A 112,570-nucleotide genomic window follows, 5' to 3' on the forward strand; every position below is an offset into this window, starting at 1 on the left:
TGTAGCAGTCAAGAAAAATTTGCAAGCGCGAGGGATAACTGGTGATATATGTTGCACAAGATGCGGAGCTGACGAGGAATCGATAAACCACTCCAGAACTTCAAGTTTGGGCTCTTTCAAAGAGACCATCAAATCCAACTATTTTTCCAACAAGGTCTCTTTTTACAAACATGGATCATCTTTTCTGGAGAGTCTTCCTGCAGTTAGATGATCATCAGTTTGCATGGATACTATGGTACATTTGGAAAGGAAGGAATAATAAAGGTTTTAGCAATTTGGATATTGATCCTAGGGATACGCTCAAATTGGCAGAAACATAATCAACACTTTGGGCTGAAACACAAATAGTGAATGAACAGAAGACAATATCACACGTATTACGTATTTACCATCAATTCCAGGTAGATGGTGTTTCACAGATGGTTCATGGAAAGAGAATAATATTTTCTCTGAACATGGTTGGTTAAGTACTTTAGAAGGGTTCGATGGGCTGATGGAGGCTAGGAATGTTCGGGCTAGTCTCTCTCCTCTCTATACGGAGATGGAAGCACTACTCTGGGCAATGGAATGTATGAGGAACTTACGTCAATTTCATGTTACGTTTGCAACAGATTGTTCTCAATTGGTGAAGATGGTTTCAGAAGCAGAAGAATGACAAGCTTTTGCAAGTTATTTGGAAGATATTAAAACCCTGAAAGAAAGTTTCCTCCAATCAGAGATCGTTCATGTACCAAGAACGCAAAATTCAAAGGCGGATAGCCTAGCATGCAGTGTCAGGAAGCAACCGTCTTTCGTCGTTCACATGGATCAATATCTCCCGGTTTGGTTCACGAAGCCTGTATAAGTTGATGACAAAAAAAAATGGGCTCAGTCCTTATAGGACATAAATGTTTGTTTGGATATGGACAAATGGACGTAGACATACCAATTGATAAGAAACTTTACTTCTATTTATTAGGAGAGAAAAATAATTTTCCTTCCGAAAACTCCATAATGTTAAAGTTAGACATCGATCGTTTGACAATGGTAGTTAGAAAGTGGCAAAATGCATAGGCTTAAGGTTAGGAATTTCTTCCAAAGATTTAAGTTCTCCATGAGTATTTAGCTATTCTCCGGAAACAAGAAAACTGAGGTTGAAGCTATCCCATTAGCTATCCCTTATGTTGTAACTAACTGAAGATGTAATTACATGAGGTAACTGGCAGCATTGAGATGATTTTAAGTGCATCTCATACCTATTCCCCTCGTTATGGGTATCCGGACGGTTAATGCGTTTTCCGTAATTTGAACAATTCTTTTGGGAACAGTAGCAATTTGTCTACCCATTCCATATTGGTAGACTCGCAAATCAGGTATGAAAATTTTGATATACTTAAACTTCTTCTATGACAGATTTAGGTTTGTTTTCCATGCGTCCTCTACAAATTAAATGTAGCATGTTAGCTTTCAACACTAGTTTATTATTTTCTTGACTGATTATCAGTGTAATCTCTAAATAGTAGTATATTGGTTTTTCATCCTCATTTAGTTATTAATTTATTGCTAACCGTCTATTTTACAAAAGTGGATCTGTACTAAATATGATCTGACTTTTCTAGTATCCTTTTTAATATTTACAGTAAGAGAATAAAAGTTTTGTTAAATAGCCATGTCATATAGATAGGACAAGTAAAATTGTAATTGGTAAAAAAAATGTTAAGAAACTTTTAGAACATATACTACTATTAGATTCTATCTATTCTATTAAAATAGAGTCACTATTTATATTTACCACAAAAAATCATATTAGATCAATTTCATCAGTAACACCTATTTGATTATTGGGAGATTTGTCAGAAATGACCTAAAACTTAATTTTACATGCAAAAGTATACTTCAAAATTCAGTTAAATGCAAAAATAACCTAAAAGATTAGTGAAATTACAATCATCTCCTTATAACCAAACAAAAAATATGTAATCACTTTTATGATTATAATTTAATTGAAAAATAAATAAATTTAGAAGTAAATGTATAGTTTATAATTTAAAATAAAAAGATAAAGTAAAAAAAGATAAATTAGTAAGTAAATCATATTTATTTATAAATTAAAATAAATTTAAAATATTTCAAAATAAGTTTTTTTTTTAAATTCAAAAATTCAAAATAAGTAAATAAATCCAAATCCATTGCCATTAAAGAAGCTATCAACATCAATAATAATGTCTGAAAATTTTAACGTCAATATCGGGAAACTGTCACATATGACAATTATATCAGAAATTTCGCTGGTATATGTTGAATTTATTTACTTATTTGAGTTTTAAAATTTTTATTTTTGAAATTTTATTTTATTTTAAATTATTTTAGTTTATTAATAAATTAGATTTATTTATTCTTTTTTTTCTTTTGTACATTTATTTATGAATTTTTATTTTATATAAGAATTAAATTTTGATTTTATTGATATTTATATTTCATTATATTAACTGTTTTTCTTATTTCTAAATTATTTTTCAAAATTTTAAAAATAAAAATAAACTACAATGTACCGATTACATTTTAAGTGATAAAACAGTAGTTAGTTTGAAGTATAAGTGTTTGTGCTTCAAAGTTTAAAATGTTATTTTTTACGTTTTTAAAATGCTATGTTCTTTTTTTTTTAATTCCCTTGACTAGCTTCTTTTCTTCAATCGCTTTTACTAAAATAGTGGACCTAAAACTAAAAGAACAAAAAATAGTGGACCGACTTTATCTAGCGGATCGATCATGAATAAGAAGTAAAACCCATCTCTAAAACCATTCAAATAGAACCCCCATAAGTCATAACTACTAAACAATAATGTAGTGAATATCCTAATACAAAATAATAAAATAATTGCGATAACAACCAAATTCCACGCGGATCACGATGCCTTTGGTCAATAGTTTCATCGTATAAATCAGACCCACATAAATAATTCATTCACGTGGATCACGGGGACCTTTGGTCCATGAAATAAAAGCAATGAAATCGTAATTAAAATCGGATTACTGGCAAATCTTCCAAACATATATGTATTTATCATTTTTTTTTCATTCGTAATTTTGTAACATCACATGATATTTACTCGTTCTTTAACCTCACTAGCACGGTATCGCGAATCACTTTTCGATAGGTCACTTATCATTTCACTATTCCAGCCCAAACACACTTAACTCTGAAATTCTAAACGGACGTGTGACGAAAAAATATAAATCAATTTTGGTAACATAGGTAGCAAATCATTTATCTTAAGCTTTTTTATATATCACAACTCAGGATGTTACAAATTTAGCATTAATAATTCAATCATCAGGTTCTGTCGGGTCCAGAGGATAAGTGAACGGCTTTTTACTATTGGCATATTAGTAAATCTAAAATATATTTTTTTCATTAATCTGAAAATATTTCGGCTTAGACTAATTCCAAAGGAAATGTGCAATTCATGGATATACCGTCTCTTCGAATATACAAATGGGCAGTAAGCAAAGCCCATATCCATGTAGGTGCCCAGAAACAATGTAACTTAGTTTCATGTATCATGTGGGTCTAACTTTGAAACGTATTGGAATTCCAAACTCTTCCCTTTACCACTTGACATATTGGCATGTTAGTAAAATATATATATTTTGATTAATCTGAAAGTATTTTGGCCCAGACTAATTCTAAAGGAAATGTGCGATTCACGGATATACCGTCTCTCCGAATATACAAATGGACAGTAAGCAAGGTCCATATCCATGTAGGTGTCCAGAAACAATGTAACTTAGTTTCGTGTATCATGTGGGTCTAACTTTGAAACGTGTTGAAATTCCAAGCCATTCCTCTTACCACTTGACCACCAAGTCTCGAACAATGTGAAAATGTTGTTTTAGTATTGATAACAATCAGTTATGAAGAACCAATCTTTTTATTTATTTTTAAATGTATTTATTAAATATGAAATATGCAACTCGAACTGGGATTTTTGAATCGGTTACATTCTTAAATTAGCGGAACCTCTTTCTATTTCGACCACTAAGTATCTAACCAGTACATCCCCTAAGTATCTTTCCAAACCAGCACATCCCCTTAGTATCTAAGATATACGCGGAACTGGTACCATTCTCAACATCAAATGCCTAGCCCGAAGAGATGGAATTAACGCAAGATACCCGCATTACCAGTACCGCCGAGCTTAAGAGACTGTACAATTGTCTTAATCGACCTTCCAATAGGAGTAGCTGAATACCCGTTACTTCTTCAATCCTGTAATCTACCGAATATTGAAGCTCACAAAATCTAATAACGGGAAAGGGTTTGAGCCAACCTGAGAAGACTTATAGTGGCTGAGAAGAGACACCCTCGAGCAGGACCACATGCTGGATTTGAGCTGCACAAACCTCGAACTTCAGTACTTTCAAGACGAAGGAATTGATCTTTTTACTGAACAAAGGAGTATAGCAGACACTGGATGACCAATAACGAACGAGCGTTGATATATGGTGTTTTAATATCATTGTATATATGTTTTCTAATTGGTTTTGAGTCTTTATCGAGTCTTTCTAGTCATTTTCGAGTCATTACAGGTCTGGAGTTGCACTAGATAGAGATGGACCAGTTGGAGCAAAAAAGGCAGAAAACAGTGCAATTTGGTGATTTTCATACAGAACAGTCTGAAGTGATTGTTCCTGATCAAGCGGAGCAACCAGAAGTGCATGTTTCTGGCATAGATTTTTATGGAAACTTCTAATATTTCTGGATTTGCCCTAATCATCTCAATTTTCTCTCCTAGCCGCCAACAGCCTCCATATAGCTTATGTTTATCTTTTCTATCATTTTTCTACGTTATTTTTGGAGAAGAAATAAGACTCTAGAACTCTATTGTTGTGATTTCATACCTTGTAAAGGGAGAAGGATCTCGACATTTTTGAGAAGATTCCTGAACCCTATCTTATTTATTTATTGATTCAGCATGTTTTCTTCATCTATTTTCTCTGCGATTTCTCAATTTATGGCTGAGTAGTCGCTTGTTAGGTTTAGGGTGTTAGAGATCATAGATCAATGAGCTAGACACAAATAGGATTGTTGTTCTTTGATATCTCTATCTATTGCTATACTTACTGCTTGTGTTAAATTGGTCATTCAGCATCTGATCATAGGTTTAGTCTAATCATCAAAAGTGTTTTAGGTTGCTAGAAAAAGCATATATAGACGATTTGTCCTTAGCCAACGAAAGCTGATGTTAAGACAAATCGTGAACCAATTGAGTATGAGCTTAATGCTTGTCACCATTCTCTGATCCAAACGATAGTTTAGGCATTAGGATTGCTTGATAAATTGGTTGACACCATGACAGTGGGTTTATCTATTCATGTTGTTCATGTTCTAGATCGACTCTTATTGCCTTCCTGAATAGGTGTGTGGCTCATGGTCTTGAGTATCCCAATGAATCACCCTGAACCTAGCTATCTTAATCATCTGAAAACCTTAAACGAATTTGTTATTTGCTTGTCACAATACCTTAATCTCAAAACCCCATCATTGTTTTAGCTAAGTATTGATCCCAAAAAGATAAAGTGTCATCGTTGGTCTCTATGGATTCGATCCTAAAGTGCTATATCGACATACCGTTCGATTGTGGTAGTGTGCACATTAGGTTAATTGGTGTGCGTATACACGTAATATCAAGCGTCCACGCTGAACGATGAAACTAGAAGACACCACCAGTAACACGAAACAATGTCTTGCTCTGGAGCAGAGAACCTGACCCAGACCTTCATTGCGACTCAGGGAGAGACTATGCTGTAGAGACGAAGCCAATCGAAGAGGAGGTACCGGAGAAGGGAACCATCAGCCATAGACAACAAAGGATGACTGCTAAACCATTACTACAAAAGGACCCACACATCACACAAGGACCACACGGAGAAGACAGTCACACGACCACCACCTTTTTTTCTAATGTCGAAAATAACAAATTGCCGGACTTGAGATGAAAACAAAACACAACATAATGACCTGACACTGAGTCGAGTTGAAACATGAGAGATTTCTCCCCCCTACACAATGAAGCAAGCAACTCTGAGATGAACAAAAACTGAAGAGCAAGTAGAGATACCGCCATCGAACTCATGCATCACCAATCTTGAAGGCCACCACCAGATCTGAAAGGGAGAAAATCAGATCTTAACGTGACTACAACACAAAATCCGACTCCCTTGTTTCACCTGGCACATGTCGACTCGCTGGAACACCAAAGGAGCTTTCAACAGACAAATCTATCTCGCCCCGATGCAGATCTAGAAGGCCACCTGGATGATCCTCCACTGCTCCCAACGTATTGAAGACTGAGAGCAGAGAAAACGGGAAGCAAAGGGGAAAGCAAGCAGAGGAGGAAGAGGAGCCTCCGATGCTGGAGAGACCAGACATCGGATCAAACACTGACTGAGAGATATGGAAGAGAGAGAGGAGATAATATAGAAGAAGAACCAATCTTCTTCATTCTTTTCATAAAATTTAAGAATACAGTGAACATCTTAAAACAGTACAAAACCTCACTGTAAACACCCCCCCCCCCACCCCCCCCCCCCCCCCCCCCCCCCCCCCCCCCCCGTTGACTTGATCAGTCGTGCAACAATCAAACAAAACATACACATCAAACCACTTTGAACCCAAACCAAACCAAAGATGCTACAATGTGTACAAAGACATTTAATCCAAGGTTACCAAGATAAACCCGAGACCCTAGTTCAAACATCCAAGCACACATTTACTATCAAAAACAACTCAAGGCTTTTCAACCCAAGATACATTTGATAGTTAGTTTGTCCCGGACCAAAACCAAGTAACATACATAACCCAAATATTTTATAAACATGATTTATTCATATAATATTTAGGTTTTACATGTAACCAAAGATACATATAGATCCCGCGGGGAGTTAAGAATCAAGACATGACCATACATACTAAATGCATACTTGCATATTCAAAAAAGTACAACACTACACCAGCTTTCTCTAAGCTCCTTCAGACCTTATAGTCTCTCACTAATGGTTACCTGCAAAAAAAGTAGAGTCATGAGAAACTAGTTTGCTCATGAAGTCCGGCTTCCCACTACCTGCATAATCAATTTCCCAGAAACCCAAAATAACAATCATCATGCAATATATCATCATCAAATATTAATGCATACTTATATATTCTAAAAGCATATACTTTACTTCAATCCTTTCCACCTTGAAGCCTTTCCACACCCATTTACTCCATACACCCAAAAATATTATAGCCAGAAAGGCTAAATAACCGATGGTCACACACATATCCAGCTGCTTCTAAGAACCAGCACGCCCGGATCGCGCATCGTCATGCGCCCATACGACACTCGTCTGCAATCTTGCCCCTCCGTGATTCCATACCGCTGGGTTTTCAAATGGCCTTAACAACACTTTCCACAGACAACTCAATAATGCATAGTAATAGTATTATATAGTTCCTAATTCATGCATATCATAATATACTATAATCTTCTAGGCCCAATAACAAACAAGCAACTATGCATATCTATCACACCAATCAATATTAGCATCATCAATCATAATAATCATCACAATATCTCATTTATGATAATATTCTATAACTCTAGGTTCACATAATATATTTATAGTATACCATGTTCATTCACTTAACTAACCACCTATTCATGCTACAATCATATCATAACATACCAAGCAAGACCATCATATTATCAGCCAAGACAAACAATAAGCATAGTAACATCTCATACTTGCTTGCAGTACAAGAACAAGCATAACCACAAATCACCTTGGCTTTTCGGACAAGGAAACAACACACTATGATCTCGTCGGGTTTTTTGGGTCTCTTAGACAAAACCTGAAATCTATTCTAACATAAGCTTCTTAAGATCTCTTATATGTGGGCTTCCAGAGTTGGCTAAACTTTATCAATTTGTTTCTCCAAGTATTTTGTGGTTTCTACGATGAAACTAATGACTAATGGCTTATATATATAGGTCACTGAGGCCGGAGCTGAGTTAGAAGTGGAACCACCAAGCTTACCTCGGAACACGACAAATTTCAGTGTCAGAGCAACGGCTCATTGGAAGCAGTTAAAGCAGGATAAGCATGTGAGTCACCCTTTGTTGTTGATCTTTTCCATGAAACCATAATTCCAAGGAATAATTTTAGCTTCCCTTTCACTTGGAAACCTCTCTTTCCTTAGGTGAATTCAAATCATGTCTCCTGGTTCCGCCACGAATTCCGTATACCCCTTGTTAGCCTTTCTTGAATATATCTTTGTCATTTCTTCAATGTTCTTTTGTATTGACTCATGTAAATATTTCACAAACTTGGAATTTCTTTTGCTGTGAAGGTTAGTCTGCTCTTTCAAAGTTAAGACAGCCATGTCTAACAGTGATAAGAGATTAAAATCATAAACAATCTGCAAAAGAGTTAACATGGTTGCTGAATGCACATAATGATTATAAGCAAATTCTACATGTGGCAAACAACCCACAATCTTCCCAAATTCTAATGTTTTTTTTAATAATAACACATAGTAAAGTAGATAAAGTCCTATTTACTACGTCAGTTTAGCTATCAGTTTGTGAATAAAAAATAGTTGAAAAGAGCAAATTGATATTAGTTTTCCTCCACAAAGTTCACAAGAAGTGAGTAAGAAACTAAGTAATTCTATCTTAAACTTGGTCCTAGATAATCCATGCAACCTGAAAAAACTCTCCGAATAATAAATCGGCCACCATAGTATACTCATACTGTTCAGTTTAATAATAATATTGGCTTGCATGTAGGATAATGATCACCTAGTTTCGCTATATTGGGGATTTTATTTTGAAGCTACATGTTTTGGATTTTTCTACCTAATGAATTTTAAAACGTGCACATGCCTATAAATTAGGAATGTAAGAGCTTCCATGCAACAGCAAAGACTTAAAGAAAATCGAGGTGACAGTCACAATGTTTCTAAACGAAAAAAGAAATTTAAATTTAAATGGTGCGATCTTTCTCTTTTCTTCTTTCACTACAAGAAAACAGCGTAATTCTGACGGACATTCTGACGGAAAATGAGATCCTCGGAATATTCCGACAAATTTCCGAGGAAATTCCGAGGAAACCCAAAATTTGGGGTTCTTCGGAATTTCCTCGGAATATACCGATGAAATACCGAGGAAATCATATTTCCTCGGAATATTCCGAGGAAATACCGAGGAAATAATATTTCCTCAGAATATACCGATGAAATACCGAGGAAATCATATTTTTTCGAAATTTCTATTAATTTATATTGTTCCTCGGAATTTCCTCGGAATATTCCGAGGAAATTCCGAGGAACACATGTTTGGGGTTTCAAAACATCAAATTTTTTTGCCCTATATCATTTCTTATACAAATGCAATGCATACCATTGAGGAATCTTTGTATAGATGATCATAAACCATGAAATAACAAAATTTCAAAACGAATTGTAAGTATTCCCTTTACCGTTCATTAAAGTGTATAAGTGTTTCTCTTATGTTATGGGGATTTTGTTCATACAATCGGAAAAGTGTTATATAAGTGTTTCACTTAAACAAATTTTTGACTTCATAATCAGTCTAAGACACTTAATAAGGGTTATATAAGTGTTATTCAAACCGCAAAACGTTGTTTTCGGTTTAAAAACCCTACTTCCTCGGAAAAGCCTCGGAATATTCCGAGGAAAAACAAGTGTTCCTCAGAATTTCCTCGGAATATTCCGAGGCTTTTCCGACGATTCAGGGCTTTTCTTTTAGGGTTTCTGTTTCTTCGGAAAAGCCTCGGAATATTCCGAGGAAATTTCGAGGAACACTTGTTTTTCCTCGGAATTTCCGAGGAAATTCCGAGGCTTTTCCGAGGAAATAGGGTTTTTAAACCGAAAACAACGTTTTGCGGTTTGAATAACACTTATATAACCCCTATTAAGTGTCTTAGACTGAATATGAAGTCAAAATTTGTTTAAGTGAAACACTTATATAACACTTTTCCAATTGTATGAACGAAATCCCCACAACATAAGAGAAACACTTATACACTTTAATGAACGGTAAAGAGAATACTTACAATTCGTTTTGAAATTTTGTTATTTCATGGTTTATGATCATCTATACAAAGATTCCTCAATGGTATGCATTGCATTTGTATAAGAAATGATATAGGGCAAAAAAATTTGATGTTTTGAAACCCCAAACATGTGTTCCTCGGAATTTCCTCGGAATATTCCGAGGAAATTCCGAGGAACAATATAAATTAATAGAAATACATGCACAGGATATTCTTTTTCCTCGAATTAATGAAAATATTCCGAGGAAATTCCGACGGATATTTAAGTGGCCGTCGGAATTTCCTCGGAATATTTTCATTTAACCGGGCAAACAAGCCGCCAAATATTTCGCGAAAATTGAAATTGAAAATACTGAGGAAATTCCGACGGAAAATATCCGTCGGACCCTAGGTTTTATAAACTCGAAACACATCTTCTTCCCCATTTCTCTCTTCTTCCTCTCCGGCGATCTCTCTCTCCTTCCGGCGTTCTCCACCTTCTCTCGCGACGATATCTCCGGCGAATCCTCTCCATTCCCTTACAATTCATGTAAGGACCTTATCCCACTCTCTTATGTCCTAATTGTTAGGTTCTTAAGTAGATTTGATGATTTTAGAAGTTTTTTTGATAGATTTTTGTTAGGGTGATTGGATAGGATTGTGATTTGTTGTGTAATAGGTTTAGAATTGTGATTTGGTTGTGTTGAATTGATTTAGAATTTTCTTATAAATTTTTTATTATTTTTGTATTTACAAAACGTTTTTCTATATAAATTCAATTTTACAAAACGTTTTTTGTATATAAATTCGATTTTCGGATTTATAAAAGATGATTTCATATTTATAAAAATATTTATATTTATTAAAACTAATTTTGTATTTATAAAACATTTTTTTTATTTATAAACACTATTTTTTTATTTTTTTATTTATAAAAACTATTTTTAAATATAAAAAACGTTTTTTTGTATATAAATTCGATTTATAAAAGATGATTTCATATTTTAAAACTAATTTTGTATTTATAAAACATTTGTTTGATTTATAAACACTATTTTATTATTTTTTGTATTTATAAAAGCTATTTTGTATTTATAAAAAGATGATTTCATATCTATAAAAATATTTATATTTATAAAACTAATTTTGTATTTATAAAACATTTTTTGATTTATAAACACTATTTTATTATTTTTTTGTATTTATAAAAACTATTTTATTTTTATAAAAAGATGATTTCATATCTATAAAAATATTTATACTTATTAAAACTAAATTTGTATTTATAAAACATTTTTTTATTTATAAACACTATTTTATTATTTTTTGTATTTATAAAAACTATTTTGTATTTATAAAAAGATGATTTCATATTTATAAAAAAATTTATATTTATTAAAACTAATTTTGTATTTATAAAACATTTTTTTGATTTATAAACACTGTTTTATTATTTTTGTATTTATAAAAACTATTTTGTATTTATAAAAGGATGATTTCATATTTATAAAAATATTTATATTTATTATAACTAATTTTGTATTTATAAAACATTTTTTTTATTTATAAAAACTATTTTATTATTTTTTGTATTTTAAAGATGTTTTCTATTTCAATTTTAATTTTATATTTTCGAATTTGAATTTAAAAAATAAATTTATATATTTTTTTTTAATTTTGGAAATATTCCGAGGAAGTGTATCCCTCGGGATATTCCGACGACATCTTCCTCGGAATATTCCGAGGAAATTCCGACGAACTTGTGGTCCTCGGAATTTCCTCGGAAATTCATTTCCTCGGAATTCCGTCGGAAATTTCCGAGGGATTTCCGAGGAAAAATGAATTTCCGAGGAGTTATTTCCGAGGACTTTTTTCGTCGGTATGTCGTCGGAATATCGTTATTCCGACGACATACCGACGATTTTTTCCCTCAGTATGTCGCTGTTTTCTTGTAGTGTTTCTTTTGTGCGGGCTTTGCCACCATGCAGGTAAGTCTTGTACCTACCAAGGGAACCAACAGCGCAGTGCCTTGTAACCCTCAGAGTTCGAGGCTTGCAGCGATTAATGGTGCGGAACCTAGGCTCTCGGCCGAACATAAATTCATGCGAACTCGTCCACCAAGCGCTTATTGCGTGCGTATCGAATCATGCAGCGAACTAATGACGAGATCTCCAAACTTGCAGTATGAGACCCGTCCATTCTCTGTGGGAGGATTCAACTGGTATATGTTAAATTCTTCTTCGTATCTGGTATAATTTTATTTATTTATTTTAGATTGTGTAGTAAAATTTCAATTAAACTACCGAAAATTATGTATAGGACTTTTATTCTCCAACCGTTTGGAAACAAGACTAGCGTAGGGGATTGGATCTCTGCATATGTTGCAATAGATCCTTCTGGGCTGGTTGGCGAGAACCGTGAGGTTTATGCAGATCTCAGGTTTTTGGTCTATAGCAAGAGTAAAGATCAATACTGGACATCCATGGGTATGTTTTTTTTTAAAATAACTTACTTTTAAAGTCTAAAACTTTTATAGTTCAAAAAAAAATGTCTAAAACTTTTATTTTTGATTTTATATTTATTTTCAAGTTAAACTCAATTACCATTTAAAACAATAATAAACTAAACAAGGACAATCGATTAAATTTTCAAAGAATGGATATTGATTTTTCTTCACACGTTATAATAAAAATGACTATTACCGCCCATGCTAACGCATTAAAAGAGTGGAAATATTATTTTTAAATGATTTTCGGTTCATCTAAAATTTCTACAAGACTAGATTTTGATCGGCGCATTAAAAGATTGGAAATATTATTTTAACAAAGTTTAATTTTGCTAGTTAAAAATAATAATTTTGTTATAAAAACGAAATTGTAGTTTTGATGATGTTTATTCAGTTTTAGATATTATTGTTGTATATGTAAAAGATTAACATATTTTACAACAATATTATTTTAAAACTAAAATTGAAATAATATATAATTATAATAATTTAATAATATTTATTAATTTTATTAATTGTTGAAGAAATAAGTATTAAGAAATTGTAGGATTTTTTTATAGTAAAATAGAAAATATTCAAAATTGAAAAAAAATATTATTTAAATTGTAAAATAATATCATGTTCTTGTATTCTATTTAAATGGTTCAATCAGTGTTCATATGTTTAACAAGATAGATTTTATTTTTTTTTGTCAAATAATTTCTTTAACTATATTTTTCTATTTAATTTGCAGTCTTTCGTACATACAAACTTTCCTTCCTTTTCTTCAATTATTTTTTCCTTCTTTGCTAAAAATAATTCTTGAATCAGCCACCAATATAATATATGCAGACACAGAGATAAGACATTTCCATCAATTCAGGACAACTTGGGGAAGTCCAAATTTTATTCAAACAAAACAATTTAAAGCTAAAGATAAAGAGTACATTTTCGACGATGACCAATGTGTGTTTGGAGTAGACATCTCGGTGTATCCTTATTTTAACCAATGGGAGATCTTGTCGATCGATAAGACGGTTTATGGGCCTAACTCATGGAAGCTTATGAAATTCTCGACATTGACCAGAGACTTTTACATATCTGATGACTTCTCTGTTGGAGGAAAAAATTGGTGAGAAAAATGAGGCATGTAGATATCGACAAATCAGTTACAAAGAAAATAGATATATTAGTAAATCTTCAACTAATCAACCTTTTATTATTTGTTTATTCAGGGCATTTAAGGTGTATCCAAACGGTAATGGTGCAGGAGAAGGAAACTCGTTGTCTCTTTATGTAATTCTAAGTGAAAACCAAATCTTGAAAACTTACGAAAAGGTTTATGTCCGAGCCAAGCTGCGAGTTCTCGACCAAAAACAATCAAAACATCTCCAAAAACCAAGTAATTTTTTCTAACCTTACTTAATTATATGATTAGGACATTGTCTATAACCTTTAACATCATATAATGTCACTTAAATTTTTCTTTTTGTTCTTGGAAGTTCTATCATGGTTTGATACACCAGGAGAAGGTTCTGGCTTCGAACAGTTCGTGTCTTTCACTGATCTCCAAAATCCAGCCAAGGGATTTATCGTTGATGATAGTCTGACGGTACAAGTTCAGTTCGAGGCTACCTCATCTACCAATTATTATTCTGCCAATGCTGCTCAACTTATGAGTAATTTGTAAATATGCACCTTATTAAATCAATAAATAAGAGGCGTCGCATATATGCAAGCCGAATTATAAGTAGTAAATATTTGACACGCTTTCAAAACGTTTAAACGTGAATATCGCACAAGGAAACTGTAACACCCGTCTCCTCCTCTCTCGAAAACGGGTACCATAAAAATATTGAATTAAACGGTTTACTAAAAACGAATAAAATATCAAAACTCTAATTAAAATAATTTTGATTGAAATACATGTTTAAATTGAATTATAAAAATTTGTTAATAAATCGACGGAAAACCGAAATAAAATACGGTGATCCCAAGACACCAGTTTGATGATTTGAAAATCATATTTGACTGCACAACTGCTAATGGTAGTTTTTCAATCGGGTTGAGTGATACTACGGATGCTCTCACCTTTACGTTTGGTGATAGTTAAGTACAAGAAAACTTGAACTTTGAGGACATCAGTGATGATGTATATGTGCAGCAACTATCCGCAGAATGTGTTGTCAAAAGGCGTGTGGAAAAACTCGTCTCGAGGAAACTATCTCGAACGGAGGCATCTAGCAGTTCAGTTGAGATAAACACTGATCAAAGTAATTCTATGGTAATGATGACCAGCAAGATCCTTACTTTCACAACAGAGAGAGAACAAAAGCAACAAATATAAGTTGAGAAAAGAGAAGCTGAAAAAAAAAACAATGTTTATGATCCTATGTAAGAGGTTCCTAATTTGGATCAGCGTATCAAGTTAAACCGGTGGCCCTTATATATATTCCTTATATATGAATGAAAGATGTATTCACTGATATGTAAATAGAAGAACGCTATGTTTGGATCCAAAGCAATATCAAGTTATCAACTCCGATTGGTATTTGTTTTATTTTGTCTGTTTTAGATTGTTTTGTTTCTTTACAATATCATTCTAAACTGTTTTCATTATTTATAGACATCAAACTGGATTTTTCTTAAATATTTATGATGAGATTTTTATATATATTTTGTTGCTTTTAACCAGGCCCGGGCTTGACCCAAAACGTACGATACAAACATATGGGACCTATTATTTCTGTCAAAATTTTAGGACCTATTTTCTTCAATGTCATTACTTATAATTATATCAATTTGATAATTTGTTATGTGTATATAAACGATAAGAAAAGACAGTTGTGGGACATCACTATAATACAAAAGTAAATAAAATTTATATATTCTGTGTTATTAAATATGAGTGGATTAAAAGGCAAAAAAAAAAAGAAAAAAAATTATGACGACAACAAAAAAGGAAAATAACTGATTTTGAATAATTATTTTGTAGGTTAAACTTTTTTCTTCACAGACGAAAGAAACTTTTCGAAGCTGAAGTTGATAAAGTCTTACCTACAGTCAACTATTTCATAAGAAAAGTTAAATAGTTTAACTATATTGTCGATTGAAAAAAATATAATCAAAAACCTTGATTACAAAAATTTGATAGATGATTTTGCAAGAAAAAATACAAGAAAATCTATATTTAAGAACTGATAATTTTTTTTAGTTTTGAGGATATTATATTTTTTATTATAAACTTAAGTTTTTATCGATATTTTTTTATATATTATCTAGGGCTTCAGTTTCATATTTGGTATGGGACCATGAATATCTCAGGACGGACCGGTACTGCTTTTAACAAAATAAAATGTCGTCATGCTGTTATTTTATTGCTATTAGTGTTCATGAGTAAAATGATCCATGCGACTTTGTTGTTAGTGTCTTGTCTTTACATGGTATATTGGTTTTTAAAAATTTGTCGTGTATTTCAGTTATTAAATAATAAACTCTTTTGTAGGTGTTTTATCATGGAGAGTACATTTGAAAAAGACGAGCAAACATATGCTGAGATAAAAGCAAACCAAATGGAAGAAGACGAGACAGATTTAGACATTATGCTGGTGGTGTTAAATAATATAGCAACAACTTATCCGAGGAGTGACAATCGCATACAATGCCTCGTTCGTCGGCTAATCACTAACATTGGTTATGATTACATTCAAAATGCTTTGAAAGAAGATCCTGAGCACTTTCGATCACATTCCAAGCTCATTTGAAAAGTTTTTTGATCTTATTAGAATGAAGACATGTCTAAGAGATACCCGGAATATATGCGTTGAAAAGTGGGGGCCATATTTTTTTTTTTGGTCAAGGTTCGAAATATGTGTACATAAAAGTCACATTCAAGAGATCAAAAGTTCATTATCAGTGAAAATTTCAACAAAGTCTTATGAGCACTAAATACCTGAACACCTGATCTGATGGCAAAGCCTGGAGTTACAACAGCTGAAAGATAAGTGAGATCACAACATTTTATCCCTAGTTCCCTACTTCAAGGTAAATATAATTGGTGAGATATTTATCAATAAAATGATTCATGTGCTTCAAGTTTTCTGAATAATTTGTAACTCATTTTTCATGTGTATGGTGTTAATTTTTCGATTCGTTATTTTGATATGATGTCATTTGACATTAGAATCTCTTTCGTAGCTTTTCTATGAATAACAAAATTATGGGTTATATTAATATTTTTCCACATTATATATTGCCTCTCACGTATCATATATACTTGTCTGATAAAGATATTGGTTTTGTCATCTCAACTTTGAGAATACAATAGTTAACTCTAATATTTTGAAAGTTGTGATTCATGAGTTAAAATATAAAGAATCATTGTTCCAATAACACCATAATTTAATAAAATTACAAAATCACAAAATACACAACTTATTGAATAACAAAAGATTTTGAATTGAGTTACAAATCATCACACCAATAACACAAGACTCTTTAGAAATTTAAAAATCATATTACCAATAACAATAGAATCTTAAAATTCTTCAATCTTTACAAATCAATCTCTCACTAACCCCCTCCTAAGTTCTCAAACAACACTAGAAGAAAAGCTACAAGCATATATATCATGCAGCACCTCTTCAGGATTATCACACGTACAAGACTTACCAATTGGAACTCTATGGAGGATTTGGAAAAGTAAAAATATGTCGGTCTTCCAACAAAACAATATAAAATGGTGGTAATTCATAAATAAACCATCTCTATTATTAAGAGAGAAGTACCAATATAAATTGCCCCTTAGTTTTCAAAGTTATTTACATTTGAATATCACTGAAGTAATAAATTTACCTACCTTTTAGTATTCTTGTCTTTTATAGTTTAATTAATGCATTTTTCTAAAATAAAGTATAACAAATTATGTTTATTTATGTAAAAAATGTTTCCTATAATATGGGTAAACGATAAATTATACTTAATCAATATCAAAAATGTAACAAGATTTTATTATTATGGGGTGGTTATTTTTTATTTTAGTATATTAACTACGTCTAAAAAACATAAAAGTGTTATAAAAATACATAATATAAACCACAAAATTTTAAATAATATATTAAATTATTTAATCGTATAAATCAAATATAAAAATAGATAACCATTTTATTTTACATTAAAATTTTGATCCATAAAAAAATACATTTGCACGAACACACGAGTTATATTTTTAAAATAGGGTTGTAACAGTTGACGGATCAAAAAATAAAATAAAATAAAATTATTCATTATAAATTCTAAAATGATTGTGTTCAAAAATATATTAAATAATTATTTAATATATATATATAACATATATTACCATTTATATAAGATAATTTTTTTTTTTGCAAACCAAAAATGAATATCCGCGCGGGTGCGCGGATCAAGTTCTAGTAACATATTAAAATGAGTGGATAAGTATTGAGAAGTTTCAACAGATAATTATATGAAATGGACAAAACAGATTCTACTGTATTAAGGATGATGTCCGGTGTTGTGACGGACGTGACAAGGAACAAATACGGAAACAGATGAATAAAAGTGATGTAAATACGACACAAATATTTAACGTGGTTAATCCCTAAGACTACGTCCACGGGTAAAGTTAGATCTTATTATTGGAGGCGATATTGAGCTTATAAAATGCAGGAGTTTTATGCATTTTTTTCTTCAAAGGAGGGAAAAGGAAAATCAGCTTTAGATATGTACTTGTCTGAACCGGTTTTAGATATGTCTTCCTTTATGACTATAGATGTCTTGAGATACTGGAAAAACAATGCAACACGGTTTAAAGAGCGGGCTCGCATGGCATGTGATGTTCTTTCAATTCCCATTACAACCGTGTCCTCTGAGTCGTCATTCAATGCTGGAAGACGTGTTCTTAGCAAGTATAGGAGTCGGCTTCTTCCATCAAATGTACAAGCTCTCATTTGTGGAAGAAATTGGCTGCGTGGATTTGAAATGACGAGTAAGTTATCTTTTTATGTAAATGTCTCTGTTGTGATGCATGTCTCTTAATTTTAATTAGGAGTTTAGGGTATTTAGGATCTGGGCTCGGATACCATGTTAGATTAGAGTTTAATTATGGGCTTCCAACTTAAAACCAATTGGTGATTAGTGGATTGGCACTATCATTTTATATATTACTTAATGTCCCTTAGAATTCCCGATGTGGAATATATATCCCTAATATTCCAGCAAAAAGTATCACGACGATGATTTGGTCTTATGGCCAAACTCCTTATGAGTGGTATATCCTCAGGATGAACATAGTTCTCCAATAATCCCACATCCCAATCCTTCGATCTCTGATCAATGAGATTGCTTACTCTCATATTAGGATGCATCACTGGTGCTATGGGGGCAGCTTGTCTCATGGAGTTCGTTGGAATCCATGGATCCTCCCATACCTTGACTTCATAAGCAGAATGTATCTTCTGTCTAATTCTCAGTAATAGCAATTTCCTTACATGATTTAAAACTTAGAATCATCACCTCTGCAATATTGCAATCCACATCTAAGAATTCCTAATCACAAAAGCACATTATATCATATCTTAGCTTAGCAACCAAATTCACCTAACCAAAAACTTAGCAAATCCTGTCTGACATTTTCCTCTACCAACCTCATTTCTTAGCATAAATAAAAGTGCAGGCTTTACCTTGGAAGTATCGATCACAAGATTCAAGGATTTTCAAACAAGTATCTAGATCTGCAGGTAAAAGTTAGTTCCTATCATTTCTATCTACTAATTTCTCTCTTTAGTCAAAATCTGCTTATATTACAAGATTATTGACCAAGACTCGACAAATTTTCATGAATCAAGCCTTAATGGTGGTTGCCATCAAGTCCTGTTCACTTCTTTTTGACCTATATCCAAGAATTCATGTGATCAAACCTTGATGATTGCCGCCACCAAGTCCCGTTCAAATTCTTTTTTTTGGAATCCTTATGAAGCAACCCTTAATGGTTGTAGCCACCAAGTCATGTTCGGATTCCACCTAACTAACACCTATTTTATATTTCTTATATTTTTTTTTCTTTTTTTTCTCTTTTTTTTATATATCTCAACCTATAAATCTAGGATCGAGATAGAGAGAGAAAATGTGATAAATCTACACAAGACTTTACCTTCCAGACTTGTTTGAAGAATCCGATCCAATGTATACCAAGCCTCAAGACAAGCAGTTGTGTCAGGTTTAGTGTTGGAGGTCAGCTTTGGTTCCTTCAAACAATCTCAGCAAGTGTGAATAGTTGACAGGTTGATCCACTTTAATATCTTTAATACTATCTACAATCAGTAAGTCTAGAATGGTGCTAAAGAATGGTTAGATAAAAATCAGAAATCTAATAAGTTCACTATCACTTTCTTGACGCAATAAAACTCTTTTAAAATATTTTGATAAGACTTATGAACACACTAATATCAGTAAACATCCCCCAGACTTAAATTACATTGTCCCAATGTATATATTGTCAGAGTTATGGTTAGAAATAATCATAAGTACATAATTTAACAAGTAAGAACAATGATATGCTCAGTGTCGATCGACACAATGAAATGATAATCGATCGTTGTTGATAAAGTGATGTCGACTGATAGGGACATGATCTCATCGGTCGATGGCTAGAGCAATCATTCGACACAATAAAGAGACAATCGATCGTTGGATATGAAGTGTTGTCGATTGATATCGAGCTGGTCTCATCAGTCGATGTACTGAACAATCGTATACTCGGATCTGTTTTTTTTTCTAACTAAAACACAATATTAGTTGAACCTCCTCCATACTTAAACAGCACTATCTCCAGTGTTATATAGTCTAAAATCAGTGAGGAAATAAATCATAAGGACAATATTTAACAAGGAAAAACCGGTATACCTGACTTTGATTTGAGTGTCGACCAACACATTTAAGTGGCGATTAATACTCTTGAAGCTCTGTCGATCGACACAGTTAAGTGGCGATCAATCGATGCTAGTGATTTTCTGTCGATCGATGCTGCGAAGCCTCGTCGATCCTCGTGCAAACTCGTCTTCCTCGGATTTTTTTCTTTTACCTAACATAAATAAAACACTAAAAGTTAGTAATAGATAACTTATAAAACTAATTCTGATTTTTTTCCGATGAACAGTGGCTGCTACAGTGCTGCTGCTACAGTAACTTCCGATTTTATGCTACAGTGTCGATCGATTTGTTTGCTACAGTATCGAAAGATTTGTTTGCTATAGTGCGGTTGCTACAGTACCATCATTACTGTTCATCCATCTTTGTTTTTTACCTGAAATCATTAGAAAACAAAGAATCAATAATAAATGAAAATAAAACTAAATTTAAAACAAACCTAACAGTGAGTTGCCTCCTACTCAGCGTTTATTTTAAGTCATTAGCTTCACTTTGGAGATCTGATTTAGTCCATAAGATAATGAGAACATGCTCCAAAACAAGTCTCAATGTCTACTCTTTGAGGCTTTATCATTCTTGTGTGAAAGCCTCCTCTATAGACTCTTGTCCTTTGTCTATCATCTCAGCAATAAGGAGTGCTCGAATCCGTGCAAATGGCTGTGAGAAGCATCTGCTGCGCACTCTGGGTTTCCTGACACCATCTGAGAAGCAAGGAATCAATGAAAACTGAGAACTGTCCTTGATCCTTTTTCTCTTCTTCCAATTCCTCTTCTTCTTTCTCCCAGACTTGTCTGATCACGTGGTAGTTTCTCCATCAAAAATATTTCCACACACGTTGAACTCCTTCTGCTCTGATACGCGCCCACAGTCAATCGATGGAGAAGTGGTAGCATCGATCGATGGTAAAGTGTTAGTGTCGATCGATGGTATCTGGTCGGTGACAATCGATGCTGCTTCTACGTGCTGATGAGCATCCAATACTTTAATGTAAGAACTCAGATGCACACCTTTATCTGGTGGGATAGGAGAATCAGTTTCAAATACAGCGTATGGAACCACAAACTTCACAGGATCATGTATCTTCTTCAGTCTTTTGTGAAACCCATCAGCTTCTTCTGTCCACATAGGTGGTCTCTGATGTTTAGGGACAGCAAGGTGTGAGGCCTTAGACATGTACATCCTTTCCTTAATCGGTTCCATCTCAATTATGCAACTTGACAGAACTTCTAGCAATGGACATCGATCGATATTAGGTGGGTGGTGTTGGTCGATAATTGGTTGGCAGTGTCGATCGATGTTAGGTGGGTGTAGATCGATGATGTGGGGTGGTTGTCGATCAATCTCATCAGGTTGGTGTTAATCGATGCTAGCCTTTGAAGTTTCCAGCTCTCCTCTTGAAGTATGCTGATCGTCATCAAGCTTCTTCTTCGAATTTTGATCCATATTTTCAAGTCATTCCTCTAGCACTAAGAAGTCATCCATAGTGACTTCTCCACCGGAATACAAGTCTTCAGCCTTTTCTTCATCCTCCAACTCCAAGAACTCTTCTAGCTCCAAGAAATATTCCATGGTGATTTCGCTGCCTACATCTGGGTCAGGATAACAACTTGATATATCAATGCTCTTCAGTGTCGAGTCTGCAATATCCTGAGGACAACTCGATTTTTCAGAGATATCGAGCGGTATCGATCGATGACAAAAGTCTCTGTCGATCGCTGCTGAGCTGCTGTCGATCAATTCTGAGTTCGTACCGGTGATCGACGTTGACGTAGTGTCGTTGGTCAACGTTGAGGCTGTACCATCGATCGACGTTAAAGTCGTAGCGTCAGTCAACGTTGAGGTCGCACCGTCTGGCGACGTTGAAGTCGTGTCGTCGGTAGACGTTGAAGTCATGCCGTCTGTAGATGTTGAAGTCCTGCCATCAGTAGACATCGAAGCCCTACCGTTGGTAGACTTTGAAGTTATGCCGTCGGTAAACATTGAGGTCGATTCTTCAGTATCAGCTTCCTCTACTCTGCTCAACTCTCCAGACACATGTTGTTCATCACCCTCTACCACATATCTCCTAAGAGATTCCATCTCAATCTCTAGATTTCCTGCAGCATCATAGAGAAATTTGTTGAGGAAATCATCTCTCATGTCATTCCAGGTAGTGAGAGATCTTGGTGGTAGTTTATTGAACTAGTGAGTTGCATCTCCAGCTAGGGTGCATGTGAAGAGTTTGCAGAAGTGGTGGTTTTCAGGGACTTCATTGAAGATAAACAATACCAATCCCTCAAACATGTCAATATGATTCATTGCTTGCTCGTGTGGAAAGCCATGAAAGGAACGCTGTTCCATAAGAGTTATGAATATAGGTTTCAACTTAAAATTGTCCTCTTCAGTGACAGTAGAATCATCAGGGATGGCAGTCCCCTCGACCTTCTTTGTCGTCTCGCAAGTAATGTCGATTGATGGCGATGTGTTGCTGTCAATCGATTTCTGGTTCACGCTGTCGATCATTGTTGCTTGGAGAGTGTCATTCGATACTTCCCTCGTAGACTTACAGATCATGCATAAACCAGCAGGCTCCTTCTTTAAAGAACCCAAAAATCCTCTCTTCATTGTTGTTCTTGATACTGAGATGTATGTACCTGAAACAGAAGAAAAAAAATTTTATCTGTTTTTTTGAACAGTAGTAAAAGCTAGACTAAATCTAACTAGATAAGATCTAATGGCGATCAAAGCTCCCCAGCAACGGCGCCAAATTTGATATCACTCAAATTTTCCTAAGGCTTGATTTATACTCTCTCAAATAAGAGGTCGAGTTGTAGTACTTAGGGATCGAATTCACAGGGAGCTAGATAACCAAATAAATCTAATCAGTTTGATTAAGCTAGGTTGATTTAATGATATTTAAATGTAAATAGCAGGTTTGTAAGCAATGTAATTGTTCGATTGATTGATTTGGGGTTTGATGGAAAGATGATTGCTAGACTTAGGGTTACTATTTCTCCTAATTGTTTACAACCTCAATCAACCAATCGAACAACTACTTTGTTTACCTCGCTTTCAAATATTTTACTGTTTTAATATTGATTGCCTAGATTAATCTTAATATCTATAGTTTATTGTGTGTCCATGCTCTCTGTGGATTCGATCCCTAAGTACTACAATTGAACCTCTTATTTGAGAGAGAGTAAAATCACTCCTTAGGGTAATTTGAGTGATATCAATTCACATTCGGTGTACATGTGTACATTTCAAATGGTGTATTCAACCAAGTAGTACACCAGCAACTATATAACTTCTATTTATATATCTTTTTTTTAAGAGACTTAAAAAAACAAAACAGAAAAGAAAGAAAGAGATAAAATACTTTTCTGGTTGTTTTTCTTTTTTGAGAATATAATGAAAAACAAAACAAAAACAAAAACAAAAAGATAGATGATAGGAGCTTTTAGTTCTGATACCAAATAATACAGCCTCAGAATCGCACCTTAGCTAATCTCACAAGAAATCAAAACCTATGGCTTAAATGGAATGAATATCGCCACTCAAAGATGTGAAAAGCTTTGAGATAAAATCATGAACCAGAACCTAAGTGAATCACACACAAAGATAAAGGTTCCACACTTGGATCCTAAGAAAGAATCTCATATAACTTAGAAATAACAAGAACAAACATAAAAGCTCTCAAGAGAAAATCTCACTTTCTATTCAATATTCAAGTCTGCTCTTTTCCAATGAGTTGAAGGAACTTTATATATAGTTCGTGTACAAAGGTTTCAGAATCAAAGAATTAAATGATAAGAGGATTTTTAAGATAAATCATAACTGGTCAAAAGGCTGATTTCAAGGGATTGAAATCTGCTTATTAAAGAGAGTGTTGACCATGTCTTTAATACCTTTGGGCCATATATTTTGGAGCTGATAAGGAGGCTTAAGTGGTGGCCTTTGTTTGGGGACAGCCAGTTGAATAAAACGAACCATAAGTTTGATGTCGTCTAGGTTCATCCTAGTTCAAACATGGAAAGTCTTGTCTACTTTATGAGCAGTGGATTTAATGCCCTCATCAGACGTGTCACAGAGCAGAACTACGATGGAGGATATTCTTCATGTCTATACCGCAGAGGAAGATGAAATTGCGTCGAAGAGCTTGAAAAGATGAAGCGGGTTTGCTGGGGTTTCCGCGAGCTCTGCGATTTGAAAATCTCATGCTAATAAAATATAATTTTCTGATTTGACTCTCCAACAATAAAACCCAAAAATAACGTAAATCATCGTTGACTTTCTCATACCTCATACATTTTCGGTCGCATCATCGTAACAGTACTTCCTCCGTCATAAAAACACATCTCTAAATCACTCAAAATAATAATGGAAAACCCCAGAGTTAATAGAAATTAACCACATGAATAGCATAAAGTTCTGAATCATAAAAACCTTTACTTTCACACTTCTATTTCTTGCCTCTATAAACTGAAATTAAAATAAACTCACTAAATACAAAACCAGGCTAATTATGTCCTAAGTTCTTACTTATCCTGAAACACACTTCTTATGTCTAAATAAATACTCATAATTTAAGCTATCGCTTGGACTGATGTGTTCAAATCCGAGCAAACTGAAATCATCAAAGTGACAATAGTGAAAAAAAAAAACAATCCAAGTTCAGTTTGCCGCGTAGCCCTTATGAAAAGAATCCAAAGTCAGCCGTTTGCCCTCTTCAACATCAGGAATGCGTAATTCAGCAAAGTTGAATCTCAAATGGCAAATTGAAAAATGAGATATTTCAAGTGATAGTTAACATAGTAATACTATAAGTTAAAGGTAACACGACATTAATAGCTAACTTCGATTGAACTGTAATATCACTAGAAACAAGACAGTTCATATATTCTCAACAAAATGTGTAACAGTGATATCAAATGAGTGGAGGTGGTTCTAGTAAAACAGATTATGAAATCGCCCAACCACATCAGTTGAGCTTCATTGAGGCAAATGATGCAGCCAGGTCCACTGCCGAACTCACCTGGGAAGCATCCGTTCCCTGAAACCAAAATAGCATATATAGAAATTGTGATCTCTTTGTGGACCGGAACTCGACTGAAGACTAAAGAGAAACATCATATACCTGTCCCGAAGCGAGACCACTTTTTCCTTTCCCGCATTTCCCTTTTATGGGACTTAACGCAGACTGCAGCCATTCTGTGACGTCTAATTGCTTGAACTGATCAGATTTGTCTGGAACTCCAGCACACACAACCGCCTTATTTGTGCTTTCATCTGTGCTGAACACCATTACAGACATTCCCTGCAAGATTCACCAACAAGCCCTTACGTTAAACTTCATTACTTCTAGGAACAATGCTCTAAGGATATACGGATACCTTCTTTTGCATCACTTTTGAAACGGCCTCTCGAACTGCAGCTGCATCAAGTCCCACATCAAGCTGGACAATGCAGAAGTTTTTCCCATCTGATGTTGCAGACTCAGCTGCCTCTATTGCTATTTCTACAGATTTCTTCAGGTTTTCCTTTGCTATTTTCTTTTGAGCTGTTCTCACTTCATTCTGTGATGTAAGAAGAAAAAACAGCCACTTTAATATTCTCTTGACCATAATCCAAACTAAATAGATGGCAATATTACCTGAAGCTGAGCAATCTTGGCTTTGATATCCGCCCTTTTGGCTGCAGGGATATCTACTTCATCTACTCGTCTTTTCAAAGCATTAACTTTCTGCGAATGTGCAAAAGAAACTAACACAATCAGTGTTTCACATTAATAAGAGCAGAACACAGGGTGTCTTAGTTTGTCAAGGGATGAGAGAGAACCTTTTCTAGTGCATTTCCCACCGCCTTGGATGCCTCATCTACTTCTTTTTCAAGCAAAGACGCCGTATTCAGAGCATCAAATGCAGATTTAGTAGTGACAGCAATTATCCTACGAATACCTTTCGAAATGCCATCCTCTGATAGAAGAGCAAACGCTTTGGCTTCGCGTGTGTTTGTTATGTGGGTTCCTGTAAATTTCAAAAGAACCCAATATTCAATATTCTTTTCAGAAAAAAGGATCTCTTGGTCCAAGTAACTAACGCCAGTGGAAACCGACCTCCACAAAACTCGGATGAAAGTGATGACCATTCATCGTTTTCAGGGTCAGCCAAGAGGTCCTCCACCCGTCTCCCAATTGCAACCACTCTGACAGGATCAGGGTAGACCTAAATGGAAAAGAGAACAAGCTTTCACAAACTGTACAAAACAAAACTAAAAAGGCACAGCAAACGAACTGATGGAGAGCTTACTTCTCCAAACACTGCTCTTAGACCTTTGATGCGCTTGGCTTCAGAGAGAACAGATTCCTTTGAATATACTTCTAATTCATCCTTAATTTGTGTATTCACTATGGACTCGATCTTTCTCAAATCTTCAGGATCAACCGGCATACCTACTCAAAATTGCGGAAACCCATTAAGACACTCAAAATGATCATCAACATCAAAATAAAATTGCCTCACTAAGAATGTACCATGGGAGAAATCAAATCGTAGTTTTTCAGGAAGAACTATTGACCCCTTCTGATCAATATGATCCCCGAGCACTTCCTGGATTCATGGGGCATATATGTTTTGAGATACAACAACATACATATTAGGTAACATAAACTATAGAAGGATACCTTCAGGGCAAAATTCAGCATATGTGTACAAGTATGATTAGGAGCGATGAGTTTACGTCTCTCATAGTCAACCTACACGCAAACAAAACAAAGATGGTAACTAATCGATGGTACTAAATATTCTGTGTGAGAGAAACAACTGGTGCTAAGAATTACCTTGCAAGTTACTTCATCCCCCACCGATACCTCTCCACTTTCTGTAGAAAGACTACCAATATGAAGAACAAAGCCCCCGAATATTTTGACATTGCACACGTTGAATGTACCAAATGACCCTTCTATAATCCCTGTGTCAAAAATCTATTGCCAGAGCAAAATGTTAGGGTCACTGATTGCATATATATACAGATAACGCATGGAAAGTGTAGCAAAAACTAGGTTTTATTGGTTACGTGAATTTTTAATATTTACAGAACTAAAACTGAAGGTTTCAGAAATTAGTACACAAGAACAGCTAATACCTGAAGTCAAAACGATGCAATCATGATAGTTTCATATGATCATAAATGATAAGACAATCAGCGAATTGAGTTGCATATCAAATAGAATGTAATACCTGACCACCCTGCTCAGGATAGAAACTTGTAGACGCTAATACTAGTCCCACATTATCGCCACTGGCAGAACTTTCCAGGAAAGCAGAGCCAGTGTAGATACCCTTCACTTCACTATCGTGACCCTGCACCAAGACCCCCTCCCCCGGAGTGTAAGTAAGCTTATTTAAGACTTATTCATAGGAAGAAACATTTACCAACATATGCTCCCTAACTTCTGTTATGCTAATGGTATACAGTTAAGACAATAACATGCGAGTTATATGGAATTACTGAGACAAACCTGGAACCAAATGTATTTGAAAGAATCATTTGTTGCTGAAACACCCATCTTGTGCAACGTTGATGTAGCATCAGCATCCATGACAATGGTGCCACCAGCTTGCTAACAGAATAGATATTAGCAGATAAGTTAATATTATAATGTTCTTTCAAACTTAGTCATCTTCTAATGTTAGTCTAGCATCAAACACTCTTCGAGAAAATGAAAATAGATATGTTAAAAAGACACCTTATTCTGGGCATTCTTTGATATATCCCTCGCCTCTTTCTTGGCTTTGTTGAAACCATCAACATCAACTAGCAACCCGTATTCTTCAGCCATTAACTAAAACACGAGAATGGAATTTACAAAAAATAGCACACAAAACTTTAGAAAAAATACAACGAACTAAATACCTGAGTCAACTCTATAGGGAATCCATATGTCGCCGATAATATAAAAGCATCCTGCAAGGACAAGAATAGTTTATTTTGTAGATAAAGCAACAGCAAGTACAGTTTCTACGACCGCCACAACATTGCAAAGTGTAAAAATACTGCAACGTATAACATAAAATATTAAAACAGCACAAAAAAATAATTAGATACGAGCCTCTCCACTTAGCGTATTCCCCTGAACTGACTGACCAGCCTTCCGAAACTTCTCAATTCCCTGCCATAAAACTTTATAGTCAATCAAGCTGTTCTTATACTCACCTATATAAAAAAATAAAGTAGATGGGCAAAAACAGGTCACTCAATTAATCTTTCAGAAGAAAGATCCCTACAGGAGTGGTATACAGATTCATGTCCAAACGATATCACTAAAATTACATGACCGTGAAATTTGAAAGTGTATACTAAAATAATCGAGGCCGTTGATATTTAAACAGAAATTTTTAAATCATTATTTTGACGAGCAGCAAAGCCAGTATAAAGAATTGGATAACAAGTGGGGAGGTTAATCGGAATTTCAAATCAGCCCTCACCTTTGCCAGTGTCTTGCAGAAGCTTGCTTCCTCTTCTTTGATTATCTCTGTGATCTTTTTTTCATGTTCCTTCAACTCCGCAAAGACATCACCCATCACCCGAATAACAGAACTTACGAGTCTGCAGATAAGAAAGTATAAACTGCTTAGTGAAAAACAGACCAAGCTGCGCATATGGAAACATATGTTGCATTAACAAAGATGCAAGATAGGAACAACATGTTCCAGCCCAAATGAAAAGATTAAAACAAAACTTGCTGCGACAGTAAAGAGGTAATTTCCTACCCGTTGAAAAATCCTTCCTCAGCTTTTAGGATCTCCTTTCCATAGCGAACTGCTCGACGAAGAATATGTCGCAGAACATACTCACGGCCCTCATTACCTACAGGAGAGTGAATATCGTATGGTATTTGTCAAATTACAAGAAATAATAGAACAGTGCCGTAATAAATTCGGTGAGCAAGAAAAATCGTATGAAAATATAGAAGTATGAGCTCAGTTAAATAATCAAATACTAAGACGTTTGAATAAAAATGTGTGTGTATCATCCCCAACGTAGATTAGACAAGAAACCATGGTCATACCAGGACGAGAGCCATCAGCAATAGCGAAGGATAGAGTCCTAATGTGATCAGCAACCACTCTATAAGCCATGTCAACTCTGTCAACATCTTCCAGACCAATTTTTCCAGAATATGGCCTAGCTCCCGTGGCCTAAAAATATGAAGGCATCAACCCATCATTTTAAGAATCAAAGCAACTAGAGAATACATAAAAATGACACAGGTAACAAGGAAATGATCTCCAGGTACACATACTATGACACCTTAATCATCATATCCTTGGAAACATTCAAAACACTTGACAGTGTCGCATAAAAGGAGAACAACAGTACCTTACGTTGATAGAGTAGGCAAAGATGATCATAGATTCATAAAACTACAGTACCTCTCATGATCTACTTGACTATAGATAAACTAAAATGCTGATAGAAGTACATTGAGGCAAGAAAATCATCGCCAAGAGGAGTAACAAACTAGTAACTCATTATCTTAACATGATCATAAAACAGTCAACAGGAGGTTCCAAAATTACCTTTTGGATGTCATCAAAGATAGGCATGAACACATCTGTATCATAGTTGCTCATTTTGTTCTGAAGAACAGAAGTCAACCTCTCGAAACCCATTCCGGTGTCAACATGCTTCGCAGGCAGAGGTTTAAGTGAGCCACCAATCTCTCTGTTGAACTATTTTGGAAAAAATAGAACACAGGATCAGTTAGGGGAACACAATAGCAAAGCTAAAGAAGCTAATACAATCTAGCTAACGGAGTAATATAGTTTTCCAGTTACAGGATCTACAGAATTAAAGGCCAAGCGTAATAGCCAGCCTAAAAGTAGTAAAATAGAACTAAATAACATTGGGGATAGAGAGGGTACGTACCTGAATAAACACCAAGTTCCATATTTCCAAACATGTTGGATCGTCATAGTTAACTAAGGATGCCGCATCACGGTTACCAACACGATCATAATGTATCTCAGTACAAGGTCCACAAGGACCTGTGTCTCCCATTTCCCAGAAGTTATCCTACAGTTGACCAAAAGTTAAATGAAAGAAGAATAGCATACATTTGGTACAAGTAGAAAAGCAATGTGTCGATGCACACAAGAAACATTCGCAAACCTGATGAAACCTTAGAGAAGAGAGATTCAATAAATAGCAGATTTCATATAAAAATATAGGCCACAGATAAAATGTTATTATCTACAATCGACATGCACTCCATCAAAAAACATTTCTCTTAAAAGGTCTAATCACCAAAATTTAACAAATATATAGTTTCTGTTTATTTAAAGGTTGAAAAGAAAATGAAAAGTAGCTCATGTACATTAGAAGAAATCGTTTTTTAGTAAGAGTAAAGAAATCATACTTTGCACCCAAAAGGAAGTACACGTCCAGGTGGAAGAAACTGAAGCCAAATATCTCTTGACTCAAGATCCGGCTGCAGACCAGCTTTCTCATCACCGCCAAAATAGGTAGCATAAATTCGATCAACCGGTAGCCCATAGACCTGAAGCATGAAAAAGAGTGAGATAACAATAGATGAATCATTTATAAGACTATGGCATATTGTTGCAAAAAGAGAAGAATCACCTTGGTTAAGAGCTCCCAAGCCCATTCGATGGCTTCCTTCTTGAAATAATCACCAAAGGACCAGTTACCGAGCATTTCAAAGAAGGTGTGATGGTAAGTATCTTTGCCCACATCGTCAAGATCATTATGCTTTCCACCAGCACGAATACACTTCTGGGTGTTACATGCCCGGGTCAGCTTGCTAAGCTCCGTATTTGGGTCAGCCGTTCCCAAAAATATTGGCTTGTACTGGTTCATTCCTTGCAAAAAAAAAAAAAAACACAGAGACGAGTCAATGTCATTCGGTTTTTCTACTTGTTCCCAATTATTAATAGCGTTAGAGACAGTAGATGAATAATCTGTCTAACTAGAAAGCCGTGAATGAACCCTCAAAGCTTCCAAAACAATGAACGAGACTAAGTAATCTCATTGGAAGATTAACCTAATTGGCGATTAGAGTAATCGTACCAGCGTTAGCGAAGAAAAGAGAAGGATCATTGTGGGGAACAACGGGGCTTGATGGCCAGAACTTGTGACCTTTCCCCTTGAAGAAATCGAAATAAGTATCCCTCACTCTTTTCGCTGGCCACTTAATCTCTGACGGTTCGGAACCAGGCATGACTGTGACGGAAGAGGAAGAGAAGCGAAAGTGAGAAAGAGAGAGAGACTCTTCGACAAGAGAACCTCCCGCCGTTGCTTGATGCGAATCCTATGCTCCGCGTTATCTCCCGATTGCCCTAAAAACGTAACGGCTTGATTTCTTCTTCTTTTTTTCTTTTGGTCGACCTTAGCTTTCTTTAAAAAACGAACTTGGGCATTAATTAATTAAAGTGTTACAAGGGATAAAAGTATTAAACCCATTAAAGCCCAAATACAATACACCAACAACAACAAAAAAAAACATACTTTATTATTTTTTCCCTCTTTTTTAATTTCAAAAGATTCCTCAATTACAGAGTCTATTTGCTTCATTTCACCCTTCTCAGCTGTTCCGCATCCACTTCTATTTAACGAATCTTCGCGGTTCTATACATGTCCCTTACTTCGCTTAAATCTTTGTTTCTCCAATCAGATCTCTTGCTTAATGGGTGTCGAGGATTATCATGAGCTCATCGGCGAAGGCTCTTTCGGGAGAGTTTACAAAGGAAGACGAAAGTATACCGGACATGTAAAATCTTGATTGATTTAATCTTCTTCCTTAATCTGTAACTGATTTGATTTGAATCTTGGTTTTCTCACCAGACGTTCATCATGAAACAAGGAAAGAGTGAGAAAGATATACAGAGTCCAACACAAGAAATCAAGGTTATATACACTTGTATGGTGGGTGTGTGAGTCTCTCGTTGGATTTGACCAGCATACTATACTTGTTTGTATGCTTTCAGATATTGCGGAAGCTCAAGCTTGGGAATATTATTGAAATGCTCGATTCCTTTGAGAACGAACGAGAGTTTTGTGTTGTCACTGAGTTTGCCCAAGTATGTTTGATTCTAGTTTCCAAAATCACTGATTTATGAGGCTCTTGTAGTTGCACCTATAATATGATGGAACTCTTTTTGTTTCACAGGGTGAGTTGTTTGAGAGTCTTGAAGATGACAAGCGCCTTCCCGAAGAGCAAGTTCAAGCCATCGCTAAGCAGCTGGTAACACGTTTTTTACCACATGGTTCTTATTACTATATCTGATTGATAAGACAATGTCTATAATTCTAATAAAACTCAGGTAAAATCATTTGCATTACTTGCATTCCAACCATATAATTCACCATGACATGAAGCCACAAAACATTCTTATTGGTGCTGGGTCTGTCGTTAAGGTAATCTAGCCTCCCTTTTTCTGCTTCAAGAGTTATGCTTGAAATGCTGGTTTTTATGCTTCCCACACACATCACCTGTTGATATTTTTATTCTTTAAGATAGAGTTTATGTTAGGTTTAAGGTTAGTATACGATTCTTCTTGAAAATGATGTATGACCTTGGAACTTTCAGTCATTGGATGTTGAAGGAAACTCAGTTTATCATGAAAATTTTTTACATGACAAGAAGAGGATCTGGCTAGCCAGGAATCTCATATGCTTAGCTAATCATAAGTGAAAACAAAAATACTTTTCACACAGCTTTGATTATATGCTTTTGTTTCTTCCCTATCATTTCTCGTTAGCATACTTTTTTACTTGTCTACCCTTTAATTTTTCAGCTATGCGATTTTGGATTTGCTCGAGCTATGTCTACCAACACTGTGGTTTTGCGATCCATTAAAGGTTGATACCTTTTATCAGTCAATGATTGAATAACTCAATAGGTCCTGCCTTGTTAATTTTCCATCAATGAAACTTTACTTCAGGCACTCCACTGTACATGGCGCTAGAGCTTGTGAGAGAACAGCCATACAATCACACTGCTGACCTGTGGTCCCTTGGTGTTATATTGTAAGTGGAGAAAGAAACTCATTTTAGTAGTCCCGCTTCTGTTTTATATGTTATCAAAAGTTACTGCATTAAGCAATTTGATGATTGTGATGGATTTTTCTTTCATAGTTTTTAGTTTTTGCTTCATTCTTGTGTTATGCAACTTTACGCCACTTGAGACGGTTCTAAATAATATCTTGCTGTGATACATCAGGTATGAATTATATGTTGGTCAACCTCCATTCTACACTAATTCTGTTTACGCTCTAATCCGACACATTGTTAAGGTATATAAATCATTGCATATTCTTGTCCATAGTCTATGCAAATAGTTTGAGCTATTTGAGTCCTTATTTCAAAAGCCCTGATGAAATGAGTCCTTATTTCAAAAGCTTTTTGAAAGGATTACTCAATAAGGTGAAGTTTCTATTTTGATCCAAGCTACTTTTACTTGTTATTAATATTTGTGAGATCATCTTGGAAGGGGCTAAAATGTTTGTATATTACAATGCAAAACAGGTGCCCCAAAGTCGATTGACCTGGCCTGCTCTTCTCGAGCACCCCTTCATTAAAGATTCACTAGAGGAAGTTGAAGCCAGGGTAAGAGTCTAATATTGATTACTTAAACTTTGCAGCTTGTGTCTTATATACAAAGCTTTTTTTTGTTGAAAATTTCCATTTCACTCAATAAAAACATTGAAACTGGAAAATATTGTTGGAATAAGAACATTTTGAACTCTATTTAGGAAATGCATACTGCGGTAGTTAGACATAAGGCAGCCTGGAGACTCAAAGAAAGTGGAGGTCAACAGAAAAATGGTCTGACTAACTTCAGTATGTGGTTCGACTCTATCTCTTAGTTACTATTCTCCTTTATTAATTTTCTAGTGTTAATTTGACCCAGAAAAGTGTGACTCGTCGACCCCATTTAAGGACGCCTCTGCTCCCGGAGTTGCAGCTGCTGCTCAGTCAGATATGAAGAGTGCTGTCAAAGTAAATTATCCCTCTCCTGAGGATTTCCTCGGATTCTCAACCCATGAGGTTATTAAAAGTTCAGGTAATGGGAAATGTTATTTGTAAACCTCTTCTTCTTACTTTGAGAATCTAGATTTATCCAACAGATACATAGAAGCGAGCAGTGCATGTGTATATATATATATATATATATATATATATATATATATATATATATGTATATCTATGTACTTTCAGTTTTATTTATTTCTAACAGTTTGGTTAATCATTCGGTTCATCCAAATCGAACCAAACCGAACCGGTAACCAAATTGATTTTTAAATCTTGTTGAATTAAACCAAAATCATAGCCGAACATAAACCGAAACCAACAATTTTGGTTTAAGTTCGGCTCTGTATATAATTTTAGCATATTCATGTCATGACTAGACTAGTAATGCTGTTATAACTTAAGTCACAAGGCAGTCTTCTGACCGAACCAGCCTAACCGGAAATAAACTTCAAAAAGTTTATTTCTAAAATTTACTTCTAGAGACACTTTATGAGTTTTCAGTTATACTTAGAGACACATTTGACTTGTCACACACATTTTGCGTGTCTAAAGACACTAACACCCCTCAACTAGACCAAACTTTAGTTTCTCATTCCTCTTCTCTCCTCACTCGTTACGAAACTCATCCTCTTTTTTATTAAATGAAGGGTATAACAAATTTATCCTCTTTCCTAATTCAGTTATACTTTCTTAAATGCTCAAACCTAATAATGAAACTTCGATAAAAATCAAAAGAGGATTGATAGGTGTGATGATAAGACCAGAGCTTGTAATGAAATTGATCGCGGACGAGCTCAGGATTCCCCGTGGCTCAGGATTCACCGTAGCTGAGCTCAAGGTAGCTGCGATGGAGTTTCAGGGAGTGGATGAGCTTGGGATTCAGGGACCGTTTCACCGCCTCGAGAACCCTTAAAATTCACCGGTCATTTCAAATCCACTGTGAGATAACTTCTTTCCAAATTTCTTTGGAACTAGTCAACTAGATCTGAGTGTTGGTGAGAGGGTCTTTGATCCGTTCGAGAATGAAAAGTTTGATAGGTTTGATTAACAAAATACAGAGGGCTTGCACTGTACTTGGAGATCACGACGGTGAAGGAATGTCGTTATGGACAAGATACTTGTGGTCAAGAGAATTGTGTTATAGAAGAGATAATTGTGAAAATGATAGTTATGGACAAGATACTTGTGGTCAAGAGAATTGTGTTAAAATTATTCATATGTACATGTAACATGTCCACAATTTCTTATCCATGTTTTTGTATTCACGTCTATTCATCCACAAATAGCCATCCATCAAAATCTATCTACAAAAACTTCTCTGCATATATATATTATGTCCATGACATCTTAATTGTCAACAACATGTCCACCAATTGAATATCCACAAAATACATATTCTTCGTATCGTAATCTAACACAAGTTTGTCTTTCCAATGAATATCCACCAAATATGTGTCCACTAAAATCATGTCCATGCAATTTTATTATTTTGTTGTATAAAAAGGTATATCAAACTAGATGTTAGAATATAGAAGAAAAAAAAATTATAATTTTGGGTAGCATAAAAATTTGTTTTAAATATCATAGAAAGCAAAATAGTCAAATACATACATGAAAGGATGAAATATTTAACAACTAATACTCCTAAATATCTTTTATTTTTTATTCTCTTTTCCACAACCTGATAGAGTTACAGAACCGAACCGACACGTCTCAAATCAAACCAAGTCTCCAAACCGAAATACACTACGTAATTGATAACGTAGAATCTTTATTGTTTCTTTTCTGCATTTTGTTTCAGTTGATAATAAGAAGAGAATAGGACTTCCTTGTATATAGAAAACCATCTCCTCCACTTTTCCTTAATTCCCATGTTGAAAGGAGTTACGACTCCACTTTGTTTCTGTATCTTCTCTATTTAAATGAATGAAAAAGCCAAAAAGAGGCAATCTTAATTGCCCAAAAAGTATTGTGTTCTTCTTTGCTTTCAGTTTGCTTAATTACTTGGTTCTCAAGCTTTGACCAAAAGTAATAGCTATCACAACCATTAGATTGTTTTCTACAATCAGATCCTATGGCTCTTATTGTTGTTAATCTAATGAGAGAAAGTACACGTCAGTGTCATGTTTTATTAAAAATGGAAGGACATCAAAATGGAGTAACGAGAATTTTACTTTCTAGTCACCTACTAGTTAGTTTACAAAAGACCTATTACAACAATGACTTGCGCCTGGGGCATATTGGCCATTTTTCTGCCTCGAACGCAGTGAATGTGTTGCTTCAGCAAAATGTGTTTCTGAGAGTAATAATAAAGACAAAAGTGTCTTAAAAGAGTAACTCACTCTTTTTCTTACAAGTTCCGTAAATTTTATATCCAATAATTTATCAAATTCAATTCAATTACAAATTTGTTATTAGAAGATTCTATTTTCAGTTAGAGAGTATATTTTTCTAGTTATCTCTAACACAGTCTGAACCCACCTTATCGGAAATAATCTTCAAATATATTTGTTTTTTTTGGGTGCAACTGGAATACTTATTTGTGGGATAAATTTATCTGGAATGCATCATTCCATTGAATTCCATGAAATATTTACCAGTTAGCATATTTAACTTCCACGTAGACTTTATTTATCCCATTCAAATGCAACTATCGATTTGTTATTACAAGATTCTATTTTCGGATAGAGACTGTTGTTTTGTATCTGCATATCTCTTACACAGTCTTGTGTAAAAACGAAATAAGAGCGGAAATTGTCTGTGAAGAAGAACAAAACATTCTATAAAAAGACAGTGAAGTCTCCACTAAAACAGGTTTTTAAAGAAGATAGGTGAAAAAACAAAACAAGAACCATTCCCCTATTCGTAAGCCAAGATCAATCTCTAACAGCTCAGATCACAATCCATACCTAATAATAGACCACGAGAAATCTTATATTTAAGAAGCTGACAAGCACCTAAGTTTTGGATCACAAGCTCTCAAGTGTTTGTTTGAATAACAAAGCAAAAGGCAATAACTACTAATAAAGCAAATAATTTAATAAGTGAAGAATGGCTGGAGGAGCCTTTGTATCAGATGGTGGTGGTGGAGGAAGCTATGAAGGCGGAGTCACCGGCTTTGTCATTATCACATGTATTGTGGCCGCCATGGGAGGTCTCCTCTTCGGTTACGACCTCGGAATCTCAGGTCTGTAAATTTAAACATACGTTTTCTTCTTTTCTAGAAGTGGACATTCGAGTAATGTAATGTTGTTTCTTGTGCAGGAGGAGTTACATCAATGGAGGAGTTTTTGAGCAAGTTTTTCCCTGAAGTGGATAGGCAAATGCACAATGCTAGGCGCGAGACTGCTTACTGCAAATTTGATAACCAACTGCTCCAGTTGTTTACGTCCTCACTTTACCTCGCGGCCCTTGTCTCTTCCTTTGCAGCTTCAGTTGTGACTAGGAAGTACGGACGCAAAATCTCCATGTTTGTTGGAGGGCTTGCTTTCCTCATTGGTGCTCTAATCAACGCATTTGCAGTGAACGTTGCAATGCTCATCGTCGGTAGATTGTTGCTTGGAGTCGGTGTTGGGTTCGCTAATCAGGTGAGTCAACATGATTCTCATGTGGTTTAGATCCGAGTAATCGGTTTCTCAATTTGGTTTGGTTTGGTTTAGTTTTTATTTTTCAGGTTTTGGAATGACTTTTATATGGACTAAAATCGGTCATTTTAGGCAATATTTTATCAAAATTATGCGGTATCTTATCTGAATTATCAAAAAAAAAAAGAACCGAATCAGAAAAAAACTGGTCCCAAATTTTTTGGGTATTAGTAGATTCTTAGTTTGATGATCAGATTTGAACCAAACTGAGAACTATTTGAGCAGGTTTTTCTCGGCTCTTATATGGATCCTAAAATCCGAACATGATACCTGAAACAACCAATTTGAACCGAACCAATACCCGAAATACCCATGCATAATCCTAACAACTGATTTGTCAATTTAGTTTGGTTAATTTTTTTTCTTTTTCTTGTTTTGGTTTGGTTTTTATATGGCTGACTGGTATTCTTTCTTTTTCTTCATCAGTCTACTCCGGTTTACCTCTCAGAGATGGCTCCTGCCAAGCTAAGAGGAGCACTCAACATAGGATTTCAAATGGCTATTACTATCGGGATCCTAATTGCAAATCTTATCAACTATGGAACATCTCAAATGGCTAGGAACGGATGGAGGGTGTCTTTAGGTCTAGCTGCTGTTCCAGCAGTTGTGATGGTAATAGGATCTTTTGTCTTGCCAGACACACCAAACTCAATGCTCGAGAGAGGCAAGTATGAACAAGCGAGAGAGATGTTACAAAAGATTCGTGGAGCTGATAATGTGGACGAGGAGTTTCAAGATCTTTGTGATGCTTGTGAGGCTGCTAAAAAGGTGGAACACCCTTGGAAGAACCTTTTCCTACAAGCTAAATACAGACCTGCTCTTGCTTTCTGTTCTGCGATACCTTTCTTCCAACAGTTCACTGGTATCAATGTGATCATGTTCTACGCTCCTGTTCTCTTTAAAACTCTCGGTTTCGCTGATGATGCCTCGCTCATCTCTGCGGTTATTACCGGTGTGGTCAATGTTGTCTCTACCCTTGTCTCCATCTATGCGGTTGACAGGTATGGAAGAAGGATTCTATTCCTTGAAGGTGGCATCCAAATGATCATTTGCCAGGTAAAAAAAAAAGATATAGCTTCAGGTTCTGTAATGACGATCACGTACCTTAACATGTATTGTTTTGATGGATCCATTGCATTTGTAGATCATTGTTGGTAGCTTGATCGGTGCGAAGTTTGGAACCACAGGATCAGGGACCTTGACACCTGCAACAGCAGATTGGGTGCTAGCTTTCATATGCCTATATGTTGCAGGATTTGCATGGTCATGGGGTCCATTAGGATGGTTAGTACCAAGTGAGATATGTCCGTTGGAAATCAGACCAGCGGGACAAGCCGTCAATGTTTCTGTCAACATGTTCTTCACTTTCCTCATTGGACAATTCTTCCTAACGATGCTTTGTCACATGAAGTTTGGTCTCTTCTACTTCTTTGGAGGTATGGTTCTGATCATGACCATCTTCATCTACTTCTTGTTGCCGGAGACAAAAGGGGTTCCTATTGAAGAAATGGGAAGAGTGTGGAAGCAGCATCCGTTCTGGAAACGTTACATTCCTGATGATGCTGTTATTGGAGGAAGTGAAGAGACTTCTGTCAAGGAGGTTTGAGATTTTCAAGAAAAGTCTAGGCATTGGTTTTTTTGCTTAGCCGTTGGTGTTTTGGTTGCTTTTTCAAGAGAATAAGCCAACAAGATGTGAGAATCTGCAGGCCGAGAGGACAAGATGAAGAAGAATGGAAACTGTTAAAAAAAAATTTTATTGTTGAATTCTTTTACTTGATTCAAACCAATAAATTCAATCAGATTTTTCTATTTTGCATCTAGTCTAGTTTGTTTGTGTGTTCATTTCACTGCCAAATGAAATTAAGTGCAAACAAAATGCAATAAACGAGTTCACTGAGCAAAATAATGCAACAACAAGTCAATGAAAGATCTATGAAAACTTTACTAAACAAAGAAAAATACGGATACAGAAGCTATAAAGCATAGGTATATATGTATGTGTATATTTATATACTTGCCTACGTCTTGGTGTTGAACTTCTTTGCTCCAGCATTAGCGTTCAGATTGGAGATGTTGTACTTTTTCAATTATAACACATTGCTAGTTAGCTATCTATTCTACTACAACCAAATTACAAAACAATACTTGTCTTTTTAACTAATTCTAACCATTTCATTTATTATATTTTTTTAATTAATTCCATAACATTTATTATAAAGTATAAAATAGAACTTATCTATTTTCAATTGTTTTATTACATCTTTTACATTCATTTTCACTATTTTTAATTACTTCATTAATTATATTTATCACAATATTTCAACAACATTTAATTTACATATTTTACCCATAACAATCCCCTATATATTAATTGAGAAACATTTAAAAAGATGTAACTTTAATTTTGTAATAATTATAAAAAAAAACCTATGCTTAGGTGTCAATCAATTAGAACCTTAATTAATCCTACGTGGCATCATTACATTCAATTGAAAAACTGGTTGGTCCACATTAGATTTTCATTTGTCGCTAGATACATTCAGTACAAACTATAGGATATTAAGTAAAGCCATGTATTATATTATAGGGAAATGATAGGAGCGTACGATTCTATTTCATGTTGTAAGAAAGAAATACGCAAGCTATGAACGATGATAGAAAAACAACGCATTAACAAAACCCGAAACCTAAAAACTATACGTTGTCGATTTAACCATAAGCAGTCAGAACTTGAGATGATTGTTAATAGGGGATGTTGCAGTAGTAAAGCAAGGTATTATACTTTAGGGGATAGGAGCCTGTGATTCTCTTTCATGGTGTAAGAAAGAAATACGCAAGCTATGAACGATGATAGAAAAACGAAGCATTAACAAAACCCGAAACCTAAAAACTATACGTTATCGATTTAACCCTAAAAAATCAGAACTTGGGATGATCGTTAATAGGGGATGTTGCATTTTTGTGATGAAAATTATATGTTCACCATTAATATGAGTTTTGCTTTTATAAAAAGACCATTGTCGCAATATGTATCTTTAGTTCGTATGTTAACAATTCAGTATCAACATAAGTTGCAACGTAACCATCGCCAGCCATCTAAGAACATGTAACCCAATTTTGTTATCGATATACAGAAGAATGTAGATGAAAGTTGCCGGTTTGTTTATTGTGTTCCGTTTGGTTTGATGATAAGTTCCTGGGTTTTAATTTAACCGAACGAATTGACCGTAGATCCCAATCGGTTTAAGAAGTAGTTAATGTCGATGATAGTGATTAATTCATAAATGAGAGTTACCCTATTTTACAATATATTAAGTAAGAACGCGTAAGAAGATTTACATAAATGGATACTGCCGATATTATTATTGTTAGAAGACAATAAAAATCTTAAAATTTGAATCAAATTTTTGTGATACACAATTTTAGAATCAAGCTCTTTTGATAATTTTAAATAAATTGTTTTTATACCAAGCTGTTTAAATAAATAAAAAACTTTTTCACCAAGTTAATGTTTCCGCCGAATTTTTAAGTTTGGTACAAAATTTTGAAGAAGTTCTATATGGTAAGGTTAATTTAAGACAGTAATATATTTTGTCATCAAGTTTATAATTTCGACCATTAAAAATAACTTGCAAAATATGTTTGTGATAGTTATTGAATATTGATTTTATATATCATGCTAAAATACGGTTTCTAGATAATTAATGTAATTATTTTAATTTTTCAAACAATCCAAAAATTTCATATGCGTACTTTATATATACAGTTGAGTTTTCCTTTAGAAATACCATCAAATTTTTTCACAACTCTTTTTTTTGTGTGTGTCAAATATTTATAGTTAATTAATTATTCTATATTGAGAAAAACGTAAATACCAAATATATTTTGACCACAAGAACACATGTATTCAGTAATTATCAAATTTTACAATATAAAAAATATTTTTTTAATAAATATTTCACCTTCGCGCAGGTCTTATCCTAGTATATATATATATATATATATATATATATATAAAGATGTTGGTCTCTCTCCTGAGAGAGCCACATCATCAAATATTATTCCCACAAGCTGACCCCTGTCCGGGTTAGTAAAACGATGTGTTTTGTCGTCAGTCGATTTCTTACGTTTTTGGGCTTGGAATTGTGATTGAAGATATCAAGCCCATACTGCGTTAGTATGCTACGCCGTGTTGTTATTGATCCGCATGGTTTTCTGATTAAGGTTAGACTGTGTTGGTATGTCTCTGCTATTAACGGCGTAGTTTAGGGTTCCACCATGATCGTCGCTTTCCGCCATTACAGCGACTGGTGTTCAGAATCGGTGTGATGATTCCGTCTGTTGGTTTTGATCAAGTCCTTTCACCTTCTTTCTACGAACCGAAACGAGGTAGCTTCGAGATCCATTGCATTAAACATTTTATTTACTCCTTCGGCCACGATATGCAGTTAATGTGTGTTAAATATCTTAGAGGCGGTGCTTTCACTGTATAAATAGGCATGCTTGGTGAGTAGGTGGGGCATCATCTCCAGACAATATTCACACCTAAGAATTGTTACATCGCTCTTGGTCCTCTTCTTTGCACTGTCGTGTGTCTTTCCGTACGGCTCGGCGGAGATGGTACGACGACTGCAAGGAACATGCTTGGCGATGTAATTGTTTCTCCTTTATTTAGTTCATAGTGATTGAGACTAATTTTTACGAAGATTTGGTCAGATCTGATCTCAGATTTATCATGGCAATCAACAATTCCAACTTAGCTCAACTTTTGATGAACAGGTTTAAAGAAATTTTATTCATTTTTTTTTGTTTGGAAGAAACAATGTATCCGTAGGTGCTTCAGCCAAACGCTATCCCGCCGGCGGAGATTTGAGAAGCTCCGTTTCGATGGTAAAAAAAGATGGACTGTTGCCGTTTCTCCAAAACCACGTCGTATTGGTTTCCGTGATCCTGCAGTCTATGAACAGCTCCACAATCCCTCTCGGTTTCTGCTATTAGGTTAGGTGAAAAGATCTTTACCAATTTCATAGATTTCACTATCCTGAAAATTCGTTTATTTGATTCTTTGTTTGCAGCCATCATCAAGGGGATGTCCTATTTGCATCAGAGGCCTAGACTGATATCTTTGATATCGTAATATGGCTGAGAAATACCATATTTTGTTGGTGAAAGGTAATTCTAAGTGGTAGATGGAATCGGTAATGTTCTTTTGATATATTCAGCAGTGTGTATAGAAAAGAAAGATTACAGTACAGCTTGAGGGTTGTTGTATTTTCTCTGCGTGAATTTGCTTAGTAGGGAAGAAGATAAAGTGGGGAAAGAGCTTGACCCAATGTTAGTCTGACTTCCTAAAATTTACCTGATAATAGAGCGAGAGATTGGTGAAGACCAAGACGAAGTGAAGAACATCGAGAGTGCAAGAGCATTGCTTTAGCCTGTGTGGATGTACCATGTCTATGAAACTGGAAGGTTTCACATGGAGGAGTAAGAATATATAGGATGGGAAAAAGATGGTTTGGAGTTGTGGTGTGTTGATATAATATATTTGAGATGAAACTATTAGATTTTGTAATGTTAGGATTCATTGTCAAATCATGGGAAATACATTGACTTACCAGTTTTAATGCATTCTTTTTCAGTCTTCCGTATCTTGCAAATGTGTGAATTTGATCAAATGTGAAATGAAGAATTGATAGTGGTTAATGAACTGGTGGAAGATGTGTTGTTTTGTACCGTAAAACCTATCATATAGTTAGGATAATAAATGGTTTTTTCCTTTTGATGTGTTTCATGAAGTTTGTTACACTATTTTCGTTCTATATTTCAAAAGATCTCTAAACTTGAAAACTTTTGTACCAATTATTATAGTAAGTTAGCTTTCTAATTTTCTATCTCTAGCTAGAAACTCAAGTGTCACCATAAGCTTTTTGGTAGGCTATGCATTCGACAAAAATTTAATCTTAATCATAAATAACATTCTAACTTAGTTAGTAAGTAGCTTTTGTGTCAAAAAAAAACTTTTGTTTGGCTCTGTTATCCGTATTTTTGGTTTTCTCATCTTTAATTACAAATGATGAATGAATATGCAAACTTGACATTAATCATTATCACAATATATATATATATATATATATATATATATATATATATATATATATATATATACTGCACATATTTTTTTGTAAAAAAATCACATTTATAATTTTGTTTTTTTTAAACGAAAGTTGATTTGTAAACAATATGTATACTGTACATATTTGTAAAGAATCGGTGTTTTTGTTTTTATCAAACATGAATATACAAATTGACACTAATTCACATTTATTTTCCACTTTGTTGTTCTCCAATGTTACCTATAATAATTGTATGCGAAATTAATTCTAATTTATTTGTTTATCAGGCTGATACACTCTTTTGAGGATGATGAATTTCATATGGCTAAGACTATCTCAATAAACAGAATGATGAACAAAAAATAAAAATAAAAAGTTATTCTATTTGTTATAGTTTAACCATACACTGATAAGCATAATAAGAGAAATCGAATAAATTTACTTTTAACTAAAAATATCATTAAGGTTCATAATTGTCTAATTATAATAAAATTTAAAATATAATTATTTAATTTCTCTCAATGTATATTTTATTTTAACCGTAAAAATTGATAAACATAATAAGAAAAGTCGAAAAATGGCAATTTAAAAATAATATATAGTAAAAAGCTTAATAATAAATATATGTTTTAAAAATATCAAATGTTTCATGGTATTTTGTCTATGTGTCTTGAGAAATTAAATAATTATATTTTTAAATTTTATTACAATTAGATAATTATGATTAATGCTATTTTTAGTTAAAAGTAAATTATTTTTTCTTAAATAAATCTGTATTATTAATTTATTTATCTGTCCGCCCGTAGGGCAGGTTCACCCTAGTTCCACATGTTTGAATGCAATTTTTCTATTTATGACAAAAATTCAAAATTATTAACAAATATTTTTTTTTTGTTTACATAATTAGTTACACGTAGGTATTCAGGTACCCGTTTGGGTACGGTTCGTTTCTTTCATGTATTATATTTTTTTTGGGTTCTGAAATTAGTCTATGTTTGGATATTATAAATTTTTGGGTGGATTTCGAGTCGGGTCCTCCCATGTCCGAATGAATTCGGTTCTGATGTATAAGAACCTAAAAATTTCAAATAACCAAAAGTAACTCTATTACGGTTTGGGTATTTTGAACCAAAAGTAACCATATTACGGTTTAGATATTTTGTATTCAAACTAAAAATAACCAAATAATCAAAAGTAATCATATTATCCAATTCGATTCGAGTTCGATTCTGATGCGTAAAAAGCTAAAAATATTCAAATAATCAATATACAGTTAGTTATATAGTGATATATATAAAATAAATAACACAAATCATGAAAAACCAATATCATTTCATAAAAAGATAAAAAAATTTACGCATGCGAATGCGCTTGTCAATCAATATAAGTTTAAGTATTTTGGCATACATTATTCAAATTTATATGTTATATATTATTTTTATTTTTAGATTTTGAAAAATTTAAAGTATATTTAAGTTTTAATTTTTGAAAAAATTTAAATAAGTGATTCGAACCTAAACCCGAACCAAACCCACAAAAATCCGAATTGAACCAAACCCTCAAAGATCCGAATCGAACCTAATGGTATTTGAATGTGCACCTCTAATCAAATCTGAAAAAGTTATTACTAACAAAATGTATATTATTGATAATATTGAAGTATAATATATATATTTTTTAAATTACTCTGCGCCATCTAGTTAATTATTACTAGGTGACTGGTCTGCACCCTGTGCGGGACACAAAATATGGTTTGATATCGGTTGAGTTATTCCGTGCTTCTTCATTGTTTGGAGACAGCAGGAAACAAAGTTGATATGTTTGCTTCGTTTGAAATGGAAAAGGGAATCACATGTGCTTGTTTTCTTTGGAGGATTTACGAAGAGGTAAATCACTGCATTTTACTGTTTTTCCTTTTGGGTTTGATTTGAGAATGTAAACTTGTATCAGGTTTTTCTAATTTTGTGGACCAAAAAGCTACCAAATTTAGATTTTCATTTCGAGGGATTAAGATTGGATGGTCTTAATGATTCTACAACTTTGTTTATCTTTTTTTTTTGTGAAACAACTGAATTGCAGCTAAGACAGCAGAAGAAGTATGTCTTTGGACATCATTGTTTCAAGTTCTTGTCAATTTACATATGGATTTCTTGCGATTATGGTCCTCTTAAAACGGGTATCAAAAGGTAACTGCATATCTCTTTTTGCACTTTGCTTTTCGCGAAATTCGTTAGAATCTTGTTCAATTTTCTACAAAGTTATAGATAGGATGCCGCCAAAATAAGTAGATAAATTGAGTTTGTAAATTTTGCAGAGAGGTAGATAAAACTTTAAGGCCTGGTGTGTACGCTCTCGTAGACTCTTGCTCTGATAAGGATCATCAATATCTCAATACAGTATTTGGTGGTAAGTACCCTTTTAAAAAAAAAAATTATCTCATAAGGTTTTAATTCTTAGAAATATATATTTTCTGACTAATTGGTTCTCCCATGGTCTTGTTTTGCTTCTCTGCAAAAGGTCCTTGTAGGAACTATCTAGCAGCTCTTAAACATGAATCCGATTTGAATTTCAAGTATGAAGGAAAGGTTTAGAAAAATCAAAATGGGACAAGTGAGAGTTTAAAGCTAAAAGAAGATATGCGCAAAACTCATGGATGCAGTATCGCAGAGATAAAGAACAAGTTGTATAGCTTTTTTTCCAGAAGCATCCGGTGGAAGCATAGAAGTATTCAAAAAAAAATGTTTAGTTTTAGAAGTTACATATTTTATATTAAGACAAAGTCAAATCCTGTTGTATAAATGATGTAATTGTATATTTTAGGCGAATTATTATATTTATGCTTTATATTTTTGTAAAAAACAGCAACATATTAAAAGAACAAATGATAAAAATTGAAATATAATCCATAAGTAATATGAAATAAGAAGTAGAATTCTCAATTAAAAAATCTCATAGAAACTTGCAAAAAGTTATTAAATTTTGTTAGCAATTTTATGATATAAAATAATTCAATAGATTTCTAAATTTTATTGGCCAGAAAATAATATTAAATTTACATACTGTTATCAAAATAGTCTGAGAATAATATTAAGTTTAAATTGTTAGCAAAAGAAAAATATGTTTGTAATGTAAGAACTTATGAGTCTCCAATTATAGAACTTATGAGTCTCTTTTATATATAACTTTACTTTACCACGTAAAGTTATAGAACTTATGAGTATCCTTTAACATCACTTGCCTAGGATAAGTTAACTATTTGACCAATAACATTTACATTCCAAAATAAAAATAATTAAATTAACACAAATAATACAAAACCAAAAGAATATCTAAACATTACAAATTTAATTAAGTAGGTATAATATTAAAGTTATTTAATAAACAGATTAATAGCCTTAAAATTATATATAAATTATTAGTGCATGAACAATTCCCAGTTGAAAATTACTTACCAACCAAACGGCTGTTATCAGCTTTTCCACCAGGAATTTCAGTGTAATCAGCCAAATACTTCTCGGGAACTTCACTTGGAAAATCATTTGGTTTTGCAACAAAAGTCGCGTGGAAGAACCCAATTTTGTACGCATGAGAGCTTGTCCGATAATCACCAATAGCATCGTACACTTTGAATAACTGGACAACTTTCAAATTTTTTGATGAGCTGTACACAAACTGAAGCATGAAATTTTGTCCCTGATCGAATATATGAAAGTTATGAGTTAGACAAATAAATTATAAGAGTTGAGGGAAAGAAGAATAAGTAGTTATGAAACACTATAAAAAATATTGTTCATTGTAAAGTAAATATAATATATGACGATTCTGAGTTTTGAAAAATGTAGTAATAAAACCAAATACCATTTCGATGGTGTTGCCGGATTTTTTGTTATAATTTCTCCACAAGCGAAAAATCCGTACTTCAATATGCCATGTATCTTTAGACGGGTTCCTAAAAATTGTTAGGAAAAGAGAATAGTTGTATTGTAAGACGTTAGACGTTTGAGGTCTCAGTTATATATATAGTCTACCTTCCACGTTAGACATTTATTAGGGGATATTTTACATAATAAATGACGTTTTCGAAATGATTTTATCAAGAAAGAAATTAAAATTATATTGCCATAAGGTGAAATGCAATAAACACAATCCCAACTTGCGTAAGTAATCCATATTCAAAAAGGTAAATTATTAAAAGCGAGCTAACAAATTAGAATGCATTAACTATTATCAACTTGCGCAAGTAATAGGGGAATTCAAAAAATGGTAAAGTTATAAATAAACGGGCCAAAAATTATAAACATTAAGGTTAATTAGGTAAGTTATTAAAAACAATAAGGTAAATTACATTTAAACAATGCAATAAATGTTAGCAACTTGCGCAAGTAATAGAAAATTAAGGTAAGTTATTATAGACGTTACAATTAATTAGAAACATCAATGTAAATTACATTTTAAAGATCCATGTCTACAATATAAATAATTTTATAAATTTATTTATAATTTTATAAATGATTTATAAAGCATGCAAGGAATTTATTAGACATTAATAGTTATTATGATACTTTATATATAAATATAAGGTTTTCTATACGAATATAAAATCATTATATCAATTCAAATAAACATTTTTGTTTCTTATTTTATGTAATTTACAAATATATATAAAAATTGATCACATTATTACTCTTTCATAGTCTCAACAATTAGTTACCATAAAATAATTATTTTTAAAATTATGTAGATTATTTGGAAAGTGGTAATTGAATTATCCTTTCATTTTAGATATAATTATAATAAATAAATTTTAAAATCATCGGCCAATCAAATTATAACAATTTGAAGAGTTCATTAATGATAGACACGTAATAAAAAAATCACTTATGTGACTTTCCAATCAATATATAGTAGGTTTATATTTTTATAAATAATTTAAAAATAATATTAATAAACATGTTTGGATTTTGTAATATTTAAAATAGTTATTATATAATTATATTTGAATACAACTCATCAAGTAGAGTATAAAACTATTATATTTATCTTATATAAATTTTTGTTCATTATATTGTATAGTTTATAAATATTAAAAATAATAAATAAAACATTATTAATCTTTCTATAATTTCGAGAATTAGTTTCCATAAATTGTTATTTGTAATATTCTTTAGATTATATGGCAAGTGATGTTTATTGATTTTAGACTTAACTTTAATTTTTAGATATAAATTAAATAAATAAATGGGCTTAACGAAATGGACAATAGTTTTGGGCCTGTCTACATAAGAGATTGATTAAAAAAAGAAAAAGAAAATTCTAAAAAATCGACCAAATACAGGGAGAAAATTCTAACTTTAATGGCATATCAGCAGAAATCACTAAAGTGACTTCTCTTTTAATATATGGGGAGATTGTCGTTGACAAATACGGCCGATGAACGAATATAAGCTAACATATTCCCAGGTAGTAAAGTTGACTACATAAAACCGGAGATGTGGTGGAAACGTGGACCAATTCTAAATTAATTTATTTTTACTTAGTTGATTAGGCTCCACACGTTTTAGTTAATCCTCCCCCCTTAAAATTTTCTGTGGAAACTAATTATCTACTGAATATAAGATTGAAGATTCCTTCTGAATTTGAACTGGTAGAAATTAGATTATAAAACTGATTACAAATAATGAAATAAACAACCATTCATACAGGTCACAGTAACGTATTTCATAATTTTTAAAAATTTCAAAATAATAATTCCGTTGTTAAATTTAAAAGTCATTAAATGAGGAAAATACCATCATTAAACTCTGCGATCACATAATAAGTTGAAAAAAAAAACATAGAAAAAGGTCGGATGACTTCCAATTAAAAAAATAAAAATCAAAGAAAACAGTTTTACTCTGCACAGAAAAAGTTGCCATCTTTCGTCTTCATCCTGTTCTTCTTCCTTTTCCTCGATCATCTCTCCAATTCTCTGATTTATATCTCTCTCCAATTTTCTCAGTAACCATTGTTACTGCCAAAACCCATACATAACATAACCCCCAAGTGTTGTCTAATGAATCTCTCCAAAGTTGACTTTTAGTTTCCTCTCTATTCATCGTTTACTGAGTCTACCACGGAGATATTTGCGTGTGTATGTATATTCAAGATTCATCTCCTTTGAGAAATCAAAATTCTTGTGAATAATCAAGTCTCTCTCTCTCTCTCTCTCTTACCATTAAAGTGTTTGCTGATACAATCTTTGAAAAAAGGTACTTCTATGAGCTAGCCTAGATCCAAATCAATTTCACAACTTTCAGTCTTATCGATGGTGTCTAGAAGCCGTCTTCTGCCGAAGAAACGTCTTTACTTGTTTTGTTTATTTTTTTAACCATAATATAGAAATTAGATTCTGTCTAAAATTGGTTTTGTGTTAGATCATCTGATCATAAAGTCCAATTGTCTTAAAGCCAAGTAAGCTGTATATAGATTAAGCCTTAGAAAACCAGAAGCACTTGTCTTGTCTTTTGAACTGAACAGCTCTCTTTATCTATCCCTTACAGGAAAATGTCTGAGAAGGCTAAGCCATTTGTTCAGTCACTTAAATCCATGCCGGCCGACTATAGATTCCTTGGTTCATCACCCCTTGAAGACTCCTCCTCTGGCTCAAGTGTTTCTGTGTCTATCCCACGAAATGGCCACTTAAAGAATGGAGCTGTTGGGGGAGTGGATAGTGGTAATGAGGATTCACCCTATGGCCTGCAAAGCGTTTCAAATGGAGACGAATCTTCACTTGTTGATGAAGATCCTATTGTTCCCTTGCCTGAGAGTAATGATCGCAGGTGGAGTGACACTAGCGTCTATGCTCGGAAAAAGGTATGCTTAAAGGTTTTGTCTTTTTCTTTTTTTGGAACTAACATTCCTTTTCTTAGGCACTGCAATTTTGGGTCCAACTTCCAAACGGTAACTGGGAGCTGGGGAAGGTGTTGTCAACTTCAGGGGACGAGTCTGTTATTAAACTGCCTGAGGGCAATGTAAGTTACATTTTTTTTCCAATTCCTCAAGTAAATTTTGATTATTACTTTTAAGTACTTGATCGGAATCTGTTACTACAACTTGGTTTAACAGGTTTTAAAGGTCATATCAGAGACTCTAGTACCTGCAAATCCTGATATTCTTGATGGAGTGGACGACCTCATGCAACTAAGTTACTTAAATGAGCCATCAGTGTTGTATAACCTTGAGTATCGGTACAACCAAGACATGATATATGTAAGCCTTTTTTTTTTTTGTATAATATTGACAGTATAGTCCAATGTTTCAGCCTTTATCATTGATTTTCTGAATTTTCTTTGAGGTGCTAGACAAAAGCTGGGCCTGTTCTAGTGGCTGTAAATCCCTTCAAGGAGGTTCCTTTGTATGGAGATCGCAACATTGAAGCATACAGGAAGAGGTCAAACCAGAGCCCTCATGTCTATGCTATTGCAGATACAGCAATCCGTGAAATGATACGAGGTGGGATCATGTTTCTTAATTTGTCAAAGTGTTCAATGTATTGCACTCTATGTTTTCATTCTCATCTTTTTCGGTTTCCTTTCCAGATGAAGTTAACCAATCTATCATTATCAGGTAATCTCCTCCTTTAAAGTTACCTTTTACAAATTAAGTAAATATAGGCGCACTTATGGAGCTTACAAGTGTGTCTATATTCACTCGTTGAGCATTCTTCCCGCCAATATTTTTGCCTCTATAGAATTCATCTACTGCTTTAAATCTTTGTGCATTTTGAAATGTTTTCTTAACACATGATATCTTTTTATATAGTGGAGAGAGTGGAGCAGGGAAAACTGAGACAGCGAAAATAGCAATGCAGTACTTGGCTTCTCTTGGAGGTGGAAGTGGGATCGAGAATGAGATACTAAAGACCAATCCCATCTTGGAAGCCTTTGGAAATGCAAAAACATTGAGAAACGATAACTCTAGTCGTTTTGTAAGCCCCCAGTCTCCATTAGGCCTTATGCATGATCTTATTTTTACAATGTGAAAGTTTTGTTTGTTTCATAATATTTCTTTGGTGTTAAAATTGACAGGGGAAGCTGATAGAGATTCATTTTAGTGAAACAAGGAAGATTTCCGGTGCTAAAATTCAAACATGTAAGCATAAGTCTTTTTAGTTGCTGCTGCTCCACAATTCTTTGTTATTCTTTCCTTTACAACACCTGACTTGGCCTTTTGCTGTTTCTTCAAATTTTGCAGTTTTACTAGAAAAGGTAAGTTTCTCTATATGATTTTTGACGCTTAAACGGTTTGAGATAACCTTTGTATGATTTTTTATTTTATTTTTCTGACACATTTTAATAGTCTAGAGTGGTTCAATGTGCGGAAGGAGAGAGGTCATATCACATATTTTATCAGCTTTGTGCTGGAGCTTCACCTGCGCTTAGAGGTATGATTTTAAAATCTGAATCCCATAAAGAGCTTATAACAGTTCTCTTTAGAAAATATTTTCTGCCTTTTAATGTAAATTATTTGTTACCTGTTAATATGTTCATCATGTATTAATAGAGATGTAGTTGCTGACTAACTGGTGTAACAATATTTTATATCTGACCTTTTTATTCCACTCATTGTAAAATCAGAGAAGCTAAATTTGACAAGCGCAAAAGAGTATAATTATTTGAGACAGAGCAATTGCTATTCAATTAAAGGAGTTGATGACGCTGAACGTTTTCAAGCTGTTCAAGTAAATCTCTTCTTCTTTTTTTCCCTCCGCATATTTCAATCATTTATTTGTCCTTTTGATTGAAAAACTCTTTGCTGTTGCAGGAAGCCTTAGATATTGTGCACGTTAGTAAAGACGATCAGGAAAGTGTATTTGCAATGCTTGCAGCAGTGTTATGGCTGGGGAATGTCTCATTCTCCATTATTGACAATGAAAACCACGCTGAACCTGAATCAGATGAAAGTAATGCTCTATAGCTCTTGTTTCATTCGGTTGGAGAAGGGTTTTGGCTATTCAAATTTTGCTGCTTAATATTTGTGGATGCACAAGCAAGACTAACTTAAGTGCTGTTTCTTTTTTTTTCCAGGTTTATCAACTGTTGCTAGATTGATTGGGTGCAACATCAATGACCTTAAGCTAGCTCTATCAAAGCGTAATATAAAAGTTAGAAATGAAACTTTTGTACAGAAGCTAACCCTTTCGCAGGTTGGCATCTAACTTTTTGTGCATAACTGTATTCTGAGTAGGGTTGGTTTTCCACTCTGTAATCATGACCTATGCCTATTATTTATTTGGCTTCAAGCCTTGCAGTACACGACTATTCCTTCATCAAAATAATGGCTTGTTTTTTGTTTATTTCTTTCTTGTTTTATCTCATCAGGCCATTGATGCAAGAGATGCTTTAGCAAAGTCAATCTATGCCAGCCTATTCGACTGGCTGGTTGAACAGATAAACAAATCTCTTGCCGTAGGAAAGAGGAGAACTGGCAGATCCATCAGCATTCTTGATATCTATGGCTTTGAATCATTCAATGTATGCTTCTTTTTAGTCTCTCTTTTCTTTTTTTTTACTGCATGAACTTAGAGAAGCTATCTGTATATTTGATATTTGGTTTGCTGAATAACATCTTCACATGCTGCAGAAGAATAGTTTTGAGCAGTTCTGCATAAATTATGCGAATGAGAGATTGCAGCAACACTTTAATCGTCATCTATTCAAGCTAGAGCAGGAGGTACTGTTACCCTTTTCTGCTATGGGTCCTTGTAGTATATCTAAGCTGAGCATTCACGTGACAGACAATCTATTGAGTTCGAAGGGCTTAATATGTCTTTCTGCTCTTCCAGGAATATATCAAAGATGGGATTGACTGGACAAGGGTTGATTTTGAGGACAACCAAACCTGTCTCAGGCTCTTTGAAAAGGTAATACGATAACTAATCTACTCTACAGCCAGTTACCATCATTTGCTACTCAGCTGTGAGTTTCGATCATCAAGCTGCATAGCAGTCGTTGAGATATATTGTGTTGGAACATGTTTATTGTTTATTCCAAAGCATGTCTTCTAAGTTCTAAGACACATAAGTATCACATGTGTGCAGAAACCATTAGGTCTGCTCTCTCTTCTTGATGAGGAATCCACATTTCCGAATGGCACAGATTTGACACTTGCCAACAAGCTTAAGGAACACCTAAGTGATAATTCCTGTTTTAGAGGAGATCGAGGGAAGACCTTCACCGTTGCTCATTATGCTGGAGAGGTAATATCTTTAGAAAACTCTGTGGCACCATTTTACAAGACATGCCACAACATAATTGGGTCTGTGGGTTGCAATGACAAATGAATCCTTCACAAGACCAACCTTTAGTTGTTTTTTTCTAACTCAGGTTACATATGAGACAACTGGATTTCTAGAGAAGAACCGGGATTTGCTGCATTCGGATTCTATTAAGCTTTTGTCGTCTTGCTCTCGCCACCTTCCCCAAGCGTTTGCTTCTAGTATGCTCGTCCATTCTGAAAAACCTGTTGTTGGACCTTTACACAAAGCAGGTGGAGCTGATTCCCAGCGACTGAGTGTAGCAACTAAATTTAAGGTAGGGCATTTTTTCCTTAAACACAGCTTGCTTCTATTTCTGCTCTTACATGATCTAAGCTTGTTGAGGTTTTTTCTTATCTAAAGTGCTTACTTTAAAAGGAAACATCTCATCATCCTATAATATTTGATATTGCTGACCATGCTTGCATACTTTTTTCAGGGTCAACTTTTCGAATTGATGCAGCGTTTAGGAAAGACTACCCCACATTTCATTCGCTGCATAAAGCCAAACAGTGTTCAGTCTCCGGGGTTGTATGATCAAGAGCTTGTCTTACAGCAGCTACGATGCTGTGGGGTCCTAGAGGTAGTTCGAATTTCTCGGTCTGGGTTTCCCACGAGAATGTCTCATCAAAAGTTTGCCCTAAGGTAACAACTCCATCAGTATTCAGTTGCAGCACTTTCATTAGTTTTGCAAATAATCATTCATGTTACTTTTCTTGTTATCATACTTTAGGTATGGATTCCTTCTGCTGGAGAGCATTGCAGCAAAAGATCCACTTAGTGTTTCGGTTGCCATTCTTCATCAGTTCAACATCTTGCCAGAGATGTATCAAGTCGGCTACACAAAACTGTTTTTCAGAACAGGCCAGGTACTATAGCTAGTCGCTTGATCTCCTGCCAAAAAATTATAGACTCTTGCTTCAATGTCTTCGCTTCACCATTGGCAGATTGGGGTTCTTGAAGATACAAGGAACCGCACTCTTCATGGGATTTTACGTCTCCAAAGCTGTTTTAGAGGGCACCAAGCACGAAGTCGTCTGAGAGAGTATAAAAGAGGAATTACTTTTCTTCAATCATGTATTTGTCCTTCTCTCATCACTATAAAGTGGAGACATTTTCAGCTTAACTTGAGCTAAGGCCTCTTCATACATCCTTTTGTTTCAGTTGTTCGTGGAGAAAAGATAAGAAAGGAATACACAGAGTTACTGCGGAGGCATAGGGCTTGTTCTGCTATACAAAGCCATGTTAAGAGAAGTATTGCTAAGAGACGGTATAAAGCCAAGGTTGATGCATCTCTTGTAATACAGTCAGGTAAATAGGGTTTGATTAATTAAAGCAAATCTTGAAATGCCATAACTAACTGAAACCTTTATTTTCTTGCAGCAATTCGTGGCGAGCTGGTTAGAAGATGCGGTGGGGATATTAAATATGGAGGCACCAAGGTCCTAACATAGTTATCATTATTTGCTTGCATCCGACTTAAAAGGATATGAATGAACAATTGCTTGACTCTTGAACCGGTTTCTTATTACGCAGAGAAATGAGTCAGGGGAGGTGCTAGTGCACGCATCAGTACTTTCCGAACTTCAGCGCAGGGTTCTGAGAACCGAAGCTGCTCTTCGTGAGAAAGAAGAGGAGAACGATATTCTCAGACAAAGACTCCAGCAGTACGACAACAGGTGGTCTGAATACGAAATGAAGATGAAATCCATGGAAGAAATTTGGCAAAAGCAGATGAGATCATTGCAATCCAGTCTTTCCATTGCAAAGAGAAGCCTAGATGTCGAGGGTTCACCCAGATACTCGGATGCATCTGTGAACGCTAGCGATGCAAGTGATTTCTCTGTGAGTGGTGATTTCAGGACCCCTGGGAGAAGTGGAAGTGTTGGTTTAAGCGTGATAAGCCGGTTAGCAGAAGAATTCGGACAAAGAGCTCAGGTGTTTGGAGATGACACAAAGTTCTTGATGGAAGTGAAATCTGGTAAGGTGGAAGCAAACTTGAGTCCGGAAAGGGAGCTGAGGAGGCTGAAGCAGATGTTTGAGACTTGGAAGAAGGATTATGGAGGGAGACTAAGGGAAACGAAAACGATACTTAGCAGACTTGGGAATGAAGAAACTGGTGGTTCACCCTTAGTGGAAAGGGTGAAGACGAAGTGGTGGGGGAGGTTAAGGAGTACCAGGTTTTAATGGCATGTTCCTTTCTTGAGACGCACGTCTCTTTCTTTTTTTTTTCTTCTTATTTGATGTTATTTGAGGTTTTGGTTTTGTTGCTGCGAGAGGTGAGAAGGCTCATGGGACTAAAATGAGTCCAAATCTACTGGCAAATTCAGTAAATATTTTTTATACATTAAACTTGTATTGATAATATCCATTTGTCCCAAGACTATGTGGACTGACCAGTGTTGTGGAAACATATAAAGCATCAATAAAATATCTTTGCGAGAAGCATCAAATACACTGAGAGAATAATATATCACTGATCTGCTCAACAGTTTAAAATCCTGGTAGAGTTGATATTGAGAAATCTAAAGTTGGATATTTCCAGCAACTTCGTGACGTAAAAGAATATTTCCATGAACTCTTTACATAAAATGTTAGAATTGTTAGAATAGAATGCTACTTCACAATGAACCAGGATACTGTATTGGGATTATTGTATTGTATTAGATTATTATTCTACATCTGGTCAAATTAGTGAATAGTGAGTTTAGTCGCCTGGTCTCGTTTGCTTATATGAAGATTGTCGTGATCTGTTCCGGACGGTGCTTTTCATAATCCACTGCATGGCATGGTTAGAGCAGTGGTGGACGAACTTCACGCAGCTTTACACTGTTGGGGCTCTGGTTATCTTTCACTGGATCAAATGCTCAAATGCCTCCCAAAATATCAGAACAGTCTCAGTTACAATTTTCACTTTATTTCCACTCTTTTTTATAAAAAAAGGTGATCTCTCCCTTCAAAACCAACTATATTAATTCTGGATCATTTTCTATTCAAAGTTAAACTAAAACTAGATTTTTTATCCACGTGACTGCATATCTTTTTCATTTTCATATGAGCCAACATTTTCTTTATAATATAAATTATAAAATATGTCGACTAATGTTTCATGGTTTATACTGTGTTTGTGTTGTTCAAACCAATTAGAAATAAAAGTCTTTTGTATGATGCATGAATTTTAACTCTAAACGTATTATTTTAGGGTCATCTATTAATCGTTGGATTTACAGAAACATAACAATAACACAAAATAGTAAGAGCACCATTAGTGTTTGAGCCCGGCCTGGCCCGAAAATATTTTGGACCTAGAATTCAAAACCCGGCCAGGTCTTTGTAGGCTATAGGGTTTTTCGGGCGTTTTGGGCTTTTCGAAAAATAATTTGTCATTGTCACTTCCATCGTTTAATACATTGTCACTTCCAACGTTTTAATACATGTGTATTTTCATTTAAAAAACAGTTTCATTTTTTTGTTTTAAAATATAAAATGAGTTAAAACTTTTCTTCTTTATCAAAAAAGTTTTACTTTTTCGTATGCTTTTAAAAACATATTATAAACAAACCAAACTTAATAAGGTTTAAATAATTAAATATAAATTAAAACTAAACATATAAGAGAACAAAATTTATGACAAACGTGGTCGAACATTTTATATTTTGTATTTTGAAATTAAAAAAAAACATGTTGTACATAAAAGAAAAATGTACATTTGCAAAATTTAAAATGTGACACTTGAAATGATCAAACAATAAAGTGCATTAACAAATTTTATATTTGCTTTAATAGAGTTTGGATAAAAATATAAAAATAATATGTCAATACTAATAATGGTTTTAATTGCAAGAACGATAATATTTAAAGTAAAGTATAAAATTTTGGGTTTTCGGGCCGGCCCTAACCCAAACAAGCTTAGGCCCAAAATACCCGAAGCTCAAATAGATTTAGCCTAAAAACCCCAAATTTTTTGGGCTAATAAAACTAAGCCCAAGTCCGGTAATTTCTACGGCTGGGCGAACTCGAACTGCAGGCTTCGACCCTAATTGACATGCCTAATGTTAGTTACCTCGACAAGAGCACCTAGCAAATAAAATATTAATAGTTAGAATATAAATCAATTAAACATTAAATTTTAAATAAGAAAAGTAAATTAAACCAGTAATAAGAAACACATGAAAGGGAAGAGTCACGTCTTTAACAGAGAAGAATCAAACTCTGGCAGGCTCTCCGACGACAGAAAAAAATTCCCATACGCTATTCTTCATTTTTTTCTATTTAATTTTTATTATTTAATTACTAGAAAATAATAAAATACCATAATACCAGGATACAATTCAAAAAAATTATAATCTACCCATGCGGACTATAAAACCTGGTATCACCCACCCGTTAAACCCGAAATTATTCCTTATTAAATCGACTACGTACATTCAAAAATTCGGACACGTTCATTAAAATGAGTCTTTTTCAAATCCACATTCAGATCATTTTGTCCAACCGTTGCCGGCGGAACAAACAAGAATGAAGCAATCAATTTCAAAGATGGCTCCACCAAACAAAACTGAGGGTCAGAGAACCCGTTCAAAGAAGACATCCGTCTGTCCAAGGGTTGCAGAGGATCCAAAGTTTGGATCCAACTCGAATCCAATAGAAGTAAACTCTAACCCAGAGGGCCAGACGTCGTAATATCCATGGAGATTGTCGAAACCGATGCGAACCCAGAAGAAGAAGAAGAAGAAGAAGAAGAAGAAGAAGAAGAAGAAGAAGAAGAAGAAGAAGAAGAAGAAGAAGAAGAAGAAGACAAGCAGTCTAAGTATTCAGAAGAAGCGGATGCTACTCCTGAACATGTAAGGATAAGGTGAACTGGTAAAAGTGTGTAGAACTCAGTAATAGTTATAGTGTTCCTGTTTGTATAACTTGGTAGAACGCAATGAAATGGAGAATGCTGAAATGTATAACTTGGTAAGAAAGTGAGTAAAACTTAGACTGTTTGATTATATAACTTTGAACAACTTAGTAGTAAAACGAATTTGTTTTAAATTTTATTTAGTTGATCCGCTTTTGGTATTGATAGCAGTATTTGGAGGACATAACTGAAGTTGTTCAAAGTATTTGGAGGACATAACTGAAGTTGTGCAACCAGTACTTTCCTTCAACTAAGTATGGGAAAGTAATACATATTTCATCAAAGTGTTATATCGCAGAGACGATAGACTTTCTAGCGTAGAAGCTGACCGAGACAGAGATGGACTGGTTCTACAACCACCCACAGTTAAAACATATATTTCATTTGAAAAACCCAAAACACAAGTGGACGGGAATCTGGATGCTCGTTCTTCATACAACTAAAACAAAGAATGATAAGGAGTTATGGTTCATTGTCAATGGCGTTCCTATCCGATACTCCCTCAGAGAAATGACACTCATCTCGGGACTACACTGCTATGCTTATCCCAACAACTATGATAGGATGGGTGGTTCAAGCTTCATTGAGAAGCATTTTGAATCATGGAAGAAGATTAAATACGAGACTGTGGAGAAGAAGCTGAAGGCAATGAAAGGGCGTTTCTCTGGGGAGCGTCTGAAGAAGGATGTCTTGTATTTCTTATGCACTGTCATCCTAGGACCCAAAAAGACTGGATAAGATGCACCATCTATTGACCGTTTCTACGAGTTGTCAATAATTTTTTTTAATGCAGAACTTTCCCATAAGGATGTTTTGCATTTGATAAGAACTTGGATGATGTGTCTTGGTTATTGCGGAAGGCCGAAGGGGTTGGGAAACGCAATGGATAGTTTCTAGTTTATGTATTCCTTTGTTGATAAACCCTGAATATTTACTCATAATTTCAAATTTGAAAATTATATACAAACCCTGAATGCCCACGAATGTGCAAGATGCAGTACAAAAACGTTGGTGGAACCAAGGCTTGCACTATCAAAGAAATTAATGCGAGACTTGGCAGACTAAGAATTTTGAGAGTATCTTGGAACCAACGCCCATTGAAAGAAATTTTTTGCGAAGAATCATGGGAGAGGAGAGCAATTGGAATGTCAACTACGATAATGATGCGGTTGTTGATCGTTGGACCAGGAATATACTTAAAGGGAAGCAGAAAATCTTCTTTGAAGAAATGTAAAAGAACGATTACGCTACCTGTATAACTCAGGTTGAAGCTCTCCATGCTCCTGCTCGTAAGAAGAAAAAGAAGACTCCAGTTGAGACTGCCTCGATTGAGACTCTGGAGTATCTGATTTAAATGAGATTGAATCTCGCTTGAGAAAGGAGACTCAAGAGAGTTTTAATGAACAAAAAAGTTTTGTCTTAACTGGAATGAACGTTATGAATCAAAAGGTTGATTCTCTAGGTGACTGGCCGAATTAAAATCTCTAAGTAAGGCTGTTGAAGAGGTTGTTGGAGAGCCTTCTGGAGAGCCTTTTGGTGAGCAGCCTGATGGAGAGGCTGACGGACAGCCTGGCACAGAGGCTGTTGGACACCCTGATGGATAGACAGGTGGTAAGACTGATGCACTCTCTGTTTAAGAAATTTCTCGTGCCGCGGTGAAGCAAGGTAGTAATGAACCAAGTGAGAAAGAAATGGAGGGTGGTGAAACTTTGTCGGCCTTTGTCAAGAGGGTATGTGTATCTGATGGACAAAGAGGAAGCTTGTCCGTCCAATAGGCCTAGATTAAAGCAAGAGCCGCAAAGGATAGGAATCAGAAGACTGAGAAGAAGGAGAAGCAGAAGAACGACAAGGCGAAGAAGGAGAAGAAGACCAAGAAACATAAGCAAGGGAATCACAAGTAGGCTAAACTCTTTTCCTAAACTTTGAATGGAAAATTAGCTTTTGTAAAATTTGATGCTTGGATGAGAAAACTTTATCATTTATCGCAATGTTAGACTAAGTTCCAATTTTACATTTTCGATTGCAAAAATTGAGAATTTTTTTCCAAATTTTACGTTTTCATTTGCAAAAGATAGGAATTTTTTTGCAAGTTTTACGTTTTCGCTTGCAATAGATGGGAAAAGTTTCCCAAGTTTTACATTTTTGTTTGCAAAAGAGGGGAAAAGTTTCCCAAATTTTACATTTTCCTTTGCAAAAGTTAACCAACTTTTACTTTATTTTTTGGAAAACTTAGGAGGGGTTGTCCAACTTTTACATTTTTGTATCATTGTAGCAGCATAGTTCCGATATGAAAGCAAACAGAAAAACAAAGACTTGTCCAGATAAGTTTCGAGTTGGCCGACTTTCCAGTTTCGAGTTAGATAAAACTTAGGATAAAAGTTTCACAAACTTAAATTTAACAAATAATTTAACCGTTGGCTGATTTCTTGATCTCTGCAAGTTCTAAGATAATTTGTGCAATCTTAGATTCCAACTTCGTGCGGTTGATCGCCTCGTCACGAGCGTCATTCTTCAACATAGTCAACTCATGTTCGATAGCTTGAAGACAACAAATGCGAAAGTGCAAACCATCATCCTGTACGGTCAACAGAACTTGCAAATTGAAGACAACCAATTCTAAATCTTGAAGAAAACATTTTTATTTCGTGCAATCGATTCTAACCTCACACTTTTGCATACATAGTAATGCCTTCCCTGCTCACCAGTCTCCACTCCGATAGGTTGGCCACAAGCACACTTTGTTGGAATGCCATAGTTTGCGTCCACTACGGCATAGAGCCAGTCACACTCTCTTTTCTCTGCCTTCATCAAGTTGTAGTAAGGATCTGACATTTTAGATTCAGATTTGAGAGAGAGCGAAATAAAAGGAGAAAAGATGGATGTGTGAGAGAGAGAACTTGAGGGCTTTGTTGACCTCCACCACCTTCTTCTAGCTCTTGCTCTTGTTCCCTAAGTACAACTATGTAGTCGTATGTACTGACTCCCTGTTAAGAGAAATGCATTTAGCTAAAGAATTGGCATGTACTGGAGCATTGGAAACAACCTTTTTGATGAGAAGAATGTGGAAGAAGAAAAGGTGAGCAACATGTAGTGTTTCCAGCATTGCTAGTAGAGTGCAAACAGCCTACAAGAGAAAAGAACAGTCACATCTTGCATTCAAGAGACAATAAAGGGAAGATCAATTGTAAAAGAACATTAACTTACAACGACTATGACATATGGAACTAGCGAGAAGCTGCTTCCCAACTTTAAGGCAATGTTTGCGTTGAACTGGTTCCTTTGGAGTAGACATAGTACTAACACTATTGGGACAAAAAATTTCGTGCTAGAGTTTATAACAAGTTTGCAGTTTTACAAATATCATCAAAGTTTCACTTTGATTTTTTTCACACTTTTCTTAGTTTTAATGGACTCAAGGGAGTTATATTATGGTTTACCACTTACATTTAGTTTGCTATGATCATTTCAACTAAACATGTAAATACATAAATAATTTCATGAAATATATAAGATTGATCATTTCATAAGGGCAATACAATGAAAGAAGCCACAAAAGTATACATACCGTAATGAAAACCTAGCTATTTGATGAATATTGAGAAATGGTAAATGGTAAAGAAATATTTTTTTTTCTAATTTAATTTCGTTCAATTCCATAACTAAATTAGAAAAGTTCTAATTTAATTTCGTTCAATGCCATGAAATTTGCAACAACTTACTAAGTTTCACTATCTTTTACTTTCTTTGTTTTACAAACTACAAAACTAGTTTTACCATGTCTTTACAAGTATTATTCAAAGTTTGGCTAACATAAAACAACATAACTAGTTTCACCCTTGTGTTTTTTGTGAACCTTGTGTTCCTTGTGATCCTTGTCGGATTCCTATTGAGCCTTGTGTTCCTTCCGAAGCATATAAATATGATTCCAACGTTTCCCTATTCCGCACTATCTTGTTCTTCTTCCAACGTTCCCCAACTGATGGATACCTTTTTTCATTAAATCCTCCCTGCCGTTTTGTGTATTGCGGAGGCAAGGCATACAACTTTTTAGTTTCTTCTGGAACAATCTATTCTGAACTTGATATATAGTCCTCCTATAAGCCATTCCCCATACATTCGTCAAGTAACAAGGCGAGCACAAAGCAAACAAATCACGCATGTCATATGGACAACCATCCTGCTTGAAACACTTATTCGATGCGGCTACTGCATGTACACATGGGTATTTATCAATATCAAAATATTTGCAGCTGCAAGTTTCACATCTCAAGTCCACAAAATAATTCTTGTTGTCATCTTCTGTGACACCATATACAAGATCAAAAGAATTCAACTCAGCCACCTCAAGGGTATAGAAGCAATTTCCTTCATTTGCTTGTTTAACCACTCAACTATTTTTTGAAGAATTGCATGAAGCATATGCAGTGAATCGTACCCACATGCCTTATTAAAAACCTCATTCTGAGACTACACAATGTTAGAGGTGTCTATGTTGTACTTTTTTGTTGGAAATTTACATTTCACCCATTTGAACATTTCACACGATTTATCAAAATACCTACTACGTGTTGGATACTTCTCCATGAAATCTGCATATCTTCTTTCAAACTCAGCCTCAAAATAAATCGTTACAATCTGTCAAAATTGTGATGCAACCTCATCCCTATGATGTTTACACTTAGTTTCACATTGTGTGACAGATGAAAGACACAATACCCATGTTGAGGCATCGGGAACAATTCAGATATTGCCTTGATGAGACTTGCATTTATGTCTGTAACAAACACCAATCCACTACTATCCGATATAACGGTTTCAACATTGTGAAAAATCTATTCCAACTTTATTTTTCTCGCCATCAGCGACATTAATAGCTAAAGGATAGTGGTGATGGTTAGGATCCTGCGCAGTGGCAATGATTAGTATACCGCCTTCCACAATTTTCAAAAAAGTTTCTTCCACAGTTATGACTTTTCTCATATACTCAAACCCTTCCATGCAAGGTCCGAAAGTAGCAAATATATACTTAAAACTTTTTTTCTCCATCCAATAACATACTTGTTTTTGAACCGGGGTTCATCTTCTCCAACATATAAAAATATGAAAACACATTCTCCTAACCTTCTTGTGGAGTACCACACAGATCATGAACTGCTCTATGCTTTCCTCTCAAAGCTGTAGGGCACTTCCACACAGAGGCGAATCCAAAGATTATTTTCAGTGGGGCACAATTGCTAGAATAGGTGTAAACTTACATATGATTATAGGTGTAGACATCAAATTTGTTATGAAATATACTAAATTTTAAAATTATTATGGGGGCAAGTGCACCCATAATCCTCTACCTAGGTTCGCCAGTGCTTCCACACCCAGTTTTCTTTTAACTAGAGTCATGAGAGTTCTAGGATCTGGGGTTTCCATATGTCCAGAAAAATTATTCTTAATAATAACTGTAACCATTCGTGGGTTGCCTTTATTTTTTTTGCTGGAGCTGAATTTCCCTTGAGCATGCATGCATTTTTGTGTATCTTCTAATCGAAAACATTTCAGAGTTCCTAACCTTTGTAGCCCTAACATACCATTCACAACCGTCTTCTGCTCCTCAACATCTAACCACATACTAAGACGTATCAGAGTCCGAGACAACAATACCAAAGCAGTTTTTTATTGATGCTCTATCAATTAAATCTTTCACAGCTTCTTAACTTGGAAATTCTAGACCCATCTCAATACCCATCCCATCTTCTCATTCCTCCATTGGTCAAACTTCTTCAACAACAACTGGAAGATCAACATATATAGCATGACTACACACAGGGCTACCCACTTTCTCCACATTCTCCACCTTCTCCACGTTCTCCATGTTCTCCACCTTCTCTACGTTCTCCAAATGCTGCACGTTTTCCCCACCAAAACCCACATCTTCTTCATTTCGAGTTACAACAGTTTTCATTGCCTCTTGCACCTCCACATGTTGTTCTTCACAAGAATTGTGTTCAACTTCGGGTACTCCACTTGAAAGCTCACTAAAATTCCTGCCAAATTAACTTGCTTTCTCAGTTCTAGAAAATTGCTCAGTTATGAGAACTTTTTTCCCTTACGTGATACCCTCTACACGCAGAATATTTCTTCTTTGGTCTTTATCCATTGATGTTAGATAAACAAACACATCTTCATCATCCAATATATATTATTGCCTCTTAGGTTTCATTACCACATGAATGTAATTCAAATTCAGCCTCTTCATGGATCTATGGCCATATTCCTGCATATCCTATCCACAAAGGCCGAGTAAGTGATCTCCTCCTTCGAAGATATCCTAAAAGATAATCATACAATCGACCGTCACTTGGAGTCATGATCATCTTCTGTCTTTGAATAGTATCCTTCGTAATCAAAGTGTATGTTCTTTGAATAAGAAATATCATCTCCTGTACAAATTAAAATGATAAACTTAAATTATACCTAGTTGTCCATTTTTAACTCCTACGTTATACTAAGTTTTACATTTTCACCAATAAAGTTTTGCCAAGTTATACCATATTTTATATTTTTACAAAAAAGGTTATTCTAAATAATACAATTTTACCAATCAGGTTAGACAAAGTTATATAGTTTTACGGTTATAATTTACTTATTTCTACAAATTGTTCGATTATAATTGTCCAAAGTTACACTAAGTTTCACCAGTTCAACCCACACCAAAACATCTTCTATTCAACCAGTTTTGGTTGGATCCACTAGAAGTTGTTTCCAAATTCTCAATTATAAAATAATATGAAAAAGAAGGAAGAAATAGAAACTGATTTCAACTCCAATTAAAAAATCCAATGTATGTCATCGATTACAACTGAGATTCATATGAATTTCAGCTACTAAACAATAACACAAGGAATATAAAAGTTTGAAGGTTACACTTCTGATTCCTCGCCAGTGGCTTCAATGTGATTCTCATTTTAATCTGATTTCAAACAATGGATGTCGTGAGCCAGTCGGTATTTCCTGAATTTGAATTCCACATCTGTTCTCCATGTCCCCTTTTCTATTAGATTCGAATCCCCGAAGAGAGAGAGTCTAATTAGGAAGCGGACCCACATGTGACGAATTAGAATGATTGGTTGAATTGAATCAATTAAGTGGGAATGTTTTTGACTTTCACCATTCCCCTTGAGAGTATCACAATGCATGAAAAGTACGCTAGACTCATTAAGAGTATTGCATATCAATTTTTTAGGAGCCTGCCAGAGTTTAGAAGAATCGTTTTTCCTTCCCTCTCTCACTTTTCCCAATATTCATTTTTTTAATTCTATAGAAACCATGCAAGGTACTTGCGATGCATGTGCTCTAATAGTCAAAACAAACCGTTTAACCAACTCTAGAAATCCTCCCCATTGCTCAGTATTGATTCCAAGAGTAGGTGATTTTGAATTGAATGACAGTCTCTGACAGCACCACTCTCAAATCCCATCGATTGGGTATTCATTATTAACTCCGACCTCTTCTTTTTCTTCTGAACAATAGTTTTAAGAGCAACATTGAAGCTTTTCTTATACGCGTATTTTCTCTCACTTACTACATCTATCTTTTGTAATGCTTTAGTTATCTTTATTTATCATTTTACTGTTGAGTGCATCTTCGGTTGTAACGGTCAAAGCCCAATGAACCTTTAATTTTAATATAAACATTTGCTGTTCAATAAAAAATTGAATGTCCATCTAGTTTTGAATGGCGTCGCATCTTTAAGTAAGTTGATGTCTTTAGGAGGAGCCATACAATTAAGGAAATGATAAGCTAGTATTTGTTCTATGAGTTATGTTGTATAGCATACAAGACTATTTATAGTGTTTAGTTAATGGTTTAATTTTTTATTTCTTTAATAAAATTGTATATATTTAGGTAGTAGATCTCCAGGAATATACTGTAAATTTAATTTTAAATGAGAAATCTAAAATATTTTAGTAGTTACCAATTTTTTTCTCAAAATTTTAAATTTGAGTATATATTAAGATTCAATTACATAAATTGCTTTAGTTACACCTGTTTTTGATCCTCTACTTTTATTTTAAACCAATTGTTTCAAATCTACTTGATAAATATTTCAAAATACATATACATACTATATATATATATATATGTTCCTATATATTAGAAATATATTTAGGTCTAAGTTCCACAAATATTATTCCCAGAAAAGCTAGATTATTTAGTCATATTGACTCTAAGTTTCTCTCACTCCACTGGTCTGATCTACGGTATTGGCTCTAACCAATTGTTTCAAATCTACTTGATAAATATTTTCAAAATATATATACATATATATTCCTATATATTAGAAATATATTTAGGTATAAGTTCCACAAATATTATTCCCAGAAAAAGTAGATTATTTAGTCATATTCACCCGCTGATCTATTCTACGGTTGTATTCTGAAACTAGATCTTCATTTGTCTACAGCTTCGAGAGACATGAGTAAAACTAGACCTAGGGATTTTGGGTATCGTGTAGTTCAGATAGTGGTTCAATTAGTATTTTAGCTAATTTCGATTCAGTTTGGTTTAAGTCCGGTTTAGTCAAAATATGATTTTCATATCCACAAAATACCCAAAAATAGTCAGATACCTTATTGTTGAGATATACTATTTTGGTTCGGGTAATAATTATCCAAAATACCCAAAGCATAAATAACCGAAAATTTTGGATTATTTTGGATATGTTGGATAAAAATATCTTTGATATTTTTGGATAGTTTTGGATAATTCAGAAACTAATAAAAAGTCAAAGTCAAACTTTCTCTCATCCTGCTGGTCTTGTATTTCCTTTCTTCTTCTTTTGCTTTATGGAAACTCCACTTTTCAAGTCAAGACTTGCTTTCACAGCTACATTGTCTTTTTTGGTCTCATTTTCATTTTGGGAATAACAGAAAACTTACTAGAGATGAACAATTCTCTATTTCTCAAACGAACTATTTCCAATTTCGTTGGAGAGTTCTTCTTTTCTTATAGTTCTCTATTTTTCTTAAGTTAACCTTTATATATATATATGTGCCTACGAACAAAGAGAAGTATACAAATATATTTCTTCGACATTCATAAGCTATCTTCAGTTCTTTTTGTAAAGATTCAACAATATGAACAAGATGATTCTCGAAGATCCACCAAACCCTGCTAAGATCATATCAAAAAAATTAACAAAGACTGATCTTGTACGCAATGTGAAGCTACCGAAAAAACAAACTGAATCCGTCCTCCCTATGATGACTGGTGGGACAACTGAGAATTTGCAAAACGGTAAGGAAGTGAAAGTTCTCGACTATATTGAAGGCAATGAATACACAGTTGTCCTGAGATGTACTGAGAATGGTAAATACCATTTTGGAGATGGTTGGAGTACCATGAAGCATTCATTAAAACTTCAAGAAGGCGAAACTCTGAGTCTCTACTGGGATTACAAAAACCAGCAATTCATTATTATTTAGACTAACAATGATTCATATTTTCTATTTTAAGCTGTTTCAATTATGTTTTGGATTTCATATCATCTAGTTAAGTGTTACTTTTCCTTGAGTTTTGAAATTCTAATATAGTTAGAATATTTTGGACTTGCAATAAAATATTTATATGTTTTTGTCGTCTCATTATTCCAAATAATCAAAACAAATACTCCGGTGAAAAAAATAACAGAAAAGCTATCAAAAATTAAAAGCCCAACCTGACAAGTTTTACTTTTGAACGTTTATACTTTTGTACCATATTATCTGTTTGAGAAGAGTTGAGTTTAAGAAGAGAAGATGAGGAATGATGAAGGCATTTGGTATGAAGTGTGTTTGGAAGAGTTTGGGAATGTACAGGCCGTACTGGCCGTACAGGTCTGGGTACCAAACCTCGACCAAACTCACCAAAAATCACTCGGTGAAAATGTAACTTTGAAGGAGTTACATCGGGTTCTTACCTTGGAGCTCATGACCATTGAAGGGATAAAGAGCGCATGTGACAGGCTGGATCAGGCTGTAAAGTAGCAGCATATTTGGTTCAAGATGCCTTGATTCCAAAGATGCCTTGATCCCAAAGACCGTGAGCCTCCTCATTGGTTCAGTTCAAATGGGCGCTCCACCACCTTTTGACTATGTTTTCAAAACCCTTGTATCTCTCTTGCTATATATTGTAACTCTTGCTCATTAATAAAGTGATACACGAGTTTAGTCTTTCTCTCTTGTTCATCATGATTCTCTCATACATTTCTACATAAATCTCTTAATCTCTATTCTAATCTTGTTTAGTACAAAATCTCTTAAAGATTTTATTACCATAGACAGCGATTGAATTGTGCTTAATCAAGTATTGTTGTTAGCTTAGATGCCGTTACTATCAAATTATGACATGATACACCTCATCAATTCAATGGTTTTAGGTTTTTACGAAGTTTGGTAATTCACTCTTCCTGGCTTTTTTCATCTTTTCAGTTTCATATATTATCAGTAACAGGTTTGGTTTCATGAGGTGCGGACATAGTACAGTGATGTATGCCACAAGAACAGGGGCAGATCTAGGGCTGAAGGAGGTGTGGCATGTGCCCCACACTAAATTATTTTTTCTCCCATGATAATTAGTAATAAGCTTATCTAAGTACTCACTTAACCTCAACATTAGTTACCAGAATTTGGTTAGTGCCCCACACCAAACACAATCATGCGTCCGCCCCTGCACGAGAAGGATGATATGTATCATCACGCCTCTGAGAGCCATAAATATATTGCACCCAAAAGAAAAACTACCAGATTTGTCTTCTCGCTTGATGTCTCCAAACCTCAAGAAGGAGTCAGGGTGCTGACAACCCGTGTGCATTTGTACATTGATACATCTGTCAGTCATCAACGGAACCAATTTTTCATCAAGAGTTGGAGCACTGGATTTTATGGTTTTGTTAGAATCTTTTTGCCAATGTCAGTGTTCTTATCCAACTAAGTCTCATTTATGTTCTTTGTCTTAGACCGCATGCATGGCTGGTTTCTTTTCTTAATGCTAATTTAGTTTTATGAAGCAATTATTTGCTCAAATTTGAGTCATGGCATCATAACACTATGTTAAGACATGGTCGTCATCACTTGGTCTTCATGATAACCTGTTGTATCTCAAAATTCATGAAATGGGCACTGCATCTAACGGAAATCAAATTCAAATGTCTATTGTTTATAAAAAAAGTCTTGGCGCTGGCCATTTCTCCAAATCTGGGAGGTATGAATTTACTCAACATTTGCAAAAATGCAGATCCTATACTTTGTTTCAGGATTTGAGTTCTGCTCAAACTAAGGAATGTTGTTTTTTTTTTCTATGTGATTGATCCATGTTTGATGCTGTTGAATCTGACGTGCAGAATCAAGAAGCAATTAGGAGGATGCCTTTGGATTGATGATGCGAGTATTGGACTTGATACCTGCTAATGTGTGGGTGCTCTCTCACAAGAAAGCCTCAAATAGTTTAGGTTTTATATTGTTGTCTTCTTTTATATGGTCTTTCTTTAAGCTCAGATTTCTTGTAGACACAATTTATGCGTTTTAATGTAGACCAAATGAAACTTTACCAAATCCGTAAAAATATAATTCTTTTTTTTTCGTTCACGCCGTAAAAATATAATTTACTATGAACTGAGAATTCGGTACAAATTTTTTTTTGACCAAAGGAACTTTTTTGATTGATGATGTATTTGCTGTGGTAGTAAACTGTTTGTCAAAAAGAAGCTAGAACATTGAACAACTTTAAATCTACACTAGGTAGAGACCTACGCCTTCCATAAGGTTAAATAACTATTTTTTGTATCGGTAAAAGGTTTAAATTTTATGTTTTAAGTTTTATTTTTTTTTGTTTTCGTATATTCATGATATACAAAAAATTTAAACCTTTTAATTTTTTTTTGTATATTCAGGGCCACGAAAAACATAATATAGCAGTACAAATTAAATAGTTTACCTAAACACTAAAATACGATTTTCTAGCTTGTAGAAATGTTGACAGTTTACATATTCTAAAGATATTACTAATTCATTTACATTTATTAACCATATTGTTTGGAAAGAAGTCACAATATATATAGTTCTTTAATACATTCTTGAAGATATATAAGATTTAGGATTTTTTTTTGCGTCGATTTAGGAAACTTATATATGCCAAATAAATAAAGAAAACGTACTTATCGATCACTTAAAATTTTCAGCATGGAGTAAGCTACGACCGGGCAGAACCAGACCCAGAAACAACTGCAAAGCAACCACCACGCTGTTCCAGCTGTCGGGAACAGTCAACCAGATAAGCTGAAGGGTCTGGGTATAATGATGCAACAGCTGTTACAGAGTCAGCAGGTTCAAGCTAAGGCGGTGAATCAGGTTACCACGGACATCAACAACAGGATGGACAACATGTACACCGACCTGAGTACAAAGTAGGATACTGTTGGTAGCCACATAAGGAAGATAGATGCTTAGATTGCTCAAACTGCTAAAAGTGTCAAGAAGCAGCAAGGTACCTTACCCTTCCTGGAAAGAATATGATGAATCCTAGGGCTGAGCACTGTAATGCAACATAACTGAGATGTGAGAAAGCTGAGAGAAAAAAACCGGAGCAACTGTCTGCTGAGACTGCTCTAGGCGCAGAAGAGAGAACAGAGCACCCTGCTAGTTCTGAATTGACTGCTCCTGACAAACTTGATGAGATTCCACCAGTTCGAGTCTATGTTCCTAAGGTTCCCTATACGATTCCACCTAGACATTTGATGGATCCCATTAGTGCAGAGCAGCTGGCTGGGTTTAGGAAGATGGTGAGAAGGCTTCCTCAAAAGATCTCATTTGAACATGCTTGCGAGATTCAGCCATTGCATATGTTTTCAAACATTGCAGAGAAACTCGTGGGGAAATGAAAGCTCTCTTTATTGAAGCATTGACACCATCACTGAAGGCATTGCCTAAGGTTTATGACCCTGGAAAGATTTATTTTCCATGTTCCATTGCTGAGTTGAATTCAAAGAAGCTCTTTGTGACTCTGGGTATAGTGTGAATCTTGTCTCAAAGGAAATTGTGGACGAACTGGGCATTGTTGATGTTGAGCCTTCTCTAGTGACTCTGGCTTTTGGAAAATCTTCCACGAGAGTCCCTTATGGCACCATTCGCAATCTTCATGTCCAAGTAGGAGACTGTATGCTCCATATCGAATTTCAGGTTGTTGAGATGAGCAAGGATCATGACATGCTTTTGATTTCTGGAAGGTCATTTATGGCTAAAATGGGAGCAATCATCGACCTGCCTAATAAGAGAGTCTCCTTCTTCAACATCAACAAGAAGGTTTTCTACAAGACTGTCCCAATAAGATCACAAATCCGATACGCCTCTTGCATCTCAGTGGTTAATGGAGAACAACCGATAATTATTCGTAAGGAGTTTGGAGAAAAGGCTGAGATCAAAGAAGTCCTGGATGGAGATCCTCACGATACAAAGAAACTCAGTGGAAATGCAAAGGTGAATGAAAAAGTTCAGAAGAAAAGGGTTAAGGGTGACCCTATGATAACTTTGATACCTCGCTTGTGTGATGATAAATCCATTGAGTATGAGGTAAAGTGCAAAGGTACCTCTAAACCTTTCTCTAAAGTCAGATTAATTCTCACACATGAGCTGAAAGAGAAAGGAGAAGCTGTTGTGAAGGGGTTGTTGAGCAGAGTTTTGAAGCTGAACATTTCTGATTGTGGAGCTTGTTTTGGAACAAGCCCTCATGCTCAAACCGACTGATTCATGTCACCAAATCAAGCTAGTGACTTAAACCAAGCGTTTGGTGGGAGGCAACCCACTGGTAAGTGTAAATATAACTTGATTTTGTTTTTGTTTGCTTATTTTTCGTTTTAGTTTATTGAGTTTAAAGTCAAAAAGCAGAAAAATCTGAGATACTTAAAAATTTTGGGTTGTTAAAGGAGTGACTGCTCCAGGCAAAGATCTTGCGATGGAACACCCATAATTTTTGTGGAGCGCCCGCTCCACTCAGGTAAGTATCTCACACACAAAAAGAAAATGTTTATTTTTGTTTTCACCTTCTCTCTGTTTTATTTCACACCAAGGACGTTGTGAAGTAAGTATGGGGGAAGGTTTTCGTCGTTTACTAACTCGTTTCTTTCTTTTGTTTTTCTTTTGGGTCAGTTTGAGTCAGTTTTTAGGATTGAGTCAGCCAAAACTTTGTGCAATTAGGACCTTATTCCGTGTTGATCACTAACCACCTTGTGCTTTAGTTATCTTATTCAGTGGCCTTAGCAGTGGCGAAGGACACACATGTAGACCTGGAACACCCTGACATATCTCACTTGATTCTCCAGAAGTTCTCAGCCGATCAGGTTACACTGGGTAGACTTAACTCCACCTAACTTGAACCTAATCTTGATTGAAATTCTTCTTCTTATGGACATTAGATCAGAGAAACGAGAACACACTCAGGACTTCTTATCCTTTTTATCCATCTTGCTGATCCTGAGTGGTTAGCTCATCTTTAGCTAGTTCCCACCCTGCACCTTAGCCTTTATTCCACCTTCATGCATTTGTTTTTCCGTGTCATATGTGCAGATATGTGCAAAAAGATCGGAGAGGGAATGATTAATGCAGCTTCTTACTCGTTACTGCTGCAGAAATTCAGTCAGAAAGGAAAACAGGTAGATTAAGGGAGCAACCGCTTCATAACCAATGAACTGCGCAAGAGCAAGGGTGGAGAACCAGAATGGTTGCGAAATCAGAACCACCAGTGGCACTCAGAACCATCATGTATCACCTCCTTCTTCGTCACATGACCGTATCAGTCTTCAAATAAAAAAACAAAAAAAGGTGATGGAGAAAGGGAAGAAATCAAAGAAACATGAGCCACTGAAAAGGTCGAGCAAAAGAGTGGATACCAAGCTGAAAGATTGGAGAGCATGTAGATGATCTGAGCATCCAGATGGCTGATTCAAAACGGAGCAGTTGTTCCCGAGGAGGCAAAAATTAGTAGAGGCTGTGGACATCAATGGATCTATCTTCTCTTGCCATTTTGTGCGATATCCTACATCCTCTCCAATGAAATAGTAGCCCTTAAACACTCTTAACTCCACCATTAAATAGCATGTTTCACACCTAGGCTGTCTACCTTGAATATGTGTCTGTGATGAGAAGCTCACGCTACTCTTAAATGAATGTAGAGAGTTTTGTTTCGATAGTGTTGTTTTTTCAGGTTTGAAATGTAGAGTATGAAGCTGATTTTTGAACAGTAGCCAGTGGGGTTCCGGTAAGGGTGTGTTGTCCTAGTTTTACTGCTTGTATGGTTCAGAGATTCGTGGTTAAAATATAGTTGCTGAGAATATGAGAGTTTCCGCACTTTCAAACTTTTCTACGTGTTCTTGATACTTGGCATTGTTTGAGGACAAACAAGGATCTAAGTCTGGGAGAATTGATATGTTGTGTTTTTGATACATTCTAACAATGTTTTCTAAAGTGATTTTGAGTCTTTATCGAGTCTTTCTAGTCCACAGTTCTCATAACAAATTATGGAACTTTTATAAAAATTCAAATAAGAATCAGGTCCTGAAGTTAACCCTGAACTTTATGCTAACTATCAATTGCCAATGACAAAAAAAAAAGTAGAATTGTATGCACTATAATTAGAGGTATATGCAATCAAATGATGAGAAACCGCATATCAATTGTGCCAAGGAAAGCACACAAGGATTTGACCAAAAGCTAGGTAATTGCTTTCATCACTCCCCCTATAAAGCGGTAAGAAAATAATGGATAATTCAGGATAAGAGACCATCATCAATCTTATGGTTCAACTAAGCAAAATATATTTTGTTTCAAGCGAATATTGATTTTGCACTAACTACGTGATAAGTATTGGATCAAAGACTGATTCTTTCCACTAAACCATTATCATGTGGCTCCCAATTCAATAATTCGGCCAAAAATGCATCTACTGATTGATACTAAAAATGTCCAGTTTCTTTGCTTGTTGGTTTGTCGGCAGGGAGAACTTCACGATCTCAAGATTAAAAATATATTAAAAAAGTTAACAAGTGTTTCAGTCATCATTAGAAAAGCCCCTGCTTGCTTTTGTAATATCGCAAATGTATTTGATCGCCAGGCATAGAAGATTACACAACTAGCAAATATACGAATCCAAGATATCGAATGCTTACATGAGCAAACTTGCTCTCAGTTTTTGATAAAGGGAAATAGAATGCTGAGTTCCAAGATGTTACCAAGAAGTGGCATCGCAGCACCTGTATCGGGAAAGGCATTGAAAAATACGTCACGGTCAGCCATGAAAGTTATGGAAAGCAGTGTTCGATGACAAAATCGCAATCTATACTCAAAAGTAGATAATGCGGAAAGATACACAAATCCAATATCGATTGTTTCAAGAACTGGCAGTTCCGTGAAAAAAAATATTTCAGATGTTCAAATTCAAGAGAATACCCAAATAGCATCTCAAAATCAAAACTAAAAATCCAAAATCAACAACAAATTACAGAGAAAGGCAAAGTAATCTGTGGAGACAATTCTGGAAAATCACTCTTGTTGTCATTCAAATTAATGGGTCAGCCAAAGACCACACAATGCACCATTTGCATATATATATAAATGAAACAGATGTAAAAAAAAAATCACTTTCTTGCAGATGAGAGTAAAAGAGTACACACACCTTACACATGTTTTATTGATCAACTAAAAGCAGCAAGTAACTTCTTTTGTATAATTTCCACACTTAAACGTGGAGACAACCTTGGCAAAATCTCCTACCATGAAGAAATATTTTGTAATTAATCAATCTTGCAAGAAAAGAGAAAAAAAAGAAAAAGAAATCTACAAACAAAAGAAGGCTTGAAATGTAGAACACACACACACACACACACCTCTTTGCCATCAGAATTCTCTTTGGCCAGGACTGGTATCTCATACTGATAAGCCCTTTCCCAATCAGGATTCGTTGTGATATCTCTTACCTAACAATGTTCAATGACAAACAAAAATCACATCAATTTTAACGAACTCAAATCAATACACGAGGATCCAAGAATTGGAGTGGGTTGCGAAAGACCTGAAGAGTGACGTGGTGGAGCGAATCAGGACCGGAGAGAGAGAACGCAGCTTGAAGCTTCTCTTTGAGTCCATCGCAGAGACAACATCCTGGTTTCGAGTATAGAACAAGCTTTCTTGTGTTTGGTCCCGAACTACAGGACAAAGGAATGGTTCCCCATTGTCGTCGTCCACGCCTTGCAGCGGCAACAAACGCCCAATTCGCTGACGATATCGCTGCCGCCATTTTGCGTCTTCTGCGTTTTCGCATCGTTCTCTCTATATCCTTTGTTTTCTATTAGACTTTTAGGCCCACAGTGATCCTTCAAATCACTCGGCCCATACACTTACGATTGGTAACATTTCCTACGCTATTATTTGAAAAATTAGTTTCCAAACGTATAATATGTAGAGAGAGGAGAAGAAAAAGGAAAAAAAAGGACACGTTTAAATGAAACGTTAATTTGATTAGCTAATTAATTTTTAATCGTGATTAAGCTAAGATGACATGCATCAATACACCTAGGACTGCCCTCTTTAAAAGCATCAATAACTTTAATTAATTCAAGTATTTTTGGCAAAATAATATTGTAAACTTAAACATATTTACCAAAAATTTCATTAATATCTTTTCAAATTTACAAAATAATTCACAATTAAAAGAGTACACACAGAAATCTCAAAACATGCTATAAATAAAACTATTACACATGGAGTTGGAGATTATTCATCCACAAAGATAAGTTTAGACTCCACTTGACATGAGAAAAGTCTCCGTTAAAGGTCTTCTAGAGAATTATGCTTTACAAGAGACTCTCATAAGACTTCCAGGAACTCTTCTATTGCATATATTTTAGAAGATTTCTGAAAAAACTTCCAAAATCTGACTACAGATCTGAAAAACCTGCATATCCAAAAATGTTCAAAAGGCTTCATGACAGAGAAAATGAATGAAAAGTTAGATACATATATCTTTATAGAACACAAAAAATAAATATCCAACATTTATAGATCTACCTTTAAAGGAGTAGAAAGATGAGAACCATGTAATAAAAAAACTGTAAAAACAAAATAAATTAGTGAGATGAGACAAAAAAAAATTAAAAATTCATATAAAGTTTGATGTTTTCAAGTTCAAAGAGATTAGAGAGAGGTTGGAGAGTTTTATTGAGAATCATTACATTTTTGTTGCATCCATTTGAGAGGAAAAGAGAAAATGTGTACATTTTCTTTATATATGGAGACAAAAAATTTCATTTAACATTTTCTTTATATATGGAGACAAAAAATTTCATTTAGGTTCAATATTTTTGATTCAGAAGACTTTCAGGGAAGTTTGCTATTAGACGACTTCCTGGAAATCTTCTACCTCTAAATATATTTTTCGCCCAAAAGACTTCCAGGAAGTCTTCTATACCCTAAATTTATACCATAAACTTAAATAACTAACTAAACATAAAGAAAGAAAAACACTTCACTAAACTTAAAATAAACTCGAAAGCGTTTAATATACACGAAACTAAACACATATAAGTCAAATTAATTTTCTAAAAAACGTCAAGCTTCCAAAATCTAACCCTAAAAATACAAACAATACTACAACATATGTTACCAAACATAAATTAAAGAATACTACGACTCACTACATTCACTCATATGTGTTGAAAAAATTTGAATTTTACTGTATCTTAATTTATATCATTTACATATGTTTATAATTACATAATGTCAATTTTTCCCCCATCAAAATATTTTTAATAAAATTTATAAATTATTTTTAAGATCTACAATACTGAAAGTCTTATCCCAGAAGACTTACAAATGCCCCATAAGACTTCCATGTGTTATATTCGTAAAAGTACATTCTGTTTTTTTCGTTTGGTCATAAAGAGTTACTTGTAATTTCACTAGCCTCTTGTGTTAGTTTTTGCATTTGATTCAAGTTGGGATATATATTTATGTTTAAAATTAAGTTATGGATCATATTTGTCAATTTCCCCTAAAAACAAATGGAATAATGACAGTTAAAGGAATAAAATGAATAGAATTATAAATATTTATGTAACATGAACTGTAGTTTTTTTTTTACAGGAATATAGTGGTATGGAAACAAAATTATTTTTTTGTTCTTTTTGTTTTTCACTGGAAATGTCATGGTTATATATACTATTAAAACTTAGGTTTCTGAACGTACGGAACCAAAAACAAGAACTTAAGAGTTAAGACAAACGAGAACCCAAGACAGCACATGGCTTACTTGTGCCTTCTTGACACAGAAAAACATTAATTTAAATTAAACAAAAGTTTTTAATTAATACTCTTTCCGTTTCAAAATAGATGATGTCTTAGAAAGTTTTTTTATGTTTCAAAATAGATGAAGTTTTCATATTTTAATGTACCTTTTAATTTTATCAAAAACTGTGTAACCAATCATATTTTGCAGTCTCTTTTGTGATCAGTTGAACAATTTTTAATTTATATTTTAATGATATTTTTTAAATAAAAAAAATAAGTTTCTTAATAGTTTTGTCACATCCTAAAACTTCATGTATTTTGAAACAGAGGAAGTATAATACTATAATTTTATTTTTCATTCTTTCTATTCCACCTATCTGTGAGACATTTTGTTTCTAAATGTTTTCTTTAACTTTATTTATTTTTTCATTCAAAAAATTTTATTCAAAAAATGTACATCGACTTGCAACCTTAGCCTTTGTAAATCTTCGGTTGGCCAGGTTTCACTTTCTTTCAGAATTTTGATCATGAAGAAATCTTAAGCTTCGTTGTTGTGCTCTTCAGGTTCACAGTTTGGATATGGAGAGTAGAGATAGAGTTAAGGAAGCTCATGAAAATCTTATCGCCTGTCAAAACCAGTTACTTTCCAATCCATGTGAGTCCTTGGCCAACAGCGATCATCTATTTATCAACTGCAGCTTTGCTACTGAGCTCTGGGGACTTGTTCTTCAGAGCCTCTCCAAGACTTATCCTCAGTTTCAAACATGGAATGACCTTATATCTGGCTCCTAAACCATAACTGCTCGACCAGGAGACTCTACCTTCGAAAAGTTTTTGTCCAAACAACAATCCACTGCATCTGGCGTGAAAGAAATCACAGGAAACATGAAGTTCCTCTTTCAAATTTAGCTTTGGTTTTCAAACTGATTGACTGTGTGGTTAGGGACTTAGCTTTCTATTAGCGCGAAGACATAAGAAGGATGCAACCTTCTTTTGTCTATATTCTCTAATAGCTAACTCTGATGTTTAGTTAGTCATTATTAGTATCTCAAGCTGCTTCTCCCTGGTTTTCATTTTTTGGCCATAGAAGCATTTCAAAAGACGGTTGGATATGAGTAAATATGTAAACTACTCCTTTTTTGTATTATATACATCAAACATTCTTTGGAGAGTGCATGTGCCCTCATTTTTATCCAAACATACACCAAATTACTTTTTAATATACACTAACAACAGAATCATATGCTGAGAGAAAGTCAAATTTACTTTTTGCAACAGTTTTGAGTTTTGAGATCATGACTGAAGAATTTGAACCGACCGGTTTTGGTATAATCTGGATCAAACCTAAATGAACCAACAAACACATACACTGCTGAATACTCAAAAGAAGCAATATATGCAGAGGCAGCAAGAAGCATTTGTCACAATCACAAAACAACTAAGATTGTGTCCCTATGTATAACAAAAGAAAGGGACCCTGCTCTCATAAACAAAAGAGAACACACAAGTGTTCATATCATTCATCTTCTTTCACTTCCTGCATCTCCAAGCAGATACTGAGTATAGAGGTCGACCTTGCCAACAAATCACTGCACACCCGCTCTCTTCTTTGATCATATACCCATCAAAACCATAGCCTTGAAGCAACCTCCTAGCCTGCAACATGGCATAATAGCTAAGAGGAACATTCCCGAAACCAGCCAAATCAATCCTCTGGCTCTATTCTCAAGCTTCTCATGTCTTTCTCTTCTCTCAGATCCCTCACACGCTATGATGTTCTTGATCTCCTCTCCAAATTGCATCTTCTCCACTTTGATCCTATCTTGAGATGTTCTTGGAATTTTATTTTCCAAGCAATCAAACAATGCTGCGTACGTGTAGAGTGATTCCAATAGTCTCTCCATCAATGTTGAGCCGTTGTGGTCTGAGTCTTGCTCAGTGACCACCATAATATTTGGAGACAAACCCTAAATAGCATTGAGGAATCTATCGATCTTTCCTGAATTAGAAAGAGGCAAAGATGAGGCCGAGTCACCACTCAGGCTGCAACTGAAGAACCGAACTGACGGCTAAGGCCTCTCCTGTCTTAACACGCAGCTGATCTACGTCTAAACTGAAAGGGGATATAGAGTTTCTCTGCTTCCTCGATGAGTCTATGAGCCATTTGATCAAGCACTTCCTTGTGGTGATGAACGCCAGTGATTCTCAAATGCGGTGGACCTTCAGGCCTGGAGTTATAAGCTTGAATCAAAGCAAGCCATTGATCAGGCTCTGAAGCGTCGAGATCAACCACATAGAACCATCTTCTCTCCCTCCATAGCCTCGAGTATAGCTCGGTTAGTGAGCAAGTAAGAGAGTTTGAGTATAGCCAGGGAACATATCAAAGAACAGTCTCCTGACATGAACCTCCTCGGAGACATTGTTAGTCCTTGTCTGAGTTGCGTTGAGGGCCTTGTAGAGACCAGGCCACGACTTGAGGATTCTGTTAGCGAGCGCTTCGGTGAAGTAAGCTGGTCGAGAGCTGCGGGATATTAAATTTTAGTATTTGATTCGATTCACCTGAATTTTAAAGATATCTGTGATCTCTGATCCGCTCCACCCGATTCGATTCGATCCGATCCATAACTTTTTGGATATTCGGTGTTTCGAATATCCGAAAAAATCTGGATATTTTAACGGATATCCGATTCAATCCATAAAAATAATTAATTTTTTTTAAATTAAAAATATAAATAAAAAGAGAAAAATATGATAAATTAATAGTATTTCATTACAAATATATAAAAGCTACATATGTTATTTAAAAAATTATAACTAAATAATTAATTTAGTGAATACCAATATTATAAAACTTATAAGAGATATAATGTATAATTTTATTTACATGTATGTATTTGTGATTTGCTTCGTCTTTGGCGGATATTGAATTTTAGTATTTGATTCGATTCGTAAAGTTATGGATATCCGAATTTTTGTGATCGAATCGAAACGAATAACGGATCGACTCAAATTTTACCGATATTTTGCCTACCCCTACTATTTGAATAGGCACATATAATCAACAACAACAAAAACCCCGCATGTAGTTTTCTTGAAATCTTTTTTTTTTCTTGAAATTTTCGTAAGTTGATTTCCCTATTTGTATTAGATTGTGATTCTTGGTTTATTTATTTTCTAATTGATGATTCCTGATTGAGAGAAATTATAAAGAATACTTTGGATCAAGAAAGAAGTTTTTTTCTTCAAATATATATTAATATTATTCAAATCATCCCGAAAGGGCTTCTTACAACACATTTTTTTTAACAACGATTCAACCAAAAGATCGGTACAACCAAGGCATGGTAGCTTTGATTCCTTGAACTATAAGAAGTTCAATTAACCTATTTTTCATTACACATTTTTGAACCTCAATTTTTATGAATATTTTTCTGGACATGAGGTGGATTTGGAATCATGACTTTTTTTTAATAATGAAAACCAAAAGTTATTAATTACTTTGGTAATATATGATTCTGAGAAAACGAACAGGCCCTAACAAAGACAAAACGTAACACAAAACCAATCTCTTTTGTTTTTGTTGTCTTGCTAGAAAAAAAATAATTAATTAATATTTATAAATTTGAGATGAGGTCTTGAGTCTTGGGTTCTCTTCAAATGTTCATTGTATTTTCATAACTTTTCATTTGTCCTTTTCTTTTCTTTTGAATGCCCACTTTTTTAGTCTTTTCATATCTCTCTCTCTATTTGTTTTTACATAAAACAAATTTTAAACTAAAGACCACTGACCAAAATTTTTTTTATAAAAATGAAAATAATTTTACTATTTAAACTTATGATCCGACGAATAGTTGAATAGTTAAACAGTAAATTGAAATCTAAACTAGTGGAGTCAATTTTTTGGGTTAGATTGGAAAAGTGGAGTGAACTTTATCATAGTATAGGTTGTGATTCGCAAAATCAAATTAAAGAAAGTGAATATTTGAGAACACAAATATACGTGAGTATAAAAGATGAGTGAAGAAGTGGTGTTGAGGCTAGGTTATCGAAAGAAGAAAAAGGTATAGTCAATTCAGGGAAAAAGGATTTTAGGGTTGACAAGGGATTATGACGTGTATAACAAGCAACACCATCGGTTGTCTTGAATTGATAGGGTAGTTAGAAATTGGTCAGTCGTGATACACGTGTGTAGTCATGTAAACTTGATTGAACAGGACGATTGAGTTTGTTCAAATGATTTTTTAATAAAAAAATTTGTTGAAATATTTGTTTTGAGCATATCCTCGTTTTAGGTATTCATTTGGTATCAGAGTGAACAAACTCTGCAATACTGGAAAATCGACTACATGTTGAGATTTTGGGAAGAACATGGATAACTCAGATCTGTCAGGAAATGACCCTAAGCCAGAAGAGAAAGTGATGTGATCTTGGCAACCAAAGGAACTAATGCAACTAAGGAAATAGAACAATTTGTACCAGAAGTTAAGGAGGTCAAAGATAAAACCATAAATCAGCATGAATAGATGCAATCAAGTGGATGTGACTTTGTAGATGCAACTGAGTGGATGCAAACCCATGGATGCACCTGAGTGGATGCTTTATTCCGATAATCAGAAAGAAGACCCATTGGTTATTGAGGAAATAAAAGACAAGGACTTAAATGTACCACTTGGTCACTTAAATATACTACTTGGTCAACTTTTTCTAAACTCGTTTATTGTCTTTACATATTTTCCGTATTTATTTGGTCACTTGCCATTGGCTCTCGCAGAGAATCCAGAACCTCTAGGAAAGTTACGCTTTCTTGACTTTCCTTATTTTGACAAAAATCGACAGTGCGAATTTCGGTTCCCACAATCTGTTCTCATAGAACTGATCTGGCATGTTGTAATCAGCTAATGTCCTCGGTCTAGCAGCCTCTTCTACAGCTTGAGCAGCTGTAATATCAGTATCAGTATCATGGATTACATCCCCCTGATCATCTATCTTCTGACATGCTGCATTACGCAGATGATCCTCCTGATCATGCAGGTTTCCAGTCGCGTCCTGAATCAGAACTGTAGTCGCCACCATGTCTCGCGGATCGATGTTCGATGTGGAATGTGTCGGGTGGGTATGGGCAGTCGACGGAAGAGTAGTCTCAGTCGACGGTGGAAGGCGAGTGTCGGTCGACGTACGGATGTTGTTGTCGATCGATGCAGTGCGTTTTTCTTTACATATTGAGCGTTCTAAACGTGCAGGATCTGAAAAGAGAAGTGTTTGTTCCTTGTTCCTTCTGGTAGTGCTGGGCATACACCTGAAAAGAAAAAAAATTATCAGTTTTTGCAAAAAACAAAAACCTAGACTAAACCTAACTAAATTTGATCTCATGACAATCGAAGCTCCCCGGCAACATCGCCAAATTTGATATCACTCAAATTACCGTATAAGTGATTTGTACTCTCAAATAAGAGGTCAAGTTGCAGTACTTAGGGATCGAATTCACGGGGAGCTAAGGCACACAATAGATTTACTTGTTATGTGGTTAAGCTAGGCAAACATGTTTAAATGTAAATAGCGGGGTTGTGAACAAGTAATTGTTCGGGTTTTTAAGACAGATATGGAAGGCGTTAGACTTAGGGTTTCTATTCAGACAATCAGGATTATAGAGATATAGAGTCTAAGCATGTATTGGATATTCTAGAACTCAAACAATAAGAATAGTCGATCAACTTTCGTATATTTAGACTATCTATCGCTGGATCTAAGACCTCAGCTATCGCTTGTTGGTCTTGAGAAAGTGTGCATCGATACCAACACCAGGTTATCGATCGACACACCTTTCAGCCCGTCAATCGATGCAACTATTGAATTTCGATCGACGTACCTTCAAGGGAGCTTTAATGCACGGGTTTGACGTGTTCACTAAGTTAAAGTAAATCAGCTTCCGCTTGTTTCCAGCAATCCTAGCACAATATAAACTAATTCAGACAGAGAACCAAGCTTCTGCTTGCGCCCTAATATCTATAGGAAAGGTCCTAGTTAGCTAGTCTAGAACACATGCATTAATAACAGTTTAATTGATGGGTATCCTAAGACTCATCAATTCTATATTTTGGACTAATCTCTCATGAATATCTGAACCCTAAATCTAACAAAGAGAACTACTTAGACATAGCTAAGCAATTCATAACAAAGAAGTAAGAGAACTGCATAATAGAATAGAGTAAGAAAACTTGGAGTTCCAATCACAAATTTCTGAAGGATCTTCTCTCCAAACCTAAGACTCTTAAGTATTTTTCTGTATTAAAAGTATGAAGTATGAAAGCGTGTGTTGCCTAAAACAATTGCAGAGCATATAAATATTAAGTTAATCTGGTAATTCTTGTGGGACATGGACTTAAAGTTGGCTGGAAGCAAATATGGCCTTTGTGCGCTTCGCCATCGATCGACAATACAGGGTGTTTGTCGATCGATTATCATCTTCTATCATTGATCGCTAGGTTGTCCAATGGTCAACTACGTGTCTTTATCATTTTATCTCCAAAATGCACCAAAATCACCACTTTCCTCCAAATCACTGAAAAACCTGAAAACATACTAAAAGGACTCCAAAACAACTATAGTGTATTTAAAAACACCTATATACCATGGCTAAAAATGGGTAAAATCCATGGTATATCAACACTAAGTAAGATCCAATAAGCTGTTTACAATCTTACAATTTGTACATAATTATACATTCAAAAAGAAACAATCTTCTTTGCCATAGATACGCCGAAGTTCCCAAACGCTGGTTGGAATGATTCTGAACGAAGACATAAAAAAACTGGGGGGTTTAGGAAGTCATAAGAAAATGCAAAATACATGAAGATGAAAAAGCTTTCTGGTTGATAATAGTGCCAAATATAATTTGATCCACATCAAACAACATAGTTTATGGAGTGATCCTAGGTTCCTGAACTCTCTGATAAATCTTCTCTGAAAGTAAATATGATTGTTTGGATGCTTTGTTTTACATCCGGCATGATTCTCAAATGCATACACATTAAGCCCCATGATTGAATTAAAGTCTAACCACATTATTAATCAGTCCGGGTTCCTCCAAACAAATGTTCACTAACCTTTGTGGAATCGCATGCTTGACATCTCATAGTGAATCTGCTCCTTTGAGACTTCTCGAAGCTCCTACTTCTAGATTGTTTCTATGCAATTACAAATTATTTAACAAAAATGGAAAGCTTTAAAATAGGTTGAGCTGAGACAATTAGGTTTTACCTCACGTGAGAGAGCAACAAACTTCACATGAACACCATCGAGTATACCACCAGTTCAAAGAGGAGAATCAAAATTATACCTGAATTTCAGATAGATTTTTTGGGAGAAGCCACAAGAACCAGAAAGAATTTCAACAATGTCCTTCAAACCATAATCTCAAGAATGATGATGATCTGCAAAAATCTATCGAACAACAATCATAACAATTTTTGTAACATCTACAAAAGAGTCTCACACTATCTTTCTCTATAATGGCAAAGTTTCAGACATAATAAACTCACATGTCTGATCACATTATTGAGACCAAGACATAGCCCACTATGGTGAATCATAGTTTATATTGGACGGTTAATTAATAGAACACAATTTATAGAAATCAATATAATGATTTCATATTCATATAAAAATATAATCATATATTTATAATTATTAATCTCTTATAATGTCCATATATGCTTTATAAATAATTAGGCTTTGAAGATTAGCCGAATTATATTGAACATAACATGTGAGAACTTTGATTAAAAGTTGTTTTGCAATTAAATAAAATAATTAAGTGAATAAGGTAATTCTATGATTGAAAAGAATTATAAGATGGATTTTGGGTTCATTAATTGTATAATATGTATTACTATTTAGAGATAAAATAAATATTTGGCAAAAAATAAGTAAAAAATTAGGAAAACATTAGCAAAAATTAGGAAAACATTAGCAAAAAATTAGTGAAAAACAAAATAATAACAAAAAATAAGAATAGGCTGAAGAAAATGTATAATATATGTAGGAGAAGTAAATATGATATTTACATATATAATTTCATAAACATTTGTTATGACTAATTTCATAAACATTTGTTATGACTAAATATGTTACGTTGCATCGCTCCAATGGGGCTTGGTTCGGGTTTCCTGCTTTGAAAATCATTGATGTATCACATAACGATTTCCACGGTACCTTACCATCTGATTACTTCCTCAACTGGACTGCAATATAATCCATGAATGGGGATAATTCTACACAACCGGAATACATCAATGTTATCTTCAACTACGTTTCTGTTATGTTGGTGAGTAAAGGAGTATCAATGGAAATGGAATGTATCGTCACAATCTACACAGTCATTGATTTTTCTGGAAACATAATCCATGGACTTGTTCCTGAATCCATTGGTCTCTTGAAGGGAATCTATGTTCTCAATCTGTCAAGAAATGCTTTCATAGGACACATCCCATTGTCTTTGGAAAACCTTACTGCACTGGAATCACTGGACCTATCTCAAAACAAGCTTTCAAGTGAGATCCCTCCACAGCTAGGGGACCTCTCGTCTCTTGAGTGGATCAATGTTTCATATAACCAGCTTCTAGGTTCAATACCACAAGGTACACAGTTCCAGCGACAAAATTGCTCTTCCTATGAGGGAAACCCTGGACTTTTTGGTCCTTCCCTTAAGCCTGTTTGTGGAGATCCAACATCGCCAGAAACTTAACCACCAGTGCCCGAAGAAGAAGAAGACGAAGACGAAGAAGAAGAATAAGTGGAAAGGTTGATTTGGGCAGTGGCATGGTTCGGCTTTGCACCTGGAATTGTAATAGGAGTAACCATCGGATACATCCTGAAGAATCTTGGCAGAAGAAGGCACTGAAGCACTCGTTAGCGTCATCCATCTCATTGTTGTTCTGTTCAATAAAGTTATTGCATTTTAGTATCATGGTATTTTTGTTGTATTGCAAGAACACTAGTGATATACAAAACTTTATCTATAATATTTGAATTAGCAAAATAAGAATCATGTCTACAGCTCTCCCTAACTTGATCAGAGCTTGGCTCAGCCGCCACTAAAGTCGAACTGTTATGACACAAGAAACAGAACAAGAGCCCCACGATTTCAAATTCCCCAGAGAATTCAGCACAAAGCAGAACCTACTGAGCATAAAAGAACCCTAAAACAATGAAGAAAATTTTAATAAGCAATTGAAAATAGAAACTCGAAACCTTTGGATTTCAAATAAACAAAACACTGTGACCTGACCCTAAACGATTAGGAATAGGATGATTACTTATGCGAAATAGATTTACTAAAACAAATATGCTCAGAAGTCTTGTCGTGTAGTGGTTATCACGTCAGTTACGCCTTCTGTGTGTCCTCGGTTTGAACTCAGCTGGGGTACTTTTTCACTTGTTTATTACAAAATAATATAGTCATTGCATGGTTCCGAACCCAGGTTAGCAGTGCAGATCAAAATAAACTTACCATTGTGCTAGAAAGAACATGTTTTCAGTTTGTGAAAAATCTGATATAAGTCATCAATCTTAAATAAACTTATCGTTGTGCTAGAAAGAACATGTTCTTAGCTCATTTCTGGTGGAGTAGTGGGAGTAACAAAATAAAAGGTATTCATTTGTATTCATGGGACAAAGTTTGTACACATAAATAAGAGGGATGCCTGAGTTTTAGGGATCTTCAAGACTTTAATACCGCTTTATTGGCAAAACAATTATGGCGCTTGATAGATAAACCATAATGTTTATTTTCAAAGGTTTACATAGGTAAATATTTCGACTTACTAATCCTCTAGATGAACACTGATCTTATTCATCTTCTTATGGATGGAGAAGCATCTGTTCAACTAGACCTCTCGTTAAAAAAGGGCTAATCAAAAGAGTAGGATCTGGGCAATGAATCTCCCTATGGAATGATCCCTGGACTCCTGCTCCTCGCCCGAGGTCAGCATTGCTAAAAAATCAAATTCAATTTTTAAATCAGTCTCTTAAGGTGGAAGATCTCATCAATCCGATTGATCAGTCCTGGAATGTGGATCTGCTTAATGCATATATTCATCCATACGATGTGAAGATCATTCGAGTTTAGCAGGACACAGAGGCCGGATATGTATGGTTGGATGTTCATGGAGTCTGGTGAATACTCGGTTAAATCAGGTTTTAGGATTGAATCCTTATATCCATATAGGGGCCCAAGGATGATAACTTATGGACCAAATATTAAACCGCTATTGGCGTTTTCATGGAAACTTAAATGTTCTCTGAAACTAAGGCACTTTGTTTGGCAAGTATTATTTGGGACTTTGCCAGTATCAAAGAATCTGAGGGCACGTGGCATAGAGTGCAATCTCCGGTGTAGTATTTGTGGAGCAGAGGAGGAAACTATCAACCATGTCCTCTTTGAATGTCCACCAGCATTACAAACTTGGGCTTTATCTAGGATCCCTTCCCCTCCCGGGATATTCCCATCCTCTTTGGTTTTCACTAGTTTAGACTATCTCTTTTGGAGGCTTCCGAAGGAGGTAGATTCTGATTGTTTTCCATGGATTAAGTGGTATATATGGAAGAATATAAATAATAAAATTTATCAGAATTAGAATGGGAATCCTTAGGAAATCTTGCGCAAAGCGGAAGTTGAAGGAACACTTTGGGCTGAGGCGCAATTATTGGTGCAGGAACATCATGGGCATTTCCAGCCAGATACTAGTTGGCTACCAATGGGGTTTACCAGAGTTTGCTATGTCGATGGGCGTGGAGGGAGCAAGATGTTTTCACCGGACAGGGTTGGTACTGTCAAAAGATGGATTCATAGGACATAATGATAATCTTCGACGATGCCTATCGCCTTTACATGCGGCATGTGAAGCATTCATTTTGGCTATGGACTATATGAAGACCCTGGAGTTCTCAGACGTAGAATTTGCGATGGATTGTTCTTTTATGGTGAAGATGGTGTCATCACTTGATGAGTGGCCAGCGTTTGCTACACAAATGGAAAAAATTTGTCGCAGTAAGACTTTCTTCCCTAGCTTCAAGATCAGATATATTCCAAGGGCATAAAACATAATGGCAGACAAGCTTCCACGTGGTGCGAGGAGTTCTCTTTCAGCTATGTTATATGTGGATTATCTACCTCCGGTTTGGCTTTCTGAACCGGTGGTTTCTTAGTAGAGTAACTTTTGCTGTCAAAAAAAAATTATTGTCAAAAAGTTTGTTAGTGAAATGTTTATTCAACAACTTATTCTCAAACGAAAAGAGTTATCGATTGATGGATTCTTCATGATTCTTTATGTTTATAATAAATATCTTCAAAAAATTAATATAATTTCTATAAATGTGTACAAAATTCCTTCTGCATTTTAATGAAAAATAAGTTTCACCAAAAACTGTTAAGATTCAAAATTTTGCTCATCATTAGAACAATGAAAAATCTATATACTCTTAATTTTATTCTTCTGATAATAAAAAAAAAATTATCTTTTTACAAACAAAATTAAAATTTTGACAGTAAAATTATGAAACATAATCCAATTAGGACTATATTAATAGTTTCGAAAAGTGACATAATTATCAAAACAATATTATAAAAGTTCTTTAATTATTCAATAAATCATTATTAAACTAATGATATGTTTACTAACTATCTTTATATATAAAGAATAGTTTGTTCACTCCAGAGCGCTCCAAGCTGGAGCTCACTAATTCGGAGGCTGTCGAGCCGACATGTGGCCACTTTAACAAAAACGCAGCGGTTCATTAAACATCTGTCATCATGGGACAACGAGGTTAATATTTTTGCCTCGCTATCATAGCTCCAAGTTCCTTTCTTTCTATTAAACTATCTTAGACATTAATATGCCTAATACAAGTTCTTTTGTTCTTTACTTTGTTTTTTCTTGGTTTCAGGTGTTTCAGTTTCTTGGTAAATTGGTCCATCGTTGCTGTTACCAATGCATTTAAGAAGGCACACATCGCTTAGCTTCTAGAGGATGCATGATTGGTCACAACATTTGCATCTGAGTAATGTTTTACAATCTCCTCTTGAATTTATTTTGTTTCTCCCATGTTCTCTCAGTTTAATTCACTTTAAATATAAGCAAGCATATGTCCTACTTAATCAAAAATGAGATTTGTTTTGACTGCTAATCATTCATATATTTATTGTCATAATCAAATATTATTTGCTTCCAATACCTATGATTGCTCGAAGTCTTGTGAAACATGCAACATTGCGATATCAATTAGTTGGCTTCCTAATATTTAAGTTTGGGGGAAGCCCTAATTTTCTCTCTACCACCCCCACCCTCTCCCAGCCGTCAAACAAAACAAAAGTCGATTTAACTCCGGCGTCCGGCGCGTGCGAGCGCTTCCGGCACCGGAGGCACCGTCTTTCTCCCTTTTCCTCTTTTTTTTTGGTTTGCTTCACCATCGCCTTCACCATTGCTTCCGTCTTGCGTGAGTTCTCTGTCTTTGGAGAATATTCCGGCTAAGGCTTTGCTTGCGGGGAGGCTCGATTTCGGCTCGGTTCTACTGGTGTTGGAGGCTCAGCACGGAGGTAAAGGGGTTTGCGGTTGGTGGAGTCGGCGTTTAGGGTTTGTGAGTGGGCGTTTTTACTTTGGTTCCGCTTGAAGAGGTTGCAGCGCGTGGAGGAGGAGACTACGCTTTCGGCTCAGATCTGGCTTGTGGGTTCGCAGATCTACAATGACTTAGATCTTCCGTGGAGTGGAATTGACTGTTGGTGGGTGTTTCGTCTTGTTTTCTCGGTGAATCGCCTCCTCTAAGTCAAATTCATGAATGTCTCGGAGTTATTCGTTTGCTCGAGTGCGCGCTTAGCCTTCGACGCCGGCGTGTGTTGGGTCTAAAGGTGGTGGCGCGTGGAGGCTTGTGGTGTTGTGGTTCGTTGTTGTCGTCTATGGCAGCCTCATATAACACCATTGGTCCCCTTTCATTTAGTCTTTGCTTCCTGGAATCTGTTTTGGACATCACCACCGGAGCTTAGTAGACAAGCTTCTAAGTGGGTCGAGCTCGTGTTCTTTTCTTGGGCTGTCTCCGTTACTACCGGTCTCAGCATCTCGACAGCAATCTATTACCCTCTTTCGGTTCTCGCAGAGGGCGTACGGCATTGGAGGTTGTGGGTTCGGTTGGTCAGTGAACTTTGCGACTCCTTGGTGGTACTGTACGGAGGGTTAGCATTTCCCAGGAGCGTATCTGTCTCTAATCTCATTGTTCAGGTCTTGTGAGCTCAGTCCGAGCTGTATTCAGCGGCTTTCTCTGGCCCGGTTTCTTGCTGTTCAGTTGGCAGTTGTATATATGGAATAATCAGGAGTAGTTCTTCTTTGGGATGCGTTTTGGTTCCAACCTAGAAGGTCCGCTACGGGTTCTCCGTTGTGGGTGCACGAGAGGAGTATAGAAGTTGGTCTTGTCAACCACGTCTATCTTTCTTGGTGGTGTCGCGTACTGAGCGGGTCGGCTTCAGAGGCTTGATCTTGGGCTGTCTCTTCTCCACCTTTCAAGGTGGTGCCTGCTCTCTTTGTCTTTTTGGTATTGGTCTTTGGCGTGTGGCGATCCTTGGAGGCTGTCCTGTTCGTATAATGCTCCTCAAGTTGATGCGGGTGATGGACCTCTAGTGTGGCTGTCTGTTCGGGTTAGCGGATGCTCGGGAAGTCTTCAGCGAGCTGTTCTTGGTCGAGCTAAATCTTTAAGAGCGGATCATCGGGGAGGCCAAAATTACCGGGTTCTGACTCTCGATATAACTATGGCTCTTCCTTTTGCGGCAAGCTGTAAGTGCGGATCGGGTGAGGCCCCTGGGTTGCAGTTATTACTTGTTGTGTTTGTTTTTGTTTACACTTGATCGAGTTACTGTTTAGATTTGTTTTCTTTTCTTCTGCTTCTTGTTACCATTGTATTTCTGTCAAAAATCTGAAAATTGGTAATAAAATCTTTACATTTTTACCAAAAAAAAAAAAAGTCTTGTGAAACACTTAGAAAGTTCCACAACTTTAAGAGTTTAGCGTATACACACATGAGATTTTTGGAAGTGCCACAAATGACATAACTTTTGGCCTATCAGTAACTATATTTTCTTTATCAAATTTGAAAGTCAAAGACTTAGATTGATCATTAGCCAAAAAAAAAATCAATCATTTGCCATATTCCTTGGCAGTCATTATAAATTATGTTAAAAAAATAAGAAGAATAAAGAGCAATTAAAGGAATAACGCTTCGTGAATGGACCAGGCCATAATGTCTCTTCTTAATATTGTTTAAGAAAAAAAAGAGATCTTTGGCTTACACCATTAGAGCCTTCAGGTTAATAAGTTTTCCAGCCATACAGATCATAACTTAAAATTTACAACTGTGTTCACTGGATTTTATTCATCCACACCAAAAAAAATTGTGAGCATCAAAACGAGTGAAAGGATCCGATGAAGGCAAGTACCAATCAGATAACTGATAAAGATTTTTAGGAAAGCGATATTTACAACTATATTTAAATACCTACGATTCAGTGTGAAAGTTATGAACTCAATGGTTTTAAAACTAGGGTCGACGATCAATTTCTCCATGAGAATTATCTTATAGCATCAAATGTCTCTCAAACTATTGCTCCGTTCTATTATTCCCGAAAAAAGTTTTAAACCTATTTCTCCACAGAAAAATAAATAAATACCTATCTCTCCTTGAAATCAAAATGTGAAACCTATAAACCCATAAAATTGGTTTACTTTGGTTTAATGTACATAAGTTAAACCAAAATTTAATAAATATAACAATAAACCAATAAAAAATCAATTAACCAAAATTAAATCCCATCAACTAAAGTCATCGCCTGCTTCTCCTATCGTATGTACATGTTCATCGTTCTCTCGATCTTCTATAAGAAATTTACTGTTTTAGTTTTTGAGGAAAAACCGAAGAGCATGTGTCTCAGGAAATTTTATTATATAAACAAGCAAGCAACATGAGTTTACCACTTCGTCTCTTCTCAAATTTTTTTTTTTTTTGTGACTAATCTCTTTCTTTCAACCCATAATCTACTGAATATGGCAACAATTGCTAAGGAACTAGTATAATCTGATGGGTGTAATGAAAGAATTAATTGTCGTTTGGCATTTGCTACCATGTTTTTTCATACTCTGTTTTTTTTATCTTCACTCAGACAACTTTACGAGAATTGTGTAGGTCGGGTGCAAAAAATTTCCTTGTAGTGTTAACTACCATGAAAGAGAGACAATCTCCTTAACAGCCATCTGCTCGTCACAGGCTCTGTTGATGCCTCTCCGGTGTCGAACATGTCGACGAGCTCTGGTTTAGAGCTGTAATTCAAGTTCAACCATAGAGTTGTAGAAGCCGGAAAACCGGATCAAAAGAAACGATATAATATAAACGACGTTAAGGAAAATATACAGACAATTCAAAACCGTAACGGAAATGAGACCATGGAGTCGAGACAAATCTCTTTCTTTAACTCTTAATATTCGCTCCGTTAGTGCGACGGATGTGTACGAATAGGAGTCCCAGGATAAAACCATGATAGGTTATCACGCAGCACTCGTGAAGAACCTCTAACGAACTAATATTTCTACGAAATACTCTCTAGACTTACGCTATAGGATTTGCTGGTTTTTGTTGTGAAAAACGTAAAGAGAAATGAAGGAGGAGACAAGTTTATAAAGAAAAGAAGACGAGCCACTTTCCGTAACTGATGCCGCACGTGCGCACGTTGGCGGAAATCTCGCGAGGATCTCGGAGGTGAGGCGTTACGAAACTTCCTCCGCAAGATCTTTTCTCGTTTATACTTATCGTCAAGAAGAGAGACAGCGTGTTGTTTTTAAACGAACTACGTGTTGTTTAAAATAAGTCGTTTTTATCGGGCCAAAGGCCCGACACCCGAGCCGGCCGGACGGCGGCGGCGGAGCGCGCGTGGGGAGCTCTCTCTTCCTCTGAACCGTTTAACACATGGTATGTGTGAGTGCATATATATATAGCTCGACTCTTCTCTTCCTCCCCGATGTGGGACTTTGTAAGTTTCATTTCATTAACCACACATAAGTGGGCTATTAGGCACACAAGCCCAATCATTTGTTATTCACATATTTTAATTAAACCCAATTGGTTTAATTGATCCAACAAGAGTCGCGGACATGTGCGCCAGCGATAAGACAATTCTGCTCGAGCTCCTGATTGTGGGAGGATTGAAGCCATCAGCTGTTGACTTTGATTATTTGATGAGATAAACGAATGTGGGAGGAATCGGAGATGGAGGAGAGACCAATAAAATTGATTTTGGTTTAGGTTTAAAACCGGTATTCTGGTTCGTATTTATGGTTTTGTCACATGATATACCTAATACTGTTTAAACCAACATTCATGGGGGATTAGGTTTAAACCTTTTATTTCAGAGAGATATACAACGAGGAAAAAGTTTCAAAGAAATTTGATACTATACGAGAGTTCTCGTGTGACCCTTAAAACTAAGATAAAATTATGATTGGTTGTACATTTAAAAAAGTTTTGCATCAAAACTTATATAATTAAGATAAATGAATATTTAGATCATGGATCTGAATAGTTGGGATGTAGGTGCAGAAAATTTGTTGTAAGAATTTTGTTGGTAGATTTTAGGTTTTAGTGACGTAGTTGTAAATTTTTAATGCATAAAGATATTACAATTTTTAAACCAGTGTTTTAAGAAACAAATATATTTTAAAAGGATTGTATATTTAAAGGTAAGGGTCAATTAAATTACTAAGAGAATAATTGGAAACAAAATTTATAAAAAATATTAAGTGAAATAAACATCTTTACAATCCAACCAATCAAACACATATCTAAAATTTAATCAATTTTCTTTTCCATTTTTCTCTTTACCTTATATATAATTTCCAATAACAAAAATATCAGATATTTGGAATTTTGAATAACAGAAATAATAAATAACTGGAAATAATTTATAATTTTCTAGCTATTTATATTTTTATAATATATTATAATATTTATATATCAAAATAAACATACATACAAATATATAATAAAAACAAAATTTAAACAAAAACCCTGGTGTAGCCCGGGCCGACACAAATTTTAGAATATAAATGAAGATTATTTAAATTATTTGAAGAAAATCATGAAAACATTATATTTTTATTTAGTCCATATTTATCTTCATAAAATGTTATAGTTACTAAAGAATTTATTCTACAAGGGGAAGACGATCTATTTCCCCACGAGAAGTATGATATAGCACCAAATATCCACCAAAGTATGACCCCGTGCTATTTCTCCCCGAAAACAAAGTTCGAAACCTATTTCCCCACCATTTTTGGTTTACTCTCGATTTTTCTTAACCGAACATAAAATCTTGAATCTCATACAATAAACCGATGGAAACTAAACCAAGACCAAAAAAAAACCCGACCAAACATAGATCTGGATTATGACCGTAAACCGACCCGACATTAAAACTTAAAATACCCCCCGACAGAAGAAAATCTACCCCCAATTCTATTCCATCAAGAACCCTAAACGAGATCTGGTCTGCAATTGAAGCTTGGAGAAGAAAATGTCAGGTGGTTCGAGTACCGCGTCTGGAGCAACGTCGTCAGGGAGTTCTTCTCGTCGTCGAGGTGGATTCATCATGGGAATTCCGAAGAGATGCTGGTGTGGTGAGGAAATTCTTCCCTTGATGTCGAAATCCGACAACAACCCTAACCGAAGGTATTTTCGTTGTGCTTATGCTGCAAGAAAAAAGGTCAGTTTTATATAATTACTAAATTATTGTCTTGGGTTTGATATCGATGGAGAATAATAGTGGTACTGTTGTTGTATGTTTAAATTGATGTTGTAGCTTGAGAATGATAACCATGTCTTTAAATGGATTGATGAGGCATTGATTAATGAGGTTGAGACACTTGAAAGCAAGACAATGAGACTTGAACAAGAGTTAAGAGAGATAGGAAGAAAAGAGATTTTGGTGGCTGAAAGAGTTAAAATGGAGGTGGAGAAGGAGCTATTGGATAGAGTGGAAGAAGTCTTGGCTGAAGCAAAAAACAACATGAAGAAAATGATGATAATACCAATCATTGGATGTGTTGCTATTGTAGGTATCATGGGGCTCTATCATAGAGCATGGTGATTGTGTTGAAGAAGAATATGGTTTGGGATGTTTGTCCCTTTGTTTTAAGAGCTAAGGTTCTTGTGTTTTCTATGTAAGTCGGTTGTGTTTTGTTTCGGATATAATATAATGGTATTGATGTTATGAAAAACAATGTTTTCTATGTTAATTTTCATGCTTTTGAGACAGTGAGTTGAAAAGAAAGAGGCTTGAACACATAAAAAGGATACATTACGTTGGGTTGAACATAATATATGTTTTTTATACAACCATCATCCAACAAAAGCCGACATTTAAACTAGAAAACATGACCATCCAACAAAAGCCTAGAAACATGCCCATTTAACAAAAGTTGAGACTAAATAAGAGAGGACAACTAGCACATGTCTTCATAGCCGAGAATAACATGACATCCAGAATCAGCTGGAGAAGCAACCTGAGAAGCTTGTTGAGAAGGTGTCGAAGAAACTTGAGGTGGAGGACCTTGAGATGGCTGCAAAAGAACCTGATTAGTGGATGTAAATACAGAAGGATGAATCAAAATAATGAACACAAACCTGATTATTCTTGTGAAACCTAGAGTTATGATCAGCCACTCCACAAATTCCACAGTGCATGGTTCGTTTCTTGTGCTTTGGTTGTTTCTTGGTTGGAGATTCATTTACCCCTTTCTTCCTCTTCTTATCTGCTTTGGTTATCTTCTTCCTTCCAGGTTGTGGTGGCTCTGGAGGAATATGCACGTCTGGAGCATTTGTTGAAGGCCAATACATAGATCCTCTCACTGGAACTAGTCCTTCAGAATAGTTCTTCCTCCACATAGACGTGCGAAACCATTGACACACAAAGTTCTCTGGTGCAAGCTTCTTTTGAATCATCACTCCATAAGCATGCTCACAAGGGATCCCACAAATGTCAAACTTCAAGCATGTGCAAGTTCTCTTCTCCAAACTCACACGGTAAGTACAGTTGTTAAGCCTAGCTTCAAACATCCCATTGGTGCTTCTAGTTACTTTACATTCAGATGCTTGCTTATGCTCAGCCTTCAGAAATTCTATGACATAAGGTGTACAAACACCTATAAAAACAAGCATAAGAAACATATATACAAAATATAATATTAAAAAAACAACTTGAAAACTTTAAATTTACCTTTGTGACTGTGGGAAATAACTGAGCGTTTAGCAATACGAGCCATTGCGAGTCGCCTAATTGTCTCCAGCATTGGAACAAATGGCTTCTCTCTTGCATTTGATATCGTGTTATTGAAGGACTCGGTAGAGTTATTCTCCACATCTTCACAGTAACTGCCTAATTTGTAGAAGGCTCTACACCACGTTTTTGGTTTCATCTTCAGAACAGCTTCGTAAACCTCACTATCATAGTTTAAAATCCATTGCAAGCGCTGCAGGTACTCTGCTTCGTTGTAGCTGTGTGCCAAACTCCATAAATATGGCTTCATATCGTGTTTCTTCCCATATTTCTTCTTCAAATTTCCATAGATGTGTCTGACACACATTCTATGCTCTATCTCTGGTAGCTCCTGTTGAACCGCACTGATAAGTCCCTATACAGAAACATCAACATGTCTAACTCCTTGGCGAACAGTAAAAAAGCAGTAACATAAACAGAAAAAAGAGGTCCCAAAAAAGACAAACCTTTTGACGATCTGACACCAAGACAAAACCGTTGCCATCTTTCAAATCCAATTCATGCTTCACTTTTTTCACAAACCACAGCCAGTTCTCTGTATTTTCTACTTGGACAACACCCCAAGCTATAGGATAAATAGCATTATCCGCATCTCTTCCCATCGCAACCAATACCTGACCCTTGATTTTGTGTTTCATGAAGCAACCATCAACTCCTATCAATGGCCTACAAGTCTCCTTCCAAGTTCTTTTAATAACATCAAAGCAAACATAGAACCGATTAAACAGCTCCTTCCCCTCTTCATTAGTAAATGTATCAATCTCTACCGAGGAGTCTTTGTTCGAATGAATAAGCTCTGCTGCATAATCTCGGAGTCTTTGTTCAGCAGAGCTTATTCATTCGAACAAAGACTCCTCGGTAGAGATTGATACATTTACTAATGAAGAGGGGAAGGAGCTGTTTAATCGGTTCTATGTTTGCTTTGATGTTATTAAAAGAACTTGGAAGGAGACTTGTAGGCCATTGATAGGAGTTGATGGTTGCTTCATGAAACACAAAATCAAGGGTCAGGTATTGGTTGCGATGGGAAGAGATGCGGATAATGCTATTTATCCTATAGCTTGGGGTGTTGTCCAAGTAGAAAATACAGAGAACTGGCTGTGGTTTGTGAAAAAAGTGAAGCATGAATTGGATTTGAAAGATGGCAACGGTTTTGTCTTGGTGTCAGATCGTCAAAAGGTTTGTCTTTTTTGGGACCTCTTTTTTCTGTTTATGTTACTGCTTTTTTACTGTTCGCCAAGGAGTTAGACATGTTGATGTTTCTGTATAGGGACTTATCAGTGCGGTTCAACAGGAGCTACCAGAGATAGAGCATAGAATGTGTGTCAGACACATCTATGGAAATTTGAAGAAGAAATATGGGAAGAAACACGATATGAAGCCATATTTATGGAGTTTGGCACACAGCTACAACGAAGCAGAGTACCTGCAGCGCTTGCAATGGATTTTAAACTATGATAGTGAGGTTTACGAAGCTGTTCTGAAGATGAAACCAAAAACGTGGTGTAGAGCCTTCTACAAATTAGGCAGTTACTGTGAAGATGTGGAGAATAACTCTACCGAGTCCTTCAATAACACGATATCAAATGCAAGAGAGAAGCCATTTGTTCCAATGCTGGAGACAATTAGGCGACTCGCAATGGCTCGTATTGCTAAACGCTCAGTTATTTCCCACAGTCACAAAGGTAAATTTAAAGTTTTCAAGTTGTTTTTTTAATATTATATTTTGTATATATGTTTCTTATGCTTGTTTTTATAGGTGTTTGTACACCTTATGTCATAGAATTTCTGAAGGCTGAGCATAAGCAAGCATCTGAATGTAAAGTAACTAGAAGCACCAATGGGATGTTTGAAGCTAGGCTTAACAACTGTACTTACCGTGTGAGTTTGGAGAAGAGAACTTGCACATGCTTGAAGTTTGACATTTGTGGGATCCCTTGTGAGCATGTTTATGGAGTGATGATTCAAAAGAAGCTTGCACCAGAGAACTTTGTGTGTCAATGGTTTCGCACGTCTATGTGGAGGAAGAACTATTCTGAAGGACTAGTTCCGGTGAGAGGATCTATGTATTGGCCTTCAACAAATGCTCCAGACGTGCATATTCCTCCAGAGCCACCACAACCTGGAAGGAAGAAGATAACCAAAGCAGATAAGAAGAGGAAGAAAGGGGTAAATGAATCTCCAACCAAGAAACAACCAAAGCACAAGAAACGAACCATGCACTGTGGAATTTGTGGAGTGGCTGATCATAACTCTAGGTTTCACAAGAATAATCAGGTTTGTGTTCATTATTTTGATTCATCCTTCTGTATTTACATCCACTAATCAGGTTCTTTTGCAGCCATCTCAAGGTCCTCCACCTCAAGTTTCTTCGACACCTTCTCAACAAGCTTCTCAGGTTGCTTCTCCAGCTGATTCTGGATGTCATGTTATTCTCGGCTATGAAGACATGTGCTAGTTGTCCTCTCTTATTTAGTCTCAACTTTTGTTAAATGGGCATGTTTCTAGGCTTTTGTTGGATGGTCATGTTTTCTAGTTTAAATGTCGGCTTTTGTTGGATGATGGTTGTATAAAAAACATATATTATGTTCAACCCAACGTAATGTATCCTTTTTATGTGTTCAAGCCTCTTTCTTTTCAACTCACTGTCTCAAAAGCATGAAAATTAACATAGAAAACATTGTTTTTCATAACATCAATACCATTATATTATATCCGAAACAAAACACAACCGACTTACATAGAAAACACAAGAACCTTAGCTCTTAAAACAAAGGGACAAACATCCCAAACCATATTCTTCTTCAACACAATCACCATGCTCTATGATAGAGCCCCATGATACCTACAATAGCAACACATCCAATGATTGGTATTATCATCATTTTCTTCATGTTGTTTTTTGCTTCAGCCAAGACTTCTTCCACTCTATCCAATAGCTCCTTCTCCACCTCCATTTTAACTCTTTCAGCCACCAAAATCTCTTTTCTTCCTATCTCTCTTAACTCTTGTTCAAGTCTCATTGTCTTGCTTTCAAGTGTCTCAACCTCATTAATCAATGCCTCATCAATCCATTTAAAGACATGGTTATCATTCTCAAGCTACAACATCAATTTAAACATACAACAACAGTACCACTATTATTCTCCATCGATATCAAACCCAAGACAATAATTTAGTAATTATATAAAACTGACCTTTTTTCTTGCAGCATAAGCACAACGAAAATACCTTCGGTTAGGGTTGTTGTCGGATTTCGACATCAAGGGAAGAATTTCCTCACCACACCAGCATCTCTTCGGAATTCCCATGATGAATCCACCTCGACGACGAGAAGAACTCCCTGACGACGTTGCTCCAGACGCGGTACTCGAACCACCTGACATTTTCTTCTCCAAGCTTCAATTGCAGACCAGATCTCGTTTAGGGTTCTTGATGGAATAGAATTGGGGGTAGATTTTCTTCTGTCGGGGGGTATTTTAAGTTTTAATGTCGGGTCGGTTTACGGTCATAATCCAGATCTATGTTTGGTCGGGTTTTTTTTTGGTCTTGGTTTAGTTTCCATCGGTTTATTGTATGAGATTCAAGATTTTATGTTCGGTTAAGAAAAATCGAGAGTAAACCAAAAATGGTGGGGAAATAGGTTTCGAACTTTGTTTTCGGGGAGAAATAGCACGGGGTCATACTTTGGTGGATATTTGGTGCTATATCATACTTCTCGTTGGGAAATAGATCGTCTTCCCTATTTTGTTCCGTGTATTGTTAATGGGCTTCGATCTAATTGTTTGGTTTTATTTGGGCTGCAACATCTTCTATTTATTTGTGGGCTACGAGACACAATATTTGTCCTGTTAAAAAAAAAAGGGTAAAATATCGTCTTCTTCAATCGATTTCTTAAAATCCCATTAGGTTAAACTCCCATGGAGGTTCTAGGAGGTTTTCTGTATCAAATCTCTCTGTTGGTTTCCTTCATGTCGTTCCGTCTCCGATTCAACGCCTATGATATGTTACATGATTAAGTGGCTCATCGCCATTTACTGCCATCTTTACTCCTTGGACCCACACCATCTCATTCAATACTTCGTAACTCTCTCCAAGTCTGTGAAACTTTACCTATAAAAGGGCAGTCTTTGTTCCATAATCATCATCCTCACCAATCCTACAACAATCGAAACTTGGTTCTTAACGTCAAACGCGGTGGCGAGCTCATCGGTGTGGATATGCTGCTCCTCGACTCCAAGGTGATTCCGTTCTAAAAAAATCATGTTCGTCGTAGTGTTTGAACACGCGACGGCATTTACGATCATAGTTATCAAAAATATGTTCTCAAAGCAAACTGTTCTTTCGTTCGTATTTTTCCAAATCCGGTTGTTTTCAATTAACATTTTTTATTTTTGGGAAATGGTTTCGAATCCGGATGTTGATTAAGTTTTTTTTTTTAATAATTTTTTGCCCAGTTCTTAAAACTCATGTCCATCGTAGTCTTTTGAATTTGAACACACGGTGGCGTTAGGCTCATATATATCCAAAAAATGTTTGCAAAATTCAATTTTTCCTTTTTCGGAGATGGTTTCGAATCCTGTTTGTTGCTTATGTTTTTTTTTTTCATTTTCAGGCGACACTCATGCCAGGAAGTTCACCATCTCACCATCTACAGACGGTACTTAAAGGCGGGTTCTATGTTCTCTTTGAGCGGCTTTGATGTGTCACTAGGTGTAATCAAAATTTTAGTCGGTCGGACTCTCCTCTATTGATATGGTTGAGTGAATCAACCAGTTTTGATTAGTTAACCGAACCGGTTTCCCCAAATCCAGAAGAACACTTAAGGTTTCGAAATCAAAATCAGCTGCTTGGCCTAGCCAACACAAATACCCAGCTTCTAGGTAATCCACTTACTAGCAGTTTCTCACAGACTCACCATTGCAACCTTTAAGATCTTAAAATGTTAAATCCTTTTCAGGAATAATCGCTGAGCTCACATCTATAAAAAAATAAATGTTGAGCATTCCTTACACTGTTTTTTTCCCTCACAGTGATGTTTCTGGGACGTTGAGTATGTTTGACTAAGATGCTGTATCATTCCATAGCCACCTGGACGGCTAGCATAAGTCCCACAATAGTAAGAGGTACTCTGTCACATATTCTCTGTATTGATTAACTAAGATCCACCCTAATGCTTCTTGAAACACTTACAACACTATTGATTTGCAGGCGTCTGTTCCTGAATGCCACATCTGGGAGACAACTTTATTTTGACAAGGAGACTAATGCAGAGGAAACCTATTTTACAAGTAAGTATTTGGTAATTCTTTCACTTTTACGTCCAGATTTGGTTTGTTCTATGACTTATCCACTACATGCTCTGACGGGTTACTGTCCATCATTACACATCATCAGCTTCACTGCTGAGGGGTTAATCCAAGGTTGAGCCTGTGACCATAGCTGAACTAAACGAGTTTATCCTCACTCCCAGCCTCATGTTGTACAATAATCTTTAGTATGATTGTATTTTGCATGTGATTCTGTTAATGTAAAATGCAGAGGTTGAATTTGTCTGCCCCATGAAGGTCACTGGATTTAATATGGATAAAGGCTGGTGCTATGTCTCTTGCTCCAGATGTACAAAGAAGCTTCAGCGGACGGTCTCATCTTTTACTTGGCAACCTGCAGTAACACCAATGCAGTTGGTTTCCTTCGATATGTTGGACCCTAAAATGAGGTCCCATAGACACATTAGCAACTAACATACATTTTAAACATTTTATTTTATTTATCGTGTGGAAACAACTATTGCTGATGAGATTGCTGAAAGTCTATTTGTTGATTTCAATGGGAAAGTGCATATCTTGGTACGTGCCTACCGTAACACATATCATTATCCACCATTATCCTCAAATTATTGATTTATTCATTTGTAATTCATTGATTGGACACATAGGCTGGAGAAGGAGAAAATCCAGAGGACACACAGCTACCCCTTTTATTGCACAAATAGTTGGCAAGAGTAAGCAGCTACAATTTCGCTGCCAATCACCAAACCTTCACTATATCACGCATCTTGAACGAACGTGACCGTCTGCCACTCTCTGAGTTCGTTGCCCATATATGTTTTAAATTATATTCCATTCTGGTCCTTTTGTAGTATGGAAATAATGAAGAGTGACGGTCTTAACAGGATGGCAACGATGATCATGGCGATGATATGCCTGGGAATATCTCAGTGCTCACTAAGGTGGACACTGATGGTGACGACCGTGAGGAAGCGCCAACTATAGGAATTACTTCAACTGGTGTCCACACCAATAAGCCTCCCGCAACAGCAACTTCCAAGGTTGTCAAGAAGGCACGGGTCGCATAGGCGAAGATCATGAAGTCTCTCTACCCACTATTTTCTGTTTGAATAATGTTTCGGCATCAATTTTTAAAATATGTAGCATCTGGTAAAGTTTCTTTAAAATAAATAATTTCTTAACCATCTTATGAATTTAGTTTGACTTCAACATTTATACGAGTGATTTAAGTTTATGCAAACCTATGAATGTTTTCCCTTTCCCTCAGATCAAACTTTTAAGCAATGAAGAAACAAAGATGCGAGATTAATAAATACCAAAAAACTTAAACCACTTCGATTTTTTTTTTTTACTTCGAATATGTTTATGAGATTGATCTAGCAAACTCTACTTTAATATTTAACTAGATTTGAACCTGCACGTACATATATATATATATATATATATATATATATATATATATATATATATATATATATATATAAAAATAATATTTAAACTATAAAATAAGTTATAAAGATATATATTTAATATCAGTTTTAAGTATATAATATTATTTTGAAAGTTTTATATTTGTTTTTTTTTTGATGAAATTGTAATAATCATATATTAATCACCTACTATTTTTTATTATTTAAAAATGCAACATCATATTAATAGTTTAATTTAAACATTACTTTTACATGAATTATTACAAATTTTATTAATTTTTTTAAAAAAATTTTATGCTCGAAATGTTTGTATGTGACTAAAATAAATTATTTATAGTATATTTTAAAATATAATTTTATTTTAATATATCATATTTCAGTTTGGTGTTTTTATTTTCATTACAAAAATCAAACATAAAATCTTAAAACCGGTAAATTATTATTTATTTTGTTTAGTAAAAAAGTTAATATGATAATTTACAAAAGAACTGGAATGTACTATTTAATTTTAAAACTAATTAGTAAAATATATATATATATATATATATAATTTAGTCTAGATTAAATATGATAAACAATTAAAAAAATATCATAAAATATATTTAGCTTTTCTTAGGAATGTTATTGTTTAGAAGTATATTGTTTAGTTGTTTCTGTTAAGAAAATATTATATATGAGTAAATTTAAGATATTTAATTTTAACGAATGGTCTAACATAAACTTTTATATGGTAGATAAAAAATATGACCCTCAATTAATAAATTAAATTATCTCATTTTCTTTTACTCTGACTCTGCCACATCCAAATACTAATATATAGAACGTTCGGCCAATGGCAAAGTAAAATCCAAAACCTAGATCATCTCTTAAACACATTAACATTAGTCCACATTCTCTAGATATCACCTACATGCAGCCCACCACTGAAAATAATAAAAACCTACATCATTTCATTTATTCACTCGCCCGCCCATAGGGCGGGTTTACCCTAGTTTATTATATAGTTCGGGTCGGGAAATGGACCAAAGGACTTATACAGATGGAATGTGACGTGGTGAGGAAGCTGGACGAGCTGGAGTAGCTAAACTACTAGCATAACCATCTGAACACTCAGATAAACAAGCTGAACACTAGCTGCACACTCACTGATCAGCTCACACTAGCTGCACACTCACTGATCAGCTCACACTAGCTGAACTACTAGCTAAGCTAGCTGGGCGAGCTGGCGGTCAGCTCAACTTAGCTGACCAAGTTGGTTGGCTACTGACTTTTCTAGGTGGTCTGACACTGTAGGTGGACACTGAGATAGGTCAGGGACGGACTGGTAACTGCCAGGCCCAAGGGATGCAATTTAGACCATTGATTTAATCAATGGTCATAATTGATACCGAAGAGATGCAATGGTTAGAAAAGTAACCATCCTTTCTTCTATAAAAGGAGGACGCTTCTGTGTCTTTACAGGCACGCCAGAGCTTCCTCCTACACCCTGAAACAAAAATAAATACAGAGAAAAGACATAGAGTTAGTCAGATTCAACATCCAAGACCACGAGTGGTGTGAAGGCCACAAAGAGGCATTTTTTTGGGAGAGATCAAAGGGGAAGTTATGAACGATCTTTTGATGGGTTTTGATCCGTGTTAATATAACCCAAAGCATCCTACAGAGCCTGAGAACACACGCAAATGGTCAGGGAAGAAGAGGGATGGCCGGATTCCACTTTCTATGGCCAAGATAGCCTTATGGGCGGACATGCGTGGGAAGGCAATTTCATGGGAGTCGGGAACGACCCTTTGATGGTGTTTGAATCATGTATGATCACGCCCTAGGCTTCCTATATAGCTTGGGAACACACGTAAATGTTCAGGAGGGAAGATAGAAGGCCGGACTCCACTCACGTTGGCATGGACAACCTTGAAGGTGGATGCAGTGTAGAAAGCGGTTTCATGGGAGTTCAATAGAAGGGACGATTGGTGCGACCCATGAATGGATATTATCAATATTGGAAGTATATGATAAAACTTGATAAAGGCGTGTGCAAGAGGAGCAGGGACGTCCATGATAAGGGACGGCACAAGAACTAGTAAGATCAAGTATAAGGTAACCGATGTATGATTACTTCCCGGTTTATATTTATGTCTCTTGAGGTGCGATCAAGGCCAAGTATGGAACGCCCCTTGAAGAATATATATTGTGATGTAAACTAAGGATCCAGTACCTTGAGGAAAGGGGCGGATCATTGTTGATCTAATTCATCCATGTTGGATGATAGTTAGATGCTACACGTTGGATAGTGATCCATAGCGGGTCATGGATTGGTGTTGGGTTTGATCATGGTGTGAATCATTGATCCGGCTCATGGAGTAACCACATGGGGGTCCTAGTATAATAGGAAGCATGTGGAGTGTAAGGTCCAATTCGCTTGGAACCAGCAGCAAGCCATGACGAAGCGTATGGCTAGTACTATGTGGCGCGGACCATAAATATTGAGCCTAGGTGTGATTATTCAAGGAATGCCTTGTGTGATCTGATCATGGGTAAGGATGGAAGACCTGATCCTTAAATGATGGATCAAGGTGTCTGATCAGATTGATCAAAGGATGCATCGGTTGTAAGAGCGAGACTGATCGGCTCCGTTGGGACATGGTTCCATGGCTGGTTAGGTTAGTGTGGGCTCTCATCAGTTCTGAGTCATGTAGGGTGGTTGGTTGATTGACTTAGGATTTGATGGGTATTATTTTTCCAGGAGCTGGACTTGGTATCATAAGCTAATAAGCAAAAAGGATGTTGGATGATGCATGAGCCGGGAAGGGCCAAATGCATATCCTTGATTGTTTGAAGGCTTCTCAAGGGTTACTTAAGTTTGTGGGGATGGTTGGCTGAATGACTAAGTACCTAAGAGAGTTGTTTATGAGTAAAGGAGCTGGACGCAGTATATGGCAGCTGGCCATAGCTTGGTCTTAACTCAGTTCGAGTATGACAGCTCGATCAGCTGGTCTACGAGTTCATTCAGCTAGAGCAGCTGGGCCGATGAGCTAACAAGCTCCGTGAATGTGGCCAAGGTATGATCTTGCAATATTTTCCTAGATAGAATGGTTTACAGGAATGGAACCTCAGATAGTTAGACTTGAACGGAGTTAAGAACTGATCTCTAAGATGAATGGTAGTTAGTTGAGCTAACTAGAGCATAGATGATTAAACCGGTTAGGTGTATGGTTGGATTTAGATCCAAAGTTATGAAAGAATATTCCACTGCGTATAATTATGAATGATCTAAGCTATAAAAGGCTAAGGATGTCTCTAGCTAAAGTCTAAGGTAGCCATTGCCTAAGGGCGAACTTATAGAAGTATGGCTAAAATTAGGAGGTTCGGCCAGTATGTGGTCTGAGCGACAAAGGAGATCGACCGCGGCTTAAGCAGCCGGGTTGGGGCCCTTCAGAGACTATTATTTTTTTTGCAAAAAGCCGACTCTAAAATTTTAATCTTTACTATATAATAACACCTAGACCCATGACTACATAATAATAACAGTTTAGTCTATGCTATATAATAACTCTTTAAATTGTTTTCCTATTCAATAATAATTTCTGAGTTTTTTGCTATATAACTACCAACCGAATCTTAAAACGAAGAAGAACAGAGAACAAAGATCTCAGAAAAAGGCTTGAGATTTGATGATTCCTTCTGCTAAATATTTGACAAAAAAAATGCCAAAAAGCTATTATTTTCTTTCCAAAGAAGATCTACTTTTTATTTTCTTTCTATTTTAAAAAAAATGCCCAAAATGTAACGTCGTGGAATATATTAAGGGAATATTCTGTTTTTAGTTTGAATAAAAACCATTAATATTTTAGGTACTATTGTAATATTAGAAGAAAAGTAAGGGAGTTTTGGAAAAAAAAAGATCTCTTATTTTAATATCTTAAATTAAAAAAACATAATTTTTAAATAAAGCAGCAACATAAACCTATAAATACTTTCAAAACAAAAAGACACTTCGAAAAGGACCTTCTATTTTAATAGTATAGAAAGGAAAGTAGGTATGTTGCCGACAAAAAAAAAGATGCATCACTAAGTATAGATCGTGAACCAAATTTGTTTGATTTAACCGTTATGTGATAAAAACAAAGTCAAAGTGACTCATTTTAAAGCTGGTGCATGATGGTGTGGATAAGTCAAAACTAGACATGGGCAAAAAAATGGAAACCGAAGAATCGAATTGGAACTGAAATACTCTAAACCGAAACCGGACCGTAACCCCAAATATTCAAATGGTCTTATATTTTTATATTCTAAATAACTGAACCAAACCAGAACCAAACCAGAACCGAACGGGTACCGGAATATATAAAAAATTAATTATATATACATATTACATAACTAAATGTATATTTATAATTTAAAAATCTGTTAAAAGTGTCCGAAAATATTTGAAGAAAACTAGATTATTACAAAGTATCTGAACTACTCGAAAGTACCGCAATTATCTGGATATTTGTATCTGAAATATCCAAAGTAATCCGAAATATTCAAATTTTTTATCCGAATCATCATTATTATTTGATAGTTTACCTAAAATACTTGAAATTTAACCTGAATAACCCGAACTACCCGAAATAACCAAGTCGAAACTGGAACCAAATGAGAACCAAATTTTTATGCGTATTTTTTGGTTCCTAGTTTTACTATCCGAACCGAACTTGAAACTACTCGAACCGAATCAAAAATGAAACTAGTAGTAAATGGATCCTCTAACCCTCTACCCGATACTCAAAATACCTGAATCAAACTGAACTGATGTCTAAAATGCTCAGGCCTAGTTAAAACTATGTCGACACAAGAGAGTGAAATCTTCTGACACAACACTAGACTAGAGAATCCAAATCATTTTAGTGGATCAGATCACAACACAGTATATCAGAAAGGAAATTTTGTTGAGGATCTCATCAGTTACTTAGCTCATTGGATCTTCGACCAATCTAATTATACATGTTCAAGTTTCATAAAACATAGTACATATGAATTTTTGTGTCTGTACGTAGTACAGGGGACAGAACACTAGTATTAAAGTAAAACTCAATTTAGTTTTAAAATTACTTTATTTTAAAGTAAAAACGAAGTAATACGTGGATGTTGAATTAAAAGCTCTTTCAACACTAAATAGGTAAAGAGTTAGCTACTTACACACAAAAGAACTGGTATGGTATCCTAATTCTTATATGAATTATGAACTTATTTTATGAGAATGAAAAAGGGTACAACCAAGATATAAACTAAAACTGATAAACATTAGGTTAAATTTAAATGCAAAATCTAGAGAAACCCATGGCTAGAAATTCTCAAGTGGCTTACAACATCAGCAAAAGATATATTATTTTTGGGTCTTTGGACGATTCTAACGTTTGAATGAACGTAGAGCTGTAAAATGGGTGGGTTGTTCAATGGGTGTCCATGTCCAAATATATTTGGGCTTCCATTAGTTATATTCATATTTCCATATGGGCTTTAAATGGTCAAAATTGGGAAACCATTTAATCTATGGATGTTTGTGGATTTGGTTAATATGGACATGGGCGGCCCAATTAAAAAAAATTTCTAGGGTTTCCAAAATTTGGGGGAAAATTGAAAAATTTCAGTTCATCGTGAAAGAGAGTTTAGGCGACTCATTTGGCGATTTTGGTGATTGAAACTGAGTTCAATCGGAGAAATTTAGTTTTCCCGCCAAAACCGGAAAATCAAGTTTTTCCACCAAAACCGAAAAATCGAGTTTTCCCGACAAAACTGTAAAATCGAGTTTTCCCGCCAAAACTGGAAAATCGTGTTCTACCAAAACCGAAAAAATCGAGTTTTCCTGCCAAAACCGTAAAAGATCGAGTTTTTCCGCCAAAACCGTAAAATCGAGTTTTCCCGTCAAAACCGTAAAATCGAGTTTTCCTGTCAAAACCATAAAATCGAGTTTGTCCGTCGAAACGGCAAAATAGAGTTTTCTACCAAAACTGTAAAATTTATAGGCTTATAGATTAAAAATTAATTTTTTTTTAATATGGTTCATCATGGATTCCATGGCAGCCCATGTAAACATGGGTGTTAGTGGATTTGGTTCTTAATGGACATGGTTCCTAATGGACATGGTCACTCTTTGTCCACAAATAATAAATGGATAAATGGATATGGATTAATGGACGTGGGCTAACCCAGTTTACGGCTCTACTGAGACAAGAGCAGCGATTGGAGCTGAGGGAGACAAACATAGATGATGACGGCGGAGATAATGGTGGCGGAGATGAGCGGCGCTGGAGATAATGGCGGTGGAGATGAGTCATGTCGGAGATGAGAGACGATGTCGTGATTATGGGTTAAAATTTCAATTATTTTTTATTTAATATAATTAGAGAAGGAAATGGACATAAGGGTAAATGATCCTATTAAATGAAACCTAATTTAGTGATTTTTGAGCCTTGAATTACAAATATAACAAAAGCTGACAAACGCATAAAATACTATCCTATTTAAATATATAAATATTCAAAGAAAATTTTGTTGTTCACATTAAAAAATTATACTATTACTCAAACAATATTTGAAAAAATTATGCTAATAAATAGTACTATAAACTATAGCAAATCATTGGAGAATGAGTGATAATGAATCTTCATTAAATTGATTGAATTTTATGCGATTGTGATTCTCTTTATATTTATGGTTTGTTAGTTTGCTCTATATTATTTTAGTCATTTTTATTTGACTTAAGATTTAGATTTTTTTTGGGAATTTTAACATGGCTTACTATTTTTATGACATCTGATTTTTTTTCTTTGACCCATAATGATTCTGTTGTGTCTCTGATTCAAATTACCCTGAACAAATATGTTGTTCGTTAAAACCAAAACACGAATTATTTTACTTGGTTGTTATTGCGCTGGTTATTGCAAATGTTGTAATACAATTTTGTGAATATAATTATTGTAATTGACTATTAAATGTTTATTTACACCAGAAAAACTTGTTAAAAATAAAATATATATTTCATGATAACATTTAAAATGACAATATACATATAATTTATGTCAGATCAAACACCCAAATATACAATATATATATATATAGTGAATATGTAATAAACAATAAGATGATGGAATACTGTAAATTTGAAACTAATTATTAAAAACATTTATTAAACTTTCTGCACATGTAATTCCTAAATGTCTCGACAACACCATTAGGTTTAGAAACAATATATTCTTCATGACTTGTTAGTTGTTTATTGCAAAACGTTTTGCAATCTACTTCACAAGTTGCCGGATCTGGTTTTCCGGATACTTTCATGCACTGATTCAAGATGCAATGTTTGACACATTTCTCAACATTGGTTGAAAGAGAAATTTGTGCCGAAATCATCATTATATAAATAGCTACTACCATGAAAATAGTGCTTGAATTTTTCAAAATTTGAGTTTTCATAATGTATATATGATTACAACAAATGTAAATGTGTATTGGTTTAGTCTTTTTTAGATCGTGAACAAGATGATTCTGATATTGTGTTTAGTCTAGGTGAATTATATAGTAAAGTAAATCATGGGTATTTTTAGAAGTTTATTTTAGTTAGTTTGTTGTTTCTTTTATTAATATATATACATCGATTAAGTTGTGTGGAACTTACCTGTATTTGTTTTGTTAGCTATCTAACC

General features: G+C 35.1%; 12 protein-coding genes, 2 long non-coding RNA genes and 1 pseudogene across 20 annotated transcripts; 9 read left to right on the plus strand and 6 right to left on the minus strand.

Moving 5' to 3' along the window:
- Positions 1-12,043: 12,043 nt before the first annotated feature.
- On the plus strand, positions 12,044-14,467 carry LOC106379270. The gene is made up of 5 exons (XM_013819275.3): positions 12,044-12,301; positions 12,400-12,566; positions 13,418-13,697; positions 13,801-13,967; positions 14,068-14,467. The coding sequence occupies exons 1-5, from the start codon at positions 12,063-12,065 to the stop codon at positions 14,253-14,255; spliced, it is 1,041 nt and encodes a 346-aa protein (XP_013674729.1). The 5' UTR covers positions 12,044-12,062; the 3' UTR covers positions 14,256-14,467.
- Positions 14,468-21,964: 7,497 nt separating this feature from the next.
- LOC106377865 (papilin-like) lies at positions 21,965-22,651 on the minus strand. The gene has a single exon (XM_013818091.1). It carries the CDS (start codon positions 22,649-22,651, stop codon positions 21,965-21,967), a length of 687 nt encoding a protein of 228 aa, XP_013673545.1.
- Positions 22,652-25,291: 2,640 nt separating this feature from the next.
- On the minus strand, positions 25,292-31,811 carry LOC106380899 (alanine--tRNA ligase-like). Its single transcript, XM_013820740.3, has 23 exons — positions 31,583-31,811; positions 31,136-31,374; positions 30,912-31,052; positions 30,422-30,568; positions 30,073-30,225; positions 29,562-29,691; positions 29,263-29,359; positions 28,978-29,098; positions 28,602-28,661; positions 28,406-28,456; positions 28,239-28,334; positions 28,011-28,112; positions 27,730-27,852; positions 27,330-27,473; positions 27,174-27,245; positions 27,024-27,099; positions 26,800-26,942; positions 26,607-26,715; positions 26,330-26,517; positions 26,145-26,234; positions 25,885-26,067; positions 25,629-25,808; positions 25,292-25,544 (listed from the first exon to the last, which is right to left on the minus strand). Exons 1-23 carry the CDS (start codon positions 31,731-31,733, stop codon positions 25,473-25,475), a joined length of 2,868 nt encoding a protein of 955 aa, XP_013676194.2. The 5' UTR covers positions 31,734-31,811; the 3' UTR covers positions 25,292-25,472.
- A 303-nt stretch (positions 31,812-32,114) lies between these two features.
- On the plus strand, positions 32,115-35,096 carry LOC106380900 (serine/threonine-protein kinase TIO). Of its 2 annotated transcripts, none has more exons than XM_022719482.2 (11): positions 32,115-32,282; positions 32,357-32,419; positions 32,500-32,592; positions 32,682-32,756; positions 32,836-32,929; positions 33,310-33,373; positions 33,457-33,541; positions 33,735-33,807; positions 34,040-34,120; positions 34,267-34,354; positions 34,425-35,096. In XM_022719482.2, the coding sequence occupies exons 5-11, from the start codon at positions 32,885-32,887 to the stop codon at positions 34,598-34,600; spliced, it is 612 nt and encodes a 203-aa protein (XP_022575203.2). In that variant the 5' UTR covers positions 32,115-32,282; positions 32,357-32,419; positions 32,500-32,592; positions 32,682-32,756; positions 32,836-32,884; the 3' UTR covers positions 34,601-35,096. The 2 variants fall into 2 exon arrangements, with proteins under 2 accessions (XP_022575203.2, XP_022575204.2); XM_022719483.2 differs by having other exon boundaries at positions 34,267-34,339.
- A 2,400-nt stretch (positions 35,097-37,496) lies between these two features.
- On the plus strand, positions 37,497-39,927 carry LOC106419634 (sugar transport protein 9-like). The gene is made up of 4 exons (XM_013860447.3): positions 37,497-37,733; positions 37,811-38,133; positions 38,617-39,246; positions 39,335-39,927. Exons 1-4 carry the CDS (start codon positions 37,598-37,600, stop codon positions 39,794-39,796), a joined length of 1,551 nt encoding a protein of 516 aa, XP_013715901.2. The 5' UTR covers positions 37,497-37,597; the 3' UTR covers positions 39,797-39,927.
- A 2,346-nt stretch (positions 39,928-42,273) lies between these two features.
- LOC106379269 lies at positions 42,274-43,831 on the plus strand. Of its 5 annotated transcripts, none has more exons than XR_002664542.2 (4): positions 42,280-42,579; positions 42,688-42,842; positions 42,970-43,188; positions 43,266-43,831. It is a non-coding gene; the product is annotated as an uncharacterized LOC106379269 (long non-coding RNA). The 5 variants fall into 5 exon arrangements; XR_001275940.3 differs by having other exon boundaries at positions 42,284-42,579; positions 42,688-43,188; positions 43,266-43,362; positions 43,560-43,831; XR_001275939.3 differs by having other exon boundaries at positions 42,287-42,579; positions 43,008-43,188.
- Positions 43,832-50,159: 6,328 nt separating this feature from the next.
- LOC106380898 (myosin-3) lies at positions 50,160-57,052 on the plus strand. Of its 2 annotated transcripts, none has more exons than XM_013820739.3 (24): positions 50,160-50,433; positions 50,843-51,155; positions 51,212-51,313; positions 51,408-51,551; positions 51,644-51,794; positions 51,881-51,908; positions 52,104-52,269; positions 52,370-52,433; positions 52,536-52,549; positions 52,641-52,725; positions 52,919-53,022; positions 53,106-53,244; positions 53,369-53,487; positions 53,663-53,815; positions 53,925-54,014; positions 54,127-54,204; positions 54,382-54,540; positions 54,668-54,874; positions 55,037-55,242; positions 55,331-55,466; positions 55,545-55,674; positions 55,762-55,908; positions 55,981-56,039; positions 56,134-57,052. In XM_013820739.3, exons 2-24 carry the CDS (start codon positions 50,847-50,849, stop codon positions 56,782-56,784), a joined length of 3,441 nt encoding a protein of 1,146 aa, XP_013676193.1. In that variant the 5' UTR covers positions 50,160-50,433; positions 50,843-50,846; the 3' UTR covers positions 56,785-57,052. The 2 variants fall into 2 exon arrangements, with proteins under 2 accessions (XP_013676193.1, XP_013676191.1); XM_013820737.3 differs by having other exon boundaries at positions 50,161-50,551.
- A 2,787-nt stretch (positions 57,053-59,839) lies between these two features.
- On the plus strand, positions 59,840-60,238 carry LOC125608597 (uncharacterized protein At3g43530-like). Its single transcript, XM_048779016.1, has one exon. The coding sequence runs from the start codon at positions 59,840-59,842 to the stop codon at positions 60,236-60,238; it is 399 nt and encodes a 132-aa protein (XP_048634973.1).
- A 15,283-nt stretch (positions 60,239-75,521) lies between these two features.
- LOC106365243 lies at positions 75,522-76,865 on the minus strand. The gene is made up of 4 exons (XM_013804691.3): positions 76,589-76,865; positions 76,404-76,493; positions 76,193-76,286; positions 75,522-75,770 (listed from the first exon to the last, which is right to left on the minus strand). The coding sequence occupies exons 1-3, from the start codon at positions 76,835-76,837 to the stop codon at positions 76,212-76,214; spliced, it is 414 nt and encodes a 137-aa protein (XP_013660145.1). The 5' UTR covers positions 76,838-76,865; the 3' UTR covers positions 75,522-75,770; positions 76,193-76,211.
- A 1,747-nt stretch (positions 76,866-78,612) lies between these two features.
- Positions 78,613-83,874, minus strand: LOC106363735 (annotated as a pseudogene).
- A 12,526-nt stretch (positions 83,875-96,400) lies between these two features.
- On the plus strand, positions 96,401-96,973 carry LOC106365242 (uncharacterized protein At4g04775-like). Its single transcript, XM_013804690.2, has 2 exons — positions 96,401-96,589; positions 96,686-96,973. The coding sequence occupies exons 1-2, from the start codon at positions 96,401-96,403 to the stop codon at positions 96,971-96,973; spliced, it is 477 nt and encodes a 158-aa protein (XP_013660144.1).
- A 355-nt stretch (positions 96,974-97,328) lies between these two features.
- Positions 97,329-98,763, minus strand: LOC106365241. The gene is made up of 4 exons (XM_022691899.1): positions 98,608-98,763; positions 98,102-98,516; positions 97,510-98,027; positions 97,329-97,457 (listed from the first exon to the last, which is right to left on the minus strand). The coding sequence occupies exons 1-4, from the start codon at positions 98,761-98,763 to the stop codon at positions 97,329-97,331; spliced, it is 1,218 nt and encodes a 405-aa protein (XP_022547620.1).
- A 421-nt stretch (positions 98,764-99,184) lies between these two features.
- On the plus strand, positions 99,185-100,619 carry LOC106365240. The gene is made up of 4 exons (XM_022691898.2): positions 99,185-99,340; positions 99,432-99,846; positions 99,921-100,438; positions 100,491-100,619. The coding sequence occupies exons 1-4, from the start codon at positions 99,185-99,187 to the stop codon at positions 100,617-100,619; spliced, it is 1,218 nt and encodes a 405-aa protein (XP_022547619.1).
- A 355-nt stretch (positions 100,620-100,974) lies between these two features.
- LOC106365239 (uncharacterized protein At4g04775-like) lies at positions 100,975-101,547 on the minus strand. The gene is made up of 2 exons (XM_013804686.2): positions 101,359-101,547; positions 100,975-101,262 (listed from the first exon to the last, which is right to left on the minus strand). The coding sequence occupies exons 1-2, from the start codon at positions 101,545-101,547 to the stop codon at positions 100,975-100,977; spliced, it is 477 nt and encodes a 158-aa protein (XP_013660140.1).
- Positions 101,548-102,404: 857 nt separating this feature from the next.
- LOC125609555 lies at positions 102,405-104,692 on the plus strand. Its single transcript, XR_007339775.1, has 4 exons — positions 102,405-103,044; positions 103,195-104,010; positions 104,100-104,251; positions 104,337-104,692. It is a non-coding gene; the product is annotated as an uncharacterized LOC125609555 (long non-coding RNA).
- Positions 104,693-112,570: the final 7,878 nt, after the last annotated feature.

Source organism: Brassica napus, chromosome A5 (genome assembly GCF_020379485.1).
Source record: "Brassica napus cultivar Da-Ae chromosome A5, Da-Ae, whole genome shotgun sequence".
NCBI lineage: Eukaryota > Viridiplantae > Streptophyta > Magnoliopsida > Brassicales > Brassicaceae > Brassica > Brassica napus.

What these genes read in the sequence shown, in the direction of transcription:
- LOC106380899 (XM_013820740.3), bottom strand. Translation starts at nt 31,733, where the DNA reads ATGCCTGGTTCCGAACCGTCAGAGATTAAGTGGCCAGCGAAAAGAGTG. An exon ending in GAGGAAGGATTTTTCAACGG is followed by an intron (nt 29,099 to 29,262) that starts GTAGGAAATTAC and finishes TCTTATCTGCAG; the next exon opens with ACTCGTAAGTTCTGTTATTC. An exon ending in GTGGTCTCGCTTCGGGACAG is followed by an intron (nt 25,545 to 25,628) that starts GTATATGATGTT and finishes TTTTGGTTTCAG; the next exon opens with GGAACGGATGCTTCCCAGGT.
- LOC106365239 (XM_013804686.2), bottom strand. Translation starts at nt 101,547, where the DNA reads ATGTCAGGTGGTTCGAGTACCGCGTCTGGAGCAACGTCGTCAGGGAGT. An exon ending in CTTATGCTGCAAGAAAAAAG is followed by an intron (nt 101,263 to 101,358) that starts GTCAGTTTTATA and finishes TTGATGTTGTAG; the next exon opens with CTTGAGAATGATAACCATGT.
- LOC106365243 (XM_013804691.3), bottom strand. Translation starts at nt 76,837, where the DNA reads ATGCGAAAACGCAGAAGACGCAAAATGGCGGCAGCGATATCGTCAGCG. An exon ending in TCCACCACGTCACTCTTCAG is followed by an intron (nt 76,494 to 76,588) that starts GTCTTTCGCAAC and finishes GAACATTGTTAG; the next exon opens with GTAAGAGATATCACAACGAA. An exon ending in AGAATTCTGATGGCAAAGAG is followed by an intron (nt 76,287 to 76,403) that starts GTGTGTGTGTGT and finishes TCTTCATGGTAG; the next exon opens with GAGATTTTGCCAAGGTTGTC.
- LOC106365242 (XM_013804690.2), top strand. Translation starts at nt 96,401, where the DNA reads ATGTCAGGTGGTTCGAGTACCGCGTCTGGAGCAACGTCGTCAGGGAGT. An exon ending in CTTATGCTGCAAGAAAAAAG is followed by an intron (nt 96,590 to 96,685) that starts GTCAGTTTTATA and finishes TTGATGTTGTAG; the next exon opens with CTTGAGAATGATAACCATGT.
- LOC106419634 (XM_013860447.3), top strand. Translation starts at nt 37,598, where the DNA reads ATGGCTGGAGGAGCCTTTGTATCAGATGGTGGTGGTGGAGGAAGCTAT. An exon ending in TTACGACCTCGGAATCTCAG is followed by an intron (nt 37,734 to 37,810) that starts GTCTGTAAATTT and finishes TTTCTTGTGCAG; the next exon opens with GAGGAGTTACATCAATGGAG. An exon ending in GTGTTGGGTTCGCTAATCAG is followed by an intron (nt 38,134 to 38,616) that starts GTGAGTCAACAT and finishes TTTCTTCATCAG; the next exon opens with TCTACTCCGGTTTACCTCTC.
- LOC125608597 (XM_048779016.1), top strand. Translation starts at nt 59,840, where the DNA reads ATGGACTGGTTCTACAACCACCCACAGTTAAAACATATATTTCATTTG.
- LOC106365240 (XM_022691898.2), top strand. Translation starts at nt 99,185, where the DNA reads ATGGGAAGAGATGCGGATAATGCTATTTATCCTATAGCTTGGGGTGTT. An exon ending in TATTTCCCACAGTCACAAAG is followed by an intron (nt 99,847 to 99,920) that starts GTAAATTTAAAG and finishes TTGTTTTTATAG; the next exon opens with GTGTTTGTACACCTTATGTC. An exon ending in GGTTTCACAAGAATAATCAG is followed by an intron (nt 100,439 to 100,490) that starts GTTTGTGTTCAT and finishes TCCACTAATCAG; the next exon opens with GTTCTTTTGCAGCCATCTCA.
- LOC106365241 (XM_022691899.1), bottom strand. Translation starts at nt 98,763, where the DNA reads ATGGGAAGAGATGCGGATAATGCTATTTATCCTATAGCTTGGGGTGTT. An exon ending in TGGTGTCAGATCGTCAAAAG is followed by an intron (nt 98,517 to 98,607) that starts GTTTGTCTTTTT and finishes GTTTCTGTATAG; the next exon opens with GGACTTATCAGTGCGGTTCA. An exon ending in TATTTCCCACAGTCACAAAG is followed by an intron (nt 98,028 to 98,101) that starts GTAAATTTAAAG and finishes TTGTTTTTATAG; the next exon opens with GTGTTTGTACACCTTATGTC.
- LOC106380898 (XM_013820739.3), top strand. Translation starts at nt 50,847, where the DNA reads ATGTCTGAGAAGGCTAAGCCATTTGTTCAGTCACTTAAATCCATGCCG. An exon ending in ATGGCTTTGAATCATTCAAT is followed by an intron (nt 53,816 to 53,924) that starts GTATGCTTCTTT and finishes CACATGCTGCAG; the next exon opens with AAGAATAGTTTTGAGCAGTT. An exon ending in TATTCAAGCTAGAGCAGGAG is followed by an intron (nt 54,015 to 54,126) that starts GTACTGTTACCC and finishes CTGCTCTTCCAG; the next exon opens with GAATATATCAAAGATGGGAT.
- LOC106377865 (XM_013818091.1), bottom strand. Translation starts at nt 22,651, where the DNA reads ATGAGAGATGATTTCCTCAACAAATTTCTCTATGATGCTGCAGGAAAT.
- LOC106380900 (XM_022719482.2), top strand. Translation starts at nt 32,885, where the DNA reads ATGAAGCCACAAAACATTCTTATTGGTGCTGGGTCTGTCGTTAAG. An exon ending in GTGCTGGGTCTGTCGTTAAG is followed by an intron (nt 32,930 to 33,309) that starts GTAATCTAGCCT and finishes TTAATTTTTCAG; the next exon opens with CTATGCGATTTTGGATTTGC. An exon ending in GGTTTTGCGATCCATTAAAG is followed by an intron (nt 33,374 to 33,456) that starts GTTGATACCTTT and finishes ACTTTACTTCAG; the next exon opens with GCACTCCACTGTACATGGCG.
- LOC106379270 (XM_013819275.3), top strand. Translation starts at nt 12,063, where the DNA reads ATGCAGGTAAGTCTTGTACCTACCAAGGGAACCAACAGCGCAGTGCCT. An exon ending in TCTGTGGGAGGATTCAACTG is followed by an intron (nt 12,302 to 12,399) that starts GTATATGTTAAA and finishes AATTATGTATAG; the next exon opens with GACTTTTATTCTCCAACCGT. An exon ending in AAAACATCTCCAAAAACCAA is followed by an intron (nt 13,968 to 14,067) that starts GTAATTTTTTCT and finishes TGTTCTTGGAAG; the next exon opens with TTCTATCATGGTTTGATACA.